Here is a 142,531-nt window from a genome sequence, read left to right as displayed (position 1 = left end):
GGGTTTACAGTTTAGTGTTTAGGATTACCCAAAGGTTTAGGGTATATCCAAGATTAGGATTTAGTGTTTGGATTTTAACCAAGGGTTTAAGCTTTGTCCAAGGGTTTATTGTATAGTTTTTAGTGTTTATGATTTACTCTAAACCCTAAATTCTTGGATATTAATATACTTAATATACTAGGTAGTAACCCGCGCCTTGCGCGGGATGAGATGGTTAGATCAGCAAGTTTTCGAAAATATTAGAAAGTATATATATATAGTTTGGAATTTGGGTTTTGTGTGTTTTTTTGTGTTTAATCTTGGTGGTGCTGATTTTACGGTATAGACGTCACTGAGATAGAAACATATATAAATCATTTACTTGAGTGACATGTAAAAATTTACTGGAACATAAGAGTAAACACAAAACATGTTACCTGGCAACTACGAAAGCATGTAATCATTTATTTTATCCACTTCATCATTTGTGGGAGTGAGAATGGCTCGATGTCTATACAAATCCTTAGCTGTTGAGGTTTGAAAAGCTTGTCTATAAACCTCTTTTTCCATAGTCTCAATAGTTTATACATATCACCGGTGTGATTTATCTTACTCTGATTCATTTGCAAGAACTTGCATATAAAGATATAATTATTATTATACAATTTGATTTTCATATGCATGATTTTTGTATAATAACATACCTTCCTCGTAGGTCATTGACTTCAAACATGTAAGGATTCCACAGAACTTGGCTGTATTCTTTGAACCATGTAAGAAGAACTGATTTTGTGTATAATATCTAATTCGAGTAAGATAAATACTATTAATATCTAATCAAATTATATGTACGTAAATATTTGTGTAATCACACTCTTTGCATAGGTTTTATGTATAAATATTATTAATATATAATCAAATTATTATGTAGTAAATTTTTGTGTAATCAAACTTGTTCTATATTTCTTTCTTTGCATCTTACTTTCGAACTCATTTTGTTTATCTCTCTATGGCTCTCTCTCTCTCTCTCTATGGCTCTCTCTCTCTCTCTCTCTGGCTCTCTCTCTGGCTCTCTCTCTCTCTCTCTCTCTCTCTCCTCTCTCTCTCTCTCTCTCTCTCTCTCTCTCTCTCTCAGATTTTATCAGTATTGATGAGTATTTAAAAAATAAGATTAAGATTTTAACATATTTTTATTTTAAACATACAAATCGTATTAATGCCCCCACACGGGCATTAATACGATTCTTATGTTTTATATATAAATATTATTAATGTCTAATCAAATGTTTGATGTATTATTAAAACTAAATTTGTTCTTCAGATGTTTTATGTGTTATTAATATAAATATGTATTATTCAAATACGATTCATATGTTTTATGTATTACTAAAACTAAATTTGTTCTCCATCGGTCTTTGTGGTTAAAAACTATAAGCATTTTAGACATTACTTAATTCAATATACTTTGAGGTTTAAATTATTCTCTCTCTCTCTCTCTCTCTCTCTCTCTCTCTCTCTCTCTCTCTCTCTCTCTCTCTCTCTCTCTCTCTCTCTCTCTCTCTCTCTCTCTCTCTCTCTCTCTCGGTATCCCCCTCATCGTAACCCTTTTTTTTAGAAATATAAAAATGTAAACATTCTTTTAATTCATCGATTATCTTTTAACTACGACAATTTTGTTTTATATGGAATGTTTCCTAGTTTAATATTTTATCATGAATTTTTCTTGGGTGAATTACCAACTAATCATAGTTTGTCAATTAATGTACATTTTTATAAAATTTAAATAAATAAAATAATAATAATTTGTGTTAAGTTTTTAAAATAAATGAAAAATATTAGTAGCTGCCAAAAGATAATTTTTTTTAACAATTTTAAAACCGTCACAAAAGAGTAACATTAAACACTATACCCTAAACCCATGGACAAAACTTAAACCCTTGGGTAAAATCCAAACACTAAACCCTAACTTCTTGGATATACCCTAAACCCTTGGGTAAATCCTAAACACTAAATTGTAAACTCTTGGGTATACCCTAAACACACACTCTCTCTCTCTCTCCTCTCTCTCTCTCTCTCTCTCTCTCTCTCTCTCTCTCTCTCTCTCTCTCTCTCTCTCTCTCTCTCTCTCTCTCTCGTATCCCCTTCATCGTAAAACTTTTTTTTTTGAAAATATAAAAAATGTAAACATTCTTTTAATTCATCGATTATCTTTTAACTACCACAATTTTTATTTAAATGGAAATGATTCCTAGTTTAATATTTTATCATGAATTTTTCTTGGGGGAATTACCAACTAATCATAGTTTGCCAATTAATGTGTAATTTTTTTTAAATATAATAAATAAAATAATAATAATTTGTTTAAGTTTTTAAATAAAAGAAAATATTATTAGCTGCAAAAAAGATAATTTTTTTTAACAATTTTAAACCATCACAAAAAATTAAATCATAAACACTAAACACTATACCCTAAACCCATGGACAAAGTTTAAACCCATGGGTAAAAATCCAAACACTAAACCCTAAATTCTTGGATATACCCTAAAACACTAAATCTCTCTCTCTCTTTCTCTCTCTCTCTCTCTCTCTCATCGTAAACCCTTTTTTGTTTTTTTTGAGAAAAAATAAAATGTAAACATTCTTTTAATTCATCGATTATCTTTTAACTACCACAATTTGTTTTATATGGGAATGTTTCCTAGTTTAATATTTTATCATGAATTTTTTTGGGTGAATTACCAACTAATCATAGTTTGCCAATTAATGTACAGTTTTTTAAAAATATAATAAATAAAATAATAGTAATTTGTGTTAAATTTTTAAAATAAATGAAAAATATTAGTAGCTGCCAAAAGATGAATTTTTTTTAACAATTTTAAAAACCGTCACAAAAGAGTAAATCATAAACATTAAACACTATACCCTAAACCCTTGGACAAAACTTAAACCCTGGGTAAAAATCGAAACCCTAACCCTAAATTCTTGGATATACCCTAAACCCTTGGTAAATCCTAAACACTAAATTGTAAACTCTTGGGTATACCCTAAACACACACTCTCTCTCTCTCTCTCTCTCTCTCTCTATCTCTCTCTCTCTCTCTCTCTCTCCTCTCTCTCTCTCTCTCTCTCTCTCTCTCTCTCTTCTCGGTATCCCCTTCATCGTAACCCTTTTTTTTTGAAAATATAAAAATGTAAACTTCTTTTAATTCATCGATTATCTTTTAACTACCACAATTTTTATTTATATGGAAATGATTCCTAGTTTAATATTTTATCATGAATTTTCTTGGGTGAATTACCAACTAATCAAGTTTGCCAATTAATGTACAATTTTTTAAAATATAATAAATAAAATATAATAATTTGTGTTAAGTTTTTAAAATAAAAAAATATTATTAGCTGCAAAAAGATGAAATTTTTTAACAATTTAAAAACCATCACAAAAAATTAAATCATAAACACTAAACACTATACCTCTAAACCCATGGACAAAGTTAAACACCATGGGTAAAAATCCAAACACTAAACCCTAAATTCTTGGATATACCCTAAACACACACTCTCTCTCTCTCTCCTCTCTCTCTCCTTGTATCTCCCTCATCGTAAACCTTTTTTTTGTAAAATATAAAAATGTAAACATTCTTTAATTCATCGATTATCTTTTAACTAACACAATTTTGATCTATAGGGAATGTTTCCTAGTTTAATATTTTATCATGATTTTTGGGTGAATACCAACTAATCAAAGTTTGCCAATTAATGTACAATTATTTAAAATATAATAAATAAAATAATAATAATTTATGTTAAGTTTTAAAATAAATGAAAAATATAGTAGCTGCCAAAAGATGAATTTTTTTTTAACAATTTTAAAAACAGTCACAAAAGAGTAAATCATAAACACTAAACACTAAACCCTAAATTCTTGGATATAACCTAAACACACACACACTCTCTCTCTCTCTCTCTCTCTCTCTCTCTCTCTCTCTCTCTCTCTCTCTCTCCTCTCTCTCTCTCTCTCTCTCTCCTCTCTCTCTCTCTCTCTCTCTCTGTATCTCCCTCATCGTAAACCTTTTTTTTTTAAATATAAAAATGTAAACATTCTTTTAATTCATCGATTATCTTTTAACTAACACAATTTTGATCTATATGGGAATGTTTCCTAGTTTAATATTTTATCATGATTTTTTGGGTGAATTACCAACTAATCATAGTTTGCCAATTAATGTACAATTATTTAAAATATAATAAATAATAAATAATAATAATTTATGTTAAGTTTTTAAATAAATGAAAAATATTAGTAGCTGCCAAAAGATGAAATTTTTTTAACAATTTAAAAACAGTCACAAAAGAGTAAATCATAAACACTAAACACTATACCCTAAACCCTTGGATAAAACTTAAACCTTTGGGTAAAAATCCAAACACTAAACCCTAAATTCTTGGATATACCCTAAATCCTTGGGTAAATCTTACACACTAAACTGTAAACCCTTGGGTATACTCTAAACACCAAATCTCTCTCTCTATCTATCTCTCTCTCTCTCTCTCTCTCTCTTGGTATCCCCTTCATCCTAAACCTTTTTTCTAAATATAAAAATGTAAACATTCTTTTAATTCATTGATTATCTTTTAGCTACCACAATTTTGATTTATATGGGAATGTTTTCTAGTTTAATATTTTATTATGAATTTTTCTTGGGTGAATTACCAACTAATCATAGTTTGCAAATTAATGTACAAATTTTTTTCTAAATATAATAAATAAAATAATAATAATTTGTGAAGTTTTTAAAATAAATGAAAAATATTAGTAGCTGCCAAAAGATGAAATTTTTTTAACAATTTTAAAACCGTCAGAAAAAATAAATCATAAACACTAAACACTATACCCTAAACCTTTCGACAAAGCTTAAACCCTTGGGTAAAAATCCAAACACTAAACCCTAAATTCTTGGATATACCCTAAACCCTTGGATAAATCGTAAACACTAAACTGTAAACCTTTGGGTATACCCTAAACACTAAATCTCTCTCTCTCTCTCTCCTCTCTCTCTCTCTCTCTCTCTCTACATGGATGGGAAGGTCACGTTTTCTTCTCTTTTTTTTTGCAGGGTCTGGTCTGGTGGTGTAAGCCATGTTTTTATTGTTGAAGAAAGAAGAAAGGCTTGTTGCCTTGTTTGTGCGTTATCTCTTAGTTTAAAGAAAAGAGCTCACACCTGAAATTCTGAACTATTTATTTATTTCCTGTTTCTTCTATATATATTTTTTATTTTTATAAAAATCCTTTCGAGAAAAATAAATATATTCACAAACTCTCTCTATAAGGAAAAATATATACAACTTACTGCCAAGAATGGAATGAAACCCATTAGTATTATTCATATATGTCTTTCTATATGTAGATTTCAAAATTATATTTACTTTTTGTTTAAGATAATTGATGATGCATTATGTAGTTAGAGTTAGAGCTGTGCAAATCAAACCAATTATGTAAGCAACCGATGGTAACATTTTTTTAAGAAATGAGTGTCTAGTTTAATGTGAACGTATATTCATCCGAGAATCTCTGATAACCCGTGCCTTGCACGGGATGAGATTATTTTTAAGATATTAAGACGTTAGGTATATTTATTTTGGATATCAGTTTAGTTTTGGGTTGTTTTCGGGTTTTAAGATCCTATGATATAGATACATTCTAAATTCATATTTATTTTTGTTTATTTGGTTAAAATGGTTGAGATTTTTGGGGTTTTAGTGATAAACTAAAGACTATTTGTATTTGTTTGATTTCATGTTCTTTGAATTTTAGACAATTCTAATATAAACCAATCGTTTCATATTATAAATTATGAAAAATCATAATAAAATCAAATTTATATAACTGTTGAAGAAAACTAAGATGCCTATAAAACAATTCATTTCATTACAATTTGGTTAATGGTGAAATGAAGATTTTAAAATAATAATATTCTATATTACGCCTGATTTAGAATCTTCACCTCACATTTTGTTATATAAGTACTAACTTTAATGTGCATATTTGTGTGTATGTAAATTTTTTTAAAAGTGTTTCATCGCTATATACATATAGCGTTATCTAATATTGAAAGAAATGTTTGTTCATATAACAAATGAAAGTTTTAATTTTTAAATTAAAATTAATTAAATATAAAATATACTTAGTCATTACAAAATATTTTTTAAATAATGACAATTAAATTATATACATAAATCGTTGTATAAAAATATATACATAAACAATAACATTAATATATCTACACATTGAACCTGCTGAGTTTAATTCTTACAATGTATTAAACATAAGGCCAATGAATTTTAACAATCAAGCATTATGTTTTAACATTTATTTTTCAATTTGGTCTGCGTAAAACATCTTCACAACCTACGAAATAAAAAAAAACTCGAAACTTAGACATGTTTAAATAAAGAAAACGAAATTTATAAAATGTATTCAGGTGAAGAGTAAAGATGCCTACATTGGAGTCGATAAAAACCATTTCAATAGTTAGACCACTACCAGCAGAATATTGCTTCCACAAATAAAGGATCTTAACCATAATCTTCCACATTGACTTGAATAGTTTCAAATCAGACACATAAGTTACCGCAACCATTATAGGAGAATGAGATAAACTTGTTAAGGTTTCGGGTGTAGTGAATAAATAAAATTATGTGGAGCAGTGAGTCTTATATAGGTTTACTAAACCTAATTCAATAAATGTGGTATCTTGGTATAATATCGTATTAAATGAAAAATATTTTTACCTTGTCAATCACTCTTAGATATATAAATTTCCATAACAAAAAATGTGAAATTTATGACATTTAGTATCATCAATTTACTTGCTAATCACTCATAAAATATAAATATTATCCAAACGTTAATGCTAGCCGGTCTAATTCGGGATGGGTAGAATTCATTGATATCGGTGTAAAAATCTTAACCATATTATTAAAATTCATGTGTAATAAAATTGTAGTATTTCATTCGCTTTAAAATTTACGTGTACTACATAAGAATGACTCGTAAAGCATACTTGACAGTGGGAGACTGTAGTAAGAACTCTTATAGTTTGTATAGAATGTGTTATCGCTTGTCTCAAACTGTTATTGTTTGTGAAAACAAATGCTACAATGTCTCGAGACCCGTACTTCGCTAAATGCAGAGACTGTCGGGTCAAGAACAGAGTCTGCGGGTTCAACACAACCCACCCGAATCAAGACTTCATCTGTTACTCCTCTCAAAGAGAGACAACAACAACAACGACGTCCCGGTGATATGCCTCATCTTCGCTTTAACATGTATCCTCTTCGCTATCTCCGTAGCAGTAGCCATCTTCCGATCAAGAAGAGCGAGCTTATATTAGTTATTTTTTTATGAAATTTTCTTCTTTTCGTAGATATTTGAAACTTGTTAAGCAAGAAAATAAATATTGTTATCTCTACTTAAAAAAATTGTTAATTTTAATTAATAAAAAGGTCCTCAAAGAAATCCCATACAAAACGCCAAAAATACCAAAAATACCAAGGTCGAAGATTAATAAAAGGGTTAGATATATACAAAGTTCATAACGTAAACAATTGTTCTCGATCTTCTTCTTCTTCTTCATCTGTATACCATGGAGTTCCTTTATATCGTTCTGATATACCATCTGAAGATTATGTTATTCAAACATAGACGGTCGTCACGATAATGTCCATGTTATTAAATAAAAAATGTGTTTGAAGATTATGTTATTCTAACAGACCAAACTCATCAATTAACAAAACCGTTCTTGCATGAATTAAAAAGGCAAAGGAACGTGCATGAATTGATAACAAAAACAGATTGTATGAAGTCATTATCTCTTCATTTTATATAGTTGATCATTAACAAAACCTAAGAGAGACCTCGACCAACCAACCTCGCAACTCATCAACTGACCGCAAAACTATATATTTACGTGAAAAACAGAGAAGATACTGAGAAGAAACTGAGAAGAAACTGAGACGATGCGGAGAAGAAACAGAGGCAATTGCGCGAGGTTTATATATATAACTCATCAACACGATTGTCATGATCTTGCTCATGTCTCTGCGTCATCCCATTGCGAGAGGTTTATATATATGAGCAAAATCATTCCACGTCCCAAGCTCAAGACTTCTAAACCCTCTACATCACATCCCTTTGGATTTTTCTTTACAGAACTAAAGCTTCATGATTTGAACCCGAAGGAGTGCAAGAAGTTGTGCGTAAGTCTCAATAGCATCCTTAACTTCTCCTTTGGCTACACGAACCTTTGCATTCAGACGTAACAGCTTCCCTTGTTCCCACTTCCCTGTCTCGTTAAGCGCTGCATCCACGATAAAACCCGAGCCAGAAGCAACCATACTTGAAGACCAGACTCTGCTGCAACCTTCAATGCTTGCATAGCGTATGCTAACGTTGAATCAAGCTTCCTCTCCTCTCCATTCTCTAATGCAAGATGGTATGGCAATGCATAAGGGAACTCAGAAGAACACGTCTCGCTTTGGGTTATGTTCGCTATAAAGCAAGATACGTACGTTTACGTACGCAGAGAAAACGTTCAAGTAGTGTTTCAGAGAGACAAAGAGACATGAAATAGAAACAGAGAAATCTCACCGAAAATGCTTCTAAGTGTTTCTGGTTCGTGGTGGTGAGTTTAGTACGATCTATATCCTTTTGTTGAGATGGGGATTGAAACTATATGTTGTTATTGTGGTTGTTTCTTGTCGTTTGACGTCAAAGCTATGGAAAAAAAATTCGTTATGTTCCTTTGTTATTTAAGCAAAAAAGGAAAGAAAGTTAAGCATTAAATGTGTTTTTTTTCAAATCGCTCACAGAGTGACACGTGGAACCGAGCCTTCTCATGCATTCTCACAAAAATCGTTTAAGGAAAGCCTTAAAAATACTTCTCCTTTAATATATAGGGGATTAGGAACTATATACGTCTAATTCATGTATATCTTAATATTTGTCTATTAAGTAAATTTCTTGTTCTTTTTTGAAGTCATTTATTAGGAACTATATACATGTGATATTGCATTAAATGTGTTTGGTGATTTGAGATTTAGAAAAGCCCAAAACTATTATCTTCATTATATATATATGGATATTAAATTATTTTATATTGTACAATTGCTAACAAAATTTGACAATTTTTTCAGGTTTATATGGGATTTTTTAATTCATAATTGTTCTTCTAATTTTATATTACTTATGGATTATATTTAAAAATTTTATCACATTTTCTTTTCAGGTTTCTATGAGATTGTGATACCTATGAGATTTTTATCACATTTTTTAATGCATCACTATTTCCTGTATATTTTTCTTACATTTGTTTTTTTATTAGTTAACTTTTATTAAAAACATACTAATGATGTTGATTTTTTTTTGCTTTAGTTAACATTCCTTTGTTTTATTCTTATATACTTTTTGTGATTTTTTTAGTTTTTGTATCAGTTTTATATTGAATTTAGTTCACATAGTTTATGTGTACATAATTTATGTTTTAAAACATAATTTTTCTTATAAAAAATTAAGCGACAAAGAGCCTAATTAAATCGATCCAAAAGAACAAACCGAACCGAATATAAACTAAAATGGACATAAACCACACAGAACCAGACTAGATATGGTTTTCTTCAGTTGAAAAAAAATATTAAAATCGAACTAAACAAACCAACCGAACCGAAAAAGTAACGAATTCCATCCTTACTGCATCTTGGAGATTTGCGCAAATCATGTCTCAGCATTAAAATTCTCAATTGTTCCACCTTCTCCTACATTTAAACTCATCGATATTATACAATATTTTTATACCCGCACAGGGTGCGGGTCGGTCACCTAGTATAATTGTATTATTTAAAAAATAAACTATATAATTGTACACTGACAAAGCGATTATACAATTATATACTCACATGCAAGCACAACTTGAAAATATATGAAGTTAAGTTGGTTTTAACCAAACAGGATATATGTTCAATGACTCTTCAGAGTTTTTCCTAGCTGCATCATTTCAGGCTCGACAATCGAGAAAACTTTTGAAGCTCACATTTCTGGCGCCAGCGTAGCTGTGTCTCGTCAGCGTTGGAACACTGCAGCAAATCTCGCTCTTCTCTTCCTCTTCATGTTCTTATCACTCGCATTATTTACCTTCAACAGAAAGATGCTCCTCCGGCCTCTACGACGAGACGCCTCGGAGAACCTCCTCTAGCAGATTAATCTCCTTTACAGCATCATTCTCGGTACTTAAAAGGCCGATAACGGATCTATGCCCAAATGACTTCGATTGAGTTTGTATCCTCTTGGCTTGCCGTCAGTCACAACCACCGTGATCCATCATTCCTCACCATCTGCTACCACGACCTATCTCCTTACCACCTATATTTTTTGTTATGTTTTAGTTATGTTAACTTTTTAACTCACCATCGAGCAATGTTCTAAAAATCCGTCTACGCGTTTCGGATGAGACCTAGTTGCCGCCTAGACGGTTCTAGGCGACGCCTAGGCGGCAATTCGGTCTCATCTGAAACGATTTTCTTAAAATCCGATTTATACAATTGAATTAGGTTTAAACTGTTTTAAATCGGTTAAAATCAGCTTTAATCGATATAAATGAGTTATTGAGAGATCTAGAAGATCGCCTTAATCTAATGGTTAATATTAGGATATACATCAATATATTAGAATATGAAACTTATCATTATCTACTATATACTATTCCATATTAGTTTAGGAAATTAGATTAATTTATTCTCTATATAAACTATGCATGTAACATTATTTTCATGAGAGTCTAATATAATTTTTCCATAAACACTTTTGTGTTCTCTACTTTCATCAATTTGTCATGAGTTTTAATATGTTTAATTAAGTAATAATGTTAGTATAGATCCACAAATTTGTTTAATATCTTTAGTTTTGCATATCTAATTTTGATAATTCATCAAGATAATTTTATAATTAAACTCAAAAACTAAGGTATCTCATATAAATGTAAAATATATATTAAATAAATCAATAATTTTTTAACGCCTAGGATTTGTCTAAACCTCGAATAATTCGCCTAGTCGCTAGTTTCATGCTTAACACCTAGCAATTTATTGAACATTGAGTATCTAGGCAGTTATAACCAGATAAGCCCATCAAGCGTTTAATTTTAATATAAGCATTATTGTTAAAAAAAGAGAGTTATTTTAAACCGTTTTAAATGTTTCTAATAAGAATGGAATGTGAAAGAGGACATTCTCATATGGTTCATAGAATGGTATGATCAACTCATTGATTATTGGTAACTTGAACTCCTCTATATTGGAAATATGTCTTTCTAAGAGAGCATTACTGTTTTTCTTACAATGACCTCATGGATTTTCCCATTTGAAACATATGTTATTATTTTCTGTAGGTCCAATTTGGAAACATATAAGCGAGTTAAGCTTACCTGGATCTTTGGGTTCTCCTTTGTTTCAATCCTCTATTCTATATTTGAGAAATGATTTTGATATGTGTCATTTCCATATTAATTTTCAAAAATAATTATGACATAGCACACTAATATTGATGACATGGTTTAAAGTAAATTATGACATATATATTTACATTTAGTGTCGATTTCTATTAGAGATAATTTTTTTTTAAAATATGGTAATAACTTATAGACCCTTATGACATATTTACATTTAATATTGATTTATATTTAAGGTAAGTTTTTAAAATATAGTAATAAATTATATATCATAATTAATATAACAATAAATAATAAATTAAATAGAAATAGAATAATAATTAAAATTTCGAAATATTATTTAGCTATATTTTTATAAGTATATCATTTTTATTACAAAAACAATTCTTCAAAATACAATGCATTTAAAAAAAATTCTTTAAATAATGACATGGACATTTTACATTTATTTTTGATTTGTATTTTTAGTAAGTTTTTAAAATATGGTAATAACTCATAGATCATCATTAATATAGCAATAAATAATTTAATGTTATAAATAAAAATATAATATTATTTTGAAATTTTCAAAATTTAATTCTATTTTATAATTATTATTATAAAACAATTCTTCAAAATTATACAGTTTTTAAATATAATTTTCTAATCCCAATACTATTAGTTTATTTTTAATATTCATAAATTTTAGAATTTTTTTTTATGTTTTGATAATTATACACTTAAAAAAATTTCTCTTACATTTAAAATGTTTGATTTAATACATTTTAACAAAAAGATATAAATTAAAGAATATTTCAAAATTGTAATTTTAAATATATAGATATATATTACTAAATATACATTTAATAAAAATATTTTTTTAATCTTAAAGTTTTACATATGATTAAATTAAGATTATATATTGTAAACAAATAATAAAATTAAAAAAAAAAACAAAATAAAAAATTAACAAAATTTGTATTTTAAGATAAATTTAAATTTTAAAACTTTTATTTCTGCACATAGCGCAGGAAAACACCTAGTGGTTAGAGATACGTGAATGCATGTGGTTACTTCTGAACAAACAGCTTAGCTGCTTAGCTGAACAGAAGATGGATTAACAGGCTTTTATGGCTTGGGCTGTTTTGTGCCTCTGGTGGCTTTGACTGATATGGGTTCTACAATGTTTTGTTAAGCCTTAGAGCTCCAGTAGAAAGAACTATTCGATACCACAGCAGGAGTTGGTAGACCCTAGCTTCACTTGCTAAATGGAAAAGCACAGCTAGCCATAGGAAACAGGCAGATGCCCCAACTCAACTTCCCGCTGACAAACCTTATATAACTAATCCATCAATTCTCAGTGTACTATGGCATGAATGAAAGTTGTGGAAATTTCTGAAAAAATCTCCCTTTCTTTTTGTCAAAATTTCTTAAGCGATTATGTAATATATTATGAAGCTTTTTTTTGACACAAATTATGAAGCTAAATATAGATAAATCAAGAATACAAACGTAGCAAAGGAGCGAGTCTTTAGCATGTCCTATGAGTGCGGTCGACCTTAATAACCGACAAATCTTTTTCTACATATTCTAGATTATCAACAACATGAAAACAAACTTTTCAAAACAATCATTCCAAGAAAAATTTGGAGCGATAAAAGTCACTTATAAAGAAGGACAATATATAAACTCTTTTTTAAAAAAAAAAATACGTTATATACATAGATATACTAAAAAGGGAAATGGCGGGACCAGAACAAGCAGCGAAGCAGTCGAGTGAAGTGTTGTGCCAACGGCGATCATTAGGGATGTGTCCGGTGAGAGCAGCAGCTGTAGGATTTGCTATAATTGGTGGACTTGGCTACATGGTATTGTACAGCAAGAAAAAACCAGAAGCTTCAGCAGGTGACGTCGCTAAAGTTATGTCCGGTGTCTCTGGTACTACCGAGAATACTCGTCCTCGTAATTAACCTTTTGATATATTTTGTTTGAATCACATATAACAAAATATAATTTTTTTAAAACATATAACAAAATATTATCTCCATATACTGAATCATTTTTTTTGATCAAACATATACTGAATCATTTCAAATTTTTTAAACACTCTTGTATTTTAATTTGTTGTTCAATTATTTTATGTGCTATATACTTGCACCGTATAATCTATATAATGGTGCAATACAAGTTTTTTATTGGAAGTAAGTCTGTTGATTTTTGTCGTCTCAAAAATACAGAACTTGTAGTTGTATGGTAACTAGCACTTGTACCATTCACATATGTGAACCATATGGATGATATATAGACTATTTTCATATTATATGTTTTGAAGAAAGTTTTGTGAATAAGAGTAACTTATCAGATACATTCAAAAAATTACAACTGTATGGTATTGAGTCTATGCTTTTTTTTCCTTATTATTTTCAAGTAATTAAGGGGGGGTTGTGTGGTACTGAGTCTATGCTTTTTCTTTTCTTATTAGTTTCAATTAAATTAAGGGGTTGTATTCAACTAAAAGTTTGAAGTGATTTGTACTAAAATAATAAATTCATTGTTATTCAAACGTGGATTTAAAAGAACACTTTAAATAAATTGATTAAATATCTAAATTATTCAAAAGTTTGATATTTAGACAACCGAAACCATAACCAATTCGAACTGAAGTATTTTGGATATCAAAATGTATCCGAAAAAGATTTATATACTTATATATATATATATTAATTATTTTTAGTTTTAATGTATATAAAAACATGCAGAATATATATGATACTTAAGGTTGGTTTAAATACTTGAAAATACATAAAATAGTCAAATATAAATATCTAACATAGTGGAAGTACACTTAAAACACCAAAATATTTAAAATAATTATTGATTTTTGATCCAAATTTTAAACCAAACCAATTTATATGTTAAGTTTAGGTATTCTGACATATGTTATTCAGATTTATATACAATATATTATTTTATTTATAGATTTTAAGAAATTCAAAATATATAATAAATTTTGAAAAATAATTTATATGAATGGAACTGAAATCTTTGACCCCAGAAACCCGAAACCCAAACAGATCTGAAACGAACCGGAATAGATACCTGAACGCCCAATCCTAGTCACTATTATGTATCATATATATGTCATCATATAATTAATTGTATTGGTCCATCATATAAATAATCATATAATTAATAGTATTTTATATGTACCATCTTATAAATAATCATATATATAATATTTTTAAAGTTTAATGTAAAATATAAAAACCATAATTTAAGTTGGTATATGAAATTAATCTTTTTGTTGTATTTTTCTTATATACTAGATATGGATCTGTGCGTTGCACGGGTTTTATTTGATGTTTTAATTTCATGAATATTTAAAAGGAATAAAAATATTTTTCAAATTACTTCTTGGATTCTTCAGTATATCTTGGTGACTTGTTTTAGAAAATAATAATTTGTTTTCTTCCATAGATTTGATTAATATTTCTATTTCAATAATCACAGTGTCTTAAATAGTATATTAGTTTTTTAAAATTTTAACAAATACTTCTTTTTAATTATTTTTCAAAATAATATTAGTTGTACTAATTGAAACATATAGAAATATGAAATCTCTATATTATTTATGTTGTTTTAAGAAAAACTAAAAATAACATTATTCAAAATATTAATTTTACACAACATAGTTAGCTAAATATCAAATATATTGCAAGATAAAACATCAAATTTGATTACTTTAGAATCTATGGTGTGATTTTAACCTCTTTTTATATATCATATATTATTGAAAACTTCTTGATATATAATATTTTGTATATTACTATTGATGTTATGTTTTAAAAATCTGAAGTTTTTTTAGTTGTAGTGATTTTTGACAATGATGCGTATAACTGTTAGACTGTATTTGGCAAATATAGACCAAGTTTTTTTTTTAATTTTTGACCTTAACTCTTATTGATAGTCATTGGATAACAAACTCGTATAGAAAATTAAGATATTTTCAGTTTGAAATGCCATCTTGCATTAGTTGGTATGAGATTCTAGAAATAAAAATTCATTTTCCCACATAAATTTGATTATGACTTCTGCTTCAATAATTATGTTACCTAAGTCTTTTATTTGATTTAAATTCCTTAGTAGCATGACCTACAACTGCATAACCTATTTTCTTAGTAGCATGGAGAAATCCATTTTTCACATAACTTTCGGTTAGAATTTCTGCTTCAACAATTAGTATAACCTTGTTTCATTGCAAATTCCTTCTCTTTGTTTAAATTTCTTAGTAGCATAACCTACAATAGTGTAACCAATTTTATATGTCGATAAAGAACTAACACACATAAACATATCATACATATGCATAATATTTACATTAACTTACGTACAACACATAATTAACTTACGTACAACACATAACATATATATGTACAAATGCTTAAATATAACTGTGGCAATATCTAACGTACGCCAGCATGACAATTATAACTTAAAAAAAATCAACATTAGTTTATTGCAAAGATTAGAATATATATATCTAGTTATTTCTTCAACATGTGACATACATAAGAAAAGAACATGCGAAGATGTAAAACAACATGCAAAATTCACCTAATATTTATCTTTTATGTTTTATTATGTTTGGTATCAAAATATGAGAGAGCTTAATCATATATACAGATGTGAATAGTTGTAGTTCCTTTTTGTTTGTGTTTTTTTTTAAATAAAAATTAACTGTTTAAATAGAAAAGTTGATTATTTGTAAAAAAAATATTTTAAATAATCATTCTACAATTTTTTGATTAGGATTAGAAGAAAGGAAACTACTATTAAACATTCATACAATTTTCTTATGTTTAAGATTATAGAAAATGACAATTACCATCATTTTTTTACAATTATATATTTCCATAAAAATTAGAAAAGGAAAAATAGCTTTAAAGAAATTATCTGACAAATTGTTTTTGTTTAAAATTCTAAAACAATTAAAGAAAATAATATTAAAAAAAATTATTTTCTTATTATATATTTTGTTAATCATGAGATATTTTAACACATATCAAACATTTAAGAGGAAAAATACTATCAAATAATATTTTACAATATATTTTCTTTGGGATTTGAAAAAAATGAAAAGTAGTATTAAAAAAATATTTTACAAATAGCTTTCTTTAGGATTTATTTAAAAGTATATTTTCTAAAAAATTACTCTTAAATAATTTTAAATTTTAGTTTTACTATTAATAATTTTAAAATATTATTTTAAAATATTATTTTTTTATTTTCTTAGGATATATATATTTAATCATGATTATTCTAACACATGTCACAAATATTAAAAGGAAATTTCTATCAAATAATCTTTTACAATTATATTTTGTTTAAGATATTAAAAATAACAAATTATTAATAAACATTATTTATAGTTAATTTTAACCTAAATTATTTATTATCGTTGTATATATATTTTTAATTATGAAATATTTAAACATATACCACAATTTTACATATATAATTGTCATGTGTCATAATTATGTTAGTACCTAACTTTTAAGAACCAAACTCAATATAATATTTATAATTATATTTTCATTGAGATTTTTGAAAAGGAAAATTATTATTAAATAAATTATTTAGTCAATTTTATTTGACAATGTCAGTGGACAATAGAAATGTTTAGACAATAAACTAAGGAATTTAATAATATTTGCTTAGGTGTTTGTCCAAGATTATTTTTAAATACCTAGAACAAATAACGATTCTGATCAGTTAAATAAAATAACGACTCTGAACAGTTAACTTACTACCTAGAACAAATTAACATTGACATGAACTTACTTACCTATTAACATAACCAACTTAAGATTATCAACACAAACAAACACACATAAACAATCATACAGCGACATTAACTTACGTATGTACAAACGCCTGACACTACAAGAAAATAATGATACTGCAAGAAAGAAAAACTATTGCAATACATCAATATTTTGTTGCAAACAAGGAATTGCAATAAAATCACGATGAATAATATAATGTTGCTGATTGAATGTTGCAAATTCTTGATTGTTGCAAATATATTGCAAATTTTGCAATGGATTAATTTATTGGTAAATTTGTAGTAATATTGCAATAACATTTGTATTACAATTTTGTTGTATTTTTACAACATATGTTTGAAGCATTGCAAATATTGTCACATGATCTATAATTAATATTTTATTGTATTACTACGAAAATATTATAATTTTAAAACAAAATTTGCTAAATTGTCGTTGGTTTATATATTTGTTTTGCTATTTCACATATAATTTTACATGGAGTGGATTATTTTTAAATTTAAATAATTAAAATAAATATGAAATAATTAAATAACAAGAGTTTATTAAATAATCCAAAAATACAATATTGAACAAAGCATAATAACAACGTTTCTTTTCTTCGAGTTGTTGTATTCCTTCCCTCTCTCTCTCTCTCTCTCTCTCTCTCTCTCTCTCTCTCTCTCTCTCATTTCTCTCTCTATCTCGAAAACCCTAGATCTTCTTTTAGTCTTGGCGGCTGGCGGGTTTTTCGTCGGCCTCCCATCCCTTTTCGTTTTCTAAAACTTTCTCCTATCTGTTCCCTCCTGTTTCGATATGTCTGTGGCTCTGAGCTGTCGGGTTTTTAGCCAAAAGGCGACGGATCTGGACTTCGTTGGAGTTGCAACGAGATTCCGGTGAGGCTGAGACGGGAAAGTCGGGATCTTTGAGCTTCATGACGGAATATGTGGCGCCATGGAGGCACACCTCTCTTTTCACCGTGACGGAAGAGTCTCTGAAGCGGTGAGTCTCTATGTAGAAACTATGGCTCTGGTGACTCGCCGTACGATGGTCTCGATCTCTGCTCGAGGACGGCGGAGGAGGACCGGGTTTTGCGCAAGTCAGCCATCGGGGCTATGGTTCTTTCGCGTCATTGCTGTGAGGGCTTTCGTTGACGGAGAGATGGTCTAGAGGATGGCGGTTCTTCTGGATATGTTCTTCAAAGTCGCGAAATTCACTCTTGGCCGGTTTGACCTGAGAGTTTGTGCACGGCGCTTAAATACGTGTGTGACGGCGAGGCGGTAGCAGAGGACGGCGGAGGAAGGTTTGAGAGTCGCGTGTTCCTCTGGAAACCGGTGTTCGGGGCCGCGGGACACTCCGAGGGGGGCTCTTGCACTGAAGACTAATCGGGATGGATCTGTGGCTTGGTTCCGGACACGCCGGCTGTTGTGAGTTCCCGGTAATGTTGGAGATGCTATCCTCTCGTGTTCGTCGGAGTGGGAGTTTCGTACTCCCTTGTCTTTTCACCCTCGCTTGACCCCTTTCTCTTTTAGATCTCTGATTTATGCATGTATCTCTTGGTTGTGATTCCTTGTTCTTAGCCTCGTGTTTGTAAGCACCGTCGTTTCTCCGGTGACGACCACTGTTTTCTGATCCCCTTTTGGGTTTTCTAATGAAATAATATTATTAAAAAAAAAAAGTTTCTTTTCTTCTTTTTGTTTGACATCAAATACCAGGTTTCTGAAAAATGGACAGTAGCATTCTACAAATCGTTCTATTTCCTTCTTTTCATAGATTAGGAACACATGAAACATATATTGAGTGGGCTTCTGTGTTGATTTTTTTTATTCTGATTTGATCCTTCCTCTTGCAAATCGACTAGGATTCATCTGAAAACAATAGTAGAATGTAAAGTGATGATCAAATTGATGAAACAAATGATTGAATGAAAAGTAAATCAAATAACCGAACTGGATTAAACACCTAAATAGTAATAACACTTTTGGATTTGTTTGTTACCTTTGTTGATTATACCGGTGTATGTTGAGTGTGACTTGAGTATCATTATCTTCTCTCTGGCTGAAGAGGAAGCAAAAAGTGAGAACCAAATTTCCCGTAAGTATAAATATTCATATTTATAAAGAACCAAAGGAGAAAATCTAATTTGTTATAAGAATCATAACAAATTTATGTTGGAGTAATCTTAATTTAAATGTTAATAAGTTAAAAAGTGGGAAAAAGCGAGATTTGCACGAAGTTATGTATTTAAATAATTTGTGTATTTAGTTTAAACTTAAAAAAAAATTGACATTAACACTCAAAAAGGTTAAAATATAAATTATAGTTTTCGATAACATATTAAATTTAGATAGGGTTGGAAATAAATTTATTAAGCATTCAGATTTTCAGTTCAGTTTAATTGTTTAAATCATTGTTTATTAAGCATTCACATTTTCTTGTTCAATTTATCTATAAGTAAAAGGTTATGGTAGTATCGTTTGGATAAGTAGTTTCAATAACGTTGTAACTTTTAATTTTTATTAACATATTCACATGCAATTTCATTTTTTTTTGTAAATGGGTTTCACATGCAATTTTAATAATTAGATACAATATGTATACATTTTTAAATAAAAAACACACATGTTTCAGAGAGACATATCAAGATGTTGTAAATGTAGTGATAAAAGTATCACATATTCTGTAACGTTTGTTACCTGAACTCTTAATTTATATGCCAAAGAATCTTGTCTTATTATCATTGAATGCTTTTAGCAAATTTTGCAAGAAAAGAATTATATGTAGTTAAAAAAGTAGCAAATTGGTAACGAAAATTTGCAGCCAAAAAATTTATCGCTATTTGCAATGAATTTACAATAAATTGTCAATATGCAAATCGCAACAAAGGTTTGTTACCAAATCGCAACAAAGGTTAACACTGCAAAAAATATGTTGCAATACCACTATTTTCTTGTAGTGTGATCATTATTGTGGCCATAACTTACGTAAGCAGAATGACAATAATGACAAAAGAAATCAATAAAAAATCATAAACTAAGTTCTATATATATTGGAGATGTGAATAATTGTAATTCCTCTTAGTTTATAATTTTTTATTTAGGATTTGAATAAAGAAAAATTAACATTATAAAAAATTACATTTTGGTCTAATTTAAAAAGGATAATTACTATCAAATATTTCTTGATATATATATATATATATATATATATTTTTTTTTTTTATTTACAGTTATCTTCTCTTCATGATTTTAGTAAAGAAAAATTAGTATTAAATTATATGTGACTTTGTAAAAACGAAAATTACTATTTTAAAAAAATTAGTATTAAATAATATGTGACTTTGATTTTAGTTTTTTTTTGGTTTATGATCATTTTAATTAGGATTTGAATAAGGAAAAATTAACTTATCAAATACTTCTTGAGTTATGGCTTTTTGTGATAAACACATAAAATATATATTTTCTTTATGATTTTTTGAAAAGAAAATGTAGTGTTAAATATTGTACAATTTTTTTTTTGTCATCAACAACACAAACTCATATAGACTATGCAGATCATACTGGGAACTCTGCATCCATGTGAACGACGAAAGACGATTGCTGTCAGGCACTGCGCGCTAGACTATCCGCCTTTGAATTCTCCGTCCGTTGTACATTGATAATCTGTGAGCTCGAGAAACTGTCTTGTAATCTCTTAATATCCTCCAGATAACTCGCAAAGGCTGGCCACTCTTCTGGTTCCGAAACCATCTTCACCAACTGAGAACAATCCATTGCAAACATAACCTGATACTATCGTAAGTTTTTCATACATTCCATCGCCCAAATTAAATATTGTACAAATTATAAAAAAGGAAAATTACCATACAAATTATAAAAAAAGAAAATTTCCATTAAGCAATCTTGTTATATTTTATTATTAACTGTGAGATAGTTTAAACCACATGTCATAATCTTAAAATTTTAATTGCCATGTGTCACGATCATGTTAATTCGTACACATGTCACAATTTTAAAATTTTAAATACCACGTATCGCGATCATGTTAATTAGTAACTTTGAAGAACCAAGCTTTATATAATAAGATATTGAAAACATTTTTGTAATAATGGTTATTGGAAAATATTTTAATAAAAATAAATTTTTGAATATATGCATATTTCAAATAAATTTTTGATAAAAATCAACTTTAAATTATTATTTTTATTTGAAATATGTATATAAAATTTAATTTTTTTATGATTATTTTAGAAAAACAATGTTTTTAGGTAATTAGATTAGTCCATTTTGTATATTTTAAAACTGATATAATGGATTTCCAATTTTTATTAATAACATAAGCCATTACTTTTTTCTCTTGACATACTTTTATTCATGTTTCCACACATGAATTTTTATTAATTTTATGATATTTTTTAATTAAAATTTTTAAATTTGACTAAACTAAATAAGGTAATAATATTGTTTTTTAAAAAAATTATATAATATATTATTTATATTTTAATTTGTGTTTTTATTTTCACCATAAAAAATTGTAAATATAGTGACAGAATTGTAAATAAAAAGAAATATAGAAAGAAAGTTGTTTAGTCTATTATAAAACAATGCATAAATGTTTAAACAAAAAGAAGTATTAAATATGTTATTGATGTTTCTAAACAATTCTCATTTGTTATTAATTTATTGAAAATACAATGGCTAAATGTGTAAATAAAAGAAAGTACATATCTCTATTATCCATATTTCCGAACATATCTCATTTATTCTACTATCCTTGTTTTCAAACAATCCAATTGTATACTTCAACTTTAATAATATAAATACTAGGATAAGACTTCGGCTTTTGCGCAGGGTGAGTTTATATAATAAAATTGAAAATATATAGTATTGACAAATTAAATATGTATATGTGTTTTTGTATTTTTAATATGCATACAGCTATGTTTTCTTTATATAATCATCTATATATTAGTTGAGCATTTGTAATTGTAATTGTGGACCAAAATTTATTTGAATTTATGATGAGTCTGAATTTGAACTTAAATTTTTATCACCCTGTTTATACCTATAAAACCATAATGTGGCAATCAAATGAATTTTTATTACAAAAACCGGTTCTACCATTTTTTTAATACTTTACTTTAACATCACTGAAAACCATTTTAATGGTTTTATCACTCTATTTCCAAAATCGAAGTGTTTCAACTGGACGACTAAATTGATGTTGCCAATTTTCTTGCTTTAAATAGTAAGCTGAATATATATATATAATTTAATTGAATATTATTAAATAAAAATCCTTATTAATACAATTTTATGATTATTTTCATCTTGTTATAAAAGACAAATTAAACCATTGATCACAAAATTTTCAAAGTGATATTTTAAATTTTCTAATAATCTATAGTCGTTTAAAATAATTCAAAGTATAACATATAAGAAAAATTTAATTTTTTATTATATGGTTAATGTGATTATTTAATATCTTTTAGTAATATAAAAATCAAACAAAAAGAGATAAGATACAAAAATGTTATCAAATATTTATTATTCATAATCATTATTTGTCATGTATACGTTAATCATATGAGTTAATTTTATAGCTTTTATTTAAATAGAGTGTGAAAATATTATTTTGTACACTATTTATCAATTTGATAGTTGGTTTAATAAAAAATATAATATAAATTAAGATGGACCAACCTAGTTTTCTAAGAATTTTGAATTTCATTATGATTGTGACATGTAACTACAAAATAATGTTGTAAGGTTTTTCAATTAATATATAAGGGAATATATATATATATATATATATATATATATATATATATATATATATATATATATATGTATATATATATATATATATATATATATATATTATTTAATTTGAATATTTATTAAAAAAAATACATACTCATACAACTTTATGATCATTTGTATCTTGTTATAACAAAATAAATTAAACCATTGATCACAAAATTTGGTATTTTAAAATTTCTAATCATTTATAGTCGTTTTAAAAAAATTCAAAATATAACGTATAAGAAAAATCTATTTTTTTATTATATGGTTAATTTGATTGTTTAATATCTATTAATAATATAAAATCAAACAAAAATAGCTAAGATACAAAAAATATTATCAAATATTTATTATTCATAACCATTAATTGTCATATATACGTTAATCATTTTAGGAAATTCCGTAACTTTTATTTAAGAAAAGTGCGAGAATATTCTTTTGTGCATTTAATATTTTTGCTTTAATTTAACATAACGTCGGTTGTTTTTTTAATAATCCACCTTCAAATTAATATCGAAGAGGGGCCATTAAATGTCGTATTAAATCTCGCTCTGTATGAAAACTATAAGGTTGGCGAGATATGCATATAACATTTAATCAATCCTAGCGAATTTGCCTCAATTGCCTTTGAACCAACAATTTTTTTCAATTGAAATATGGAGCTGACACGTCACCAAATTGTTATGCTAATTAACTGACACCTAGGATAGACACTTTTTTAATTTTTACAAATTTGAGGTTATATCTTTTCAAATGTTCCTCTATTACTATATTGGAGATATATAGGGGATTCTACTGTCAAATCGTTCGGTTTAATTTAAACCTATGAACTTATCATCAAGCCAAACGGAACACAATAAACAAATCAGTCACCTTCATCTTCTTATGTCTATCTATAACAAATTTGGGTTACATGGTCTCCACTTACGTTGCAACTAATGTTGAGACTCAATTGTTAATATACGAACTAAAGATACATTTTGCCACAATGGTCTTTTAAGAAAAGCAAAATTCATATTTTAACAGTGAACATATAAATTGCGTTCCCCAGTCGATAGACAGATTTATTTAAAGCATTAGTGGTCTTACGGTCATAAAGCACTTTCCTATTTGAGGATAAAGATATTTATTTCATATGATATCATATACCTTGTATCTAGCGAGATTAAATAATTGAATTGGACCAACTATTTTTCCAATTGAATCTGAAGCTGCCACATAAGATTAATTGAGTACTTAATTGATTGTCACATAGGATGGGGTAGTTTTATAATTCTTACAAAATTGAGGTACATATTTTTTAAAGTATTCCCAAATAATATATAGGGGATGAAAAACATGTATCTTTTTATTTTGATTCATAACCAAAGAATGACCTTCGATGAGAAAACTGTAAATACGAATGATATATTTTTTTAACGCTGATTTCTTATGATATTACAATTATTAGGAAAATTGTAAATACGAATGATATTTATTTCCAAATCAAATTTAAAATTCCCAATATTTAACGTTTACACCAAAAAAAAAATTCCCCAATGAAATTCAGAATATTATACCCATCCGGAGACTTTGGAAAAGTCGCAACGAATTACTGTTCTCAAAGAAAATATACAAGGGTGATGAAATCGGTTCCAGAGGACGGTAAGATGTTTTTTTTTTTTTTGAAAACTTAGGACAGGAAGATGTTCAAGAATGAATAAATACCAACAACAATATCTTCAGTTACAAGAAAAAAAATCTTAACTGGAAGAGGAGAGGCAATTGGATAAGACCATAGAAAGATGATAAAGTGTAATTATGATGGTTCACATCGGGAAGATCTGAGAGTTTCTGCATTATGATAGCAATGGTGTCTTCAGAACTGTAGAATGAGAAACTTTTAAGGACGCTTTTCGATTGAAAAAGCTGAATATACAACTCTTCTATGTAGTTTATACGATTTTTTGAGAAAATATGTATTTTATACGTTACTTGGTCCTTAGGTTTCAAGCTGTCAAAGCAACGATCTCAAGTTGCAAAACTAGAACAAAATGTGAGAATGACCAAAAAAAAAAAATTATCTCAATAAATTTACACAGAAGACGAAATGACACAATCAATGTGAGTATATATATATACACTAGATCAAGCTATTATTTAGGTGTTTGGGTCGGGTATTTCAGATTTTCGAGTATTTCGGTATATGGGTATAAAACTTGTTCGAGTATTTCTATATTTCGGATCGGGTTCAGATATTTTTAGTTCTGATTCGGATATTTAGATTTTTGAAAGAAAGTTTTTTTTAAAAAATAGATTGAATGATTAATAGATTTGGAGATAACACTTTACAAATAAATATACATTAATTTGGCTATTTTTTAGAATTTGGATGTAAACTTTATTAATACATGAAACAAAAAGGTCATGTAGAACATGAAACATAAGCAAATTAACTTCTCAAATTATTTTAATTATATAATAAGAATTTTTTTATGAAATCATGGAAAACATGCTATATAAACAAAATCATTTTTATTGATTAATATTTAATTATAAATTGTTCTAAGTCTTAATCTTTTATAATAGAAAATATTATTTTCCAGATACAACAATATATATAATATATAAAAATTATCTTTTAGAAAAATATTTTGTGTAATATAAAATATTATTTTCCAGATAACAACAATATATATATATATATAATATAAAAATATCTTTTAAAAAAACATTTCCTAAAATCATGGAAAACATGACATATAAGCAAATTCACTTCTCAAATAATAGTATAAATTTCTTAATTTTAATTTCTTATAATTAATTTTTCTTTCCGGATAACAACATAATATAAATAGGAATTATCATTTTTTTTTAAAAAATATGTTTTTAGTTTTGACTATATATATATATATATATATATAAAATTATAAGCAAGTAACTAATAAAATTAATTATTTATTAAAGGTATAATGTAAATTAACCACTCTAACTTTTGATTGACCTGAGAGATCGGAGTTGAAAAAATATTCGCGAATAATAGTATAGATCCAGTTGTATGTATAATAAACCCATGAAGAGCTAAAAAAACAGTCAAATCAAACTCTAAGTTTCGTTTCCAATTCTCTGTATCTTCTTTTTCATATTTAATTTCTGTGAAGATGAGGAATTGTTCTCAAAGAGCAGAATTGGAGTGTGGTGGCTCTTCAGTCACAATAGTTGAAAGAGATTGTTGGAATGAAAAACTTTATAGAAATGGAGAAAGTATTTTAATTATTTGAAGAGAAAGAAACTTTATGAAGAAGAAAGCTTTTTATAACTTTGAAGAGGATTTCTTAATACTTAGATAATTTTTACAAGCTTGGATTTCTTGATGATACAAATGAAAGGAGGGTGGAGGTATTTATAGCCTCCATATTACAAAACATCTCAAATATTTTAAGCTTAAGTCTAGAGAATTCTACTTAAATATCTAGATTATTTTATACTAATTATCTAGATAATTCTATAAGAATATCTAGATTTTTATTTTGAGGAGGTGGATGATTATTCTAGATTTTGGGCTAAGTTTTGGGCTAAACATGATTAGAGAAATTATTAGCCCAATCCCAAATCAAGTTTACTTTTCAACACCCCCTCTTAAACTTGATTTGGTTACTCCAAGTAAACTCTTCATCTTGATGAAGTCTTCTCGCTTGAGTGGCTTGGTGAATATATCAGCTACTTGATCATTTGTCTTCACATACTCTAATTGCACATCCATCTTGGTAACACATTCTCTAAAGTAGTGATAACGAGTATCGATGTGCTTACTCCGATCATAGAAGACTGGATTCTTTGCCAATGCTATTGCCGACTTGTTATCCACCAAGATCTTTGTTGGAATTCTTGTGGTAGGTTCAACTCCTTTAGCAAGTTTCGTAACCAGATGGCATGGCAAACACATGAAGTAGCTGCCACATACTCTGCCTCACAAGTAGAAAGGGTGACTATTGGTTTCTTCTTTGACATCCATGTAAAAGCAATGAAAAACACGAAGCCACTTGTGCTTTTCCGGTCATCTACATCTCCACCCCAATCGCTATCGCTATATCCAACAAGCTTGTTATCTTCATAGATAGAGTAGTACAAGCCAAAGTTGATTGTACCTTTGATATAGCGTAGGATCCTCTTAGCTGCCTTGAAATGAGTTGTTGTTGGATGCTCCATGTATCGACTCACAACTCCAACTGCGTGTAGGATGTCTGGTCTTGTGCATGTTAGATAGCGTAAGCTTCCAACCAGACTCTTAAAGAGTGTTGGATCCACACTCTCTCCTTCTTCTTTGTTTGATAACTTAACTCCACATTCCATTGGCGTGCAAACTGGATTTGAGTCATCCATCTTGAACTTCTTAAGCACCTCTTTTGCATAGCCTTCTTGAGTAATGAATATTCCATTTTCTTCTTGCTTTACTTCAATGCCAAGGTAGTATGACATCAATCCAATATCAGTCATCTCGAACTCCTTTGTCATCTCCTTCTTGAAATCTTCAAACATAATCGGATTGTTGCCGGTGAATATCAAGTCATCCACATACAAGCATGCAATCAATATATCATTGTTTTGTGTTTTGATATAAAGTTCATGCTCATATGGACACTTGATGAAGCCTTTCTCCTTGAAGTACTTATCAATCCGAGTGTTCCATGCTCTTGGTGCTTGCTTTAATCTATAAAGCGCCTTCTTCAGCCTTAAGACTTTGTCTTCTTCTCCTTTGACTATGTAGCCTTGTGGTTGCTCAATATAGACTTTTTCCTCAAGGTCTCCATTTAGGAATGCTGATTTGACATCCATTTGATGTATCCTCCAACTCTTTTGGGCTGCCAATGAAATGATTAATCTAACCGTTTCTAAGCGAGCAACTGGAGCAAATACCTCATCATAGTCGATCCCGGCTCTTTGACTATAGCCTTTTGCCACCAATCTTGCCTTGTACCTTTCAACTTCTCCTTTAGAATTCTTCTTTGCCTTGTACACCCACTTCACATCTATTACTTTATGCCCATTTGGAAGTGAAGCTAGCTCCCATGTATCATTATTTTGTATGGACTTGATTTCTTCATCCATTGCACTTCTCCATGACTTCTTTTCTTGAGCTTCTTCAAAGTTCATAGGCTCGCAGTCCGCAAATAGACAAAATAGAGTGAGATTGTCTTGATTTTCAGTTACCTCGTAGATGTCTTGTAGACTTCTGAAACGTGGAGTCCTTTCACTTGAGCTTTCATCTCTTTGAGAACTTGGTGTTGGTGAAGTTGGCGGTGTAGCTGGATCTTCTCTTAGTTGCTCCAAATTATCTTTTTCAAAAGATGGAAAGAAGTTGTAGTCTTCATTATTTGATCTCCAATCCCATTCTCCTTCTTCATCAAAGATGACATTCCGGCTGATGATTGCCTTCTTTGTTTCAGGATTGTAAAGCTTGTAGCTTTTGGAGCTAACGTCATACCTAATGAAGACGTACTTCTCACTTTTATCATCTAGTTTGCTCCGCTTCTCGTATGGAACATGAGCGTGAGCAATGCTTCCAAAGACTCTTAGGTGTGAAACACCTGGCTTCCTTCCGCTCCAAGCTTCTTGTGGTGTCTTTCCTAAAACATTCTTTGTTGGCGATCGGTTTGATATATAGACCGCACACGCCACTGCTTCTGCCCACAACTCCTTTGGTAGCTTCTTACTCTTGAGCATGCTTCTTGCCATCTCAAGTGTTGTCCTATTCTTCCTTTCTGCTACTCCATTTTGTTGAGGGGTTCTCGGCACCGTCAACTGTCTTCGGATGCCATTATCTTCGCAATACTTCAGAAACTCCTTGGACATGAATTCTCCTCCTCAATCAGATCTCATGGACTTGATCTTAAGACCACTTTCCTTCTCAACATGGGCTTTAAACTTTTTGAAATTTTCTAACACTTCTGATTTTTGTTTCAAAAAGTAAACCCATGTTTTTCTTGAAAAGTCATCAATAAAGAGAAGGAAGTAGTTACTCTTACCAAATGAACTTGGTTTGATCGGCCCACATACATCTGTATGTATGAGTTCTAGTGGCTTTCTTGCTCTTGTCTCTGACTCCTTTGGAAAACTCATCTTGAATTGCTTTCCAAGTAAACACCCTTCACACACTTGATTTGGATGGTTGATGCAAGGTAATCCTTTCACCATCTCTTTCTTAGAAAGTAGCTCTAAGCTTCCAAAGTTGAGATGCCCAAATCGAAGATGCCAAAGCCAAGATTCCTCCTTGTAGCACATCTTGAGACATCGTGCAATGTCATTTTGAATGTTTAGGACAAACATTCTATTGCTTGACATTGGCACCTTTGTGATGAGATTTTTTGCTTTATCTCTTAAAGAAAGGCTATTATCCTTTAGTCGAATGTCATAACCTTTCTCTAAGAGTTGTCCTAGGCTCAAGATGTTGGTCTTCATGCTTGGAATGTAGTAAACATTGGAAATGAACCGATGATCTTCATTCTTCAAGCGGATGAGAATATTTCCTTTACCTTTCACCTCCATCTTCGATTCATCTCCCAAAGCCACATCAGTTTTCACTGATTCATCGAGCTCCACGAAAATGCTTTTATTCCCACACATGTGGTTGCTTGCACCACTATCAAGGTACCACTTGTGAACCTCATTTGGTTCATCCTTCTTGTAAGCCATCAATAGCATTTCTTCTTTACTCCTTTCTTCAACATAGTTGGACTTCTCTTTAACTCTATTGTTGTTTGGAGTTTTGCATTCAGAAGCATAATGTCCAAACCTTCCGCAACTATAGCATTTGATGCTTGATTTATCGTACCTTGATTTTGGATTTCCTCTTCCACGACCTCTTGATGAATTCTCTCCTCTTTGGTTGAAGTTTTCTTCATATGGTCTCCAACCTCGTCCATTGACACCACGACCTCGTCCTCGGAAATGACCACCACCACGTCTCAGATGATTTCGGCCAGCTTCTTCCTTTTGATCAATTTTCATTTTGAGAACTTGCTCCACAATATCTTTTCTTCTTCTTCTTTTCTTCATAAGCTTGTAGTGATCCAAGAAGTTGCTCCATCTTCATAGTCTCCAAGTCTTTTGTCTCTTCAATCACGGTAACAATGTGCTCGAATTTCGTATCCACCGATCTAAGAACTTTCTCCATGATTCTCACCTCATCTAACTTCTCACCATTTCTCTTTAGGTTATTAGTAACCGTCAAGACTCTTGAGAAGTAATCTGAGATGAGTTCTCCTTCCTTCATTTGTAATGCTTCAAATTCTCCTCTTAGAGTTTGAAGTCGTACCTTCTTAACTTGTTCCGCTCCCTTGTAAGAAGTCCGAAGCTTTTCCCATGCTTCTTTGGACGTTTTTGCACCAGCAACCTTCTCAAATGTATCTTCATCTAATCTTTGATAGATTAGACAGAGAGCCTTCTTGTCTCTCTTCCTTGAATCTCTCAAACCATCCTTTTGAGTTTGAGATAGACCACCATCATTCTCCGGTTCATTGAAGCCTTTCTCAACTATCTCCCACACATCATGTGCTCCTAAGATAGCCATCATCCTAAGACTCCAATTGTCATAGTTGCTCTTAGTGAGCAATGGAACTTGGAGGAGAACACCATTGTTTGCCATCTTCAAAAGGAACTTGTAGCTCTGATACCACTTGTTGGAATGAAAAACTTTATAGAAATGGAGAAAGTATTTTAAGTGTTTGAAGAGAAAGAAACTTTATGAAGAAGAAAGCTTTTTATAACTTTGAAGAGGATTTCTTAATATTTAGATAATTTTTACAAGCTTGGATTTCTTGATGATACAAATGAAAGGAGGGTGGAGGTATTTATAGCTTCCATATTACAAAACATCTCAAATATTTTAAGCTTAAGTCTAGAGAATTCTACTTAAATATCTAGATTATTTTATACTAATTATCTATATAATTCTATAAGAATATCTAGATTTTTATTTTGAGGAGGTGGATGATTATTCTAGATTTTGGGCTAAGTTTTGGGCTAAACATGATTAGAGAAATTATTAGCCCAATCCCAAATCAAGTTTACTTTTCAACAGAGATTACAAAAACATCTTGGAAGAATATAAAAGAAGTCGTAGTTGCAGTTCGTCGCCGCCAATAAAGAAGAAGGAAACTCTAGCGTACCTTGTTAGACAAGGTACACTAAGCCCTAGAAAAGTTGGGGCGACGATTCAAGTGTCGCCGAAGAAATGGAGTTTGGAAAGCGAAAGTGGTGATCGGAAGTAAACAGCCTGAAGAGATTCTAGCAGTTGAAGGCAATACACATGCCTTGATTGATCAACTTCGCCCTTCGGATTGCCGCTGCTGAGGCTTCAGCCTCGGAGATAGTTGGAGATAGAAACTTATCATCCCGAAAAATCGAAGAGAGTTACTTATGTTAGGTTTGATGATCGTACGCTGTTATTTTTTGTTTGTTTACGTTCTACTTTGTAAATCCATGGAAGCAAAAGTGTATATGTTCAAAAGGTTGAGGATAAATGTACCAATTCTATATTTTTCTGACAGTTTTCGGGTGGGTTTGTTATTTCTGTTAGGTTTGATGATCGCACGCTGTTATTTTGTTTGTTTACGTTCTACTTTGTAAATCCATGGAAGCAAAAGTGTATATGTAAAAAAGGTTGAGAATAAATGTACCGATTCTATATTTTACTGACCATTTTCAGGTGGGTTCGCAATTTCTTTCTGGGACAACTTTGGTTTTCGTTTTGTTAAAAAAATGGATTTGTTGGAATTGATTAACTGACTACAATAAAAAATAGTGCCTCTTGCCAGGTCTTCTTAGAAACACATTATACAACCATGTCAACCAATGGATTGTTTGTTTCACCATCTCTCATCTCCAACCATCTGATCTGTTTATATATCCATCTAGATGATACACCATCGGCATGTATACCTCAATTTCAGTTTTACCTTACTTTCATCATCAAATGCAAGCATCTTATACATCATATTTTCTATCATTGACAAAATTATATTCTCCACTGATGTCTTCAAACTCACACTATACATTTGACTTTGGAATTTAAAATGTACTTTCACATATTTCGTCATTGTATCCTGCCAAAACAATTGAACAAACTCAATAAATTGACTACAGTTATCAATAGTTATACCAGTTGTTCTAAGTTTTATCTAGTTAACTATATTTATACCTATTATACTACAATTAGACGCTATACTAGTTATATCTAGTTCTGCTTCAACAGTAACTCAAACTGAATTAGTTTCAGTTATGAATAAATCATGGTGTGAATCTACTCCAAATTTACTCCCATTCAACCACATGAATGCATTGTATACAAATTTTATATTACAGTTCAACCTAGAAATGATGGCGTTAAACACCAATGTGCATACCAAATCCATCAAATTCAATTACAAACCTAAACCCAAATTCTATCCAATGCAGCTTGAGGAGAAGAAAATAAATAACTTAGATTCCGACTTGCTGCGAGGGAATGCTCAACGGTGAAAAATTAGTGGTCTGATGGCGTCGCCGGAGAATATAACGACGACAACAGTAAAGTAGCTCAGGAGAGAAAAGGAGGAGAGTCGTAAGCTGCAGCGGGTGACCTGATCTTTCTTTTTTTCTTTTCTTTGCATTTTTTAAATTAAAATTGACAAACCCGAACCAAGCTCACCCGAACCAGACAGAGTCTCAGGAAGTTCTACCCATTTGAGTTCTAAATATGAATATGTATGTATGTATTTATTTATTGTATATGTATATGTAATTGTAGGGACCATTAAATAGTGTAGAACCTTACCCAAAAGTTCTAAATTTATAACTTTTTAGAATTTTTGGATAAGGTTCTACACTATTTAGTGGACTCTACAACTACATACACATATACAAAAAATACATACACACATGTTCATATTTAGAACTTTAATGGGTAGAACTCCCATTGGAAATGCTCTAACCAGATTTCCATTTTTTTTTGTGACCCACTTAAGGGATATTTCGTCAATTCATATTTCATTAAATTCAATTGGGCATAGACAATTTTTTAGAATCCATAAGACTAATACAATAGTTTCAACAAACAACACACTCTACATCATCTTCTATTTCTTCCACAACAGTTTCTCTCTCTTCCACTTAATAATTCAACACTCACTTATTTTTTATACTTTACAATGGTTTGTTTAATAAAATTCTACACCCTACTCTACCATTTTTATTTTCATATTTTTATTTTGGTCTATATCTTTTATTTTGAATTACATATTAATAATAATAATTAGTTAAAATTAAACAATACTTAAGAGCTATATAAATGATAAAATAATTTATAAATGATTAAATAATTTATGTTTAATTTTATAATCTTTTTTTATAATCTTAATAAAAATATCAATTATTAAAGATGATAAATATAAAGAGTTATTATTAAAAAATAGAATTACGAAAACTTAAAATTTAATACAATACATTAATAAGCACACAGCACAAATAATAAAACGCACATAGCATAATTAGTACAATAAACTCAACTCATAAATTTAGAAATCTTTCTAACCATGAAACATTCTGAATTTTCGCCATATGTGTTTGACTAGATCTGCTTGCATTTTGTGATGCACATTTGAATCACACAATTCACATCTAGCATGCACGTGATTTGCAAATGCAGGTAAAACTTCAGTCGAGAATGGTTGTGGTGCATTAGATCCACTTGCCTCTGATTGATCATAATCGGTCCAATTTTGAGCATATGTATCTCGTTCATCCTCAACAATCAAATTATACAATATGATACATGACCTCATTATAATAGTCAAATCGAAAATTTCCCACAAGCGAGCTGGTTCGCGAATGATTTTAAATCGAGCATGCAGCACTCTGAATGCACATTCAATGTCCTTCCGACATCCCTCCTGAACTTGTGCAAATAACTTATTCGGTTCACTTTGTGGAAGCCTAATCGATTTGACGAAAGTAGGATAAGAAAGATATATACCGTCAGCTAGATAATACACCATATTGTAAGGTCGTTGGTTCACGAAGAAGTTCACTTTTGGAGTATTTCCTTGTTCAACATCATCGAACACTGGTGAACGATCTATAAAGTTTATATCGTTCAATGTGCCCAGACATCCAGAAAAGCATGCCAAATCCATAGATCATGGGTTACGACCACTTCAAGAATAACAGTGGTAATTCCCTTATCTCCCTGAGTATATTGTCCTTCCCACTCTTTAGGACATTTTTTTTCATTCCATGTGCATGCAATCAATACTCCTAATCATCCCCGGGAACCCTCGCATTTCACTAACATGCAAAATTCTTTGTATGATTCATTTACAGAACGTACGCAAGCACTCCAAAAAGTTGTTGTACCTCCAATTTTTATGTATTTATCAACTTTGTTGGCCGCCATACCATATGCTAACATCCGCATGGTTGTGGTACATTTCGCTAATGAAAATATACCTTCTTTATTAGCTGCGTCAAATCATTGAGTGAAGTAAATGTCACTTCTTGATAGGTCCCCTATGATTTGGAGAAAGACATTTTTCGCATCTGAAATCGTCGACGAAACATTGCATCATCATATGTAGGTTGATTGGAAAAGTAGTCGTTAATCAATCTTTGATTTGCCACTGGATGATTTCTCTTGTGGTATCTTCTCTTGCTACGAGGTGGATAGTCTTCCTCTATTTTCTTTCGACGCTCCCTAAACTGGTTGAGGATATACATTTCTTCAATTTCAGATTGTATTTTGTAACTTCGATATCAAAAAGAAGTTTTTATGGATCCATTGTGGTATTGGCACATCAATGAAAGAATGAGTCCATCTTTATAAGACAATGAAACCGATGGATCATGTTGAGTGCTTGGAGGATAAGATTCTTACATTGAAGAAAAAGTCATGGGCACTCGACATCATTATTAAATCATGTTGAGTAGTTGGAAGATAAGATTCTGCCATTTAAAGCCGAAATTGGCGGATAACATTGATTGAAAAGTTAGGGGAACTCGACAATATTATTAAATCATGCTGAGTGGTTGGAAGATAAGATTCTCCAATTTAAAGCCAAAATTGACGGATAGCATTGATGGAAAAATCATGTGCACATTAAATAATCTTGGGTGGTTAGAGGATAAGATTTTATATTATTAAAACATAACGTGACAATACATAATTAAATAATCAACTGACAACAACATTATTAAAGGAGAAAGTTACAACAAATATAACGAAGGCATGAAGTGACATGCTACAGACCAGCATGGAGTGGAATGATGCAGAAACCCTTGTGACTACAACTATTTTCCAAATAATTTTTAGTTCAACTGTTGGAACAACTCGTTGTTGTGGTCATTGATATGTTCCTTTTCACTTAGCTTCAGCCACATCTTCATCTTCTTAGCCCGGATTTTTTCTTTCATCAATTGATTTCCTTCCTCTTGCTTTTGGTTTGCCTTCTCTTGTCTTTGGTTGCCTCTTTCGCATTCCGTTTGCCTCCTCTTGCAACATGGCTATTTTTCCAAGCATTCGAACTCTTGAGCTTTGATTTGTTTGAATTCATTAAAATCTTTGATGACCACTTCCAAGGCTATGCACTTCCCTTTTTTAGCTTTTTTTTTGCTGCATACCTCTCCATTGGACGAGCAGTGGATCCTATAGATTTGGAGTCACTAGCATCACTCTCGTGAGCTCTCTTAGATCCACTGCTTCTAGAGCTACTATTTCCTCTAACCTGACTTCCATAACGTGGTTGATCATGAACAGCGATCCATTCGTTCATTAAATTGAAATTCTGGGTACCACCATCATAATAGATTTCTTGCGCTTTCGCCAATACATCTTGCTCCGACCACCCACTTTGTTGCATACTTTAAGCGATATTGTAAGCGCCAATCCATTTTAATTTTTGGTTCATGTAGTTGTAATGATTTCTGCATGATACTCCACCACGCGGAGGATCAACTGAGCAATGCTCATTACAATACTCAAAAAATTTACCTCAAAATGGTTTGCTTCTCTGGTTTCTACCAACAACGATGTGTGTTCCATATTGGATCCACCCACTCAGTAGCACCAAATTTTGCTCAGTGGTCCATTTGACTCTTTTCGAGTAGCAGAGGTTAAAGTGGCTGTAGCAGGAGTGGCTTCATTAACCCCACTTATACCACCAAGAGTCATTTGTGTAGAAAATTCGAGAAATTCAGTTGCTCCAACGTTTTGAGCAATTTCATTATCCGTCGGAGTGGAAGAATAAACGGGTGGTTGAGATGAATATGTCATTGGCGAACCGTAATATGGATGATAGTTGGGAACAGCTGACGGTATGAAGAAACTTGGTGAAAAACCATAATTTGAAATGTATTGGGGTTGATTTTGAAATGGATAGTTGTTGGGATTTGGATAGTTGAAAAGATAGTTTGAAGAGTTTGGGATATAGTTAGAAGAGTTTTTGTTAGGATCTATTTTTCAATGAAGATAGAAAATATAGAAAGGAGAGTTGTTTGAGAAGTTAAAGATGATTTTTTTTGTGTCAAAATCTAATGAAACAAAGTTTTTTTTGTGTCCAAATCTAATGAAACAAATTTTTATTTATAGAATATAAAAATGATAAATTTCGATATAATTATTTTTAAAATACGTAATTTAATATATAAGAAATTAGTCAAATAATGAAGAAGGGAAAAAAGACTTAGCACATCCAAAAAAGCTGTCATTGTCGTCCATTTTCTATAAGTCAGTACAACCATGTCACATCGACCATTTCTCCCCTTTCCATCGAATTTCAACGCACTTAATATCTTTAACACGTTCAATGCAGTTCATTTTCAACTCATCATTCAAGGTTTATTGTATGGAGTCAACTGTTGAATTTATTAATTTATTAATTCAACACTCCATCATGAATAGTCTAATACCCTGAGCACTGAGTCTATTTGAATAATTATTTCAACAATTGAACACATAGACTGGATCAGTTGAAAACAAAAAAATTGGCTGACATGGATTCAACGGTGTTGTATATTTTCAACAGTGGAAACAAATAAATTGTAGGACCACAAATGACACATGTTTTTATGTTAAACAATGTGTTTTCAATTAAATATAAAGTGAATCTAAGGTATTTTTTTATTGGTTGCATATATGTTTGGGTAATTAAGGGAAATTGCCACTAATACCACTTTCAAGGTACCACTTTTCATGTTTACACTAACCAACTTTACCCTTAAAAATTTAATAGGTAAAATACTATTATACCCCTAATTGATCAAACATAAACATAGTGTCTTTCTCCCACGATTTCTTCTAATTCCAGATTCACCAATAACAATCTATCAAATTATCTTCGGTGATAAAATCCGGCGAGATTCAACGATTCCGACGAGTTCTCCAGCGAGATTCGACGATGCCGACGAGTTTTCCGGCGAGATTTGATGACGCCAACGTTCGGTAAGATTTGACGAAGACTTCAATCTCAAACGGACAGAACAAGACGATCTCTTACCACGAACGCGTAACTAAGGTGAGAGGATAATATATGGTGATTTCGTCACTTTCTGTAATTTTAGCTTGATTTCTAATAATCGATCAGTTTCTGGGAAGGAAGACGAAGCTTTTCTCATGAGGTTTTAAAAATCTCAAATTTATAAAACCTTATAAATATTATCGATGAGGAACTTAGTGTTATGTATTATCGTCTTTTGATGTATCTTTTTGATCCTTCAAGCTTTGAGTATTTTTGTGTTGAATATATTTTTACTCATACTAACTTATATTTCTTTTTTCTCCAAATCTTTGTCCCGCGATCAAATTGGGAGTTGCTCCAAACGAAATCACCACTGAACTTGCTATCTCTGGCGAACTTGGCGAGATGTAGAAGCGATCCGGCGAACAAAGGAAGAAGATTAGCGAAGGTGTCAAGATAATTTGAGAATGAAGCATCGAAGAACGTGATTTCTCTCTTCTACTTTTATTTTTCAGAAAATGATTTGTTTAATTAATTTCAGGTTGAAAATTTTCAAACATGATCAGTTTATGTGATGTTGACGAAAGTGTTGATATTGAAATTGAAATTTTACTCTGTGATATTTATAAATCCTTATAAATTTCATATTATAGAAAACATACTATTTCTATAAATTTTGATGTTTGAATATATATTGGGATATAATTCATTGGGATTTTACTGTTGATAAAGAAAGAGAAGGTTCAATTAGTGTTATTCCTAAAGATATATCTTACAAAGAGTTGATTAGGGTAGTTCTAAAAGAGGTACCAAATTTTATTTTGGAGCCAAGGCATTGACGAAGTGGATTTTGTGTTGCTTAGAAGTGGTAGCTCACAGATTCTATTCACTGAATCAAGTATTTCTCAGGAACTTGTGTTTGGATTTCTCCAAAAATAGAGCCTACATTCATTTTAGATGTGGAAGAGTTGATTCAAAAGTCACTTGAAGTTGCTGGCTTTGTTGCACACCAACTGTTTGAGCAAATGATTTTAAGAGGAATGAGAGAACAGCAACACAAGGTCTTGAGTAAATTACAAAAAACATAGCGATTCAAATATAAACCCAATAAAGAAAGACATAATTTCAGAGACAAGGTTTTTACAGAGAAGGAAAAGCTTCAGGTGGTTGTTTGTGACAACATCAATAATAGTTTTGAATGGGATAACTTTTTGGTGATGATGAAGAGATGCTAAGTGTTTATGCTACTGACGTTGAAGAGCTTTTACTCCTGAAAAGTTTCCAAAACATGAAGGTTTAAGTTCAGAATTAGCTCGAGTACTATGGAGAGCAGACAATTATTTCTTAAAAATGATTTATAAGCCTCTATAAAACGTTATAAAACTTCATAAAATAATTACCTTTTGATATTCTACAAATCTTTATAAATGAATTTATAAATCCTTATAAATAACTTTAAATATTCTTATAAATCTAAAGAACACGTGCATGCTTTGTAAAGAGATGATGATACGTGGCAGATTCTGAGGCACATGAGGACAGCAAGCAAGGCTCCACCGCTTCAGAAATTTTACATACCCTTATAAATTGTTTAATAATCCTTTATAAGGGTGTATAAACTTTATAAATTATTTTTATAAATTATTAATAAATTATTATACAAACTATTATAAATTGTTTTATAAGGCTTTCTAAATGGTTATAGAATCTTTTAGTTGATTTATAAACCTATAAAATTCTTAAATACCCAAAATACCCATTATAAATTGAATATAAGCTTTCATAAAGTTTTTATAAACTCTTATTAATAGTATACATACCCCTTATAAATTAGTTATAAACTTTCATAAATTTTTTATAAACATTTATAAATGGTTTATGGGTTTTATAACTTGTTTTTATATGCCTTTATTAATGATTTATATACTTTTACAAATAATTTTACAAACCCTTATAAGTTTTTGTAAAGAGATAATGATACGTGGCAGATTTTGAGGCACATGTGGACAGCAAGCAAGGTTCCACCGCTTCAGATATTTTACATACCCTTATAAAATTTATAAATGTTTTATAAATGGTTTTATAAGCCTTTATAAATAGTTATATAAATATTTATATATATATATATATATATAAACTATTGATAAAGGTTTATAAATGATTCTAAATCTTCATAAATGGTTTATAAACATTTATAAATTATTTATAATCCTTATAAAGCCTTATAGGCTGATTTTATAAACTCTTCTAAATGAACTATACTTTAATAATATATTTAGAAAGCCTTTATAAGGCTTTTTAAAGAGATGATGATACGTGGCAGATTCTGAGGTACATGTGGACAGCAAGCAAGGCTCCACCGATTCAGAAATTTTAAATACCCTTATAAATCATTTTATAATCTTTTATAATGGTGTATAAACTTTATAAATTATTTTTATAAATCCGTATACATTATTTACATACCCTTATAAATTATTATACAAACCATTATAAATTATTTTATAAGACTTTCTAAATTGTTATAGATTATTTTAGTTGATTTATAAACCTATACAACACTTATAGTACCTCTTATAAACCTATACAACTCTTATACATCAGACAGAGAACTTGACATATGTATTGTGAAACTAACTGTAAACGAGTTTGATTTCAAGTAAAAGTAGCTTAGAACTGCACATATGATCTCTTGGGTAATTTAAATTTAAAAGAAACAACTAAATGATTTATAAAACCTTATAAGTCATTTATCCGGATTCATTAACCAATTTATAAGAGTTTATAACTTAGTTTATAAAGATTTATAAATTAGTTATAAAAATTATAAATACTTATAAATTATCGAAACAACTATCATCCAGGTGAAGTTTCAGAGACTCTATTACAACACCACGTGGGGCGTTTGCTTCTTTGCTATCCCCAAGGCATGGGTTCCAGCTATCAAATCTGGTTTTGGATGAAGGTGAAGCCTGAAGACAAGAATTGGTTCTTGCTCTGCCGGAGAGTGTGATATACATAGAAGATATGCATCTCAAGATTTCTTCAGAGAACCTACTCAGGTTTTCCATGTCATCTACGATGAGAGATAAGCCTAGAAGATCTCCAAGGGTAGTGTGATGAATAGTTTTATAAATAGTTTTATAAATATTTTAAGTGTTTTATAAACTGTATAGTTGACTTTATAAAAATTCATAAATGGTTCGTAAAAAGTATTATAAGATCTTATAAATGGTTGATATACAAAACTGTTTTAAGTATCCATATGATTGGTTTTATAAACCTTTATAAACACACACGAGTATTGTTATCAGCCATTATAAATTTTCTCTTTGCAAGCACAAATAATCCATCGAAGATACATAGATATATTGAAAGACATAGATATATTGAAAGACGGATCAGACTAAATAGCATATTTTTTGGCAAGGGTGATGAGGATTTTGGCAAAGGTGATGAGGACCGTGAGAACACCAAACTCAGCATCCCAAGCGATGTCATGGCTCAATAGTGGGACTCCATGAGCAAAAACGTAAGCACAGCTGACAGCTCTCATGAAGATACGGCAGCTCTCATCATGCTCATACACCTCCTTGTTCTCAGCGTAGAACTTGACTTCATTCTGATTAGGCATCACCAGTATATCAACACCACAAACACCTGGCAAGTTGAATGAAACGCAAACACTTCCATCACCTTTTCATTGTGTACTATCGTCTAAACGCTTACGACTTTTCACCACAAATGGATGGTCCTTCATCCATATTGTATCTCCCAGATTTATATATAAACAAACTAAGCCTTTAATGGATCCTAATGCAAAAAAGGTGTGATCTTTTTGAGTGAGAGGAAGGATTCGAACCTGTGTTAGGAGGGAGAAAGCGAGTACACTTGTTATCGAGACAATCATCCTCAAGACTCCATCTTTAATCTTCGCATCCATCTCCTCTTCTTTTTCTTCTTCTTTCTCTGCGAGATCTCTCCCTCCCTCTCTCTCTCCAATAAGAAATTAAACAGAGACCACTACGGAGTAAGCAGAGCGTTACGAGGAGACAGTACAGTTCATAGAGCAATTCGTCACAGACGCCATTCCAAGAGAGGAGCATACGGTGGAAGATCGAAACCGCCGCCGTACAAGAACGTGATTGGATTTCGCCGCCGGAGAGTCGATCAACGGAGAGAGACACGATGGATCCGACGGAGAGAGAGATGAATTGGAGATAAGGTAAGGTTAGTTTTGTCTTTTACACATTAATAAAAAGTGTATTTGTGAAAATGTCCCTCTATTAGTGGTATTGTTGAATTGTGGTACCACACAAAGTGTAGTTATGAAATTTCCCTATTTTTCTTTTCATCCTATCTATTTAAGTTCAATTATATGAAAGTAAAAGTAAATTTTCATATATTATTCTTATATCAAAATTTATTGTTTCAAAAACTCTATAAATAGAAATTCGGTATATTTTATTTGAACACTAGAAACTACATTTGTAAAATATATTTCAATAATAGTTATTTTAATATTTATTATTAGTAAAAATGTTTAAAAGGATCATTTTTAAAAAAAAAGTATGTTTAATAATTATTTATTTTTATTTAGTTACAGTTTATTATTTTTGTTAGTATGTAAAATATACAAATAAAAAAACAAAATAAGAATAGTAGATTAGAGTGTTGAATAAAATTAAAAAAAAATTATTGTAGAAATAAATTTATATGTGTGTTAAATTAATAGGTGGAAGAAAGAGAAGATGATTTGCATTGTTAAAAATATAAATTAGGGTGTTGAATACTTTTAACCGTTGTTCATAGTTTAAGAAATTGTGTCTATTATTTATAAATGGGGGAGAGAGAAGAGATGACTCAACAGACCATCGCAAATGTTCCAAAGACTATTATTGTAACTTGCTTATATGTGCGAAAAGATTTACAACGAAAAGACTTACAAAGATACTATCGTAACTCAACCAATATCACATCTCTTCAAGAAGTGGTTCAGGTTAGCCCAAAAGGCTTTCTTTTCAGAGCTCATCAAAACTATTTTTAGTGCTTTTTGAAGTGTTTTTCTAAACTTTCATATTTTTTGTGACACACACACAAGTTTGCTATTTGTCTCTCCCACAATATCCCGAGTGGACTTCCCCCGAGCTGTTTCTGCTCATATGATCGCTTCTTTTTATCCTTGGTGTTTTCACTTTTGTCCATGTTGGTTAAAAAATATTGGTTGCCAATTCTGTTTTTTATTAGTTAAAAACAGAACTTTTAGCTCTTCTTTGATTATCGGTAGTCTATATGGTATCAAAGTTGGTTAAAAAATATCACGTCTTCTTATTGGTTAATCTAAATAAAACTTTGAGCTCTTCTTTCATTATCTGTAGTCTATATGGTATCAAAGTATCAATTCTGTTTTTATTCTTAGAACAACGACTATTACGTTTGTGATGGCCGCCAAGATATAAAAAATAATCAGCCATATTAGTATATTACATATAACCACTTTTTCTCAAACAAAACAAGAAAAAAAAAACTCATTAGCCATATAAGTTAATATCTAGAATCTGCATCTTCCATGCAAAATAAACAAAAATTTCAGTATCCAATAATCTCATTCTCATACTTATTATAACTTCTGCTCTTATAACCGAGTTCACCAGGGAAAATACAAAACCGGGAATGTGTTTGTATCCGTAATACGTGTCTTTTGTTTTTATTGTTTGGGGGTAAGGAACAAGAACAATTTTATTGGATGTCAAAAGAAGAGAAAAAGAGGAATTTAGTTGTCGCCATAGATCCACTTCTCAGCGTTGTTGGTGTAAGAGACAAGTTCTTGAGGCTTAAACCACAGATTGATCTCATCCTTTGCAGTCTCTGGTCCATCACTTCCATGGATTATGTTCCTGATGCAATTTCACATTTCAATTACCAAACCAAATCTCCATAAGGTCCTAATACGAATATACCGACAAAAGAAAACCGAACATACCTCCCAACAACAACGGCAAGATCTCCACGGATTGTCCCAGGCTCAGATTTCTGAGGATCGGTGGCTCCAATCAGTTTACGCCCGTATCTGATCACGCCTTCTCCTTCCCATACCTACAACGAGCCAATATCATGTTAGTCTATTTCTTCTCGAGTTTGCAATCAAATTTCAAAAGCTGAGGAGAAAGAGTTTCTCTTTACCATGGCAATAACAGGACCAGAGCTAAGGAAGTCACACAAGCCATTGAAGAAAGGTCTTTCCTTGAGATCATGGTAATGCTTCTGTGCGAAATCCTTGGAAGGAACAACGACCTTGATACCAACAAGCTTGAAGCCCTTGCGTTCGAATCGAGAAATGATCTCTGATATCTGTTGGTTCATGAGATAAGATTTGCACACCATATGAATAACAAATTACACAAACACAACACATGAGAACCAATTCAAGACTAACAAGAAACCAATATTTTTTATTTAAAAAAAAAAAAAAAGATTACCAGTCCTCGCTGCACTCCATCAGGCTTGATAGCAATGAAAGTGCGTTCCATCTGATTTGGACAGAAACATTCAGCGATCAAGAACATAAGGATGACGAACTGAACATAAGGAGAGAAATAATACAAGAAAATGATGACTATCATTACCTCAGCAGCAAAAACCTCTTGATCTTGAACCATGAAGGCTATTAACATAAACAAAAACAAAAAAAGAAAACATATGTCAGTTACTTTCATCATGATGTAAACAGAGCAAACACTGTGTTGGTTAAACCTGCAGCAGGAAGAGCCAAGAGTCCAGTGATCCAAGTCTTTGAGGCGGCACCAGAACCTGATGATCTTCCAAAGTTAGATGCATAGAGAGGCATCTTTCCAGATGCGGTAACCGCTGCTGCTGCACCAACGGCTCGTCCTTCTGAGAAAATCAACGCATAAGAAAACATCAGATCACATCGAACAAATCTCTGAATCGATTCTCACCAGATCTATAAATCTAAACGGATAAACAATGATTTGTATCCATTTTTCTTAGATTTATAAACGAAACGAATCAGGAATCAAGTGAAACGGTTTCAATCAAACTCTGAATGAGGAATATTCCGCAGATTGATGAGTCAATAGATCTAGAGATTTCACTAACTACATGATTTCAAATAATCTAAGAGAGAGAGGGAGGAGATGAAACGTACCAGAGAAGAAACGAGCATTCTTAGCTGAAGAGAGAAGAGACCTTGCTGCTTTTGAAGCAGATCTGCAGATTTGGGAGCTCATTTTTTCTTCTTTCTTGTTGGTTCAGAGAGTGATGAATAAAACCCGGAAGTGAAACTGAGAGGATACCTGGGGAAATGTGAACATGATGAGATCTGTTAGGTGGATCTTATAGCCACGTGGTTCGGATCCACCAATCGGGTGAGAAACCCTACCCAACCCAAGACAAACATAGGACTATAGGCGGATGGTTTTTTATCACGTGCTAAGAAATCTTTTTTTTTCTGTGTTCAGATATAACTGCATCTAAATATAACTACATAAAATAAACTAAATAAACTATAACTGCATATTAAATATAACGGCTCCACATCTGATAACACCTAAAAATCCTATTTTTAAGGTTCGTGGAGGTTGCCTGGGAGAACAATAAAGTAGCATATACTTTTGTCGAAGTCTTTTCTTCGTGGTCGTAACTCTTATATAATTCATTATTATGTTCCAATTTCTTTTCTTCTTTTTTGATAAAATTATGTCACAATTTCTGTTGTAACTTTCCTCGAGGAGGATCACTTGCCTCTTCAATATATGTATCATTTGTCGGAAAAAAGTATGTTACATCCAATGAACTAAAACAAACTATATTAATATACGTATGTTGACAAAACAAAACAAGTATGTACATATATGTATAGCATTGAAGTAATTGATTTAGCTAAATTGTTAATTAATACATTTTAAGATGTTCTTTATTGTTGTTCAAAAAAAAAGAAGATGTTCTTTATTTAATAGATGTTCATTCCAATTTAAACATAAAACAGTAGTTTTGATATGTATGTTTTATGTTTTTAAAATATTTAGAAAATACTTAATTTTACTTTCAAACTTTTATTTTCATTTGACATATAAAATATCAAAATTAGTTTAGATTATTTAAATATTTTTTTGTAACAAGTTAAAATTTATAACATCGAGACCTAAAAATTCATAAATATTTATTTCTGTAATGCGAATAATAAAATTAAATTTGGAATCTTTAAAGAAAATTTTATCTATTGGTTTAACCAGTGGTTTAACCGGTTACCGTGTTTTCGGATTTTAGTAATTTGTGCGGATTTTATATATCTCTTACTTATTAATAGAAAAGCAATTTGGGAGACTAACCTTAAATGTGTAATATAATCACAGAAATGCCATTTTGCTTAGGTGTCATTACCATAGACTCTCTCACACCATTTAACTAATAAGACATCTGTTACTAGACTATTTACAAGGAATGCCACTGATGATATCAATTATTAACATCTGTTACTATACGTATATTTCCTTATGATATAATTAATACGTCCAATACTCAACAACAATATTTTTATTTATTAATAACAAACCATGATTCACGTGACCTTATGTGTACGAGACTCCATTATATTTAATGTTTGCAAAGTTATCTGCAAAACACATTCCATCATTTATGTTAATATAAGTTTATTCGAGAAAACTTAATTTTAAAATTTTAAGAATTTTATTTTTTAAATTATGAAAATCTAAGAAAATATATTTGTACAATATTTTGGCTGAGCTCTGGGTAGATTTAACATATTCACGTGACCTTATGGGTTAACTAATGAATTTGAAATTATATTTGTACATTGTTTTGGCACTATAATGTGTCTACTAGCCTCAATATAGGCTAATACATACAATTAAATCTACTTTATTTTTTATTTTTTTGTAAAAGAAACGCTGATCATTACTTCCTGTGTAATTTAGGAAATCAGATATATAGTATTTAACTAATTAAATGTTTTGTGTGCATGGCAATCCCTTATATATGGCAATCATAACTATAGTTTTTGGTAAATTTTCACAAACGTATCAATTACAATCAAAGCAATAAATTTTTAAAAAGGCTAATCTTAATGTGTTATGTGTTTATGGCGATATTCATATTTTGTGTGATTGACAAGCTGTATCAATGTATTAATTCTATAAATATTTGAAATAAATTCTTGGTATACTTTTCTTCTTTTTTTTCGCTAAAAAACATTCTTGATATACTTCCTACATTCTATATAAGAGAAGGTGGAATGACTGGCTTACTCTTTCATTATAACAAACACGGTTGTTTAAGGGTGTATTTGTTTTAGTTATGTATTCTTTCTACATTTTAATTTGTGATTCACTATATTATGGCTTCTTACATAAATTTATGTTCAGAGTTTGTATTATGGTTTTTATATGAAGTTTTCTGCATACTTTTGTAAGTTTTACTTTGTGTAAACATTTGTTTAATTTTAGCCTCACGAGTTATTTCTAAGACAATAATAGTAAGTAAGTATGTATGAATCAGCAGTCCCCAAATAATTATACAACAACTTAGAAAGTCTGTTCATACTCTCCCTGTATAAATAAAAATGTCTATATCTGCAAGTTCAGTGGAATCCAGAAAAAGACAAACATGATTGACTAAAACAAATACTACCATGAAATTGAAGATAACAAGATTTAGAAACGCTGAGTTGTAATAATTTGTTCTTCGTATCAGAAGGACAAAAACCCATCAACTCTTCTAACAGTTAAATGTGTCATATCTATTAATATCCCAAAAGTGTGCATATAAATATAACAATTTTTTTTGGTAAAAGAAATATAACATTTTGAGTCTTAAAAACCTATTACAGTAGAACCTTTATAAATTAATACTCGATAAATTAAGAATCACTATAAATTAATAAATTTTATTAATTTCAATTTAGGCCGGTGTAAATTATGATATAAATCGATAAAATAATAGATAATAATATTTTTAAAACTTCCATGTAAATATATAGTCCCATCAAAACCATAAATTAATAATACCCATATATTTTCTATACATAAATATAAACTAAACATTATATTGTTGGTTTTATATTCACTATGAAAATACCTCTATTTTTCTTAAAATTTCATTATATTTTGTTAATATTTACTAAAATTATATCAAAAATCATATAACAATTCTATAATTGAAACATAAAAATATACACCAAGAAGTTAATTAAACAATATGAAAGTCAAATTTCCAAAATTTAAATAATGTATATACGGTAAAATAAAATATTTTCTTATTTTACAAATAAAAATATTCAGAATTAGAAAAATATAAAAAATGAAAATTTTGTTAATTAATATCTCTATAAATTAATAAAATTTTAAAGTTCCAACATTATTAATTTATAGAAGTTCTATTGTATATGCTTATGATTAAGCTTTGCATATGATGAATGTTTTCTGAAAAAAAAATTCATTATTTTGAATATAAAGTAACTTAGATAGTTAACGATTCAAGAAGATTAGCGAAATAATTGGGACCATTACACAGAGCTCAAACAATGCACTATACATGTTGTTAATTAATTTATTTTTCAATTTATGCACAAAAATGTTCTTGAATAAAATTATTTTTTTGATATATACATCCTGCGCAAGGCGCATGTCTCTACCTAGTCAATACTATTAAAATAGAAACATGATCTATTGATATAGGTGTACTCCAACTATTTTAATAGTATTAATCAAAATTTCTTATTAATCATTTAAAAAATATTATACAAATAAAAATACAAATATAATTAAAAATACACAAATATATAAATTATTATTTTTTACAAATTTAAAACAAAAAATATACCCACCATTAAATCTAGTTATGCATTAAAATGCTAAAACGACATTTATTTTGTAGCGAAATTTTTTTCTATAACGACACTTAATATGAAACGGAAGAAGTAGTAGATAAATTTTCAAATTTTACTTTTTCTTATTTATGCACAACTGTAGCCGAAACTAAATTCATGAATATATATGGGGAAGGTTTCCTTTTCTTTGGTTTGTGGATAAAATGCTTGTGCATTATCGATCTTTCGTAAAGACATTTATCAATTAATTAGCGCATGCAGATTCCCGCAAAAGACATTTATATATATATATGAACTAGTGAAATACACAAAAACATCCAACATCGTCCATAAATTCTAAACTATATTAAATAAATGTAAACCCCAAACAACGTAAAATTACATATCATAATTTACGACATTATTGATCCACCATAACCCAATTATCTTGTTGCAGAAAACAAACCAGAATCAGACTTAGAAGTAGCTTCAGCTCTTAGCAAATCACATCATAGGTTAGTCTTCTGAAATCAAATCTCAGCATAAATCTCGACTAAATAATCAATGCATAAAAACATTGCATTTTCGTAATTTTATCTTATATTTAACTATTTTGCTTATATTTTACTTTTATTTTGCTTATATTTTGTCCATTTTTGTTATCATTATATTTTGGAGTAATTATAGAAGTACTCGATAATAATGAAGTTCATTTGAATACTTAATCCAATTTTAATATAACGAACATATAGCCGTTGGTTTAAGCTCGAATTCTACTATGTAGGACTCGTCCTCAAACAAAGCGGATAACGAACCCATTTGAGTTGTAGTGTGTAATGATACCAGATTTGGGTAGAAGCATCATAAACATGTGTTTTCAGCTTTTAGTAAGTTCTCTATTTTTTTTAAAAGTTGAAACTTCAATTTTTAAAATATAGTAAGTTCAGTATGTAGTTTCTTACTTTTAAGACTAAAACGAGTTAATATTTAGGTATGTTTTAGTTATCAATCATAAATTATTATTTAAACATTAAGAACTAAAATTTCCTTCAGGATTTTGTTATAGTAAAACTAAAAATTACCCAAAATGTTTTAAAAATATTTAATAACACATATGTGATGGCGTATTTTCAAAAGTGTAGAAAAGAATTCAGGACCTTCAAAATACCACGCATGACAAATTTATTACATTATTGGTGTCCTTGCACTCGAGTCCTTAAGAAAAATAATATGTGTATGTATATAATATATATATACACATATATTTTTTATAGACTTTGTATTGGGAACTCCCCAATAATGTTGCTCTTAGTAGATAAACTTGCATACTTCTACTTTATACTATTCATGCACATGTCAGAATAATGAAGGATGTGTCATCTTATTGGCGATGGGTAATTTTTATCCACCGGCGACTGTGAGTCAAATCATGTATGACCCGATTCATACTTGAGTAATAGAATAGCTTTTTTATGCCAGAAAAAAAACGACCATCAAATTTTCAGTTGTGTCATCTTATTTCGTTCTACATATTTCAGAAAGTTTTAGATGTTTTTTTTCATAGTGTAAGCATATCTCTCTCGTTTAACTGTTGTGATTTTTTATATTCGTAACTAAAACACGAATGTAATTTATGATTTCTATACCTTTTGGAAATTTAAACTATGCATAAATATTATAGTAAACATATAATATTAATTTTTGAAGTGTAAAATAAGAAAATCTTATGATTATTATTATTTTGTAAGATATATAAATTATAATTTTTATCGTAAAAATTAAATCACAAAAAATGTGTAGATGTATTTAATAGCAATACTTTATAATGTCTACATTTTGTAATTCAATTATTTTAAATTGTTATACAATAGGCCAAGCCAAAATAAATCAAAATGGGCTGTAGTGGAAAGAGATAAAATGTTTAGAAGCCCAGCCGATTGCTCAGATCCGTTTTATCAATATACTCCAGATTTTTTTGTCATGTTTAAGACAAGTTTGCGCTTTCGAAAAAAGTCTAACTCTAAAATGGCGATGGAGGAATGAATCGGGTCATACATGATTTGACTCACAGTACTACTATCTGTTTTGTTGAACGTTGATAGATATTTGAACTCAAAAATATTGTTTAAACCATTTATTTATGTTTTTTTTAAATGACCGTGGGGTTTCCGGACCTTAGGCCCAAGAAAATCTATCTGAGGTTCGCAGCAGCTACGTGATTTCTTCTAAGAAAGAAGGGTGGCCAATGGGTGTCAAACCAGAGACGCTGAACTGAAGTTCTCAAGGAACGTCCGCAGCCACCCAGAACCACTGGCCCAACCCCATTGGTTACCATTTATTTATGTTGGTTTTCGATTTCTTTTGCATGTCTTCTAGAAAAGCTCAAAAGTAATAGATCTGTTGAAATCGAAACAAATCTGAGGCTTTCATAGAAACATATTGGTGAGCTTGTTCCTTTTGTATTCAACCTTTGAAAAATCCAAAGGTTAGAGTTCAAAGGTTAAATCGTTTCTGGTATCTTGTTTTATCTTTTTAATAGTAGAAGGATCTATGTGATGTTAATATTATGTGTCTTAAATTTATATAATATATATTTTCTGTAAAATGAATATTTTATTAAATTTAGTTATATTTTAGCTTCATATAAATATAGGCTTTTCTATGTTTTAAATATTCGGGTAAAAACCTATTATCCCTATTTTTTGTTTAGTATTCAATAGTTAATGTGTATCATATGTATTAAAATGAGAATAATTTATATTATATTTTTAAAAATATTAATACTTTTGTTAAAATTTTAGATTCATGTACAATACAGCGTTATTTTAATTTATATTATAATTTTAAAAATATTAATACTTGTGTCAAAATTGTAGATTCATGCACAATACATCATTATTTTAAATTTATTGTAATATACATAATGTTTTATTTAAAAACAAATTTATTTTTGGGTCTAAAATAATATTTCATAATTTCATAGTAATTTCTTCTAAGAAATTTCCCCTATTTATTCTTACTGTGTTTATTTTATTGCAAGGTCTGCCAATGGGTTCACAAACATCTCTACAAATGAAGAGTGACTGTATTAATAAACATCTTGAAGGTAAAAAATGACGGTTCATTTTTTAATCAAAATATTATAAATTTTCCTTGTTCAATTATTTTATTTCTATATAACATAGATTGTCTTTTATAAGTATTCAAAAACACACATTGACATTTATAGCATGACCACTTTAACAAAGAAAATTATTGTATGCAAACACTCAAAATATGTTATTTATTCTTGTACATGTAATCTGTTAGTATGTAATGTTTGATGGCTGCACTTACTTAGAAGTTATATAGTGTCTTCCATTCACCAACAATGCATTTATCTCTCAAAGAAGTCGGATAGTTCTTCATACATGTAGTATGGATTTTGCGCTCCTGCGAGCATAAACAACATATTTTGAGTCGTTTGCATGCAATAACATATTTATGAGTAGCTTGCACAATTTATTACCTTTTTCTGCTAATATGATTTCCAAACTCGACATTGGATGCTTTCCAGGTGTGAATCATTTGGGTTCGATCAACCAGTGCGGCTTCCATGGCCTAATCTCATCAAGGTAAACCATATTTTACTTGGAAGGCATATTATGAGAAATGTTAAAAGTCTGTTGTGTTTGCTTTGAGGTTAAAGCATAGTATATAAAAGAAAAGTAGAGGTCGTGGGTTTAAGATTTCCTATTCAATACAGTCAGAGAATATAGGCCGTCAGTTTTGTAAAATATAATATCTTGACAATCAAGTTGTTTCAATTTATGGAAAATTTGATTTTCGGGTATCTTATAAATATAATCGATATTTAAGTTAACGAAATTCACGCTTTATACTTTAGTATATCCCATATTGTTATGTATATCTACGCTTCCACAAAATGAGTTTAGTTGCCATTTTTTTGGTTTTGATTATGTATATATCTTTTAATTCTTAACTTTGAAAATATTTAAAATACAATCATTTGGGTATTTCCTATATATAAGTGGAGAGGAAATCTATACTGTTATTTTCTCAAAATATGGGTATTTTGTATATCTAATATATTAAAAATAAAGTACAAATAGTACTTAATCTTTATTTTTTCACAATAATTACAAAGATTGCCATTAGCCTTTAATATAGAGATTTTAGAATATTAATTAACCAGACACATTTAATTTACGGACCAAACAAATATCTTTTGTATATATTGTTACCTAAAATTTTGGTTCCTCTTAGGAATAAAAGGAATGTATATCAAAATGATTATAAATGTACATTTTGTTTTCTTCACGTTCAAATTACAACTGAAAACATATGTTGTTAATATTTTTTTATTAAATATATCCCACTTATATCAAACAATATATATATTGCATGTCTTTTGCTTGGAACCACATCATTATTCACAAAACAACTTAAACATGTCTAATTTTGAGTCTATTAGATAGGTCCACTTATTTACTTATAAAATATTTTAACCATTTAATCTGGAAACTTATTTTAATCAGCTATTTCTAATTTATTTATCAATACTATTAATTCTTCAACATGTCCAATTGATATGGATTAGGTCCAATTTAAAAAAGTGGCATCCAAATATAACTAACTAAAGTAACCGTATAATAATAATAAGAAAACTGCATCCCCTTCTTATTAATCAAGAAGCATTTTTAAAGAGTAACCTTTAGTTTGTAAGTTATTTACGGGTGTGCCATGCTGACGTGTCGTCACCATATTCATTCTCAGCCCATTTGTATATTTACCCTCAACTCACTAGAATAATTACAAACATCTGCCATTGTCATATAATATAGTTGCATCGTCTAACATTAATATTTTGTATCGATTTATTTGGCATTCAATTTCCGAATCATCCGTTTATAGCAACGTTCTTATAATTGCGTCTATGACTTAAATGTTTGAATTTAATGTGTTTTATTTCATCTGTTTATATATGGGAAACGAATTTTATGGAATTTAACTTGGTGTCAAATTTGGTGAGTACTATGATTGGCAATTTATGATCCTTCCATAATGTGTAGGCAAATTATTATCCTGCCATATATAATGGTATTTGTCATTCCGAACAATATGAATATTTTAGAGCAAATGTGGAAGAGAAATTATACAATTTTTTCATTACATGTTGCTTTTTTACATTTTGTTTATTATATTGTTTGAACAATTAACTTGCAAAACAATGTTGGAGTAAATCGATAAAATTAAGTAACATGTAACTCTCTTATTTTCTCATCCATATAAATTTGATACACAATAGTATTATGCATATATGGCAAAAACTGATTTATAGAAAGATCTTTAATATATTGATTCGATGTGGTAACTATTCCTTTTTACGTTTAATCTTTAATTTAAAAAGGATTTCAACCGATTCAGTTTCCATTATCGATTCATTTTCCAAACCGATTTACTATTGTGAAAAGACACAACCCTTGGAGAGTCTTCCCTTTACCTTATAAATAAGACCAATACGCATCTCATTTCATCCCACCTTTCTCATTACAATTTCATTCGCCTCCCTTCTAAAACATTTTTTTCTCTTCAAATTTCGGTTACTAATTTTTTTTCCTCGATTTAGGTTAGTAAATCTTCACGATTTAGGTTACTAACATCTTTGTCTTTCTATAAATCAGTTAATTGTAATCTATCAACTTTCTTCTTCCACATTTATGATGTCTATTTTGTTTCTTAGATTTGATAGACAACGAATCGTGATCTTTCACAAGTTAGAATAGTTTTGATTAGTTACTATACTTCATGCAGAAGTATTGTTGATTATTTTGTGATCTCTTATTTGTATTGATTAGTTTTCTATCATTACCGATTCGTATGTGATAGAAAGATCTTGGGTGTGATGATTAGGAGTTATGGTCGTACCTGGTTAATATAGAACGTTCCCTTTTATTATATTTTTTTTACTAACTAAATATTTGTACCATTTTATGCAGACGAAGATCTCACCATGGAAAACTTTAAAAGGGACCTCAAACTCAAGTCGCTCATGGCGGAAGACTATGGGACTGCTGTAGAAGAGGTTTTCGACAGATGTGTGGAAGATATGACAGAGCATTACCGGGCCAAACTGCTGATGCTCAAAAAACAGCAGGATGCCGAGTACAAGAAATTTCAAGAGGAGGTTGAGGTGTCGCGCATACAAGGCAAACTGGAACTCATTAACGATCTCTTCAACAATGAGGCAATGAAGGAGGAGAAAGAGAAGTTGGAGTCGGATCTCGTGCTTGCCCAGGCGAAGGCAAGTGATGTTTATGTACCGCAGATCGATTGGTTCGTCCTCAACGAGCCACATATGTTTCTTCCATGATCCATCTCTTCAATATGTTTTATGTTTTTAATATTTTGGTTATTTTTTTATGAAGACATTATCTGTATTTTTAAGCTTGGTTGATTGTTACACTACAACCAAATTATTCTATAAACAATCAAGTTCTCATTCGCATGCAAAATTCTCGGTTTCTTATTACTTTCACAATTGGCTTTGATGTTGCTTGAAGCATATGTATAGAGACATTTATAAATTCTGAGAATATTCACTATATATGACAACCAAAGATCAAAAGAGTTTAGTGCATTTACGTAATTAAGTAATAATTATAGTATCTTACATCAGTATTATTTTGTCGTAGTCATAAAAATTTTATAGAAAATAGGCCAATTGTGCATATATGGAAAAAACTGACATACTGTTGAATAAGATCACATCAAAATAATTAAGTTTGAAGTTATTAATGTTTTTTATATCTAGGCTTGGTTCGTTTGTAATGATGATTTTCATTTGACAAATCGAGATCACATCAAAATAAGAGAGTTAGTTTGTGTGTTATGTAGGATTGTAATGATTATTTCTCATATTTTACTGATTTATCTAATAAGTTTGATATGTATTTTAAAATATAGTTGCATTCTTTGTTGAGATTCATGATTTTGATATTACAAATTCTTAAATGTGATCTCGATTAAATTAATTACTTATTTAATAAATTCTATTTAGTTTCCATACTCAGGATTATGGAATGATATATATTAATTTGGTAATAAATTAAACAATGATTCATGGTTTTGGAAATGCAGTCGATTATTTCGAAATTAATAAATTCGATGCAAATTCATTTCTGTATTTAAAATTTAGGGTTTCTATGTTTGTAATGATGATTAGTAATTAAATTTCGGCTTTCTATGTTTGTAATGATGTTCTTTGATTTGACAAAGTAGAAATCAAATCTAACAATATAGAAGCCAAATATACGAAATTGTATTTAGTTTCCATATTATTTGATACATATTATGGAAACTGAAAAAATGCTACCTAATCACCTCAGCTATATATACTCTAGACATTTCATTCTTCTCCAAACATCATCTCTCCATTTTCTTCTTGAGTAAGCTTTTTCTGAGTTCATAAAAGCGTGCTTTTTTCATATTTCGCTTCTCTCCCTCATCTCCTTTTGGGTTAAAAATCGTTTGTTCTCTTTTATATCCATAGTTCATCCGAAATATAGATATTGTCATAGTTGTGGAATCGTTTGTTCCATAGTTTATTTTGGGGTTTTCTTATTAGTATAGTTTGTATAGCAACAATATACAAAATATTTTTGATATATATAAGTTTAGTTAGACAATTTGGATTACTAATAAAAAGCACTTATAACTAATTTAAAACCTCCCTGAATGATTTTTCATGTGTTGCACAATTTTATTAGCTAATTTTAATTTTATTTGTAAATACATGCAGAATCAAGACATGTCAAGTTCCAAAGATATGAAGATGAAGGAGGCCGTCGTTGATGACTCGGGATCAGCATGGCAAGATGGTTACAAAGAAGCCCAAAGGGAAACGAGGCTCCATTACCGTGCGGTCCTTCAACTATTCAAAGATCGCTATGAAGCTGTTAAGGCTAGACATGTGGAGGAGGTTGCGGTTGAAAGACTCCAAGCCAAGCTTGAGATACTTGAGAAAGCGGAGAAGGTGTTCGGTCCGCTTAAGGAGAAGCAAAGAATTATATGTGAGCTGAGCCTTGCATATGAGAGGATGCAAGATGTGAGAGTTCCAGCTCCCGATTGGCACAAGATGGGTGAATCTTGGTTGTTCGATTGATCTCTCTTCTCTAGACAAATCGCATGAAACTTTTTGGATCCAAATGTTTAGTTGGATCTATGTCTCAATATATGTTATTTAATTTCGGCTTAATGTTTGATGTTTAATTATGAACTTATAACTCTCGGATTATGATTCATTTTGAATTGAACTCTTTATGTTTTATTGTTTTCGTTACACATCTCTATATTTTATGTTTATAGAGATAGTAATTATATTTTTATTAACTCAGATAAGAAGACGATTAACAATTAAATCTAAGAGAAAATACTAATTTTAAAAGGCTATGATATCTTTAGTCTGATATTATTAAAATACGGGAAATAATTATTATAATATAAGATAACATACAAAATAAATTTATTTTTTGTGGGAATATCGAATTTGTCACATAAATTAATAATACATAAATTAGTATTTACCAAATCACGTATATAAAAGTGTGTTTTAAGATTAGTATAGATTGTATGTATGTATTTATGTAAACGTTTCTAATCTTGGGTAACAACATGTATATTTATTACTCTTCCCGATAACACTCATCCTAAAATGATACAAAATATACATTAGGTTATATTGCTGCTAAGTTTATTAAATTTTAAATTATGTTAGTAAAGATTCACTTTATGATTTTTTTTTTCATTACCCATCTCTATATTTAATGTTGAATTTCGGGAGTAATTAAGAGTTAATCCCCCTCTTATTATAGTATATTAATAATTAAGAATTCTATAAGAACTCTATCACCAATTAAATCCGTTTTAAATACTAATATTAGTTTTTAAAATTTTTTTATACATATATATTACCACATCGAATCAATATATTAATAGTCATTATAATCCTAGAAAACTAACAAAATATATTTATTTTTCCCAACGATACTAAGAAAGTGTTTTATTATCTGATTAAAGGTTTTCTTTGATTGTTGTTATATAAAGGTTTATAATATTTATATAACAGGTACATGTTATATAAATATTCCCGAAGTGATCATAATAAACTGATATGAATGTATACTTTAGTTTATATTGCAAACCATTTTTAGCTACACTTTATGTTACTAAAGAAACGAGAAGATTCACATGACATAGTTTCACAAAGTACCATTACAAAAGAAGCATTCGGATACTGATACTCAAAGTACGATTACATGAAAGGCCTATCATACGGCAATATAAACGACAACCAAGATAACAACATAAAGATAACATGAAACATATAACGAACTAGATAATATTGGCCATATTAACTCTTCCATATGAGTTAATCTTTGTTCCTTGCGAAGTGGACAAACTGATTGAGCCTTTTGAAATAATAACAACGATCGCAAAGTTTGACCATATTATCCGGATTGCAAGTTCCGGATGGCCTAATGTTCATAAGACTTACATAGTACTCAGGCCTCATAATGCAATGGATATCGATTAAAGCTGTTTTGATGACGGTCCAGCAATGGTCAGACTTTGCTATATCTAACTTCCAATTGAGTTTGTCCATGTATTTTTTACCTTTTGGATAGTAACCTCGCGCGAGAAGTAAAAGACCGTAGAGATACGTACCGTATTCATTGCCTCCAATGGATGACATGCGTAAATGGCGCAATCCGATTCGTTTATGGTCGTGGAAGAAGTATCTGAGGAAGCCTTCAATGTAATGTGCTTGGGCGTTGTCATGATCTAGACAGAGTTTCTTGAGCTTGGCGTGATATCCCAACATTTCTCGCGGATTCACCACAAAATAGTCGAGAGAAACGTTTCGGAAATAGACATCCGGGTCAGAGCTCAAAGAGTTCTCCGCTGTTGAGTCATCGTCGGAGGAGATGTAATGAAAATTGTTTCTAGAATGATCCGACGACATCCCGATCGAGTAGAAGTGTTTATGTTGCTGTAATTTGCTTTAGATGGTTTTAGATGGTGTTGAAACATTTAATGTGGAGGATGACATACATATATAAGTGGTTGAAGGCGATACTTTACATTTCAAATAATTTGCAAGAATCAAATAAAAACATTGATGGGAATAATGCAGCTTGAAAAATGGGTAAAGTTACTTTGTGTTGTCATTTCTACTTTTGACTCATATCGTTCTTTGTAAGGCCATGCACAATCTTGGCAAACGAAATGGTCAGTCACTTTATTTGAATAGATGTTCTAATTACATGTGGCGACAAAACCATGGTTGATTTTTCATTAGGTTTGATGATGAAATATATGAAAATAGCACTTCTAGATTATTGCATCAAGACCATAGTTGAATATTATTTTGGATATACGACCAACTATAAGAAATTAATATACGGTTTGCATTGTCAATATCATATAGATGTGTAACGTATTTCTAGATGATTATTTGTTATCCAATTATATGTGTAACCTATTTCTTTTGATACTTGATCCAAATGTTTAGGAGTCTTTGGGTATATGATGCTAAACATTGTGGTTCCTATCATAAAAGAACAATATCAAAAGAAATTTATAAAACATCTATTGATTATCTCGAATTAGAATTATAATTAAATTTAGACTTTTATAAATTGCAATCTACAACGAATATCAGACGATACGTATTAATATAAATTATTTTTTCCAATTATTATTGTGTTTTCTAATTGTATAATAAGATCTGTATAATATACAATTAAATTTAGACCTTCATCAACTTTTGATTTCAATGAATTTTCCAATTCCTAAATTCGAAATGAAGTTAAATTGTATTCGACTGAAATAATTCGAGAAAACAAATATTTTCTCGCTTTGGTATCATGAGCTACATTAATATTCGAGCTTCTGAATTAACGATAACAGATAAATCTTCGATTTCTAATTAATTTTACTTTCCTAGATTAGATTTTAATTGATATAAATATGTATTATTGTATCAAGGGGAAGTGATTATCACGTAAGCTTAAATGCATATATACCATATTTGGTTCATGTACTATTGAATGCACTAACGAATATAAGATCTCATGATCGAAATATATATTTAAAGTTATTCGCATTTATTTACTGCTATGGTTGATGATTTCAAAGATCACTTAGTATACATATATAGATCCAGACATGAGTGGATCACAAGAAATATATCGTGTATTAATGGTCAAAATATTTACGTTACATATTTACCCTAAGTATCGTCCTATATATAAAGAAGCAGTTGGTGAAGAATGTCATAATACACAACCACAAGAGCGTAATTTAATTGAAATATTATACCAACAACTGTCAGTGATGGCTCCGATGAATCGTATCTCCGAGTTGAAACCATTTAAATCCATGTGGAAGATTAAGGTCAAGATCATCCGTTTATGGAACCAGTTTTCAGCTGCGGGTGGTGAAACCATTGAGCTGGTTTTCGTCGATGCATGGGTAAGTTTCGGTATATTTGATTGTTTTACTTACTTTTGATATGGTTATTTAGAGTTAGAAGAGGTTTATATTTTAATTAAATTTCATTTCTTTCAACTTCTTGACAGGGAGACAAAATTCATGGAACCGTCAAGAAAGATGAAGTTGCTCAATTCAGAGATGTGCTAAAGCAGGGTAAAACCAAACTTCTCATCAACTTCACCGTGACTCATTGCTCCGGTCCTTATCGCACAACCAAACATCTTTACAAGATTGTGTTCCTTCCTACTACCCGTGTCCGTATCTGTGAGGTCTTGCCTAATAGCTTGACTGGGTTGGTTCCGGTTAACTACCGTGACGTTTTGAATGGTACCCTCAATGAAGATTTCTTGGTTGGTACGTAAATTATACAGAAACTATATCCCTATGTTATAATATGTGTATCTCCAAACATTAATTGAATGTTTAATATTTGATTTTAATGCAGATGTGATTGGACAAATTGTTGAGGTCTCTCATCTCGAGGTTGTTTCAGTCAACGGGAAGGACATCCAAAAAATTGCTTTGGAGCTGCAAAATAACGAGTATACAAGATTCTAGATTGTTATATTTTTCGGTTAATAGTATCTATAATTATTGAAGGCCTAATATTGATTTATCGTATTTACTACTCTATCATCTAGGGACGACCGTCTACCCTTAGTTTTATGGGGGAAGTTTGCGGAGGATATCAGTGAAGCTGTCCAACTGCGTTCTGTGAACAAAATAGTCTGTGTTGTCAGGTTTGGAAAAATCAAACAGTGGAAAGGTAAACCTACACTTACCTAAGTTATTATACACAACTTGGTTTGATTTTCATTCTAAAAGTGTAGGTGACACAATGTTTGTTGATTGTTATAGGAGTGCGAAGCATCTCCAATGCATACAACGTCTCGGATGTCTCGCTAAATCCACGTATGGATGAGCTAGATGCCTTTTTTCATCTGTAAGTGTTATATCCGATATGATTATATATAGAATAGTAATGTTCATAGTTCCTGGCGATTGTGTTTTTTTTTTAAAGATTGAGAACACTGAGCAATTTTTGTAATTAATGCAGGCTACCCAAAGGTGATTTGAAATTAACTATGGTTGATTCTAAACCTAGCCTTGCATTGACGAATGAAGTGTCTGTGAAGGATGACTTTTTTATTCACACACCTAGGAAAACAATAGCAGAATTATTTGAATCGAAACAGGTTATGATTCATTAATGTAATAATACCTTTGTGACAATAAAAACATTGTATTTATCTAGCTTTCTCACTTTTGTGTACTATGATGCAGGTGGAGAGGTGTATTGTGATGGCTACAATTGCGGCTATTGATTCTGACATGGGTTGGTATTACCTGAGCTGCAAGGTGTGTGCAAAGAAGGTTCTAACAGTACCTTCTGACAACTATGATGATGGAGATGATCACGATGTTCTTGCACACAATTACTATTGTCCCAAATGCAAGACTCACAGTCCCAAACTGTTGCCAAGGTATGTTTTTACAACCTTTAATGGGAAAGTTTAATGAGCTTCCTTAGTACTAATATGACCTGGGTATTAACATTACATAAAATTAGGTACAAGCTACATCTGGTGGTCTTTGACAATACCCTAGACTGCAAGTTTATCGTCTTTGACAATCTTGCACTTCAATTGTTGCACCAGCCATGTATTGAGCTGACTGGTCCAGTGGTTGATGAGGTATCTATGTCCCACGAATCTAAAATTAATATTTACGAAAATTATATCAATGGAAAATGGCATTGTATAAATTATTCTGAATCGTTGGCTCTTATGTAGATTCAGGATCCTGATGTGTTGCCCCCCATACTACACGATCTGAAGGGAAAAACTTTCCTTTTTAAGATTGGGATTGAGAAAGATAATTTTGTTTACAAGCACGACACATTTAAGGTCCTTAACATTATCACAAATCCTGGTATGATAACTGAGTACGAAGCGACTCAGACTCCGACGGTAAAGTTTTGTTCTGTAGTAGTCTTACTTATTTTTGGGAACCATTTGTGGACCATTGGTTTAAAATTTTGACGTGTTTTATGTAGGGAATTGAAAACATGGTGTGTGAACACATGGTAATTGGTGGAGTTTCAACTCAGTTGGATGCACCCGATGTAAATAGATAAATCATATGTATAGAATTTTATCAAGTTATCAATTATGAATGCTGATGAATTTAAGCATTTTGATATTCTGATTTTCAGGGATCGGTGAACGATCATGGTTATTCGGATTATGCTAATGGACCGATACCATGTAAGCGCAGCAGGCCACCAATCGTCAATTTGGAGAACGCTTTTGATCAGTACTCTGTTACAAGAATGGCGTGTTCCGTAAGGATGAAGAAAGAAAAGATCGAGAGAAGTGGCTAGAGTCATGATGACGTTCTATGTTGTCTGGAGCAGAGGCTTTTATTTTGGATTTTTTATTATGTTTATCTTTCGTTTTTGAATTTTGGAATTTTTTTTTCGAATTCGCTGAGATTTGTTGGAAGTTTTATTAGACCTTTTTATGTTTTTTTTTATTGTGAAGCCTCTGTTCTATTAAATTAATAATTTAGTCATGTCGTTTTTTCATAACAACCCGCGGTTAGATCTTTAATTTATCATATCTTTAAGGCCTATTGACTTGCTATTGTCAATAAACATAATTCGGTTAAATTCTGGGAATGTGGTATTCTCAAACGAAGAAGAAGATGCACTAAAATCATAAGTTTAAGGTTACATTCGTTAAAACGAATACGCATAGTGCAAGCATATTACGAAAATATTAGACACTTCCTTTATCATAATGCAAATTTCTAATCATTGGACATTTACGACTTAGACAATAATAGGCTTTTTAGTAGATATTTTATATAATACTTTAGGCCAAAGGAAAGTAGGGCTCTTTATTTGGCAAGTTTGCAAAATATATAGATTATTTCTGTTTCTGTAATAAAATTGAAAAGATGAATATGAGTAACTAATTACCATAATAATATCCGGAATATTATAGCTCAAAAACTATAATGGGTATAAATGCTGAAACCTCATTAAAGATATATTAAATGAATTTATTATATTATTCTTTCACATAACGATATATGTAATCGTACTTCTATCATTTATTAAACGATTCTCGCAGTGATTCACAAGCTTAATATATTTCATTGATTGATAGAATATATATAGCAATATTTAAATTATTTTGTATATGGTATTACTAATATCTGATCCGTAAATTATGATACCATAAATCGGAATTATTAAGATCTCAAAGATTTCATTACGAAAAATATATACCATATCTCAATAATTAGACCTTTGCTTGATAGAGAGGCTCAATATCGTGTATTAATTGAAAGGATATTATGCATTAAATTTCTACTTGAGACCCAAGCAATCCTTCTATATAGGCAGATGTCGAGGTAAGTCATCCCCATATTCATCACGACAAAGCATCTTACTAAACTTACCAAGTATTTCACTAATGGCTGCGATGAACCTTATATCCGATTTGAAACCATTCAAGTCTATGTGGAAAGTTAAGGTGAAGATCATCCGTTTATGGAACCAGTATTCTGCCGCTGGTGGTGAAACCATTGAGATGGTCTTCGTGGATGCCAGAGTAAGTTTGAAATTATCTTTGGTTTTAATTACGTTAAATATGCTAGGCCATTCGACAGAGATTCTATTTTTTTAATGCTCTATGTTACCTTTTCTGAATATGCTAGGGAGACAAGATACATGGAACTGTAAAGAAAGAAGAAGTTGGTCAATTCAGAGATTTGCTGAAGCAGGGTCAAACCAAAGTTCTCATCAATTTCACGGTGACTAATACCGGCGGTTCTTATCGCTCAACGAAGCATCTATACAAGGTTGTTTTCCTACCGACGACCCGTGTCCGTATATGTGAGGCGTTGCCCAATAATCTGACTGGAATGGATCCGGTCAACTATCGTGATGTGCTGGATGGAACTCTTAATGATGATTTCTTGGTTGGTAAGTAAATTATACATATATATATATAATTACATGGTTTGATTGTAGTACGATTTACGAAAACAGTTTCTAATAAGAACTCTTTTCTGATGCAGATGTGATCGGGCAAATTGTGGAGGTGTCTCATATGGAGGCCGTATCAGTGAACGGCAAGGACACTCATAAGATTACCTTGGAACTACGCAATCACAAGTATACTATGTTTAGAGTTTCACAGTCCTTTTAAAATGATCTATTACACAACTAATAAAAGTCGTATCTCCTTTGTTTTGAAGGGATGAACGTCTACCTTTGGTTTTATGGGGCAAGTTTGCGGAGGAGATAAGTAATGCTGTCCAGATGGAAGGTCAGAACAAAATTATATGTGTTGTTCGGTTTGGAAAAATCAAAGTGTGGAAAGGTAAACATATACTCTCCCAACGATCCAAAAGGATTGCGTTCTCTCTTTGGTAAAGCTGATTCTTATTCATATTTTTATAATTTACAGAAGAGCGTAGCATCTCCAATGCATACAATGTTTCTGACGTCGCGCTAAATCCTCATATGGATGAGGTCGAAGCCTTTATGCGTCTGTAAGTTTTGGATCCCCTATGTGAGCTAAAATATAGAAACCCTAAAGAGAATACGGGTCGCTTAAAGATTAAATAGCTTATGTTTTGTAGTATCATGTTCAAAATAGTTAAATTCTAATATAAAGTATTCAAACGCAGGTTGCCAAAAGATGATTTGTCACTTACTATTGTTGAGCCTAAACCTCTCGCTTTGGTTTCCGGTGTGTCTGAAAGGGATGACTTCTTTATTCGTACCCCTCGGAAAACTATTGCTGAGGTGTTGGAGTCCAAACAGGTATGATGAATTTTGTTAGACTATTTAACTGATTATTAAATGCAAAGAAATGAGCATTCTTTATTTAATATGATTTTTAAAAACTTAGGTTGGGAACTGTATTGTGATGGCTTCCATTGCTGCCATTGATTCCGACATGGGGTGGTAATATCTTAGTTGCAAGGTATGTGCCAAAAAGGTCTGGACAGTGCCTAATGATACTATCGATGATGAAGATGAGGACTATATTGAGACAGTCAAGTATTACTGCCCCAAATGCAAAACTTACAGTCCCAAACTCTTGCCAAGGTATTTCTAAAGCTTAAATGCGGTTACACTATGTGTAGAGTAACATTTTACAAATTTCATTTTATGTTTATAGATCTACATAACGTCTTATGATTTTTTGTATTTTGTGGTTGTTGTCTTTTATAATATTAGATACAAGTTGCATGTTGTTGTCCTTGACAATACTGCTAATTGCAAGTTGCTCATGTTTGATAATCTTGCACAACAACTTTTGCACCGGCCATGCATTGAACTCACTGGTCCGATAAACAATGAGGTTTGTTGTTAAATCAGATCCTGGTGTCCTAAATGACATGAGTTATTATTTTGTATTTTCTAAAAATGTCAGTGGTTTATAAAAGTTTCAGGATCCTGACGAGGTGCCTCCCAGTCTTACTGATCTGGTGGGAAAAACTTTTCTGTTCAAGATTGGTATCGAGAAAGAGAATTTTACTTACAAACAAGACACCTTCAAGGTCCTCAAGATTGTTACCAACCTTGCAATGATTAATGAATTTGACTCCACCGACTCGGCTATGGTAAGGTTACTCATATATATATTCTCTTTATAGAATTATTTTATCGAATTAGGTATGTATTTATCGAGGTGATTATTATGATATTAGGGAAGTGAGAACACATTTGGTGGGTCGTTTTCTGCTCTTTCCGATGCACCTGAGGTTTATTACTGTGAACTTTTCTGACATTCTTTGTATTGATCTATTATAATATATACAATTAACTATGTGTATATATTTTTTGTCCTTTGAAGGGGTCTCTGATGTGTAATGGTGGTTCGTCTTGCAAATCCGAGTCTTCCGATTTTACTCCCGCCAAGCGCATTGGAACACCCATCATTACTTTGGACGACGCAGTTGATCAGAACTCTGTTACAAGAGTAGCGTGCAGTAAAAAGGTGAAGAAGGAGAAGAACGAATTCAGTGGCTAGAACTGAAAGAGGAGTTTACTTACAAGGGGGTAGAGGCTTAAGTTTCCATGAGTGATTTTATCATTTACCGTATTTGTTTCAGTTAATGTTTAATTTTGGTTTTTTCTACTATCTTATTGTTTTGTCCTTTTTGATTGCTATTTAAAGCCTTTACTCTTAATAAAAATTGGAAACTTATATTTTTTTGATTCTATTAATTTTTACATACTTTCATGATTCACTTAGTAAATAATTAGTATCGTTGTTTTTGAAATGTGTAAAATTTAAGTATCCGGTGTATAATCCTCATATAATGAACATACTTTAGAGAGTAATTACAATGAAATTATATTATATGTAACACGAAATCAATCAAATCTTATATGATTTTTATTTATGTACATATATATTGATGTTCTTTCTTATTATGTTGGCTAGACTTATTTAATATCTAATTTATATTTAAGAGACTAATTAAGTATCATATACGTATTCATAAAAATAACAGTGATATATTCGATTCATACTCTGAGTTTCACAATACAAAATCGAAGAATTTTTTAGTATATTAATGCACAAAATTACCAGATTTATAAACAATAAATAATAATAACTATTAAATATTTAAATACATAAGATATTATTCAGAAAATATTGATTAAACATAGCAATAGAATATATAAGCTATTGATCTTTGGTTGGATCTGCTACACATAATGACCCGCGCATACGATCCCAAAAAAGAATAGTGGCGGTTAATATATCCTACTTTCCTTTTAAAGGACGCTAACTTATTACTGTTTCCTTTTTGATCTGAATGCAGATATTTGCGTTATCTAACTCAATCGTTGTAGATGTCGGACACCACTAAGAACTTTGTCTCCATAGACGATTTTCTTTTCAAGTATATACCGAACTGATGTCCTCTTGAAAATTCAGGTGAGAGATGAATAGAAACAATAGGAAAAAAAAAATTGAGGACTCGGATTACATACCGAGTGCAAAGAGAAGAAAACAGGGTATGGAGTTGTGATTTCTTTTTTATGAGAGTGGTAGAGCTTGATGGCCACAAAATTGTTAATACACTATTTAACCTTATTGATTTATTTTGCCGTAGTGGTAGACGCAATCAGCCAAGAAACACCAACAGTTCCACTTCAAGACATATCAAATACAAAAGCGACTGGTTCAAAAGATGCAAGAATGCAAAGGCGTCTCACCTTGCTTCGAAAACGTAAATATCACAGTTCAGATATGCAAGAGGCTGATGTAATTGGCAGTTGCATTTCTGTAGAACAGCATGTCCAGGTAGAAACCGGCCAAAGCAGCCAAGTTGTGACCCAAGCTAACCAAACAGGAGGTTTTTCTAAACTCTTATGCATTTTTAACATACACATCTTGAGTTATCATTGCAACTTATTAAAACAATCTGCTTAACAGATTATATGGGGTCAACAATTGAGCAGTCGGTATATCCTCCCAGCAAGAGGACAAGTAGGGAGAAGACATCATTGCAGCAGAGAAGGACTGGACTTTTCTCAGGGTTCACTAATTTATCAAAAAGCAGATGTGGACATACTAATCAGACATTGTTTGACGATCAGAGTATCTCACAAGAAAGCTTTCCTGATGAACCAGTTTTGACCAATACTGCTGAGACTCCAGTTACTAAAGATCCACAATCATCTGCAACTATTCCTCCAAAACAAGGACAACAGAATACAGCACCAAGTCTTTTAGACTCCGATTCTTCAGGTTAAAAATTCAATTACTATTGATATTATACTGTGTAGTCCAGTGTATCTTGGGTAACTGTTGTATATGGAAACTAAAACTCCCTTTCCATATTAACCTACTAATGGGTTCCTCAGAAAACTCTGATGATCTATGGGATTGTTCGAGTAACGAAGGTGGCGACAAAAGTTCTGAGGAAGATTCATGTGACGATACTATTTCGGAAGTACAAAAACGTGATGCGAAGATGAAATTTGGTTTTGTGACCCAAGCTGAAAAAGCTTTCGCAGCCATGATTGATCGTTTACAAAAGAAGATGCCACTGGTTTCTGGCTCCCAAACTATAGCGTGCGCAGAAAGAAACAAAGTTAAAGGTACGTGGGTGCGAAATGCGATGTGGACATACTCTTTCAAATTTACATGTTATGTTCTCGCAAACATTTTTTAAACACATTTTATATATACAACTTTTGCAGAAAGACGTTTTCCATTAACAAAGGAAAAGTCTGCAGTTTCAGTTCCATTACTTCCAGTTGTCAGTGAACTGAATCAAGAAGATAAAGGTATACAATTTTTAATTTTTTGGAACTAAACACAGCCAAGGACTGAGATGATCAATTCTGTAACATACACATGTTTGATCCTTTTCAATATTAACCCCGTTTTATTACTAACAAGAAATTTGGTTTATTTTTCCAGAATACAAGGATGACGGTGATCTGACCAATAAATGCCCTAAATGTGGAGCTATGTTTTGGTATAATGAAAGGGTTAGTAAGAGCAGGAAAACCAGAGTACCTGTCTTCACCATGTGTTGTATGCGAGGAAAAATCAAGCTTCCAGTTCTGCAGGAACCACCAGCTCTTCTACATGGTCTCCTTACTAAGAATGATCCTATCAGCAAACATTATCAAGACAATATTAGGGTAAATATGATGTTCTCTTTCACATCTCTTGGAGGGAAGATTGATAACTCAGTCAATATGGGTAAAGGTCCCAAGATTTTTAAACTTCATGGAGAGAATTATCACCTTATTGGCAGTGTCAAACCAAGAGCCGATGAACCAGCAAAGTTTTCACAATTGTATATTCACGATACAGAAAACGAAGTTCGGAATCGGTTATCAGCCTTGAGGTATGTGATCATAAAGATTATTGAATCTGAAAACTCTTTATGCAAAATGATTCTGAGGCATGCTGATCTTACTGACGTCTTTTCTACTTTTTTGCTAGCGGGACTTCCGAAAACAGCAAGATCAGAGAAGATTTGGTTAAGGCTATTATGAACATGCTAAGGGTCTCAAATGTTCATGTAAAGTCTTTCAGGAATGCAATGGACAGATTTAATAATGAAGAAGAGCAGCAAGAGTTATCTCTCAGGCTCATTCACAGTCGTCTTAAAGATGGTCGTGTCTACAATCTACCTACTTCTTCTGAGGTCGCTGCTCTGGTTGTTGGAGATTTTCAAGAAAACATGGACAAACGTGACATCATTTTGGAGAAGAATTCTGGAAAGCTTAAAAGGATCAATGAGTTGCATCCTTGCTATCTTCCACTTCAATATCCACTCATATTTCCATATGGAGAAGACGGTTTCCGTTTAGGTATTCAGCATGGATACACGGGGATCACTAAAAACAAAAAACCTAATATAAGTATGAGGGAGTTCTTCGCATACCGTATTATGGTCCGTGAGGGTGGGTCGCAGGTACTTCTACTCTCACGCCGGTTACTGCAACAGTTTCTGGTGGATGCATATACTATGATAGAGAGTCATCGTCTAAGGTACATTCGGAAAAACCAGTCAAACCTCAGGACATTGAAATTTAGCAAGTTCGTACAGGCTGCACACGATGGACATTCTGATGTGTCTATTGAAGGAAATCGTATCTTCATTCCATCATCATTTACAGGAGGTCCCAGGTATATGCATGAAACATATTTGGATGCAATGTCTGTATGCAAATACTTTGGATTTCCGTCTCTGTTTATAACCTTCACCTGTAATCCTAAATGGCCTGAGTTGACAAGATTTTTTAAGAAGTATAACCTCAAGTCAGAAGACAGACCAGAATTGTGCTGTAGACTTTTTAAAATCAAACTTGACAGCTTGATGGATGATCTAACAAAGAAGCACTTACTTGGAAAGACAGTCTCTGGTAAGTTTTATTTTATACATAATTTCTTTTTATTTTTATAAACATGGGATTGTAGTCTACTTATATAATTTTAATTAACTAATTAAAAAGGTTGTTATTTCTATGGAATTAAAATAACATGATTTGAATAAATATATTGTTTATATATTTATAAAATATAGGTTATATTCTGAATACCTTATTTAGGTAATTAAAAGTAAAAACTATTTTCAAAATGATTTTAGCCCAAAAACATATAATTTTCAAAAGGTCGTTTCATTTTAAAATATATGTTCATAAATTTTTTTGAGTAGTATTACTAAAAACAATCAGTGTTTTCCTTATTGCATTTTAACTATATTTCATATAATAATATTTTCATAAAAAATCATATTAGTCTATCCGAAAAATCTATAGTATACAATATTATATTCTACTATATATGTATGTTCCAAAAAATTAAAAAATTTGCATCATGATATTGAGAGCCTCGCTGAAACTATTCATTCCTTTTAAGAAGGGGATTAACTTATAGCATATACTTAATCTCCTAAAATATCGTCTAACTTAGTAATAATTGGCTTGCAGCGATATACACTATAGAGTTTCAGAAAAGAGGTCTTCCACATGCTCATATTCTTTTGTTCATGGACTCTAACCACAAACTACCAGATCCTGAAGATATAGACCGCATCATCTCAGCAGAAATTCCTGATAAAACCTTAGAGCCAAGATTATATGATGTTGTGAAGGACATGATGATTCATGGTCCATGTGGTAAGGCTAATAGAGTTTCTCCATGTATGCAAGATGGCAAGTGTTCCAAATTTTTTCCTCGAAAACATGTCGAGAAGACCACTGTCGATGCTCAAGGGTATCCTGTTTATAGGAGAAGAGACAATGGGTGTTACATTGAGAAGAAAAACATTCCATGTGATAATCGCTTTGTGGTGCCTTACAACAAGGAGTTATTACTTGCGTATAATGCTCATATTAACGTGGAATGGTGTAACCAGTCGCGGTCAATTAAATACTTATTTAAGTACATTAACAAAGGACAAGACCGTATAACAGGAACTGTTACTCAGGCATCTAATGTTGAGCCGACTATAGCAGAAACCGGTCACAATACAGCAGCTGCAGAAGGTGATAACAACGGCGCCGTAGGTGATGTGTCTGCTGCAGCGGAAGTGGAACCAACTATAGATGAAATTAAAAAATATTTTGATGCAAGGTATGGTAGGATAAATTTACCATGCAATTTTTATTTATTCAAAAGCAGACAGATTAAATGCGGCTATATTTCATTTTTTTATAGGTATATTTCTGCTTGCGAGTCTTCATGGAGAATTCTAGCTTTCCCAACACAATACCGTTCAACACCCGTGGAGAAGCTTACATTTCATCTTGAGGGAGAACAACCAGTTGTTTACAAGCTAGGTGATTCAGTTCAGAGTGTACTGGCACGAGTGCAACAGACAAAGACTATGTTTTTAGCTTGGTTTGATTGTTGTGATAGATACCCTGAAGCTAGAGAAATTACATATCCAGAAATGCCCACCCGATTTATATATGATGCTAAACAGAAGGTATGGAACCCAAGGAAAAAAGGTTTTGCAGTAGGAAGGCTGACACACGTTGCTCCAAATTCTGGCCAACGTTATTATCTTAGAGTACTGATTACCAAGGTGAAGGGTGCCAGATGCTATGCTGATATCAGGACAGTTAATGGTGTTGTCCTACCTACTTATGAAGATGCATGTTATGAGCTTGGTCTGTTGGATGATGACAAAGAGTATATTGAGGGTTTGAAAGAATGTAGCTATTGGGCATCAGCAAGGTACGTACGTCATACCTTTGCAATGATGTTGTTGTCTGGTTCGCTATCTATGCCCAAATTAGTATGGGAATCAACCAGAGATATATTATCAGAAGATGTTCTATATATGGAGAGGAAGAAGCGTAAATTTCCAGGTTTGCTAATTTTTTTTAAATAACTAACAATTTCGGTCTTCCATCAAGATAATTGTATTGTGTGATTTCAGTTGAATTAGTTGACAATTACTAAATTATATTTACATATTGATATTTTTCTTTATAAAAAGTGCCATTTTAATACTATTTACATATAGAAAGAAAATCATTAGAAAATAATTTGGTCCTTCATTAAATATTAGCAAACATAAATTTAAATTTCGAATTAATATCTTCAAGCAATGAAGTATATAATTTAAAGAGGATTTTTAAAATTCTATATTGAAAATAATTAAACTATAAATTCACATTATGTAAAATAAATTAAAAATCTTATAATTTCATATCTGGCAAAATGGAAAGAGATTTATTGTTATATTTTTGAGAGATAGATTTGTTCTCAAGATTTACACTAACTCAGTTACCAATTTACAGCCTTAGTTTGTTATTTTTTTTGTTTTTTTTTCGAATTCTGTTTTTATCAATCCAAGTTAATATTAAATATTGCGTCTACGTTTCAGGTCTTATATTGAGCGAGGAGGAAGTGCTAAATTCGACGTTAGTATTAATTGAGAAAATCCTGCGTTCGAAAAATAGTTCGCTGTATAATTGGGATGCAATGCCCAAACCCGTGCACGTTGACGACTCTTCTCATGAGAACAATCTTTTGCAAGAGGAGCTTAACTACTCGAGGGAAACACTGCGAGTTCAACACAATGAGTGGATTACACAGTTGACGGTCGAGCAAAGGTCAGTTTACGATCAGATACTGCGCTCTGTTCATACTGGTGATGGTGGAGTTTTTTTTGTATACGGGTTTGGTGGAACTGGGAAAACATTTTTGTGGAATGTTCTTTCAGCTGCACTCCGGTCAAAGGGAGATGTTGTTCTTAATTGTGCATCTAGCGGTATTGCATCTTTGTTGCTGCCAGGTGGGAGGACCGCCCATTCCAGATTTGGAATTCCTATAAACCCACATGAGTTTTCAACCTGCAACATAGAACCTGGAAGTCATCAGGCTGAAGTGGTTAGGAGGGCTTCTCTTATAATTTGGGACGAAGCACCTATGATGAGCAAACTTTGCTTTGAGGCTTTGGATCGTACTTTATGTGATCTTATGAAGACTACTGATGGAAGACCTTTTGGTGGAAAAGTTGTTGTCTTTGGGGGTGATTTTCGGCAAATACTACCAGTTATTCCAGGAGGGAACCGAGCTGATATTGTTATGGCAACGCTAAATTCCTCCTATTTATGGAAGTACTGCAAAGTGCTAGAGCTAACAAAGAATATGCGGCTTTTTTCCGAGACAGATCCTCAAAAAGCTGAGGAGATTAAACAATTTTCTGACTGGATTTTGGATGTAGGTGACGGTAAAATTAATGAGCCAAATAGTGGGGAAACTATGATTGATATTCCTAAAGATCTGCTTATTACCGAGTGCACTGATCCGATTGAAGCTATTGCGTCGGCTGTTTATGGCAATGCTTTCAAAGATTCTAAGGATCCATTGTTTTTCCAGGAAAGAGCTATTTTGTGTCCTACCAACGAAGACGTTGATGTTGTTAACAACTATATGCTTGATCGTCTACCAGGTAGGTAATCATGATTGCCCATCATTTTTTATAAAAATAGTATGATATTAATTTTATCGTTTGTTTCTTGAGCAATTCTGGTCATATTATTTTCTGACAGTTTCATTTTTGCTGATTAGGTGAGGAGATGACTTATTTTAGTTCAGATAGTGTTGACCCGTCTGACATAAGATGCAAGGATGACTCTACCTTCTCTCCAGAGTTTCTGAACAGTATCAAAGCATCAGGCTTACCTAATCATGTTCTAAGGCTTAGGATTGGTACACCAGTGATGGTGCTAAGAAATTTAGACCCTACGGAAGGTTTATGTAATGGAACAAGGTTGCAGATTACTCATCTTGGAAAACATCTACTTCAAGCAAAAATTATTACCGGAACTCAAGTTGGAGAGAAGGTTTTTTTACACCGAATCTTGATAGAGCCTTCAGATACCAAGCTTCCTTTTAAGATGAGGCGTAGGCAGTTTCCTTTGAAAGTTGCGTTTGCTATGACCATCAACAAGAGCCAGGGTCAAACACTATCTACTGTTGGTCTGTTCCTACCCCGACCTGTTTTTTCACATGGTCAATTGTATGTGGCTGTGTCAAGGGTTAAATCTCGGAAGGGACTGAAGATTTTGATTACTGACAAGGATGGAAAACCTCAAGAGTCAACCATGAACGTAGTTTTCAAACAAGTTTTCCAAAACCTCTTTGATGAGTCGCAATGAATTCCGGTTTTTTTCCGGTATTAGATGAAACGATACTTTATTCATGCTTTGTGTTTAAGAACTATGAAACTTAGTTTCTGATTTTTTTATACCATTAGGTCGAGTTCCAGATAACTTATTTATTTACTCTTAAAATTATGTGTACTTGCAATGTACAAATTCTCTTCGACATAGTTTATACGCAATTTCTACTTAGGTATCGTTTTCTTATCGGTTTATAAGAAGGCGATATGGATGGATTGAAATCCCTTTGGTTGGATCATAGTCGGTTTGATTTAACTCTATATTTCGTTGCTCTCTAACTTTTCCTTAAAGATACTGATTTAATCAAATTACTATATATTTATTGCGTGTCAAGCAATATGGTGTAGGATTTATAGCAAAGTTACTGTAATCGGAAGGCAAATCCTCTTATATTAAAAGCTAAATTCTGTATATCTCATCATATCCCCTTTTATTGGCAGTGATCTCGCAAATAATTCTATATTTTACCACAAAATCTCAATCAAATATTACATTTATAAATTAGCAATATTTGGATAGATTATTAACCATAAATTGTATAAAACTAATTACTTTAAATAACGTTTCTTCCATATAATCTTGTGATATCGATTATGTATATATATAAGTACCTTACTCAGACTATGCACAACCATCTTACAATCGATGAGGTCTGTTCACACTTTTCTGGTTGACTTGAATCGAGAGATACATGATCCTCACGTTTGTGTTAGCGTGATAACCAAATGGGTCACAATTACCAACACCATGCTCAAGAAAACAGCCATGGTGTTTATCGATCAGCACGTAATATATGTTATATATCATTCTTTATATGTCTTACTATTTCTAATCCTTATTCATATTAGAAGTTTTTGGTAAAATTGCTATATTTGATTAATATTTAGGTTTTTTTCTGAATAAGGGGTCCACTATAGAAGCAACTTTATACGAAGAGCTGGAACATTTGAACCATGTCACCATGAATGAAGGTGATTGGTTTGAAATAAGAAACTTCGAAGTAACGCATGCTTCTGGTTTGTTACGTTTGACCAAGAATCGATACCACATTGTAATGTCTACTTCTGCTAAGATCGTTCAAATTCAACCAAAAACACCGAGCAGCTACTTCTGTTTTTCAAATTTTATTGACATCGCCCGTGGTCTGGCCCATCCAATGTACTCTATAGGTATCAGTATCTAATTAGGTTCTTTAGTCTTAGTGTAATATATTCTGATAATATGGAATTATTAGCGATGTATTAATATTTCGTTCTATGTTTTTTATCTCTTAGATCTTTATGGAGCTTTGGTTGGTGTTGGGGATCTCCAGCATTATCAGGATGAAATTTATGGGGAGATACGGTATAAAATAAATTTCTCATTGATCAACCTCGGGTAAGCCTGTTTGTGTAAACATAAATACATATTTCCTATGAATTTCACAAATGCATCATTAGGGGATCGCAATATTTCCTCAATAGTATCGCTTTTAGGTACGACGAAATCAGGTGTGCTGTCTATGGAGACATGGCTATAGAGTTTTACCGTTTATGGAACTCAACAAGTAGTGCTGTTGTTCTATGTGCTTTGAGTTTTTGGCGTATTGAGAGGGAGGAAGGTAACTTGCAAGATTTTTTTCAACGTTTTTATTCTTTATTCTATTCACTTTAGTTTCAGTTAATAATGAAGTGATTCTTTTTATAGGTAGATTCAAGAATGTAACAAATATCGAAGGCATATCGAAAATACTAATTGAGCCTGACATTCCTGAAATCACAGCACTCCGAAAGAGGTTTTAACATACCCATTGTGATTCAATCGTTAATATTTTTGGTATTACGAAACATATATCACGGATCAGTTAACCTATTTTAAATACGTTATTTTATATGATTTTCTCAGGATTCCGCCGCCCCCGTTTTGAAGTCTTCTAAAATGATTCCAGGACAAAATCCATTTCTTTTTTTATCCAGTAATACTTTCGGAATGCTTTACATATATTTCATATTTTATGTACTTTTTATATGGTTTCCGCAATTTAAGACTTATATTTTCGGGGGATATTTATTAGTGGTTTTTATATTATGAAATATATTTACGTTACATGATTGTTAAATTAAAATTTATGTCTGATAGATAAGATGTTCTGTGGTCGTTAGTTGATAATGGTTCATCATTTTAATGTTTACCATTTATTCTCGGGATTTAACTGTTGTTATCTCCTTACTTCCACACGCCAATATAAATGTCCAAATACCACAAAATCATATTTATTCAATGTTAAAATGAACTATTTCTACCAATTCGGTAAATTAATTATTTTTAATTTCATTATGGTAAATAAACAGTTACAAAACTCTCACCCCGCGCAAGGCGCGGGTCTTATCCTAGTAACTTAATATATAGTCAACCTCCATAACCACTAAATCCTATTTTTAAAGACTTTTTCTTGGGTTCACCCCCTAGGGTGAACCTTTAGGTTCACCAACCAATAGAAAGTTGTTATTTTAAATCTAGTATCTTTTAATTAAGGAAACAAAAATAACTTGCCAAATTATATTATGCTTTTAAAATAAATAAAAAGATTAAATAAATAAAAATAACAATAGTTCTCAATAAAGATTATTTTAAAAAATATTTATTTATAAGATTTGGAGTTTAGTGTTTAAGATTTATAGTTTAGAATTTATCCAAATGTTTAGTGTTTTTCTAAGGGTTAGGGTTTACCCAAGAGTTTAGGGTTTATCCAAGGGTTTAGGGTTTAGGATTAGAGTTTAGGGTTTAGTGTTTTGTTGACAACATGTTTAGTGTTTTTTCCAAGGGTTTATGGTTTACCCAAGGGTTTAGGGTGTATGATTAGAGTTTAGGGTTTAGTATTAGAGTTTAGGGTTTAATATTAGAGTTTAGGGTTTAGTGTTTTGTTGACAACATTAATTTTTTTTTTAATTCGTTTTTATATACTGTTTTTATTTATTTTTAAATTTTATTTTGAAAAAAGAATATAATTTGACAAATTATTTATTTCCTTAATTAAAAGATACTGAATCTAAAATGATAAGTTTCTATTGGTGGGTGAACCTAAAGGTTCACTCTAGGGGGTGAACTCAAGAATAACTCATTTTTAAAGGCTATAAATATTGCAACATAAATGTACGAATATATATATATTTTTGTTTCATTTTCCTTACTCTTTTACTTCACCTATTAATTATCCTATATCTAATTCCAAAATCAATACTATTAATTCTTCAACATGTCTAATTGATATGGGTTAGGTCCAATTTAAAAAAGTGGCATCGAAATATAACTAACTAAAGTAACCGTATAGTAATAATAAGAAAACTGCATAACTTAATATATAGTCAACCTCCATAACCACTAAGTCCTATTTTTAAGGACTACAAATATTGCAACATAAATGTACGAATATATATATTTTTGTTTCATTTTCCTTACTCTTTTACTTCACCTATTAATTATCCTATATCTAATTCCAAAATCATAGTATTTATTTAACAACCAAAAATATTCAGGAATCAAAATATAACCGCCTTCTACATATACGATATGGACTAATATATACTGTATTTATGTATTTTTTCCTTACTCCTATTTTATAAAATATAGAAAGTGGATATGTATGTATACAGGTAGGTTTTCTATGAAAGGTTCATGTGCTTGAACTAAATTTTACAAAATATTAATAAATTTTAAGTATTTAAATGTCTATTGTAAATAATAAAATTAAATTTTAAATCTAAAATAATCTAAAAGTAAAACATAAAATTATAATTGATAATTGATAACAAAAATAAACTAATACCAAATCACAACAATTAGATTTGTTAATAATTAAAAATTACGTATTGGTTTAACCAGTGGTTCAACTGGTAACCGAGTTTTGAGTTTTAGCGGATTTCCATGGGTTTTACCGGGTTTCCGTGGGTTTTACCGAGTTTCGTGGGTTTTACCAGATTATTAAATAATGATGTTTTTCCTAAAAATCAAACCGAATTACATACCAGATCCACGGGTTTGCCGGTTTAATTGCGAATCCGGATCGGTTCCAAAATATTGTGTACAAGTGTATAGTTATATAACATCACAAATTCAATATAATTATCAAAACTTTTAACTAATAGTTTTTAAATATAGTAAATATGATTATAAATAAAACACAAATAAAAAAATTAAAAACAAAAAATATACCCGCCCTTCTGAAGGGCGGATCAGAATCTAGTACTCTATTACATTAATAACTCATTTATTCACTTACAAATTTGATCTTTTAATATTTAATGCCTAAAACATCCTCTAAATTGAAAAAGAGAAAATATATATGTACATTTTATTTGTTGTTTTGAATTATATTCATGTTTATATTTATATTTAGAAATAATGATAAAATAATACTTGCCTATTTTAAGTGAACTTTACAGATTTTTATTCTTTTCTAATCAATTATAACCACTTCATTTATTATATTTACGAAAAAATGACATCATTTATTACAGAAGTACAAAAAATAAGATTGTTTTTTCAATTTTTTATATTTTTTTACATTCATTTTCTCACTTTTTAACTATTTCATTAATTATATTTTCTATGATATTTTGACAGCATTGATTTTACATATTAACTATAACAAAACAACATATATGAAAGAAATTACTTTATTTGGGTATCAGTTTTTTTGAGTTTGAATTCATTCGGATATTACAAAATTTATGTGGGTTTTGAATCGAGTCATCTTAAGTCCAGATGAATTCAGTTATAATATATAGAAACCTACAAATATCTAAAAACTAATGTATTTGAAACCGGTTCGGAATTTTGTACCAAAAGTAACAATACTAACCGATTTGGTTTAGGTATTTTAAATTCAAATTAAACTTAACCTAAAAATAACAAAATAACCAAAAGTAATCATATTACCTATTTGATTTAGGTTTGATTATGATGTATATAAATCTAAAAATATAAAAATACTTATAATTAAATATATTATAATAAATATAAATATATAATACTAATTTTGAAAAAAAAATTATCAATTTATAAGAATGTGAGAATTAATCCGTGCGGGTCAATCTCTAGTATAAGTTTATTCCATAGATATTGCATTTCAACCCCATTGTTATATGTATGATTAACATTTGCTTAATATTAATAAATGAATTAATGAATGAAAAAAATTATTTGGGGTTTAGGGATTTATTGGTATCTCATTCTATACATCTAAAAATGCAAGCTTACAAATATATTAACATGAATATGAGCAAGTTTACGTTAGATATTAATTATTTTAAATAGAGCAGCATGTATGGTGGAACTTATGAATGGCTAAAAAATTGATATGGAAGAATGTATAGTTGTAATGTTGAAGTTTGCAAAGAATCGAAATCTGGTAACTTCGTTAAAATGTCTTTGTTGATGGAACTTGATGATCTGAATTTAAATGTACAATATTTTTTGTGCATATAGTGTTTAAGCAATGAAAAGAAAAGAGTATTATAGCAATTGAAGATGGTTTTAAATCAATTGGGGCTTCTATCTTTGGTGGTAAAGGGCTCACAACTATGAATTTCGTCATCTGGGTTTGAATCCCGGTTAGTGGAGAATTAACATTTTGGCATCGCCAGAGACAGAAGACCGACACGTGGAAACATGTAACTAGTCTGGACTATTTATATGAGGCTATGATACATCGGTATAATTCAAAGAAAAAGATGATTTTAAATCTTTACTTTATATATGTACAATAGGAGACACATGAAAAGTATACTTACACACGGTAAATTAAATACAGGTGGACAAAGATTGTACAAAATATTAAGATGGTTAATTAAAAAGCTTCTCCAAAAATATAAATTATTTAATTTAAATCTTAGGTTTTAAATAACTCAGTAGCAGTGGCATATAAATATTGTTATATAAATATTGTTGAAAGAGAAAAACACTTCAAAAAACCTTATATTTTAATAATATAGATGATTTGACATTTGAGTTTACAGTAAATTTATTTGATCTAGATTATGTTTGTCTAAATTTGTTATGTTGTTTTTACTCATTATCCTACAACTTATTTTCATGTTGTATTGTTTTTAAACACTTGCAGAGATTTATGATCTAAAAAATAAATTAGATAAAGTTGAATCTATTTTGGCTTCATATAATGTTATTACTGAGGGATAAAACATAACTGCAATTAATAAGAGAGCGTTGAAACTATTTTAGCATAATTGCAATTGATATGCATATGTAAGCCTGGGTAATCGGGGGACCAATCGGGTGTCTGCTCGGTTCCAATCAGGTGTCGGGTTTTCGGTTCTAGAAATACAACTCCATTCAGATATTTTAAAAATCCGGTTCGATCTCGGTTCGGGTTATAGTCGGGTTCGGTTTGGTTTTGGTAACACCAAAAAGTTCCAACTAAACCCGTTATGCATTCGGATATCGGCTCTTGATCGGGTTTCAGTTCTGAAACTATTAAAAATATCCAAACATGGACTAAATTTATTATGCATTCTTGACATGTTTTAATCGCCATGAATGCGAAGTAAACTAATGTTCGTTATGCATTGCCATTCTTGACTCATCCAGCAGTGACCAACTTTGAACCTTCGTTTTATTCACCCAAGTAACTAGATTGACCATCAGATGCACACTTAATTCTCCTAAGCGAAGTGAACTAATGCTCGTTATGCATTCTTGACTCATCCAAAAACATGTGACAAAGCAAGTTGTATGAATAGACAAATGCAAAGTAATAAAACATGTGACAAAGCAACTCTGTATACAAAAGAGGGAAAACAAAAGGGGGATCTTGGTGAATCGTAGGGATTTTGGAAAGTTTTGGTTGAGATTTTCGCAGAAAATCTTGGTGAATTTTGTTGTAATCGAAAGAGGGAAAACAAAAGAGGGCTAGGGTTGTGTCTTAGCGTCTTAATAATCCTCAGGTGTCGGATGTAATCAAATGGATGTCGGGTTTAAACCGAACCGAACCGAACACCATTACAACACAAAAACATCAACCGTTTGGTTTATTTAGAACATCCAAAACCGAACCAAATCGTTTTTATCGGACCGGTTTCTATTCGGTTGTTCGGTTGTCGCATTATCTGCCCAGTTACGAAGTCAAAAAAATGCTATCTTTCTTGTCTAATAGAACAAACACTAAGACCTTAATTGAGTCAGTCAAAATCAAATCTGTTTATCAAAGCGCTTCTCTGATTGTTCAAGACATCTAGTTGTCGGATTTTCTGCCCAGGCCTATGCACATGTGTTTAACTCGGAAATCATTTGTTTCATTAACCCACCAAGTTGATCCGCATCAATTATCGTAGTATTGAACACATAGAGGAGGTTGATCAAAAAAAAAAAGAACACATAGAGGAGGATCAAAGAATACTAAAAAAGGTCACAAAGTTATTATAGAAAAAGTTGGTTAAATCAAAGTGTTCAATAATATGATAAATCAATGTGGTTGTTAGGATTTAAACCTTGCTTAATGCTTTAAACATAGATTGAAATGAATATCAAAAGCTCTTTCCTTTATTCATTCAAAGAAAACTGTTTCTCAAAAACAACAATAGAGATTACAAGCCAATGATTAACACAAACCCCTAACACCCTAATTTCTTAATCTCTTGTTATCTCTTTCTTATGCTCTTGCTTTCTCTCGGATGACCCTAAAGCCATGACACCACCTCCTTTATATATAACATATCGCCATCAACTAACGTAACGTTTCCTTTTTGTTTATGCAGGATATCTTGTTTTGGGCTGGAGTGGACCAAAACAGAATTGGAATTTGAGCTTATTATTCTACAATCTCCACCATAGGCCCACATTACGATTTTTCTTCAAGTCACCACCTTGACGTTATCGACGCCGCGTTCCTTCTTCTTCCTCTTTGATCTGAAAATTGATCTGAGCCGGTGAACACTTCGCCGAGTTTCTTAACTGAAGAACAGCCTTTCTCTTGAAGCCATGAGAATTCTATTCTCCTCCTCTCTTTGGAGGCCAAACCTTCACAGCCCATGATCAGCATGACGAACAAGTAATTCGATGACAACTTCGCTGAATTGCTTCGCCGCCGAATCACTACTCCTCCTCCTTGTCTTTGCCGTGTGTCACTCTTGAAGATTAAACCATAATTGCTATTCTCTCTCATCTCCTTTTCACTAAGAATCCTTAAGACAATGATGACGTCTCATCAACAAATCCTACCGTCGACGACTCATGTAGAACGTACGCTGCTACTCTGTCTTCAACCTTCCTCGTCTTGATTCCAGAGATCAATTCAACTACCCAAATCTCCAGCTCGTTTTCTGCAAACTCCGACCTTACCTCTAAATATTCTTCATTGTGAGAACTAGTAATTCTCAAAGAAGCTCGCGATTTCTTCTTTTACTGATAATTAACAAAGTTCTCATTTTGAATGTTTCAGGTGGTTGATCCATGGCTCAACCTTGTCGGATTACTGCAGCACTCTGGTAAGCTTTCTCTGATGATTTGAGTTTTCTTGGAGACCTCTTACATATTCCCTTTGAGATCGTATAGACTTAATCTCCTTTTGACTTTGACAGTGAGATGTGATTCTTCAACCGGCATATTTCTTTCATGTGTTTCCCGTTATCCGTTTCTCCTGCTTGCTCAAACTTCGTTCTTCAGCTTCTCGGTAAATTCATTTCCACCCTTTTAGCTGTTTTAAAAAAAAAAACGTTTCTGATGTCCTGTGATCTGTTTCTTCTTTGGCCAGCCTAGGTACTCGTCTCCCTTCAGCCTTTCTTGTCGTTTAAGACGTTCTCTCAGGTGACCCTTTAGAGACTCCTCCGTTACTCCGACGAAACCATGAACCTGTTTCCCTTCAACTTCCTTGTAAAGTTATCCACTTCTCTTTACATGTTTTAAGTTGACGATTGTGATGTTAAACTCATCCAGTGATCTTGTTGTGCTTTATTTTTCAATTGAGATACTCGTCTCCCTTCAGTTTTCCTCTGTGATTGCTCTCCACTGCAGTAGCTGTTTAAGACTTTTTCTCATGTTCCTCATCCGTTTCTTCAGAGCATTTGAGTGAATTTTTCTTGTGTCTTAGCTGCTCCACCTTGAGCTAAAACCTCTGCCTCGCAGCTATGCTCAAATGTAACTTTCTTTAAACTCCACCTCCTTGAGTTTTCCATTATCAATATAAACCCGAAACTGACTTGTTTCTTCTCATCTGTCTCTGCGAGCTTGAGACAGCGTTGATAATGGAGTTACCTGGAGCGTCTCCCTTCTTAAGCGATCAAGGAACAGCAGCGAACCTGAAACTCCGGCCCAGATACTGCTTTACTTTGAGAATCTTCTTGATTATTGGTATGGATCTTAGATACTGTTACATCTCCTTTAACTCTATCTCCGAAGATACCATGCTCCACTTTTGATCCTTGTTTTCCAATTCCTTTTTCATATCAAGCTCTTCAGATGCAGCCATAATGTGTGCTAAGAAATCACCATCTTTTTGCCTTACTTCTTTTGCAAAAAAAACATCATCCGTTGAAGATTCTGTCTGAGATTCTTCACTGCTCTCTTTAGACTCATTTTTTCTGTTGAAAAAGAGTCTCCACCTTGAGCTGATGCGTCTTTTGTTTCAAAACCGTACGGAGTAGGTCCCTGAATCAGATTTGTAGAAAACGTCACCTTCTTTGACTTCTTCTTTCTGATTTCTTTCTCCACTCTAGGCAAGTCTTCTTACTCTTAGCAATTGTACCTTGTAGATAATAAACTCCATCTTGATATTTTCCTGATATCACCTTCTTATTATCTTTATAGAAGTGCACCGTGAAATTGCTTCCTCTATAACTGCAACCTGGTTTTTCTAACATCCCATAGGAAATTAAATTTCTACTCACCTCCGGAATGTACCTAACACCCGTGAGTATCACTTCAGAGCCATCTGAATTCTGAATCTTTGTTTTCCCAATTCCTTTGATGTCACATTGAGTGTTATTCGCCGTTAACACTGAACCACCATTGAACTCTTTGAGATCAAACATTACCTCCTTGTTTGATGTACTATGATAAGAACATCCAGAATCCATGATCCATTCTTGCTTAGTGTTTTGCACACTAGCTGTTAACACTAACGATTGCTTCGGCTCTGTAGCAATATTTGCAGATTCTCTATGTCTCCTTTCAGGACATTCTTTTTTCGAGTGTCCTTCTTCTCCACAGATAAAACAACCTGTTTTGCTTTTATCGAACCTTTGCCTTGACTTAGATCTGCTTATGCCGTTAGTTCTTCCTCTGTCACCCTTTTTCTCTGATCTGCCCCTTGACTCCACGTACAAACGCTCTGCATCAAACCTGGATTTATTCAACAATCCCTTCTCCTTTAACTCCACTTCCTTGGAGTATGCTGAATTAATCACGTCGTTCATGGTTAGAGTTTCTTTTGCAGTCCTGTACTTGAGTGTGTCAACTAGTGAATCAAATTGTTGGGGCAAGCTAGATAGAACTTGAATTGCATGGTCTTCATCGCTGATGGTGATGTTAAGACTTGAAAGATCTGATACTAGCTTGAGAAAAGTATCTAGGTTTTCTTCGATGCTCTTGTGATCATCCATCTTGAAGCTTGCAAACCTTTGCTTCATGTAGATCCTATTAGGAAGTGTCTTTGTTTGGTAATCTCTTTCCAAAGCCTTCCAAACCCCTAATGTAGTTGTTTCCTTCATCATCTTACGCATAACCAAATTTCCTAGGCTCATGCATATTAGATTCTTTGCCTTCTTGTCCTTCAAAGGATCTACCTTGACGTCCGATTTATCTTCGTCTTTCTCCTTGTCCGTTTCAGAAGTCGTTTCTGAAACTTCCTGAATGGTTGAATCTAACCCTAGAAGCTCCAACTGCATTATCATCTTGTACTTCCATAACCCGAAATCTCCTTTTCCATCAAACCTCTCAATCTCGAACTTGAACTTTTTCGGTATCGATTCCATATCTCCTCCTAGCACTTGCAATCAAACCTGGATTGCTCTGATACCACTTGTTAGGATTTGAACATTGCTTAGTGCTTTAAACTTAGATTGAAATCAATATCAAAAACTCTTCTCTTTATTCACTCAAAGAAAATTGTTTCTCAAGAATAACAATAGAGATTACAAGCCAATGATTAACACAAAACTCTAACACCCTAATTGCTTCTCTTGTTATCTTTTTTTTTTTTCATCAAAACAGAAAAACGTTTCCTTTTTGTTTATACAGGATATCTTGTTTTGGATTGGAGTGGACCAAGATAGAATTAGAATTTGGGCTTATTATTCTACAGCGGTCAATGTCACTTTTTCACTTAGTCCTGTTTACCCAATCAAGGTCGCAAATAACAGTTTACGCAAACTCATGTCCATGTATACACATCCTTCTTTTAAAATTGCTTTGGAGATTCTTCAATTTCTCATCTGTTTTTCTTGTCAAATCCTCCTACCGTGGTATACTAGTTTACTATATATGACCTATTAAAACTGAAATTATTTAATTTATCCTACCAAAACTGTAATGATTTAAGAATATATCGAACGAGAATTTATTTCTCTGCCTTTGACATTGCCATACACCTGACCCAGAGTTCCAAAAATAATTATAAGAGGGAAAAGCATTTTTTTTGTTTTTGTTTTTGAACTGAAGGAAAAACATTTTCTTAAAGGACATATAAAACACAAAGAGAAGAACATGACAATATTACATTATTACACACGGGAGGAAAAGACAAACTCGAAAGCCAACGATTATACCAAGAGCTATGAACTTTATTGGTGATGAGAGACACAAAATTTCAAAGGTAAACAAAACATAGAAATCTTTTTTTGATATTTCTTTTGGTAATACACCATTGCCCATTTCAAAAACCCAAGATCTTAGATGCAAAAAACGATCTCGGGAAAAAAGTCGTATAGAAAAAAAGGCAAAAGTAAATTTCCAAAAAGAAAATCATTTTATTTTAGTTGAAAAATAAAATATTTGAAAACCTTGAATAATAGGAAAATAAAATAAAATAAAGAGTACTATACTGCTTCAGGCCATTCAATGACACTCTCCAACGACGGTCTCCACCTCCGACATAATTTTCGGCGAGACTTCTCTTCCTCTGCCGCCGCAGCCGCAGCTTCTCCGGCCACTCTCTCCGCCTCAAGTTCTCTTAGAAAATCTCCAAAAGAAGCCAACGTGGCATCTCCTCCTTTAGCTGCACCGTCTGCGTTAAGCTGGAAAAGTATGAGTTTCTCTAACTCATCTCTCGTTATAACAATCTTCACTTTGCGATCTTTCCCTTTGTAATCCTTTTTCGCTACCACTTCTTCAAATCGATCATCTTCTTCAGCAACATTTGCAATCTTCTTCCCAACTAAACAGTTTCCCATTACGATCAACTTTGATGGAGTTTTAGAAAAAGGGCTTTTTCTTCTTGTGGAATTATACCCACACAAAAAAAAAATAAAGAAGGAAAGAAAGGAAACTTGGGATATGCCCAAGAAAAAAAAACCTTTCTTCTTTTGTTTTCTGTGTGCTCCGATTTGGAATTCATGGAGCCATTGTGGTATATATATAATATGAAGGAGAGAGAGAGACACACATAGATCATTGACTCCTATAGTAAGGCTGCTAAGTTGGGTGATCCTTTTGAAGGTATAATTGTTGAACTACAATACAATTGATATTTTCATTGCGGTATAAATATAGTATATACATTTTAGAAAAAATAAAAATAAAAATAGTATTTTTAGTAGGAAGTACGTAGTTACACTAACTGTGGTGCGTGTAAGAGCTGGTGGTCTTTTTTGACGTTTTTCCAAGTAGCGTTTCAAGGTCTTTTGTCTTTGTATCTTAGTTTTAGTGGTGGTTTCTGGTCATGCAAGTTTCACATGGTTAACAGCTGCTGGAGTTGGTGTAGTTTGACCTCTCGATTGTTTCTGATGTTGCTGGTTCTATTATGGCTTGGTGATATTCCCTTCAGGGTTGGGACTGCTCAAGACATTTGTTATTTAGGTCAGCTCCATTGATATCGAATTCTTCTGGAAATGTGGAAGGAATAGACTTGTGGACATATATGGGTTTTAGGCTCTGTTTATGTCTTTGTTTTATTTTGTTTGGTTTATGTTTTTTGTCTTTAATTTCTTATCGACATTATGTATCTCAACTTTCTTCGAGTTAAAAAAAAAAAAACACTAACTGTGGTGCGATCAAAATAAGAACAATACTTAGGTTTAATCCTAGGGTGAACTTTTTAAATTCGCCTCACCTCTATTAGCTAATCAAATCGCCACGTATGATTAATGACAAAAATATTAAATACATTTTTTAAAAGCCAAATTTTTTTTTAAATGTCATATTTAACAAAACTAATACCGCAAACTAAACTCTAAATCCAAACCGTAACCCTAAACCCAAACTATATACCCTAAATCCAAATCTTAAGCCCTAAACCCAAACCATATATCCTAAACTCTAGACTCTATACCCTAAAATAAAATTCTATATCCTAAACCCAGACACTAAATTCAAACACTATACTCTAAAATCAAACTCTATACCCTAGAACCAAGCTCTAAACCCTAAACCCAAACCTTTGGGTTTAGAATTTACAGTTTAGATTTAGAATTTAGCATTTTGATTTTAGGGTATAGTGTTTGGGTTTAGGGCTTAGGTTTGGGTTTAGGGTATAGGATTTGGGTTTAGGGTTACAGTTTGGGTTTAGGGTTATGATTTGGATCTAGGATTTAGTTTTCGGTATTAATTTTGTTAGAATTGATATTTAAAAGATTTTTTGGCTTTTTAAAAATGTATTTAATATTTTTTGTCATTAATGTTACGTGGCAATTTGATTGACTAATAGAAGTGAGGTGAATTTAAAAAGTTCACTCCAGAGATGAATGTAAGTATTGTTCTCAAAATAACCATTTTCTTTTTTTGATCGAATATATAACCATTTTCAATGTGGTGCGATCAAAATAACCATTTTCAATGTGGCTTTAAATCATCATTAGAAACTGTTGAACTTTATATTATACTTTTTTATAATATACTCCATATATTATATAAATTTCATCATTTGAGGGCATCGGCAGACTGGACATCGGACCAATACAACTTTCCGGGGTACACCGGAGAAACATGAAACCCAAGGTTACATGTGATTAAGTTAAGCAAAATACACAGATTTTCAACAGAGATATACTGTGGATAAATCTGACAACTACATAGATCAAAGCAAACAACCTTCCCTACTGCACCAAGTGTTTGATAAACAACTTTACATGAAATACATTATAGATGATTTTATCTACATTATGTTAGAAATTGAATACGTTTGCATGTATAAATCTCGTGGGAAAAACTACATTCTCTTGGAAATCGTACCACATAGTGCTTAAAGAGCTTCTCCCAATGATGAAATCAAATATATTTTGATGAACTCGAATGGTAAGTTATCTAATCTATGTTAGTATTTTTTCAGTTAAAATAATCAAGATGATTTTATCATAATGTGTTTTTCATTTGTTAGGGATATCAAATATCATTAGAATCCCATGGCATGTGATTAATCTATCACACATGGCTTGGTGAACCAAGACCGCTTGAATTGCAGGACCAAAACATTTTAGTTGAAATTCTGTATTTGACTAGCTTCATTTATTTTATAATGACTTAGAACAAAAATTTGATATATATTGGTCAGGTTGAATATCATTTTTTCAGCTTATAAATGCCATTTAGCAGAGAAGTCGACGTAGTCATAACAAAACCTGTAATATATATCGAATCTTTTTTTTTTGGTTGAAAATTTTTTATATTGAATGTTATTGATGTTAATTAACTATAGTTGTACTTGCTACATGGGAATATCCTAATAGATTATACTTTAAATCAACAACCTAAACGTTCTCTATTTCGCATAAGAATGTTTACTAGTCCTGATCCTTTGGCTTTGGCGTCTGAATTTTTCTATTACTCTATCAGTATTTACATAGATTTCAATTATTTTTCTATAAAATAGCAAATAAAAATATTGTTGAAGACAATGGACGTAAGCGCATGTTCTGTCCAGTTAGCTGGGTCTTTAAACCAAACCAAAACCGTGTCAAAAAATCCTGGCAAATTTCATTTATATAATTATACCAACTACCAACTAATCTTATCAATTATTATTACTATTTTATAATAATCATCATTAGATTCTAACAATAATGATTCCTGTTAGTTGTTGACAAAAAGAAATTATCGTTAGTTATATTACAATTAGACGTATTTATAATTAGTCTTAGGTATAATTTCGAAAACTAAAATGATAAGCCGCATTTCAATTTAAAGTATTAACGTCAAACATTTATATTCATATGAATATATGATATATCCAACGGAAAACAAACAAACTGCAACCATAGCTCAATTGCAATGTGATACCCCCAATGATTGAATTTGTTCTTATCATGCAAATCATAACATAATAATTAAAGAATTAAATCATAAAATGGATAATTACTTATATAATTCGGCTTGTAAATATAACTAAACCCTTTTCATTTCGAAGAGTCGTTGCTATAAACCTTTACGCGTTTATAACTGATTCAATGCACCGATTTCTATAATGGAATTTTTCTTTTCTTTTTAGAGAAGAAAGACAAAGAGATCATAATGGAGTCTTCGTGGAAAGTGATTAACCCCAAAAATATTGCGAAAGAACATGCAACTTACTATTCTTGTTTCTTTGACAATTTTGTTGAAACATACTCATCTGCGCTTTATAGTTTTTTAGTTCTTTCACTTAACATACTTTTCTAGATTGTCATGCAAATGAGAAACTTAGTCTAGTGATGAGCATAAAATAGACCATCTCAGTCTTGACTGACTTCCATTCCTTATCCTACAAATCAAGATTCAATTACTGTATAGTGTTAATACTATTACATGAGTTAAAATGTAGAGTAAAATTTAAAATGTAGAGCGAACTGGCTCACTAAAAAATATTTTTTTATCAAGATTAACACTCATAATTGACTTTCATTAGATCTCATATATTTCTTCTAATATTTTGTAAATTTAACGATTAAAAATTATTATATATGCATGTGTAACATACAATTTCATGTTTTTCTGTCAGCTACAATTTTATGTTAATACTAATAATAATGGATATTTAGAAAAATTTACAAAATAAAAATGGGGTAAATTTTGAATTGTCTTATAACAAAAAGTATAAATCTAGGGATTAATTATTTCTCAAAAAAACTCTAGTGACTAATGTAATATTTGTATTTACTTTGGTAAAATTATTTTAATACTTAAATTTATTATGTCTATCTAAAAAAATTTCAATCCGTTCCAGATCATCTCACGTTGAGAAATATAATTCTCATGTTACATAAAATTTTATTAGCTTATGTAGACAAAGATATATAATCATATAATGAAAATAAGATTGATTAAGCATAGAACCCTATGACTAGAAAAATGAAAATTTATACCATGTAAATTATAAACATAACAATGAATCACATATAAATTATAACCATAACTCATGGAACTTTACCCGTAACAAATTCTAGACATCTTAACAGAATAGCCGTTCTATGTAAAAAAAAATGTAGATATCTTCAGTTTAGTGTGAATAAAAAAAAACTTAACAAAAAGGTTATATCACAATACCTAAACCCTACATAATAAAGCCTACAGCTTGGGATCCAACAAAGGGCACAGAAATAGCTTCTTTCCTTCGCCCATAAGCAGTTCATGCTGCCATATATGCCCTTGGGCAAGAGCAACAACAAAAAAAAATTGAATAAAAAAACTGAATCAAGCACACCAGTATAAGTTTTTGATAGAAGGTTTTCAAATTTAAATATGAAAAAGAAACACAAAGAATGTATAACACCATAGAATTTGACAAAGTTTGATGAAACTAGACATATGGACGCTTAAGAAATAATTAACTAGATTAAGAAAAAACATAATGAAATTAAGCTTAATTAGCATTTCAAAATATGAGTAACTGTTATAAAGTAAATAAGAGAAGATAATGAATTAGTGTGTCTTATTCTATGAGTAATGAATCATTTATATAGGATTACAATATGAGGGTTTAGCTTGGAAGCCACGTATAACTTGGATAATAAGTAAACTGGAAATCAAGTAAATCTAGAACATTCAATAATAGAAATCACTACAATATTCATAACAGTAACAAGTTAGTGAAGATGATGATTTTCTGCAACATCTACCCTCGAGTTTTGCTCTTCTTCCTGTCACTATCCACTCCATACCTTAAAATTTTGATGTGGGCTTAATCATCCTTCCGCCTCTTGTCAGGTTGGAAGTAGCCTCACTTCTGTCACCTAAATCCAGATCATGCTATGTGGTCCAATCAGTATCATGTGCAAACTCTTGTGAATGTCTGTGCTGAACGTTAGGGGTGACAATTAAGAGATCATCGCTTGTAACTTATTGGCTTGCCGTGATGATAATGTTAGAAGGAGTGTCTTTCTTACTTGTGTTTTGAGCTTGAGCAGATATATCACCTTCTAATGTGACTGAAGAGTTGGTAATATTTGAGAAATCTTGAAGTGTTTCCTCCTGAGCAGACAAAAGAGATGTTGTTGTATCCTTCTCCCCAACATCTTCTGGTGGTGAGGTATGTTTGAACCGTGTTCAGTCGGGACTCATACGGTAAACACCTAACTTTTCGGTGGGTTACTTCAAAAGAGTTTTATTAGATCAGAAAATATCTTGGTTACAAATGAGGAAAGGATAGGGGAATTAAGCCGGTGCTCAGAGAGCTAGCAAGAAAAGTATAAGTCGGAAAGAATACAAATGAGCAAAGCCCTAGTTTCTAGCCGCCATGTGGGTGTGTGTAAAGTGTTAGGATCCCCCCTCTCGTTCCTCCCCCTCGTACTTAAGTAGTCAAACCTTTTTTTCCCTTGTTCTCCCTAGATTGTCTTGCATACATGGGCTCAATCCTTCTAGGGCTTAGAAAATGGGCCTAGCGATCGGCCTCCAAGCCAAGATGACGCACTTTCATCGAAGTAAAGTAGTCTTAATCCGGGACCGCACGCTTGGTCGGAAGCTACTCTCACGAGCCGATGTCCTAGCCGGCTTATCGGGCCAAATATTCTATTTTATGGGCTTTGTGGAGGGATGCAATCCATCTCCTACAAGGTAGGTGGTATTTCCTCTTGTAAATTTTCATGAGATATATTTGTTGAGTTAGTATTATCGACAGTGTCCCATGCTGTCCTTGACACCACGCCAACCAAGCACTGGCTTCGGCTGCCAATTTTATGATACGTATTTCGGCCACACAGTTGTTTATGTTCTCTTGGTCTGATGACACATTACCTTATACTACTCTTTGCATATCTTAGGTTTGAGGATTCAACATGTGTTTTATAAACAGATTTTGTAAAAATATGCAAACAAGATAAAAAAAAATCTTGCTTGCAGCTTTAGAATATTTATAATCAGTGATATACCATGGATTTTACCAGTTTTCAGCTATGGTATGATTTTTTAGGATCTATTATTTATGTTTAGATTTTATTTGAGTCTTTTCGGGTTCATGTATGTTTTAGAGTAATGTAGAGATTATGGAGCATTTTTGAGCTAAAGAATAAAAAAACTTGTATATGTTCAAGAAATTAGCCAGAGTCGAGATTCAAAAGGAGTGTCGATCGACACTGACCCCTTATTATCGCTCGACACCGACATGAATAGACGGGCCGACTTGTTCGTGACCCACTTGAAGCCAGAAGATCCACATAATTACAAAATTACCCCTGACTGACCTAATATCTACTATTTATGTGTTTGCCCATTGTTTTGGCACAAAAGCAATCTTACACTTCTTTTTACCACAACATATTTTTCTAGGGCTTTTAGTAGATTTAGAGAGAAGATCCAAGACTCCTTCAGAGATTTGTATTGAAACTCCAGTTTTCTTACCTTTTTTTGTTCACTCCAGTTTTTCTTACCTTATCTATTTTATTCATTATATTCAGATTATTGTTATGTTCTATTTAATTATGTATGAGTAGTTCACCTTGTTAGATTTACATATTAGTAGACCATAGAACTGCTAAGGTCAATTATTAGGTTTCTTTCATCAGAATTTGTCTTACTGCTTGTGTTCTAAATAGTGTTGGGTTTGCGGGTCGACTCATTTTTTCGATTCAAAGATTCGACCCGCTTGACCAGCATCTAAAAAATGTAAGACCCGCCCCGCCCCGCATAAATTAACGGGTAACCCGCGGGACCCGCGGATAATATAAAAACAATAAAAATAATTATTTTATTAATATTTTTTAAAAAACAATATAAGTAATATATTTTAATTAAATTTTTAAAAATATTCGTACTTTTTATTATTTTTTATAAAAAACATAATTTTATTAAAAAAAATTAATATTTTAAAAAGAATTTTTTTTTTTAATTTTGCGGGTTGGCGGGTACCCGCAGTTAAAATTCGGTCGACCTGCACCCGCCCCGCGTTAAAATCACTCGACCCGCACCCGCACCCGCGAACAGTTTTTTTCAAATTCCTCGATCCGCACCCGCCCTGCGGCGGGTCAAACGGGGCGGAGCCCGCGGATAATGAATCAAATTCCCAGCTCTAGTTCTAAAGTACCTAATTAGAACACTGATTTTAGGATTATAGACAACTACAAAGAAAGGGATCATTACCTCGATTAATTTTGCTGAGCTTGTTAGATACATGCGAGAGGTAGTCTAGGAATCTAGTGAACATATTGATTAGGAAGACAACGCTTGACTATGGAAGTATTGATCATTATCTAGCCAATAGTATCGATCGACACTTGATCCTTGTTCACATGCGAGAGCTGGAGCATAAGACTTAGTCATCTGATTAGACTCACAGCGATAGCTGGATATCTTTGCATTATAATTTGAATTCTATGACGATTATTCACACATTCTTAGCATCTATAATTCCAGTCATGTATTTTTACAGCCTTATACACATTTTGGTTATGGATCTTAAATTTTCTCAGTTCTCTCCCCTGGCAAAAGATATGAAAAACATCATCAACATTTTCCTTTTCATTTATTTTCCATATATTTTAATATGAATGTAGTTAATAAAACCTCATTATTTCTTCTGACTCATGATGCTGTACTTCGTCACTACTCTCGTCATTTTCTTCCTCCAAAATACTTCGTTCTATTATGTATGTGTGCATATCAGTTTTCTAGGATTATTATGCTTAGAATTGATAGGTCTACCATGACTCAGACGTAATTTAAATTCATATGCACCATCTGCTTTTACATGCTCAAGTGGTATTTTGATACATGCAATAGCCCTGAGAATTTGAGTTTTTACCCGCGGGCTCCAGCCCGTTTGACCCACTGCGGGGCAGGGTAGGTGTGGGTCAATTGATTTTAAATTTTTTTTGGGCGGTGGGTGCGGGTCATTTTAATTTGTGTTATGGTTACTCGTCCACCTGCAAATTAAAAAAAAAGAAAAGATTTTTTAAAGGGAAATATTTTCTTAAAAATATATATAAAATAAAATATTACATTTTTAATTATATAAATATATATTATTTCGAAAATAAATAATTAAATAATAACTAAAATATAATGAAAAATTATCCACAGGTCCCGCGGGGTAGCCGCAAATTTTGGCGGGTGGATGCGGTTTGAATATTTTTACTTGGCGGGTTATGCGGGTTGAACTTTTAAATAAAAAAAATGATTCTACTCATGGTAGCGCGGGGTGGGTTGACCCACAAACCTAGGACTAACAAGCAAGAGCCTTATGGTATATGAAATTTAGTTACTGTTTTAGTATATGAAAATGTGTGGGATATCTGATTTGTTATATTTTTCAAATGCATAATTCTTCAAACTGTTTTTTTCAATTTTTTGGCCCAAGGATCAAGGTTAACGAGGATTATAAATTCCATTTGATATCCTTTCCTACTGTTTATTTTTCTTAGAAATGGGAATACTTTCTCATCAAAATAATGACAATCAGAAACATGTTATAAATACACCACTGGTATGTGGTTCTTAAAATCATGAGTTGATAGAGAATCAAAACCAATATATATTCTCAATCTTCTGTGTGATCCCATATTTGTACATTTTGTTGGTGCTACATCTACATACATTGAACAACCCAAAATTCTTAGAAGGAAAATATTTGGTTATTGGCCAAATGCTAATTTAGTTGAGGATACTTATAATATGCACTTATCTGAATGAGTGCTTCTGCATGAAAAATAGCTCATGTCCATACATAGGCTAAAAGTTTTAAACTCATTTTGGCGGTGTTGTAATCAGTTGCAGAAGCTTCATTAATGATTCAGCTAAACCATTTGGGTACGAATATTCACTATAAAAGGTTCTACTTCCATTCTTGTTACCATACAACACAATGAATGATTTGGATATCAATTCAACAACACCGTCTTATATAACTTATTTAATTGTATAATCAGGAAACTGAACTTGCAGTTTGATTATATCAGTTAAAGATCTCACAAAGGCCATATATCTAGATGATCATCTACTATATGTGTTAATTAATACCATAAATATTAAAATAATCTACATGATACATGAATTGGTCCACATATAAGCTTTGAATTCCCGCAAAGAACTTGAGTATTTCTTTATCAATTTTGGTTGACGATAGTCTTATGATCAATTTCCGAAGAGAACATACAAGACATGTCATTTTATTTATATAAATATATTTTCTGAATTTTTAGATAATGTCTATGTGAGCTCTCTATAACTTTAAACATTATTGTAGTGACCAAGGTGATCATATGTGAAATTTTCTGGATTTATTTCATTACAAGATTATATCCCCTAATCTATATTTGAGAAGTGATTTTGCCAAATGTCATCTCTACAATCATTTTCAGAAAAATAATATGACATGGCTACTAAAAATTGATGACATGGCTATTAATATGACATGGACAATTACATTTAATGTTAATTTATATTTTTGGTAAACTTTTTAAAATATGGTAACAACTCATATATTACATTTATTGTCGATTTATATTTTGGAATTTTTTTAGAATATGGTAATAACATATAAATCTATCTTATTAAAACAGAAGTACACATATAGAATATCCCTTAGTTTTCAGTGTTATTTACAATTGCATGCCACTGAGAATTAAATTAAATTTCCTATTTTAATGCTTGTCTTTTTCAGTTATATTAATGTCATACTGTGTTTCTTTTTCTTTCATATTTTAGTGCTTATATTTTTCAGTTAGATTAATGTGTTTTCTTTTATTTCCTATTTTAATGTTTGTCTTTTTAGTTAGATTAATGTGTTTTCTTTTATTTCCTATATATTTATCCTTCATCCAAATATTGAAGTTTAACCTGTTTTTTTAATTTTTAATTTAGGTATTTTGGCTTACATTACTCAAATTTATATGTTTTGAGAAATTTAAAGTATATATAAATTTTGAAAATTTTAAAATAATTCAAACGGGTTATCCGTATCCGAACTGAACCCGCAAATACCTGAATCAAACCGAAACCAAAATTTATAAATACTTGAATGTTGCTGAAATCTTTAAACTCGGGAATCTCAAACCCAAATAGATTTTAACCGAATCAGTAGGTAACCAAATACACATCCCTAACGTAGTCAATGTAAAACGATCAAGTATTACAAACACATCATTTAGTATAAATAAATAAAAACTAAAACAGAAAATTAATATCCGTGCGGTCGCACGGGTCAAGATCTAGTCATCATTAAAATAAATATATTCAACTATGGCAAATATAATTTATATTTATCTGTTAAAACATATTTTAAATTTTTTTACTGCACATGGTGCAGGAAAACACCTAGTGTATATATATATATAAGAAGTATGCTATAAACTCGAAGGATGTTCTGAAAACTTTTCTAATATATGGTTTAGCCATAATTATCAGAAGTTATGTGCATGTATTTCTTTTCATCCTTAGTTGCATACTTAGGGCCTGACTGATGTAACCGCAGTGGTTGCGATTGCGGTTGTGGGAGTTTGCGGGTGCGGGTGGTTGTGGTTTTAAGCATTTTCTAAAGATTTGTACGACTGGTACAACGGTTAGAAATTGTTGCATTTGCGGGACTCTTATGACTGGTAAACTACCAAACGCAACATCTGTTAAATAATAATTTAACAATATTTACATTTTATATAATTGTAAAAATATTAAAAATCATAATAGTATGATAAATATAAAATTTATATTTATAAAATCATATTATTAAATTTTAAAATTTTATAGAAAATATTTTAGTTTTAAATTTTTATAATATAAATTGAAATATAATATGAATACATTTTACAATTTCTGTTATTTCAATTTAAAATTTTTATTGCATATTTTTAGTATTATTTTTATTTATTCTGATTTAAAGAAAAAAAAATACCTTCATGCAACCGCAAACGCTAGCTGGAACCAGCTTTTGATTTTAAGAGGTTCGGAGCGGGTTGAAACGATTTGTAGCGGTTTCTGTGATTGTTTCGAAACGCCAACAACCGCTATGAACCGTAAAAGCTGTGTTTGCGGGTGGTAGCGGGAAAACCAGTCAGCCCCTTAGTAGCTTTTTGTGAAGGTATATATCCTTAAAACTCAACAAAATTCTTTTAGAATTCGGAGAATATTATGCATTGTTTATGGAAAATTTTGTTCCATTTAGCAAGATAAAATTTTATTGACAATCAGCTTTTATACTACAGAAATATTACTTTGTCTGAGAATAATTTGTATTATTCCAATATATGGTATACAAATTTCTTGAATCATTTTCTTAGATATTTTTCTATTGGCATTGTGATCCATTTTGTAATTGACATAAACATCAATAAAATGTGAAATTCATTCATAGAAAACATAAAGTAATTAAGCATCGGGGTTGCTTTTTATAAAAATATTATTCGTTTAAAACTGAAAAGGCAATAATTATACATGTTAATATTGTAGATTGTTCAACAAATCTCTATAAAATTTTCAATTCTCTTCTAGAGTAGTATAGTAGGGGTCATTTGGAAAGTTGGGAGAGTTGAGATACAAAGTTTCCTTGAAATTTTTGTGAAGTTGACTTATTTTTCTTTACCTTTAATGAACACTTGAAGTAATTTACAAAGATGTGTGGCAGTACGACATGTATATGACCAATATTCTTTAGATCCACATATGTAAAATACATTATAACGTTTCAAGGTGATATCTACTTAGGTTTCTTTCCCTTTGGTATGTTGTTCAAATCTAACCCATTTGTTATATTATTCCATTTGGGGTTGTAAGTGCTCCTCATCATCACAACCCCAGCTAATTTGATTTTTCCTTTTTGAAAATTTTATTGTTGTAACATTCACTTCAAAAAATTCCTTAGTTTCTACAAGTTGGAAACTATGGTTTTTAGTGAGAACATCATTATTCTTCTCAGCTAATATTAGTGTCAATATTTATTTAGAAACCCATTGAATAGAAATATTTTTATATATTTATAGTAGGGAGAATATGCTTTTCTGAAAAGTAAAGTACGTTTTATTGGCATTTCAACTTATAATACATAATTACCACTATTTTAATTGTGAAACTATCCTTCCGATGATATAGCAAATTATAATCCTTAATCTATTAAAATCATGAAACATCAGGGTTTTATACTCTTCGAGAGCATGGAAAAGATTTACTTTCCTCGGGTTGTCAAACCTTTCATTCAGAGCTTTCCACATTTATGATGGATCTTTTATGTGTTCATAGTCATGCGGTCACATATTCGTCTACATATTCTCCAAAAAAAAATTGTTTTCCTTTATTTTAATCAAGCAATTTGTTTCCGTTTTAACCATCTTAGTAATTAGTTTTCTTATATCCAGATAAGGTTCCACATTTTTATCCTAATATATTTTATTCATGTTATTTTGAGAGCTAAAACTTAAGTTCTTATATGTGCCATTTGATTTTTTAAATAAAAAAAATAGAAAGATAATAATAATTAATTAAAATAAACTTTTTATCTGAATAAAGAAAAGCAGCTACAAGAAGAAAAAAACGCATAAAACGATAAGTATGTTAAATTCTTCATGAATAAATTTTTGAAAAATATATCATTAATAGAAGCAAAATTACAATCTCACACAAAATCAACAACAAACGAATTATTTTTGTTACAAGGGAATATTTAAGAAGAATTATTTGAAATAAATTTGTGAAGAGATGAAATCTTTGAATGAAATGAATGAGTGAAAATAAGTTTTTTTAATATGAAAATACTTTTTATATCCTTTTGAAAATCTGAAAAGACCATTGGCTTTATATAGCTTAAAACAAAATCGTACTCAAATATTATAATAAGTAATTACTCAAATCTAGTAAGTTTGTGACATAAATTTTATTTACAGGTAAACATTATTATATAATAACTATAATCTAAATATAATTGATAGTATTATGATGAAGATGTTATTTACATTAAATAAATTAGCATTGACTCATCCGTCCAATATACATTAATAGTAAATAAATTATCATAGAGCATTACCTAGTATCCATCACTTTAGTATAAGTGACTAGGATGAGATCCGCGCCTTGCGCGGAGTGAAATATTAAAATATTATATAATATTAATTGTATGGAAAACATAGCTTACATTGCATCGATTTATTTAAACACAATCATTCATATTTTAATTAAATAGTCCAATTTATAAATTCATTTTATTGGATGACCAACCAAGCGAATGCAATCAAGAGGTTTTAGAATTAAGACAATGAATCCTAAAATGTTTTCAAATTATTCAAATAAATCCTAAAATATTTTCAACTTTTAAAAATTAATACATAAATAACTAAAAATATTCATTTGGTTAATTTTGTATAATTTAAATGTTTCAAATGAGAATTTTAAATGGTACAAATTTATTTCTTTATTATTTAAATTATATGAATATTTTTTTTGTATACCACTCATGTTAATGATTTTATTAAATATAATATATACATGGTATTATAACTCATGTTTAAGAAATAAAATAATAAAATATAATAAACATATGTAAATATTTTTAAATTTTTTTTATTGTGAAAATAAAACTTCTGTACAAACTACTTATGCCTTATATCTACAAAGTTTTTAACAACTTTTACAGAAATTATTCTAAAATATATAATAATTATTTGAATAATTATACCATTCACTTTAAATAATATCATATATATTATTTACCAATTGATTGTTTTAGTCTATAATCACTATAAGAAGAAAATGATAACAATTGTTTTTTGAAAATGTGATATATCTCTTTATCATTATAATAAAATTAAAAAGATATATTAAAATTATTATTTCAGAAACTAACACAAAATTTATTTATTTAAACTAAATGCATTGTAAATTAAAAAAATTATAAACTAAAGGTCCGACTGGTTCAAACGCAGCGGTTGCAGTTTCAGGAGTTTGCGGATGCGGGTGGTTGCGATTTCAAGCGTTATTTGCGTTTTGTATGACTGGCATAACGTTTGAAAATTGATGCATTTGCAGGATATTTGTGACTCAATGATTATGAGATATTGCAGTGGTTTATTAATAAATTACCAATATAAATATATTATAACATTATAGAAATATAAAAACATACTATTGTGATAAAATATAATAATTATTAATATATATTATTAATAATAATATTTTGTTTATTTATTTATTTATTTTTAATTAGTTGAAAGATAATTTTAATAATTTGTTTTTGAAGATTTATATTAAAAAATTTGGTTTATATATGTATATCTTTATATATATTTTTATATATATATCACTATATTGGGTTCTTTGATAAGGTTTAGCATCAAAAGAAATTGGTTGAAAGTTTGTTTACATCCTTCATGAAAATAATAAGCAATGAGTATCATAAGACTAATGAAAAGGACATGGTGAGTAAATAGTGGAATCGTAACTTTTAATGAATAATTAATGTGACATATATTTTTTAAATACAATAATTACTATAAATATTCTTATTACCAAATATGTTCACAATTGCACAATAATTATTCTCTTAAATTTGAAATTAAGTTATTCCAATCAAATATGTCCATATATAGCACCGATATTAATAGTAATAAATTGTAAATGTGATTCGGAAAACATGGAAGATACGTTTTCCATTATTCAAAAACTTCACTTTTTATGAACGTAAAAACATATGCAATCAATCTATGGTAGACAGACCTATGAAAGTTGGAATATTTTGACAATTCTCTAGGTAATAATAAAATCCAAGACAATTCTCTAGTAATAATGAATAAAAGATGTCATATAAAAATAATCGATAAAAAAACTTCCTGATACATTATGCCATTTAAGTATTTTAATAAAGTTGTTTGCTAACCTTTATTATGTCATATGCATATTTTATAAAATTGTTATGAGTTTGACATATATACATTTTATATTTTTAGTCATTTAATTTTGTTTTGATTAAAAACATATATTAAAAGAAAAATCTAACCAATAAAAAGTTTTTTAGTGTGGTGAACAGCGAAAAACTAAAAAATATTTTTGTTTTCTTTTTTTTTGAAACTGAGTAAACTAAAAACGATTATACATAATAAAATATTTATAATATGTGCAAGATAAGATGTGGAAATATAACATTTTATAACCTGTATAAGATATAATCATTTTATGTGTCAATTGTTTCAATAACATTATATGTATTTGCCGTATTTTATACATTTTATACTAATACGTAGATAAACCTTATTATCATAAATATATAATTACTAACAATGAGGTCAAACGAATCTTGAAAAGTTAAGGTAAAAGTAAAACCATACCAAATATATGGTAGTCAATTTATGTAAGATGTTAGTCCAATGGCAATTTTAGTAAATTTTCTAGTTGTGAAAGGGTTAAAATTAATAAGGATTGAGAAGGATTCTCCTAATGACACATATGCAAAATGATATAGATGTAAATAATATACATTTTAAAGGTTACTCAACTATTTTGCTTCTCTTTTAATAAAAACTAGATTTTGATCCGCGCTTTTGAAGCGCGGAATATTTTACGATGAAAAATTTCACTAATAATATAACAAATACTTTGGTTATTTTTAAAGAGTGTGTATTTAAAATATTTTGCATTTAAATCAGTATTTTAAATTCAACCCGATTGTGATTATACCGGTTAATCCGGAGATCTGACAATTCAATTTATGTTTTTAAAATATTCATATTAAAAAATCACTAAAATCCGAGACTAACCGATTGAACTGATATGTAATCTAGTTGGATTTAAATTGTAATAGTTTCATAATTTGTAATCTTATAATCGAAATTTTAAAGTTCACTATTTTGCAATTTATGAAATTATGACGTTTCTACAAAATTTTAAAGAGAAAATGATAGATATAAAATAACTAAGATTAATTATTGTATTATTTGGAAACATTGATAGTAGTATAAAAAATATATTGTTTGGAAACATTGATAGTAGTATAAAGAAATAAGTATATTGTTTACAAACATGGATAGTAGTATAAAGAAAGGAACATTAGTGACTTAACGTATATTTAACTATAAAGTATAAATGTGTATTTAATTTAAAAACTTACAAAATAAATGTTAGGTCCAACAGAATGTTTCTGTTTTAATAAGATAGAAGGAATTAGTAGTTCATTCGAATAACATATACAAAATAACAGAGCTTTACTTTGTTGATTGTTCTATTAATCAGATCGTCAAGTTTAATTAATAAAAAGAACCGTTTGTTACTAAAAAAATATAGACAGAATAATAAATTATAGGTGATATAACGGCTGTATATATATATCTTGATCTTGCTTATAATATATCAGAATATTATAATTAATAAAATGGAAACTAAAATTGCATATCTACGTAGAGAATGTGATACTAAAAGAAAGAAGCAAAAGAAAAGAAGATTTTATGAAAAGGAGAACTAGAGTTTATAATCGAACGAATTATTTATATAGAAGTAAAAAAAATATAGAAGCGACTGTGCGTGTATAATAACAACCTTTTTTACTACCAATTTTTTTTGGTTAACATGAACATGTGAATGATTGGTTGGAGTTTATCTCACTTCTATTTTTTAAATTATATGATCTTACCAATCATGATTTAGCTTTAGTTTTCAAGTTTAAAACCTACATCAAAGTTCTACTAGTCTTTGTCCATAATGATTTAGATTTATTTCTATATATCTCCTAGTCTATATTTGAGAAGTAATTTGCCACATGTCTTCTCTACAATCGTTTTCACACAAAAAATTGTGACGTGGCTATTAAGATTGATGACATGTCATATGGTTAAATATGACATGGACAATTACATTTAATGCTGGTATATATTTTTGGAAATCTTTTAGAATATGACAATAACTCATATATTACATTTAATATTGATTTATATTTTGGTAAACTTTGTAGAATATGGTAATAACTCATAAATCATCACTAAAATAAATATATTCAAATATGACATTTTGAATTTCGAAATATTATATAATTTTACTTTTATAATTATAAAATTTTTATTATCTAAATTTTCTGAATTTTAAAAAAAAATAAATCGTAATATCATTAGTTTCTTTTAGATATCTACAAATTATATAAATATTTTTGATAACTATACAATTTTATATGATTTTTAGTAATTTTGAACAAGTTGATTTAATACATTTAACCAAATGAAATAAATATTTTTTTATCTAAGATTTTAACATTATATATATATACATATATATTCTTAAATATAATTTAAAATAAAACAATATTTTCTCTTAATTTTATGCTTAATTAGTGATATTTATATTAATTATTGGTCAAAATAATAAATATATAATATTAATGAATTATATTTTAAAATATAAAATTTAACTTTTAGAAAATTTATTACTACACATGGTGCAGGAAAACACCTAGATTAATAATTGTGACATGACTACTAAAATTGATGACATGTCTTATAAATTAATATGACATGGAAAATTATATTTAATGTTAGTTTATATTTTTGGTAAACTTTTTACAATATGGTAATAACTCATATATTACATTTATTGTCTATTTATATTTTGGATTTTTTTAAATATGGTAATAACTCATAAATCATCATTAAAATAAATATATTCAATTATAGCATTTCAAATTTCGAAATATCATTTAAATAAAAATATTTCAAAAATATATACATATTTTAAGAAAATTAAAAAAATTAAATCATAAAATCAAATTAAATCGTAAAATCATTAGTTTCTTATATATATCTACAGATTTTATAAACATTGTTTAATTTTAATTATGGATAATTATGCAATTTTACATATTTATTTAATATATTTAATTAAAATAAATAGATAGAATAATCTACATAAGATTATAATTTTAAATATATACATGCACATTTTAAATATAAAAAGAAAAGGACAAAAATAGCATCAAACTAAGTTTTTGTCACAAAAATAGCATCATAAGGAGGAAAATGACCAAAATAAGTTTTATTGAAGGATAAATATGCATTTATAACCCTTGGGTTAGTTAATTTACGACTTAGGGTTTAGAGTTAAAGGGTGAGGTTTTAGTAATGTATTCAAATATAGCACTAAACTAAGTTTTTGTCACAAAAATATCATCATGGAGGAAAATGACCAAAATAAGTTTTATTGAAGGGTAAATATACATTTATAACCCTTGGATTAATTAATTTACGACTTAGGGTTTAGAGTTAAAGGGTGGAGTTTTAGTAATGTATTCAAATATTTAAAAAATAAAAAATAACTATTAAAATTTTCAAAACAAAAGGATGCTATTTTGGTCATTTTATTTTTGAGTGCTATTTTGTGACAAAAACTTAAAAAGTGATATTTTGGAGATTTGCCCTGAATATAATTCAAAATAAACAAAATTATTTTTATCTTAATTTTAGTGTTCAGTTAAATCAAATTTATATTAAAATATTGATTAAAAAAGAAAATTTATAATATTAATAAAAAATTAAATATAATTTATATTTATCTATTAAAAATATTTTAAAATTCTTTTACTGCACATGGTGCAGGAAAACACCTAGTACAGCAAAAAATAAATAAAGAAAACTATTTTTATGTAAATTAAGCAAAAATCCTACGTATTATTATTTATGTTGTGTCATCTGTAAAACAAAAAAATCATGTATATTATTAAATAAATTAGATTATTATAGGTAAAATTTATTACTGCTTAGCACTTAAATTTTACTATAAATGTTTAAATTTGTACATAAATTTTATGTACTTTTGAATAATTTTATAAAATATTAAATTTTAGATCGATATCAAGAAGTTTATCTATTAAATAACATAAGTGTCATTTATATTACATCAAATAATAATAAATTTTTGATAATTTATATTTTACTCATTAAAATAAAGTATACTAATTGATATAAAATATTTTTTTTGTGTATACATCACTTATCTTACATGTTTTATTTCAAAGTATTTACACAAATGTCTTATATCCGATTATGATGAGTTTGGGTATCATTTTGATATGAAGTAGGCTTTCAATCATAGTATTGAGACTAAATAGGCCGTAAAACTGGGATAAATATGGGCCCAGTAACCAAGAAAATGGAGTTGGAGACGGTCTCTGTCACCACCGGGTTTTAAGCCGCGAACTCAGTCATGAATATTGTGATTCAAATATTGTGATCGGTAGTCACCAGAGAGAAGGGAGAGAAAGAGCACAGAGATGACGTCAGAGAAGAGATTCATCTACGAGGTGGAAGCTGCAAAGGAAGCCGCCGATGGAAAACCATCCATTGGTCCTGTCTACCGCAGTACTTTGGCCAAAGACGGATTTCCTGACCCGATCGATGGTATCGACAGCTGTTGGGATATTTTCCGGTAAGATTTCTTACTCTGTGGAACTTTTGATCCGTGATTGTTGCATTGTCATTTCTGGAAGATTCTTTTGTGGGATTAATGGTACTGATCCTTGATTGTGTGAATAGCTTTTTCATGTTCTGAAAACATGAACATGACTCGGCGGTATAACATTCACAATATCAATCAAGAAATGATAAAAAAATTAATTAAAAAGTATATTATCGAATCCTATCTCTGGATGTTTCTAACAGCAAGTTGATGTCTTGACAACATCCTCGGTAATTTTTTTCTTTTTCATATATTGCATGCAGCACGGCTGTTGAGAAATATCCAAACAACCAAATGCTTGGCCAACGTGAGATTGTGAATGAAAAGGTGTTACTGTATTTTGTATTTTATTTTGGATTTTAGCTTTTTGCGTAATGTTTTCAAGTTGATAGACTCACATTTCTTTACTTCTTCTCAGGCAGGAAAGTACGAGTGGAAAACATACAAAGAAATATATGACATAGTCATTAAACTTGGAAATTCTCTTCGCAGCTGCGGGTTTGAAGAGGTTAATATTCATATATATATATATATACAATCTTCAGTGTCATAATTGCCTGATATGTGGGAAATGTAGGGAGGAAAATGTGGTATCTATGGTGCAAATTGTCCTGAATGGATCATAAGCATGGAGGTAGGCTAAATATATAAACTTTGTTATTATCGTTTGATTGCTTTTACTTTTAAAGATTCAAAGGTGCAACTTCTTCTCATGTAGGCCTGTAATGCACACGGCCTCTATTGTGTACCTCTATACGATACATTAGGTTGCCTTCTCTAGCTAAAACATACTTTTTTTTGGTGATTCTACTCTTCCGAGTCTTTCGAGCGTATTAACTGTCTGGTTTTGAACACAGGCGCCGGTGCAGTGGAGTTCATTATTTCTCACGCAGAGGTTGCAATTGCTTTTGTGGAGGAGAAGAAAATCCCTGAGGTATCTTCAGTCCTTCACTTGAGTCACGTGTTTATCTCTGTTTTCTCTGAAAAAGAAAGTCAATCTTCTTGTAACTTTTTTTACAACTATTCTGTGAAGTTAATTTCCTTTTTCTTCTATTGTCAGCTTTTTAAAACATGTCCAAACTCTACTAAATATATGAAGAGTGAGTCACACTAATCGAATCATATTCACTATTTTACCTTCTATGCTTGTGTTGCTAATGTGAACTGTGTTTGATTACAAATGCAAGCTGTTGTGAGCTTTGGTGGCGTCAAACCGGAACAGAAAGAAGAAGCTGAAAAGTTTGGTTTGGTAATACATGCTTGGGATGAGTTCTTGAAGCTGGTAGGAGACTTTCATTTCAATTTCTTGCACTATTTTAATATTTTTCATTTTTATGATGATTATTCACATATAGTATGATATCTATTACATTTACATATACCAAGTTTTGATTTTACTTTGTTTTTTTTGTCTATGGCAGGGTGAAGGTAAACAATATGACCTTCCCGTTAAAAAGAAAAGTGACATATGCACGATTATGTATACTAGCGGAACCACTGGTGACCCAAAGGGAGTTCTAATTTCAAATGAGAGCATTGTTACTATAACAACTGGAGTGATGCATTTCCTACAGAGTGTGAACGAATCAGTGAGTTTCTTCTCTCTCTTCGTCATAATTCTAAAGCAAAAGCTGCAATCTTAAACTTGATTCTTCTACACAGCTAACTGAGAAGGATATATATATTTCGTATCTTCCTCTTGCTCACGTCTTTGACCTGGCTATCGAGGAATGTATCATTCAAGTGGGTGGCTCAATTGGTTTCTGGCGCGGGGTGAGTACAGCTCAAAATTTTGATAATCTGATACTATATACCATCTATGATATTTTTTTATATATTAATATGTATGTTTCGTCCTCAGGATGTAAAGCTGTTGATTGAAGACCTTGGTGAGCTAAAGCCAAGTATTTTCTGTGCTGTTCCTCGTGTCTTAGACCGAGTATACACAGGTACTTTTGATTATTTTCTTATATCAGTATTGAGATATTTTCAACCACTTAAATGCTAACTTATCATGCTACCCATCTCCAATAGGGCTGCAGCAGAAACTATCTGTTGGCGGTTTCTTCAGGAAGAAGGTTTTCAATGTTGCATTTTCCTAGTAAGTCAGGCTCTCTCTGACTGTAACCTATAACTTGTGTTAGACGTTTCTTGATCTAACACATCGAAAACCTCCTCAGTAAATTTGGAAATATGAAGAAGGGACAGTCTCATGTCGCGGCCGCTCCATTCTGTGACAAACTTGTCTTCAACAAGGTAGCAACTTCAAAGAAAAATAATAAAAAAATTTATCTAAAACTCTTTAACGCTTCACACTAGCTAAAACTCCTTTTCGAATAATCTCTTTGTCTCTGCCAAGGTTAAACAAGGACTGGGAGGAAATGTGAGGATTATTCTATCTGGAGCAGCTCCTCTTGCTAGTCATATAGAGTCATTTCTTAGAGTTGTGGCATGTTGTCATGTTCTACAAGGATATGGTAACGTTTTAGACCTAAAAGAGCTTCGTTAGGTAAAAAGTATATTTTCTCTTATGAATTGTTACCTTGGTGTAGGTCTAACTGAGAGCTGTGCTGGAACATTTGTCACGTTCCCAGACGACCTGGACATGCTTGGAACAGTTGGTCCACCTGTACCAAACGTCGATATACGCCTGGAATCTGTTCCGGACATGGAATATGATGCTCTTGGAAGTACCCCGCGTGGAGAAATCTGCATCCGCGGAAAAACCCTGTTTTCTGGGTACCACAAACGTGAAGACCTCACAAAAGAGGTTCTTGTTGATGGATGGTTTCACACAGGTTTTTAAACTATTATTATCAATGCCAAAATGTAGATTTTCTCCATTTGTTTCTTTTCTTATACCATCTTACTATATATATATATATTCACGCTGATTTCACCAGGTGATGTTGGTGAGTGGCAACCAGATGGAAGCATGAAGATAATTGACCGGAAAAAGAACATATTCAAACTAGCGCAAGGAGAGTATGTTGCGGTTGAGAATTTAGAAAATGTATACGGTCAAGTAGAGGCCATTGATTCAGTAAGTAGAAGTTTAGCTCATTGTGGTTTCAAAAAAAAAAAAAAGTTTAGCTCATTGATTTATCATTCTTTTTTGATATTGTTCTTTAATCATCAGCAGATATTCATCAATATTATTGTTTTATTATATAGGTATGGGTGTATGGGAACAGCTTTGAGTCCTTCCTTATCGCAGTTGTTAACCCGGCTCAGCAAACTCTTGAACGCTGGGCCGTGGAGAACGGATTGGATGGAGACTTCAACTCTATCTGTCAAAATGAAAAAGCAAAAGCATTCATACTTGGAGAACTTGTTAAGGCTGGCAGAGAGAGAAAGGTTTTCTTCTTCTTCTTCTTCTTCTTCTTCTTTTTCCTTATTGAAGCTTTTCTCTTGTCTTCTTTTTAATTATTTGCATTTGTAGTTGAAAGGTTTTGAGATCATTAGAGCTGTTCATTTGGAACCGGTCGCTTTCGATATTGAAAGAGATCTTCTTACTCCTACCTACAAAAAGAAGAGGCCTCAATTGCTCAAATACTATCAAGTATTTTTTAAATCACTTTATATGGTTTGAGTTTCTTAAAATTGGTATTAAATCTTTTTCTTTATTGACAGAATGTAATTGATGAGATGTACAAGGCTGCAAAGGAAGGTCAAGGTTCAGGACAATAGATTTCTTCTACTATATATTTTCAATATTCTATATTCTTTCTCTTCCATGATCAGGCATGCCTTTCTTCATTAAAGTTCTCTAAATAAGCTTTTGTTAATGTCTTGAGATATTACATAGCATCTTAACATCCTACTAACGTTTGTTAATAAAGAAAATCCTCTCCCAATAAATTGGTCGGTGTCGTCAATTCCCTTTGCCTATCCGTCTACAATGCTCTAGTAACAACTAACAAATCATGTCACTCTACTTTGGGAAGTATAATTTCATTTTGAAATGCTAGTTAAGAAGATTTCAGTTTGACATGCTGTTTTATTGATATTTAGACACATTTGTTAGACTTTCGAAATAAAAGTATAATAAAGAAGACATGAAGTAGCATTTCAAGATGCTATGAAACATCTTATATATAACTGCAACTTGATCTTATTTGAAGCAAAAATATATCTGTGCATTGTACGGGATTAATACTATATTGAATAGGCCCGCTGGGTCTGGATCCTTGTACTCTGTAAAAAATAGGAACCGACGTCTCTTTTCTCTTCTTCTCTTCCTTTTTCTTCTAATTCTTCGTCGAAAACAGCTCTTGTTCTTTGTAAGAAAATTGATATCTTGCATATTTGCATTGTTTTAGCCATTCATTCATAGGCATTTGCATCATATAGATTAGGATTTAGACATGTTTAGGTTGCATTTGGCATACATATGTCTCTATCAGGTATTGGAACACCACATGGAATTCTTGGAGACATTTGGAAGCAATGTGATCAAAAAGGGGGTGAAAGATGAGCATGTATGGAGGCCTTAAAGAAATCTTCTATTGCTAAGATTTTGTGGAGACAGAGGAAATTGAGTTAGCTTTCTAATGGAAGTGGTTTCAAGTCATTTGGAGATGTAATGAAGGAGTTATGACCAATTTACTATAGACATATCCATCCGGAGCGACCCTGGCTGGCCGCTGTGACCATTCTCCTGGAGCGACCTTGGCGCAGCGACTCACTCAGCCCGCTCGTCTTCTTCGACCAACCCGCAGCGACCTGCCGGAGCGACCCCTCTTGGCCGCTCCACACCTGTTTGCTACACGATTTTATGATTTTCAAAGGACCTTTTTACAATTGTTGTGCACGTTTTTGCACTTGGAAAACCTAATGTTTAAGTACTATGTAGCCACCATTTGGCATATAATCTTTTATCTATTGAAGAACACAAAACTCTCTCAAGAAAAATATCTCTTTTTGGATTGATTTGTTATTGTTCTTGTGATCTCTCATCTATTTCTCTACATGATTAATCTGAAATCCATCATGGGTTTAAGAGGAATCATGGAGATTAGTGAGTAATCACCTTTTGGATTCATGGGTTAGGGTGATTAGGCTAGTTCTAGGATGTTTTAGGTATAGATAATACTTGTTCCTTGTTAGTAGAGTGATTTTAATGCATCATTTGAGTAGGCCACTCAAAGGGTGATCTCTAGGCATTTCTCACCCGACAGGTGTTTGATGAAATGCCTGAGACAACTCTCCTAGGCTTTTAGTGTACTTTGCCAAAGACATTTGATGTTAAAGATGCTAAGATAGCTAATAGACTTGTTAGTAATGATTGCTTGCATGTTATTCAACCAAAGACATTTGATGTTTGAGATATGTTAGCAAATGAGCATTCATCTAGACATAGAGCTTGCTTAGAATTGTGTTTAGGCTTAAGGTTGATAGTTTGATTTATCATTTGCATTTCTTAGATCGAAACCTGATCACCCAAGGTCTAAATCCCTATACCCATGAGTTCTCCTTTCCAATAGCTTAAGAGTATCATTTTACTGTTTTGCATTAGTTTTAATCATTAGTTTAGAATTCATCCAATCATTGGCTGCACTTAGATTAAGCAAATACTTGCATTCTCACTGCTTTGAGTCCCTCAGAACTGGTTCGACAACTTACTTCCACTATACTATCATTTGACTTAGGAGCCTCAAAACTCCTAACATCAAATTGGCGCCGTTGCCAAATTCTGAGTTTGATTTGAACATTGAGATTTAGTCATTTGCTTGAGACTAAGTCATTTTTATTTTTGTAAGTTACTGATTCTCTTCTTCACTCTTTGTGATTTTCAGGTGTATGAACTTGAGAAGCAAAGGTACATCAAACCTTGTTCCAAGAGCCGCAGACATCAGAGCTTTAGAGAGAGAGTGTGCTAGAAAAAGAAGAGAAGAAGAGCAACAAGCTTTACTGCAGACACAGGAAGCTGAGATGGCTGATCCACAAAATCCTCTGAACCCCAAGGGCCTCAACAGCGACCAGCTCGCCCCATTGGCACTTATGACCGCCCCAACATCCACGGTCCTAGACGGGGAATCCGAGCACCGGCTGTGGCTGCTAACAAATTTGAGATCAAGTCAGGGCTGCTTAACTGCATAGAGAACAACAAGTATCATGGTCTAGCTGTGGAGGACCCATTTGATCACTTGGATAAGTTTGACAGCTACTGTGGTATGTCAAAGACTAATGGTGTGTCAGAGGATGCTTTAAAGCTCAAGCTATTCTCCTTCTCTTTGGGGGATAAGGCACGTCAGTGGGAGAAGTCTCTACCAAGTGACTCCATCACTACTTAGGAAGACTGCAAAAAGGCATTCTTGGAGAAGTTCTTCTCTACCTCAAGAACAGCTAAGTTGAGGAACGAGATCTCCAGCTTCCAACAGAAGAACTTGGAAGGATTCAGTGAAGCTTGGGAGAGATTCAATGCTTACCAAGCTCAGTGCCCACACCATCGTTTTTCCAAGGAGAGCTTGCTGAGCACATTCTACAGAGGTGCTCTTCCTAAGTACAGAGCCAGACTGGATACAGCTAGCAATGGGTTCTTTCTGGGGAGAACTGAGGAAGAAGCAGAGGCTCTGGTTGACAACATGATTAAGAGTGATGCAGTCTACAGTGGAGATCATGACAGAAGCAGTAGAGGTGATGACAAACACAAGGAATGAGATAAAGGCTCCTCAGGAGAAGATTGACACACTCATTGCTGATAAGGCCACACAAGCGCAGGTGAACTTTGTTGGTAACCCACAACAGGAGATACCTCCTACTGTCAATGAGGTTGAGGGTTTAGAAGGGCAAGAAGAATTGTGTTTCATCAAAAGCAATGGTAGCTGGTACAAGAAGGAACCCAACTTTCAGTACAACAACTACCAACAGAAGCCCTATTCCAACAACCAGCAGAGTGGTTATCAGCCAAGAAACAACCAGCAGAGCAACTATCAGCCTCAGCAAAGCCCCTCTCCTAACTCCTCTGCCCCTCAAGAGAGCAGCACTGATGCCTTACTGAAACAGATCTTGGAGTCTCAGACTAGAAGTGAGAAGCATGTGGGCTATGAGCTGAAGAACCTTCACTCCAAGATTGATGGGAGCTACAATGAGCTCAACAACAAATTCTCCCACCTTGCTTCTTCTGTCAAGAATTTGGAGAATCAGTTTGCTTCCATGAGCACCCACCAGAATCGCCATCCAGGATCTCTACCTGGAAAATCTGATCAAAACTCCAAGGAAGCAAAAGCTGTCACACTCAGGAATGGTAAGCAGTTACCTCCTAGAACCCTCACCAAGGATGCTGAGAAACAAGGTGAGGAGGTAGCCATCAATCTAGATGATGAAGTGGTCATTGTTGATGAGAAGACATATGATGAGATCTTGGAGAAGATTGAGAAAGATAAGGGTAAAGGAAAGGTTGGAGAAGAGAAGAAGACAACAAAAGATGGTGAATCTGCTTCTCCAGCAGGTGAGAGCTCTTCTGTCCCTCCTCCCTATGAACCCAAGCTTCCATTCCCTGGTAGATTCAAGAAGCAGCTGCTACAGAAGTACAAGGCTTTGTTTGAGAAGCAGATGAGTGAAGCTCAGGTTACAATGCCCATCATTGATGCTTTCATGCTGATTCCTCAATACAGCAAGTTCCTGAAAGATGTTGTAGCTGCTAAGAAGAAGGAGATGGAGGGCATGATGGTTCTGAGTCATGAGTGCAATGCCATCATTCAGAGGCTTGATGCTCCAGAGAAGCTAGAGGATCCAGGATGCTTCACACTACCTTGTGCTCTTGGACCTATGGTATTTGAGAAATGTCTCTGCGATTTGGGAGCTAGTGTCAGCTTGATGCCTTTATCTATGGCAAAGAAGCTTGGCTTCACTCAATACAAGAAGTGTAGACTCTCTCTGGTGTTGGCTGATCGTTCAGTGAAGTACCCTGTGGGCATCCTAGAGAACCTCCCTGTGAAGATTGGAGGGTATGAGATACCTACAGATTTTGTGGTGCTTGAAATGGGTGAGGAGGCTCAAGACCCATTGATTCTTGGAAGGCCATTCTTAGCTACAGCGGGAGCTATTGTGAATGTGAAAGAAGGCAAGATTGACCTCCATTTGGGTAAGGAGAACATCCTCCACTTTGACATCAAGGAGAAAATGAGGAACCCCACTGTGTTTGGACAAGCCTTCATCATTGAAGAAATAGGCCCTCCTGCTGATGATCACCTTGGTGAGCTACCACCTGAGGAAGATGGGGTGTTAACTCCACTTTCTGCACCTACTCCAGCCTGATCCAAAGGAGGTAAAGTCAAGCTAGAGACTTAAAACAAGCTCACTTGGGAGGAAGTCCCATGATTATCCTTGTACATATTGCATTAGTATTTGCATTATCATCTTACTGCATGAAAAATGGGAAAGTGAAGTTGTGTGCAGGTATTTGAGCAGAGGGTCGGACGTCAGAGTGAGGTCTCGCAGCAACGTCACGAGGTCGCTCCAGCTGGGAGCGACCTTCCGCAGCGACCCCCATACCTCGCTCCACGAAAGGTAACATACAATCCCAGTTTTTCTTTGCATTTTACATTTCCATTGGATACCTCACTCACACAGAGACTGTGTGATTTAAGTGTGGGGGAGGTACCAAGCATTTGATCATGTTTGCTTTGATGATTTTGAGTCTCATGCATTGCATATTACATTCTTATTTGCATAGAAAAACCAAAAAAAAAAATTTAAAAATTTTGAAAAACACAAAAGAATCATTTAGTTGCATCATTTGCAACTTTAGGATTGAGTCTAGAAGCATATAGGTTGCATTCATGCATCAGGGGATTTCAACCTGGTAAAGAGCTCATGCTAAGTACTGAATTTGATGACCTTTGTAATCGTGACAAGTAGCTTGAACATCATTTGGAAAGCTTGTAAACTTGGCGCCTTGAATGCTCCTCTTGAAACTCATTTGACTGTTGATACTCTCTCTTTGAAACAAGCTCCTGTTTTAATGTCTCTTGCATATGGTCCCTTGTGTACTAAGTCATGGATATACACACTTGAGTTGTCCCATCCTTTTTACCAATCTTCTTAACAAACTCAAGTGGTACTCCACTCCCAAAACCCATACCTCCTTTTTAAACCATCATTATTTGTTGAGTGAGGCCTCTTTGGAAAGTTTTACATGTGCATAATGTTGAGAGTATTGGGAACGACAATGCTTAGTCTCCATTCTTACTAGATTAGTCACTCTATTGTCTAGCTATAGGAAGGAGGTGAGTGTTGTGATTGTGATTTGGGAATATGAAAGGTTTGATTATTTGTGCTTAGTTGATTTAGTCATCATGGGATAAGTGTATAAATATCTAGCTCTTGTTATCAAAGTCTTGGCCCCCAAATATAAAAAATAATAATAATAGAATTAAAAAAAAAAGAAAAAAAAATCGAAAAAGAGAACAAAAGGGGGCTAGCAAAGTTGTTAGGAGTTGGGATTTGTTTAAAAATTGTGAAAATCTCTTATTGATTTTAAAAAGAAAGAGTCTGAAGTGAAAAATGTTCTTGAGATCTTTTGGTGAGAGATGTGAGTTGGGTTTGACATTGAGGAATAATTAAATATCTTGTATGTTTGGGAAAGGGTAGAACATTGGAGATTGAGTATTGTATGCATGAGTTGATCCCTTTCTTAGATATATTATGTGTAATGTCAAAGCTACTTTGTTTTGAGAGTAAATCACCTTAAAATATCATTTTGAACCTCTGATTTCACTTGCATTAAAGCCTTTGTCTTATCAAACCAAATGACTTGGACCAGTTGACCATGTGTGAGATGTCTATAGAGTTGCTTTATGAATGTTAGAGAGAACTGGATTTGTGGTTTGTGAAGGCATGATTTATGAGTATAGAGATCAAAGGAGCAGTGATAGGTCTAGAGAAGTTAGAGATGGAAGAAATCTTCGTTCTTGCTATTTGGTATGATTATGCAAGGTTGTTAGGTTGAGAATTAAGAAGAGCTTCTGTTGATTATGAGTCCCCTCTTTCAAACCTCTTCTCCTGTGTCCTTGAAAGTTTACTTGCGGACAAGTAAAGGACTAGTGTGGGGGAGTTGATATCTTGCATATTTACATTGTTTTAGCCATTCATTCATAGGCATTTGCATCATATATATTAGGATTTAGACATGTTTATGTTGCATTTGGCATACATATGTCTCTATCAGGTATTAGAACACCACATGGAGTTCTTGGAGACATTTGGAAGCAATGTGATCAAAAAGGGGGTGAAAGATGAGCATGGATGGAGGCCTTAGAGAAATCTTCTATTGCTAAGATTTTGTGGAGACAGAGGAAATTGAGTTATCTTTCTAATGGAAGTGGTTTCAAGTCATTTGGAGATGTAATGAAGGAGTTATGACCAATTTACTAGAGACATATCCATCCGGAGCGACCTGACCAGAGCGACCCTGGCTGGCCGCTGTGACCATTCTCCTGGAGCGACCTCGGCGCAGCGACTCACCCAGCCCGCTCATCTTCTTCGACCAACCCGCAGCGACCTGCCGGAGCGACCCCTCTTGGCCGCTCCACACAGCCTGATCCAAAGGAGGTAAAGTCAAGCTAGAGACTTAAAACAAGCTCACTTGGGAGGAAGTCCCATGATTATCCTTGTACATATTGCATTAGTATTTGCATTATCATCTTACTGCATGAAAAATGGGAAAGTGAAGTTGTGTGCAGGTATTTGAGCAGAGGGTCGGACGTCAGAGTGAGGTCTCGCAGCAACGTCACGAGGTCGCTCCAGCTGGGAGCGACCTTCCGCAGCGACCCCCATACCTCGCTCCACGAAAGGTAACATACAATCCCAGTTTTTCTTTGCATTTTACATTTCCATTGGATACCTCACTCACACAGAGACTGTGTGATTTAAGTGTGGGGGAGGTACCAAGCATTTGATCATGTTTGCTTTGATGATTTTGAGTCTCATGCATTGCATATTACATTCTTATTTGCATAGAAAAACCAAAAAAAAAAATTTAAAAATTTTGAAAAACACAAAAGAATCATTTAGTTGCATCATTTGCAACTTTAGGATTGAGTCTAGAAGCATATAGGTTGCATTCATGCATCAGGGGATTTCAACCTGGTAAAGAGCTCATGCTAAGTACTGAATTTGATGACCTTTGTAATCGTGACAAGTAGCTTGAACATCATTTGGAAAGCTTGTAAACTTGGCGCCTTGAATGCTCCTCTTGAAACTCATTTGACTGTTGATACTCTCTCTTTGAAACAAGCTCCTGTTTTAATGTCTCTTGCATATGGTCCCTTGTGTACTAAGTCATGGATATACACACTTGAGTTGTCCCATCCTTTTTACCAATCTTCTTAACAAACTCAAGTGGTACTCCACTCCCAAAACCCATACCTCCTTTTTAAACCATCATTATTTGTTGAGTGAGGCCTCTTTGGAAAGTTTTACATGTGCATAATGTTGAGAGTATTGGGAACGACAATGCTTAGTCTCCATTCTTACTAGATTAGTCACTCTATTGTCTAGCTATAGGAAGGAGGTGAGTGTTGTGATTGTGATTTGGGAATATGAAAGGTTTGATTATTTGTGCTTAGTTGATTTAGTCATCATGGGATAAGTGTATAAATATCTAGCTCTTGTTATCAAAGTCTTGGCCCCCAAATATAAAAAATAATAATAATAGAATTAAAAAAAAAAAGAAAAAAAAATCGAAAAAGAGAACAAAAAGGGGGCTAGCAAAGTTGTTAGGAGTTGGGATTTGTTTAAAAATTGTGAAAATCCCTTATTGATTTTAAAAAGAAAGAGTCTGAAGTGAAAAATGTTCTTGAGATCTTTTGGTGAGAGATGTGAGTTGGGTTTGACATTGAGGAATAATTAAATATCTTGTATGTTTGGGAAAGGGTAGAACATTGGAGATTGAGTATTGTATGCATGAGTTGATCCCTTTCTTAGATATATTATGTGTAATGTCAAAGCTACTTTGTTTTGAGAGTAAATCACCTTAAAATATCATTTTGAACCTCTGATTTCACTTGCATTAAAGCCTTTGTCTTATCAAACCAAATGACTTGGACCAGTTGACCATGTGTGAGATGTCTATAGAGTTGCTTTATGAATGTTAGAGAGAACTGGATTTGTGGTTTGTGAAGGCATGATTTATGAGTATAGAGATCAAAGGAGCAGTGATAGGTCTAGAGAAGTTAGAGATGGAAGAAATCTTCGTTCTTGCTATTTGGTATGATTATGCAAGGTTGTTAGGTTGAGAATTAAGAAGAGCTTCTGTTGATTATGAGTCCCCTCTTTCAAACCTCTTCTCCTGTGTCCTTGAAAGTTTACTTGCGGACAAGTAAAGGACTAGTGTGGGGGAGTTGATATCTTGCATATTTACATTGTTTTAGCCATTCATTCATAGGCATTTGCATCATATATATTAGGATTTAGACATGTTTATGTTGCATTTGGCATACATATGTCTCTATCAGGTATTAGAACACCACATGGAGTTCTTGGAGACATTTGGAAGCAATGTGATCAAAAAGGGGGTGAAAGATGAGCATGGATGGAGGCCTTAGAGAAATCTTCTATTGCTAAGATTTTGTGGAGACAGAGGAAATTGAGTTATCTTTCTAATGGAAGTGGTTTCAAGTCATTTGGAGATGTAATGAAGGAGTTATGACCAATTTACTAGAGACATATCCATCCGGAGCGACCTGACCAGAGCGACCCTGGCTGGCCGCTGTGACCATTCTCCTGGAGCGACCTCGGCGCAGCGACTCACCCAGCCCGCTCATCTTCTTCGACCAACCCGCAGCGACCTGCCGGAGCGACCCCTCTTGGCCGCTCCACACCTGTTTGCTACACGATTTTATGATTTTCAAAGGACCTTTTTGCAATTGTTGTGCACGTTTTTGCACTTGGAAAACCTAATGTTTAAGTACTATGTAGCCACCATTTGGCATATAATCTGTTATCTATTGAAGAACACAAAACTCTCTCAAGAAAAACATCTCTTTTTGGATTGATTTGTTATTGTTCTTGTGATCTCTCATCTATTTCTCTACATGATTAATTTTTGAAATCCATCATGGGTTTAAGAGGAATCATGGAGATTAGTGAGTAATCACCTTTTGGATTCATGGGTTAGGTTGATTAGGCTAGTTCTAGGATGTTTTAGGTATAGATCATACTTGTTCCTTGTTAGTAGAGTGATTTTAATGCATCATTTGAGTAGGCCACTCAAAGGGTGATCTCTAGGCATTTCTCACCCGACAGGTGTTTGATGAAATGCCTGAGACAACTCTCCTAGGCTTTTAGTGTACTTTGCCAAAGACATTTGTTGTTAAAGATGCTAAGATAGCTAATAGACTTGTTAGTAATGATTGCTTGCATGTTATTCAACCAAAGACATTTGATGTTTGAGATATGTTAGCAAATGAGCATTCATCTAGACATAGAGCTTGCTTAGAATTGTGTCTAGGCTTAAGGTTGATAGTTTGATTTATCATTTGCATTCCTTAGATCGAAACCTGATCACCCAAGGTTTAAATCCCTATACCCATGAGTTCTCCTTTCCAATAGCTTAAGAGTATCATTTTACTGTTTTGCATTAGCTTTAATCATTAGTTTAGAATTCATCCAATCATTGGCTGCACTTAGATTAAGCAAATACTTGCATTCTCACTGCTTTGAGTCCCTCAGAACTGGTTCGACAACTTACTTCCACTATACTATCATTTGACTTAGCAGCCTCAAAACTCCTAACATCAAAAATCTCTTGTACGAAGGAAAACATCAAAGTAACCGTAACGATGAGCGCAAAGAACTTCTCGTTCGTAACGGAGACTCCCAATGTGGATTCCAACGAAGGCACCAAAACCGATTCGGGTACCGGCTTAAAGAAGGTAAAGCTCAAATCTAGATTCTACTCGTGTTATGAATCTCAAATCTAGACTTTACTCGTGAATGTTTTATGAATCTCAGATCTCGGAGTCCTCTTGTTTACCTGAATGTTAATGCTATGAATCAGGTAATCACCAAAGCTGGCGAAATCAGCAAAGATGATTCCGGTTGCAACTCTCCTGAGTTGACTAAGGTAAATCTTGGGAAATAATCGACAATCTCAGGCTTTGTTTTTATTTAACTCGTATGAACATTCATGTTCTGGATCCCTTGCTTTTAATGTCGTCGATTATTTCCGGAGATTTTGAATGTCGTGAATCAGCTCAGTGACGTTGACGAAAGAACCAAGGCTTATTCTGGATCTGGATCTCTTGCTTTGAAGACGGTAAGTATCAGGATCGCAAGCTTTGTTTATTGTATGAAGTTGTTGTTATGTTGTGAATCAGGTAAGCACAACCAAGGCTGATGATGAAAGCACCAAGGCGGATTCCGGCTCTCCTGTGTTGACCAAGGTATGAAAGTGCTTTGTTTATGTCTAACTCGTATGAACATTCCTGTTCTGGAACTCTTGCTTTTAATGTTGTCGATTATTTCATGAGATGTTGAATGTTGTGAATCAGCTCAGCATGGCTTTGTTATGTATGAAAGTGCTTGTATGAAATTGGTGTTGTTATATTGTGAATAAGGTAAGCACAACCAAAGCTGATGATGAAAGCACCAAGGCAGATTCCGGCTCTCCTGTGTTGACCAAGGTATGAAAGTGCTTTGTTTATGTATAACTCGTATGAACATTCCTGTTCTGAATCGCTTGCTTTTAATGTTGTCGATTATTTTCTGAGATGTTGAATGTTTTGAGTCAGCTCAGCGTGGCTTTGTTTATGTATGAAAGTGCTTGTATGAAATTGATGTTGTTATGTTATGAATCAGGTAAGCACAACTAAAGCTGATGATGAAAGCACCAATGCGGATTTCGGCTCTCCTATGTTGACCAAGGTATGAAAGTGCTTTGTTTATGTCTAACTCGTATGAACATTCATGTTCTAGATCTCTTGCTTTTAATGTTGTCTACTATTTTCTGAGATGTTGAATGTTGTGAATTAGCTCAGCGTGGCTTTGTTTATGTATGAAAGTGCTTGTATGAAATTACTGTTGTTATATTGTGAATCAGGTAAGCACAACCAAAGCTGATGATGAGAGCACCGAGGCGGATTCCGGCTCTCCTGGGTTGACCAAGGCATGAAAGTGCTTTGTTTATGTCTAACTCGTATGAACATTCATGTTCTGGATCTCTTGTTTTAAAGTTGTCGATTATTTTCTGAGATGTTGAATGTTGTGAATCAGCTCACCGTGGTTTCGTTTATGGTATGAAAGAGTGTGTATGAAATTTATGTTGTTATGTTGTGAATCAGGTAAGCACAACCAAAGCTAATCATGTTCTTCCAGATGGCAGTAGCTCAGCTCGTTCTCCTCCCTTTGTTGTTGCTGACGGTCAGATTCCTGGGAGTTCCTCCAGGGAAACAGAAGTTCAGCTCCTTAACTATTTGTTGTTCCATACTTGGTTCTGCTCCTTGACTATTTCTTGTTCCATACTTGGTTCTGCTCCTAATCGATTTCTTATTTTCTGATTGTCACTTTAGGGTCGTGACTATTCTTCACTTAGACTTCACCGTAGCAAAAGGATGAAGCTGGAAAGCGAATATTACATAGACGAAGCGAATGGAAACTGACACCTAAGACGGCAAGCGCAAGAGGGTTTATCAAAGTGACTACTAAATCTGAAGCCTTCCGTGAAGTTGAACCATTTATGAACGACTCCAGACTGAATCTATTATTAAAAGTTGTGTGAGTTTCTTAGACTAATTTTCTTGTATTACAAAGTGTCTGGGTATGTAATTAAAGACAAGTATAAAAACAGACATGAGAACAATTAATGTAGAGGGATTATTTGACAATAGAAAAATATCACATATAAGCTAGATACACTGCGAATAACGTCCCTTTTAACAGATAGCTGTATCTAGAAAATGCACAACAGATATACGAAAAAAATATGATTTAGATAAAATTTATTATATATTTTCCATCAAAGAGCAACAAGCGGAGGTTCACAGCTCTCTACTCCGGTCCTTTCACACGAGCATCAACTGGAAAGATGCTAGTTTCAGAGCAAGGACAAGGCTGGAACATCCACAGACAGCTTCCTTCCGGAAATATGAAGAACAGAGGAACCGAAGCTCCAACAACACACACGGCAAATAGAGCCGTCATGATTTTGAGCTAAAGAATCATAAGGAAAAGAAGTCCCCAACGAGAGCCTCATTTTTGATGGAATAATACATTGATAAATAGTTGTTTGTACGCAGTGGCGGAACTAGGTGGGGAGGGGGTAGGGCAGCTGCCCTCCATGATTTTTTTTTTTGGTATAATTTGGTTTAGAAATTTTATAATGCCCTGGATGAAAATTTGAACTTATATATATACTACTAGTGTTTTGTTGTTTTGCTCCGGATAGAGATTCATCCTAGATCCGCCACTGTTTGTACGTACAATTACAAATAAATGCATTGCATGCGGACATGCACGGTCATGTGAGTCATTGACCTTCTTTAAATAGACCTCGTCATTCTAACAAAAAAAAAAAACCTCGTCAAAATTCATCACGCAGAAAATGAATATTGATGTAGCATTTACAAATATTAGAAAACATGAGAAACCAAGTCCCCGATTGTTTATCTGTATTTATATTCGCGGTTTACTTTATATATTAGTTTATATGTTCATCTAAAATCGAACTTTTTACTTCAAAACATATCAAGTTATCAACCATAAAATGTTAATCGTGGACGCAATGGAAGTGGTGTAGAATTAATTTTCAAAAAAAAAAAGAAAAAAAAAAGGAACAAAACTTAGGTTCACCCTAGATGAATCTCTAGATTCATCCACCAATAAAATTTAGTTATTTGAGATTTGATATCTTTTAAAAAATAAAATTAAATAATAAGGATTTATTGAAACAAAATTATGTTTTAGATAAAAAATAGTAGAAATTATCAATTTTTTTTAATATTGATAAATCTGTCGGCAAATACTAAACTCTAAATTCTAAATATTAAATCCTAAACCCTTGGAAAAAGACTGAACCCTTGGACAAATCCTATACCCTAAACCCTTAAATTTAAACCAGACCCTAAATCATAAACTAAATCCTAAGCCCTAAACCCTAAATCATGACCCCTAATACTAAACCCTAAATCTTAAATTCCAAAATGGTTTATGGTTTAGGATTAAGGGTTTAGGATTTAATATTTGTCCAGGAATTTAGGGTTTAGGGTTTCGTATTTAGAATTTAGAGTTTAATATTATAGTTTATGATTAAGGATTTAGGATTAACGGTTTAGGGAATAGGATTTTCCTAGGGGTTTAGGCTTTCCCTAAAGGTTTAGGATTTAGTATTTAGAATTTAGGGTTTAGGACTTAGTATTTGCCAAGGGTTCAGGCTTTCCTTCAAGGGTTCAGGCTTTTCTCAAGGGTTTAGGGTTTTGATTGTAGGTGCTTGATCCGTCGGAGTCTCCATCAAATCCATCCCTTAAAACAGAGCACAGAAAGGACACTCAAAGCAGGTCCGAGATCGAAGATCGTCAGTCGCCATTGTGATCGCCAAAATCGTCCTTTCTCAATACGGTGCGTTTTGGCCGAACCCAATTGTTTAAAATCATGAAACTGTAATATTGATATTGTAGCTACTATGTAATATAAAGTTGAAAGTTGAAAGCGAAAGGGATATCTGAAACAAATAAAACAAAACAATCCTCTTGAGTTTAAGAAGGAAAAAAAACGATTTTGCTCAACACCAAAACGAAATCAGTGGTCTGTCGTCAGTGATTCTTTATGGACATGTCTCTTTCTTATGATTTTTCTAGAAGATCGAGTGAACAGACAAACAAAGAACATGATAATAAACAAAATAATAAGGTTTACTTACAAAAAATTACAGAAAATTATCAATGATGCAAGAATCTTTGAAGAATCAGTGATTTTGAGATCTTTTAAAATTGTACGGTAGCTGGAAAGATGAAAAGTTTTTAGAAGAGAAAGAAGAAGTTTGGTAAATATATTACTGCCTAAAAAATCACTTAATGGCTAAAAAACTAGTTAATGATAATTATAATATTTAATTAGTTAACTAGAATTAGGCGAAAATGTATACATATTATCATAAATAAGATTTTGTTTCCATTTTAGATTTGTAAATTTTTTATTTATTAGTTTCGTTTTAATAAAAAGTAAAATATATAGTTAAAAAAAATCATATTACTAAAAAAATATATATATGGGCCCCACCAGCAGTGGCACCTCGGGCGGTTCCATCATCTTTTATTTTGCTTTATCTCTGCTTTGAACATCAGTTTGCTGTAAAAGAAGCTTTTTGTTATTTCTACACGTTGACATTTAGTTGACATCATCTCGTATGTGTTGTCTTTATTTATTTACGGTGAATAATTGAAGAAGAAAGAAATGACTGTGTGTTATTACAAATGCAAGAAATAATAAACTGTCAAGTAACTATAATATAAGGATACAATTGGAATTACGAAAAAGTAACAATATTAAACAGTTGCATACACCAGTTTTTCTTGTATATAGCATGTTTGAAAATGAATCTTTTGAGTTTCTTACAGTTTCCTGTTTCGAGTTTGTGACTTTGATGTCTGAAATTTTTCTTTCAGCTTCTGCGAAGTTTTGGAAACAATCGTCGCGGTATTTCAGTTGCGGCGGCTTGGTCTCCGACATGAAATTAAGTGTCAGTAATGACCAGAGAAGTTGACAAATAACAGCCAGCGTTGAGACAAATACATAGCTCCAGGAGATTGTCTTGTTCCTCTCGTGTAACTGCGTGGGCGGAGGAGAAGCTTACGTCCTACGTAGGCGGCGCGTGGAGACTGATGATTGTTACAGCGAGTTTAGTTGTGGTCGAACATCTATAGTTAGATACGTAAGGATTGATGTGTAATTTAACCCCAATTCTGTTACCACTTCTGAAAATACTTCTGAATTTTGCATAGATACCTAATTACCATTGTTTTTTTTGTATATTGAGCTAAATGACCTTATAGTAGTTTACAAGTGATGGAACTTATTTTAAACAAATTAAAGAACGAGTAAAATCCAATTTCTAGTCGCTGAAAAGCTCGAGTCAACGTCTGAGTAATTCTTTATGTCTATAAGTGGCTTTTATAGTACTTAAGGATAGAATCCGATTGCGCATCATCTTACTAATAAGCTGAGTAAGTTGTCTTCCCGAATTTGTTTCACCTCAAATGATAGGTTGTGACTTAGACCATCTCAAGTGTATTCTTTTATTTTTTACTACAATATGAGAACTTTATAATAGAGATGGATTTGTGTCCAATATATTTTTCTATTTTCTCAAATTGAATCTTTTTGATGTATTATTTTCTTTTTTTACAAATTACACCTTTTATTTGTGAAAATTGAAAATTGACCCAGTTGATTTTAACTTTTGTAAGACTTTCTTAAAATTATGATACTATTTAAACTAGCAATTTCCTTAATAGGTTACTATACAAATACAAAGTATGATTCTATTTATATAAAAAATGTATTTCGCTAAAATATTTATTTTAGTACTAATTCTAAAAAATAGAAAGTTAAGAGACCAGTTATTAAAAAATATCTCTCTATAATACAGGAATGCTATTTATTCTTCTAAAGATAAAGGAAAAAATAGCGATATCTATTTAAAAAAAAAGAAATGGAAGTGAGTTAGAGTAAATTTTACTCCACTATAGCATTAAGAGTCAAAAATAACAACAGATTTGGATATGCTCTTAGAGAGGCTAACTAGGGTAAAATGCAGTCAAACGGATCCTGTCCAAAAGCCGATTATGCTATATACTGTATCATTCTAGTCGAGTGTGGCTCTATAAACCAAAAAACATCCGCCCGATGCTAAGCCACACTGTAAGAATAAGGGTATGCAAAGAAGATGTGATTTTCGTGTCTCATCTATCTCTTCACAGAAGATGCATGATTGTTTTACTCCGCAATTGCCTTATCCTATCTTATGTTGATAACCAGTTATGGAAAGCTATCAATGCGATGAAAGAGAAGCGAGGCATATGTTGTGAAAACCAGATGATCTTTCCTTATACAGCTATGTTTTTCTTTTTCCTTAGTTGATCCCATGTTTGAGAGGCTAAGAATGTAAGACCCGCCTTCCCCAAAAACATATCTGGATTTCAATAGTCCCATCCATGCGTATTTCCTTCTGTATAATGCACCAAACCAACTATATCCATCGTTTCTACTTACAGTCATGCACGTAAGGGAATGGAAAATGAAAGCATGAGTAAATGGGTTATTCAGTGAAGCACTTCTAGACAAGTCTTTCCACTTGAACCTTTATACTACTCAACGCCGAACTAGAACTGAATAGCCATTGACAATCAAGCAATCAACAATAACATCATATTGTATAGTGCAATGAATTCACTTGTCACCATACATAGAATTATATTCAAATGAAAGTGGTAAATACCTCTAAACCTATTCACCTGGGGACTTATCTCTCTGCTACGAACGACCCTAATTTTATCGATTACACTGCTAAACATATACCCGTAAACCATGGCTTCCTCTCCATCATTACTACCCTTCTTCTTCTAAGTGTTCTAACGCTTTAAAACTGATCAATGCATTGTACACACAATTTAACTGGTCAACGCACTTGAAACACAATTCAACTAGTTGAATTGTCCGATCATGCCTAGCGTCAGTAAGAAGGCCATCAAATGGTTCCAATACGTTGATAACAGTCTCTATCGAGATATCCACATATATTTTAATGTATGGACTGATACTCGAAGTTCTATTAGCAAGAAGTGATTGATCTAGATCTGAATAGTTAATACACCGATCTATTAGATCTCTTGAAGTTTTCAGATATTTGGATTATCCCACCTTAAACGTAAGTATGTGGACTTGGTTAAAAAACGTTTTTTTTTCATAATAATGTAATACTAATTTTAGTAAAATAGAAATTGGTAAGTGTTAAAATAGATCGGATCTTTTTTTTCCCTTTTTGAGCTCTCCACCGGATTTCTTTTCCGGTATTGATTCTTGCCGTTGGGCATTTATTTCTCCTCTTTCAGTTTAAGTCAAGTCTTTATTACCGGCCTCGTGCTACGGTTTTGTTTTGGAAACTCTGCTACCATCAATATCTCCTCTTTCCTTTTTCCTCTCAATCAAATTTCGAAAATCATCTTTCTTTCCTTTTTTCTCCCATTACCGTGAGCTGCACTGCAAATCATCATTATGATTTCCCAAAAAAGGTTTATGAAGATAGCAATATCAGAGGAATTCCCAAAACTCTCGTGATTGACTTACTCCCCAAAAATAGTTTTTCACGGTGGTTGTCAAACTACGGTGGAAAAAACTCAAGAGCGATGCCAAACGATCTGCACTCTGCGTTGAGAGCCATGATGATTGAAGATGATGAGCCAATCAATCTTCCAGACGAACCCCGATTCAAGGTGTTTGAGGAAAACTCCTTAAGTTTGCTTGGAAGACTACTCAACCCTGACTGCCAGTCGATGTCGAGGATGATTGACGAGATGCCGACTCACTGGAGAGTTGTGGGACGTGTTAGAGGGATCGCTTTGTCAAGAGAAAAGTTCCAGTTCATCTTCAAAAGGGAAGAGGATCTCCAGAATGTGTTAAACGACAGACCCTGGTCGTATAATCACTAAACCATACTGCTGGAAAGGTGGACCGAATCTCCCCCTGCTGACTTCCTCACAAAGTTTGATGTTTGGATCCGCATTAGGAACATATCGTGTAACTTCTACACGCTTGATACGATGCATGCTTTGGCAAAGGCCATCGGCTTTGTCAGAAAGATTGCCTACGACCCGAAAGCCTCACAGAAGACAGACTTTATCAGGGCTCTGGTGGAGTTTGACGTAGCGAAACCAGCGAGAGAAGAGAAGGTCCTTAATGTCTCTGCTGACAAGAGTGTGATCATCTCCTATGAGTATGAGAAGCTTCGGAAAAAATGCTTCCCCTGTTTCAGGCTCACCCATGAGAAACCACAATGTCCTTTGCTGAGGAAACAACATCACCAGGAGCGATCGAATCAGAGAACTTGGAGAGGTGGAAGCTCTTCAGGTGACCACGTAAGGAAAGACACACAAGCCAAACCTCAGACTCAGGCCTTGCTGGAAGGGCCTTCAGGGTTTCCTCCTCTGTTTCCAGAGTTATCAAAAGAGGAGCAAAAGAGTGCTCTCCTTTACATCTCCCATGATGATCCGACAGAAAAAGCTGCAAGGATTGCAAGGGTGAAACTTCATATTGAGGAGCTGAAGGATAAAGATGGTGAGTAAAGACCGGTTTTTACATCGGACCTCATGAAAGGGAAAGGTCTGGTGTATCGTTATGATAAGACTGATGGTAAACTGGAGTCCATATCAACTCGAGTGGAAGGACAGACTCAATCATCTCCAGTTACTCTTCAGCAACCTGAGAACACAACTGATTTATCGGAACACTCATCATCTCACTCCCTCCACACTGGTGGTTCTACGGGTTTTAGCCTGGGTTCTTCTAGTAAGAACTTAGTTACCGGGACTACAAGTGGGCAGAGGAAGCCGAGAAACAGACCACCAGCATGGAAACGTAGAATACGGAGGAATGTTGGAAACCCGACCAATCCAATTCAGAATGGTGACAAGTTTGAAGGAAATGCAGAAGGTAGCAGTAAGCGTAAGGCAGAGAATCCCTCAGAGGAGGTGTCAAAGAAACAAAACCAGAACCAAGAAAATCCAGTGGCTTCCATATTGAAGCCGCTGCCCATCCAATGAGTATATTGAGCTGGAACTGTCAAGGGCTGGGAAACCCTGAGACAGTTCAAAGGTTAAGGGAGATGCGCCGGGTGCATTTTCCTGACTTTTTGTTTCTCATGGAGACTAAACAAAAGACAAGTTACATTGAGCATTTGAAAACAAGTTTGGGTTACGACAAGTTGATTACAGTTGATCCGATTGGAAGGAGTGCGGGATTGGCTGTTATGTGGAAACGAAGCTATGAGGTAGAGGTTCTATCGATGGATAACAGGATCATCGATCTAAAGGTTACTATTGGTTCACTGGTATTTTTCCTCACCTGTGTTTATGGTGATCCAGTACGAGGAAGAAGGAAATGGGTTTGGGAAAAGCTGATTAACATTGGGATTCAAAGAGACGAAGCATGGGTATTGGTCGGAGACTTTAACGAGTTAAGAGACCATGAAGAGAAACTGGGAGGTGCCATAAGGGAAGAGTCCACATTCTGGGACTTTCGAAACATGACAGAAGCGTGTAAGATAAAAGAACACACGAGTCATGGCAACTTCCTTTCGTGGGCTGGATGGAGAGATAAAGTATGGGTGCAATGTCGGTTAGACAAGAGTTTTGGAAACGATGCATGGTTCACTCTGTTTCCACGTTCTAAATCAGTGTACATGGAGATGCGCACCTCTGATCATCGTCCCCTACTCTTGAGCTTTGCACTGGAGGTGGAAGAGAAGCATAGGGGTCGTTTCTTTTTCGACAAAAGGCTGATTGGAAAAAGAGGAGTTGAAGAAGCCATTGCGAGATCTTGGGGCAGTGATGATCCAGATGAAACGACAAGCATCATGGACTGTATTGCAAAGTGTCGTACTGAGCTAGCAAAACTCAAACGCGATGAGAACCTCAACTCCAAAACCAGGATAGACAACCTCAAGGCAGATTTGGAAAAGGAGATTGCTAAACAATTTCCTAATTCCCAGCGAATGAGGAAGCTCAAGTATGAGCTAAGCACAACTCTGAATGATGAAGAAAGGTTTTGGAGGCAGAGAAGCCGAGTTGAATGGCTGAGAGAAGGAGATAGAAACACTGCATATTTCCACAATTCGGTGAGAGGGAGGAAGATTAAAAATAAGGTTCTGATGCTCAGAGATATTTTCGGCAATGAGAATTTTTCTGAAGGTTCTAAAGGCTCCATTGCTGTTGATTTCTTCAGAGACCTTTTTATGAGCACAAACCCTGCTAATATGGATCCCCTCTTTGATGGTTTCCCTTGCAAAGTTACTCCCTCCATGAACGAGCTCCTGTCGAAAGAGGAGATAAAAAAAGCTGCGTTCGGAGTCAAAGGAAGCAGTGCCCCAGGTGAAGACGATTTGACTGGTTGCTTCTATCAAAAGTACTGGCATTTGGTAGGCCCAAAGGTGACAAAAGCGGTGCAAGGTTTTTTTCAAACTTCTATCATGCCTGATGGGTGGAACCATACACAGCTGAGCCTGCTTCCAAAGATCCCCAACCCTTCAGATGTGAAAGATATGAGACCTATCAGTTTGTGATCGGTACAATACGAAATTATATCGAGAATACTGTGTGATCGTCTGAAGTTGGTACTACCAGATATCGTGTCTGATACTCAGGGTGCTTTTGTGTCTGGTAGATTGATCACTGATAATATCATTGTGGCTCATGAATTGGTTCAGGGTCTCAGGACGAACAAAAGAGTTGGGGAAACCTTTATGGCTATTAAAACCGACATGTCTAAAGCTTATGACAGGGTCGAATGGAACTTTGTTGAGAACCTGCTGGAGAAGCTGGGGTTTGATAGAGTTTTCATCAGGTGGATAATGGTTTGCATAAATTCAGTTTCTTACTCGGTGCTGTTAAATGGTCAGTCTCATGGATTCATCAGGCCGGAAAGAGGGATCAGACAAGGAGATCCGCTCTCTCCTTTCCTGTTTATCTTATGTGCTGAAGCTCTGGTTAGTATTCTCAACCAATCTGAGAAGCAGGGGAGGTTACACGGGATCAACCTTACAGTCAAGAGTCCAGCGGTGCACCATCTTTTATTTGCAGATGATAGCCTGCTTCTATGCTGTGCTGATGCTTTAGAAAGTGCAGAGATAAAAGAATGCTTTAAGACTCTATGGCGAGGCATCCGGGCAGGTTATCAACACGTCAAAATCTTCTATCATATTTGGAGCTCGGATTGACGACCAGATAAAGAACAACATCAAGGAGATTCTGTGTATTGAGAAGGAAGGTGGTGAAGGCTCTTACCTAGGCTTACCGGAGTGCTTCCAAGGCTCAAAGAAATATCTGCTTAACTTCATAAAAGAGAAGCTGGAAGGTAGATTACATGGTTGATACTCCAAAACTCTGTCGATGGGGGCCAAAGAAGTATTGATCAAGTCAGTCGCTCTCGCTTTACCGATCTATGCTATGTCGGTATTCCAGCTCCCTAAAGACTTATGTGCTAGAATCACAAGTGATATCGCTGAGTTCTGGTGGAGCAGTGGTAACAAAAAGAAAAAGATCCACTGGGTCTCAATGGAAAAGCTGTGTAAACCGAAAGAAGCTGGAAGTATGGGGTTCCATGACATTGGGCGCTTCAATCAGGCGTTGCTATGTAAGCAGGCATGGAGGATATGGAGCCAGCCTGACTCTCTTGTTGCTAAAATTCTCAGAGGCAGATATTTCTCTAAGAGTTCTTTTATGGATTGCGGTGTAGGCACTCGTCCTTCTTACATTTGGAGGAGTATTCTACATGGTCGCGAGTTGCTGCAACAGGGACTAGTCAGGAAAATCGGTAATGGAGCCTCAACTAACGTCTGGGCAGAGAACTGGATCATTGATACCACACCCAGACCACCTATGTACCGAGCAGACAGTGATATAGACCTCACGTCAAAAGTCTCTGATTTATTCATGGATAACACAGGGCGATGGAACAGAGAACTTCTGTTTGAAACTTTCACTGATGAAGATGCAGAGCGAATCCTATCTTTGAAGCCACGGATGGAGGCTCAAGACTCAGTGGAATGGGGATTCACCAACAATGGCTTCTACTCTACTCGTAGTGGCTATAAATTAACAGAGGAACTGGTGAAGCTTAATGCTGGTGGAGGTAGTTCTCTTCCTCCCTTGGAAAAGAAACTATGGAGTCACATCTGGAAAATCAAAGCGCCTCCTAAGCTCAAACATTTCATCTGGAGAGCTCTCTCTGGTGCTTTGGCTGTTGGGGAAAGATTGTGTACTTGAGGCATCCCTATAGATTCCACCTGTTCGGCTTGTAGGAGAGAAAAGGAATCAATCTGCCATGTCCTTTTTCACTGTGACAAAGCTCAACAATGCTGGGAACTATCGAATGTACCGTTGCCCCAAGCTGGGTTTTCAAAAAAACGGTATTTCTTAACATCTTTCATCTCATCAAGATTGCAGCTGATCGCAGGGTGGAAGAAGGCATTCGGAAGGTGTTTCCATGGCTGCTTTGGCAAATTTGGAAAGCTAGGACCGCACTTATCTTTAAAGAAAGAGCTATAGATCCTCACTGCATTGCCACTGTCGCTTTCGAAGAAGCAGATCTCTGGAGTAAAGCGCAGTCCTCTGCTACTGCAACAGAGGTGGTTTCAGAAACCAAAACTTGGTGCCTTCCTCCACAAGGAACTTTCAAGTGCAACGTGGGGGTCTCTTGGATAAACAATCGACGAAACTGCGGTGTTTCTTGGATACTCAGAGACTCAGGAGGGCGCACACTCATGCATGGTAGGAGATCTTACTCTAACATCAGATCAAGACAAGAAGCCTGTCTCTATGCTATGATGTGGGCTTTCGAAAGCATGCACTCCCTGAAGCAGAACAACATCATATTTGAAGCTGCTTCGGTGGAGACAAGACAAGCCCTTTTGAATCCGGCTACTGCCCCAGAGCATCACCACATTATCTCCATGATTAACTCTTTCAAGCTCGGCATCGAGGTATGGAGATTAGACCACGTATCTCCTGAGTGCAACATCGCAGCTAATGCCATTGCGTGTTCGGTGACCTCTGGCCATCGTTACCAATCATATATTGCGTCAGGAGGTCCGGTTTGGTTACACACTCTTCTTGGTTCAGAAACCAACGAAAGATGATCTACATCAGCTGCTCGACAACTCTGCTTGGGGCTTTTCCCTCCAGAGTTTTCTCTCTTTCCTTTTATTCTATGGTGTCTACTGGCATCTTTTTGTTTTCCTTTCTATGTCTTTTCTTTCTCTTTGTTGGGTCTCCTGTTGGAACCCTAACCCTCAAACTCTGTAGTACGATTGATTCAGTGTTAAAAAAAAAACTTTAGTAAAATATGATTTTCCAATCAATTTATAGCGCCAATGCAATGAAGCTGCTTGCAAATCAATCATGAGATATAGAATTTAAGATAGTTTTAGTGTTTGACGCTGGACTTGGTCAGCAGAAACCTTTCTGTACGATTTCAAAAACACATAAATTTTTAGAATGTTACTTTCAATCCTCGTTCTTTTTTTTTCTTTTGAAAATTAGGAATATCAAAATAGGTTTTACAATATCCTGATGTATTTTAATTTATCCAAATAAAACAATCCTGATATGTTTTATTGAACTAGAATTCTACTCTTTAGTAGTTAAGCAACTAATGAAGAAAATTTATTAAAGAGCAAATCTCTTTTAGAGCATCTCTGGAAATAACTTTATTTAAATATTTAGAAAAAATAAATTTAAGGTTTAATAGGGTTTCTATCCAAAAGAAAAATCCTATATTGAACTATAAAATAAATGTAAGTTTACAAGATATATAATTATAAGAACAAAATGATTTTAAAACTTAATAATCTTATTCAGAAGTAATATAAGTGTAAAATTTTTAAAAATATAAAATCTCAATATAAGGTTTTGAACACTAATACATTAAATTTGATGTTTTAATATTCAAAAATCTTAAAGTTTCAGGTTTAAAAGCTTTTTAAAAACCAAAAACTTTGTATTTGAAGTTATAAAATTTTTTTTTCCGAGTGATGCTCTTATATAGCACAGAGATTTATGACAAAAGAACATATAAGGAGATTTTTCTAAAAAATCATTTTTATTTAAAAGGTAAATGATTAAGTTATTCCAAATCCTAAAATATTACTTTAACCCTATACCTTTAATACTAAACACTAAACTCTTAAGAGAAATTGTTTAAGTTAGATATCACTTTTCAAAAGTACACTTAGACAAAAATATCATAACATTTGGGTTTAGAGTTTATTGATTATTATTTAAGGTTTAGTATATAGGGGGTGAGATTCAGTTTATAAACTTCTAAATAATTCTTAAAAATTTATAAATAACTTAGGGAAATCGGCCAAAGACACACTGAACTTTCAGGAATTACCAAAAGAAACCTGGACATATGGACTGGTCAAACAAAACACAAACTTTTCATTGACTTTAGAATTAATTAACAATGTTTTCGTTGACTTGCCAATTCGCCGTCAGCAAATTTAACAGAAAAAATGACATCGTTAAATGTTGGTGTTAAGTGAAACGACGTCGTTTTGAAATGAGATGAAGCGACGTCGTTTTGCATGATTTGAAAATAAAATCAAGTCGACCACTAGGTTCGAAACTAGGTTATTTGGATCAAATGACAAGGTACTTTACCACTGGGCTAGTGGCTCAATCAATAAAGTTACTAACACATTTAATTATATTTGGTACTGATTGAATATAAAAAGATTATCTAAAAACTTAAAAAGATTTTTAAAATTTCTAAAAACTGAAAAATTAATTCCAAAAAAATAAAATTTTCATTTTTCGGATTATAAAAAAAATTGAAAAAATCGAAAAAAATTCCAAAAAAGTTATAAATATTTCGAATCTGAAAACATATAATCAGAAACTATAAAAAATAATTTATTATTATTATTATTATTATTTATTTTTTATAGTTTCTGATTATATGTTTTCAGATTTGAAATTTTTTATAACTTTTTGAATTTTGTTTTCGAATTATTTTATTTTTTCAATTTTTCTTTTAATAATTTGAAAAATGAAAATTTTCTTTTGGGCATTTTTTTTTTAAAAAGTAATAAAATAAAAAAAAATTATTTTTTATAGATTCGGATTATTTTCAGATTCGAATTTATTTTTATAACTTTTTTTTGCTATTTTCGATTTTTTTTTATTTTTTCAAAATTTTTAATCCTAAAATATTTTTTTTTTGAATTTGTTTTTAAAAATGAAAATTTTGGAAGATTTTTGATTTTCTAAAGGAAAATAGTATTTTATTTTAAATTTCAGTTTCAAAATTAATTTTATAAAAAAATTCTTTATTTTTCAAATTTTTGGAATTTTAAAGACCTTTTAATTTTTAGAGAATATTTTATATTCAAAATCAATACCAAATAAAACTAAACGTGTTTGTTCCTACATTGAATGAGCCACTACCCTATTGGTAAAATACTTTGCTATTTGATCCAAACAACATGGGTTCGAACTCCGATTATTAAGTTTCTTAATAATCTAAATAAGTCGATAAAAGTTAAGGATTTTATTGGCCAGATAAGTATACAGATTTCTTTTGGCAATTCTTGAAAAGTTCAGTATTTTTTTGGCCGATTTCCCAAATAACTTATGAGGGTTAATTTTGCTTTTGTTTTTTTTTTAATAATAATCTTAAGGTACTTAAGAAAATGGTTATCATTTAAAGGTTAATATAAAAATTGGTATCAAATTTTAGGTAAAGTTAGATTTTCCGCAAACTCTAATCAGTAAATATAAGCCTAAATATAAAATAAAATGTCTTTTAACTTTTAGTTAGTTCTATTTTGAGATTTTCCCCTTGTGTGTTACTTTCAATACTATCATATGATATTTCTCTTCATTAAATTGTAAACCAGACTATAGTCCGAATTTCAGTTTAAAATCTCCAAATTACTAAAGAAGATGTGTAATCTACGATAATATAATAATTGGTATTTACACTAATGCTAAGTCATAATATAGATTCAAATCCAATAAGATACATGTGTACACTACCCAAAAAGTGAGATACGAAGTCGTGGATGTTAAATGTACAACAACAAACAACCTTAAAATAAAGTTTTATACTAGAAGAACTTGTTGGTGTTACAAACATATAAAACATGTACCTAACAATTCTAATAAATACTGAAAAGTACCTGAACTACGTCAACGAAGCGATAGTTTGAAAGGGTACATTAAAAGGTACATGTAGTTTTATATAAACACACTTCATAATAATTATTTACTAAACAGCAGGAATTATATAATTAATTAAGGGTAATTTTCTCAAATAACACTTTTAAGTTTTTGTCACAAAATAACATTCAAAAAAAATAAAATGACCAAAATAGTGTCTTTTGTTTTTAAAATTTTAAAATTTATTTTTTGTTTTTAAATATTTGAACACATTTCTAAAACCTCATTCCTTAAATTAATTAATCCAAAGATTATAAATGCATATTTACACTTCAATAAAAAATAATTTGGTCATTTTTTCTTTTGTGATATTATTTTGTGACAAAAACTTGGTTTGGTGTTATCTCAATTTTTTTTCATTAATTTACTTGGTTAAACTAAAATAAATAAGAATTTGAATTGGTCAGCATTTGACCTTCACTAAACTACATAACCATTATATACACACACTCTGGAACTACTGTACATACTTGTTGACGAAGACCAACGACTTTTCCAAACTTTGAATTGGTCAAATGTTCAAACACATTCTTCACTCAATTCAGATCTAAAGCCTTTAAATTTCAAAAGAAAACAATATTCATCTAACGACAACCCCAAAAGCTTTACCTTTTTCTCCTCCTCAACCCTATAAATTCTTAATCTAAACCTTACCATAAGTAGCTAAAAGATAACCTTCTTTTATAAACATCACATTTCCTTGCTTCCAAGAAATATATATATAAGGTACTCCTCTTAACTATTTTTCCCGTAACGGTGATCGCTTCACCGATAAGTCCGGCAAGGGCTTCTTTGATCGGAAACAAATTACACTTTGGGGGAGATAGTATGGATATGTCAAACTGGGAGCAGAAGAATTTGCTAAGCGAGGAGCTGGTTCATGGTCTGAAGGCGGCAAAGCAGCTCCAAGCTGAGCTCGGAACAGCTCCATCGTTATCTTCTTCTTCCTTATGTTTGACGACTGAGATGAGAGAAACCCTCCTACATCAGATCGTTTCTTCGTACGAGAAAGCTATTTGGATGCTCAACGGTTCCAACATAGTACACAGTCCGACGGCGGAGATGGTAAATCTTGCGGCGGATCCGGTAGCTAACACCGGTAAAGTTCCAGAATCTCCGACTTCGATCAACGGAAGTCCGAGAAGTGAAGAGTTTCTCGATGGAGGATCCAAAGATTACAACTTGAGCTCTAAAAAGAGGTATAAATTCGAACCTCAACATAATATAGAAAGAAAATAAATAAATTCGTGACTTTTATATGAAAATTTAAATGAAATATTGCATATTTCAGGAAGATGTTGCCGAAGTGGACAGAGCAAGTGAGAATAAGCCCAGAGAGAGGCTTAGAAGGACCTCACGATGATGTCTTCAGCTGGAGAAAATATGGCCAGAAGGACATTTTAGGCGCCAAATATCCAAGGTATCATCATCATCTTACGTCATCATTCATGTTAAACACATCATCATGATCATTATTGAAACTAAATCAGATACTCTGTTGTGTTTGTGTTGTAGGAGTTATTACAGATGTACATTTCGTAACACGCAGAATTGTTGGGCCACGAAACAGGTCCAGAGATCAGACGATGATCCTACGATATTTGATTTGACATACAAAGGAACACACACTTGCTCACAGGGGATCCGGCCTCCAGAGAAGCGAGAAACTAGACCAAACACAACACTCGTTAATTACCAAAATGACCTTCTCGACAATCTCAGTACCAATCTCACAGTCCGTACAAACGGGAACGAAAGCGAAGCTTTTTCATTCCCTTTTACGCCGCCGTTTTACGCTTTCGAGTCCGATTTCGGGAACGGCGCTGGAACGTTTGGCCATGTGGGAAGTTCTGGTCCGTCGAATTTTACAGGATTGATTTCTACTAATACCTCTACAGGAAGTTCCCCAATTTTCGACGTGGATTTTCAGTTTGATCCAACGGCGGAGATTAACACTGGTCTCCACACGTTTCTCCATGATTCGGTTTAACTTCAATTACGGATTACAATATTTCTTTGGGATTAATACTTTAATAGTGCAAAATAAAAGATTTTAGTTTGATAAAACATTTTCCAACTAGTTTGATGACACTGATATATATCTAATTCTGTATCAAATTTTGGTTTAGTAACTGAGTAGTTCGGTAATTATTTTGGGATTGGGTCAAGTAATTGAACATGTAAGAGCAATTAAGAGAATGTGAGAATTCTCAAAAGGATGAGAAGAAACAAAACCCTAAGAAATTTAAACAGCAGTGAGTCATTTTTGCATAAGACAAAGATTTTCAATTTGAGTAAACTTTAACGTCTCTCATTTGCCATTTCTCTACTACTGAGTTAGGTATTGCTCGACTACGCAGGTTTAGTGTACTCTTCCACTTCTTTCATGTACGCTTCCATTAACTCCGCAACTTTTCCGTGGTAAACTTGCTTCTTTTCTCAGTTTCAAAAAAAAAAAACTTGCTTCTTTTCTTCGCTGAGTTCCTGTTCAGAATGTTTAGCCACGACCTAACGTATTAGTTTCACAATTAACAAACACTTTTCACGAGCTCTTTCTTGCGTCTGTGCTGTGAATATTATTTTTACAGTTTTACCCAAAAAAAATTATTTTTACAAGACCGTTAAGAACATATTTCAGACTAGAAAACCATTTTCCAAATCTATTGTGTTTGTGTGTTTCCAGACATAAACACGACACACATATCACTACCTAGTCCAACTTTTCGGATGTAGGCAAAAGTTCATTTTGCATGATTTATCCATAAAATACACTTAAGGGTAACTTCTATGGTACTTATTAAGGTTGACGATATATATTTAATTATTTGATAGACATAATAACATCATTTACTTTTAGTCGAGAAAAAATCATTTGTAGTTTGGACAATCATGTGTTTCACTAGATGGTTCTAGCAAAGTCCCCAGCACATAGTATGAAACACTTCTCGGAACAATCGACATTAATTGTTTCGTAAGAGAGAGTCTTTTTTTTTTCTTTTTAACGCTGGATAATTATATTTCGGTTAAATTAGTTAAATCAAATCAATATTTCAGCTATACGATGATTTACATTACCACTATATATACTTTATTAAAGAATTAAACGTGAGTTTATTAACCAATCCAATTTTATAGAAGTCGACTGTTATATTAAAAATAACATATTATTAAACCATATTATTAATAATAAATGAATGATAAATGATTTATAGTAATAATCTATTTTTAAAAAATTACACATGAATTAAAATTGTGACTTCTGTTTTAATATAGTAGATTTTGTAGAATTGTAAAACTAATTTAGTTAGATATAACCTTAAAACTAAACAATGAATCATATATATAAACAATAAATCATATATGTTTACGCGTATATTTTGTAAATATACATCTAACTTTTTAATATGATTGCAAAACATGATTCAAATTCATAATAATCTAGCGAGTTTAGTTTAGACAAACTAAATGATTTAAAATCGAACCAATTTTGTATTGGTACTAATCAAGATTGGTTTAGTTAAGCTAATCTCACATTAGTCATGTCAATTATTACAAGTTCTTATAATCTGATTCCAAGTAAAATTGAGTGATATTTGATTCATCCATACATGTCACATTTGTCATGTCACATTTGTCATATCACATTTCACTACAAGAAAACACGCAGTTACTGAGCGACTTTGTCCTCAGTATGTCGTCGGAATAACCGTATTCCAACGACATACCGAGGAAAAAGATCCTCGAAAAAAATTCCTCGAAATTTCATTTTCCTTCGAAATTTCCTCGAAATTTTCTGACGGAATTTCGAAGAACAGTAATTCCGAAGAAACTGTGAGGACGAGGGTTCGTCACAAAGTCCTCAAAATTTTCCTAGGGACGTGGTCGTCGAAATATTCTAAGGGAACCCTTTCCTCGGAATTTTCAAAAAAATAAATAAAAAAAAATATTAATTTTTAATGAAATTCGAAAATATAAAATATAAAATAAAAATTCAAAAATTGAAAATATATTAGATAATATTATTCAAAATTGTACAAATTAAAATATATTAAAAATTAGTTTTAATAAATAAAAATTTTAAAAATCCAAAAATAGTTTTTAATCACAAAAATATAAATAGATAAAAAAATAGTTTAATAATTACTATATATAGTTTTTAGTATACATGATTTATACATATATATATATATATATATATATATATTATAAAAATTACAAATCGTTTATAAATATAGAAAAAGGTTTTTAAATATTTTTAAAATTTATAAAAAAAACGTTTTATTATTACTGTAAACTTTAAAAAACGTTTTAATATATATAAAAATAGTTTAATTATTACAAAAATAATTTAGATATATAAAAAACGTTTAAAAAAAATCATATACACATTTTTAAAAATCAAAAAACGTTTTAAAAAATCAGAAAACGTTTTAAAACATGAAAAACGTTTTGAATTTTAACCAAAACACAAAATAAATCGAAAAAAATAAAACAGCAATTTCATAATTACAAAAAAAGTTTTAATATATATAAAATAGTTTAATAATTAAAAAAATAGTTTTAATATATAAAAAATAGTTTAATAAGTACAAAATAGTTTTAATATATAAAAATAGTTTTAAAAAATCAAAAAACGTTTTAAAATTCAAAAACGTTTTAAAAAATCATATACACATTTTAAAAATAAAAAAAAACGTTTAAAAAAAATCAAAAAACGTTTTAAAAAATCATATACACATTTTTAAAAATCAAAAAACATTTTAAAACATGAAAAACGTTTTTGAATTTTACCCAAAACACAAAAGAACTAAAAAAAATATATAACAACAATCCAAACAACAATCCAAACTTGAAAATCCTAAGCTATCCATTCAATCCTAGAATTTCCTTCCTAACAACCTAAATTTCGAGATCTAACATCCAAAGAATCGATCTACGAAGAGAGGAAGAGAAGAGAGATGAACTTACATGATAGGAAGAGAGGAGAGGAAGAGAGGAGAGGAAGAGAGGAGAGAAAGAGGCCGCGCAAGAGAGGAAAGGAAGAGAGGAGAAGCAGAGAGAAATGGGGAAGAGAAGAACGTAAAACCTAATTTATGAGACGTCCGACGGACAGTGTCCGTCGGAATTTCCTCACAAAATTTAATAAGGTTCCTCGAAATTTCCTCGAAATCTTCTAATCTAATTTTCGCGAAACGTTTGGCGGCTAGGGTTACCGGGTTAATGAAAAATATTCCGAGGAAAGCAGGTTCCTCGAAATTTCCTCACAATATTGTGAGGAAATTTCGAGGAAACAGGGTTTGGGGTTTTGAAAACATCGATTTTTTTCCTCTATGTCATTTCTTATACAAATGTAATTCATACTAATGATGTTTCTTTGTATAGATGATCATAAACAATGAAATAACACAATTACAAAAATAATTGTAAGTAGTCCCTTTAACGTTTATTAAAATGTATAAGTGTTTCTCTTATGTTGTGTGGTTTCCGTTCAATACGCAAAACATTATTTTCGGTTTAAAACCCTAAATTTTGACTTCATAATCTGCCTAAGACACTTAATGAAGGTTATATACGTGTTATTCAATCCGCAAAACGTTGTTTTCGGTTTAAATTCCCTTATTCCTCGAAATTCCCTCGGAATATTGTGAGGAAATTTCGAGGAAACAGGGTTTGAAAGCAGGTTCCTCGAAATTTCCTCACAATATTGTGAGGAAATTTCGAGGAAACAGGGTTTGGGGTTTTGAAAACATCGATTTTTTTCCTCTATGTCATTTCTTATACAAATGTAATTCATACTAATGAGGTTTCTTTGTATAGATGATCATAAACAATGAAATAACACAATTACAAAATAATTGTAAGTATTCCCTTTAACGTTTATTAAAATGTATAAGTGTTTCTCTTATGTTGTGTGGTTTCCGTTCAATCCGCAAAACATTATTTTCGGTTTAAAACCCTAAAGTTTGACTTCATAATCTGCCTAAGACACTTAATGAAGGTTATATACGTGTTATTCAATCCGCAAAACGTTGTTTTCGGTTTAAAACCCCTTATTCCTCGAAATTCCCTCGGAATATTGTGAGGGAATTTCGAGGAAATACCAAAAATCATTTGTTTCGTCGAAATTTCCTCGAAATATTTCGAGGGTATTTCGACGAACAAGGGGTTTTAAATCAAACCCCTCAACCGTGAAAGGACATTCCGAGAAAATTTCGAGGAAACCCTATTGTCCCTCGGTATTCCCTCGAAAAATACCGAGGAAATGTGTCTTCCTCGCAATTTCCTCGAAATGTTTCGAGGAAATGTGTCTTCCTCGCAATTTCCTCGAAATTTTTCGAGGAAATACCGAGGAAACCACATTTCTTGGTTTCCTCGGTATTTCCTCGATTTTTCGTCAGAAAATTCCGAGGAACTCATTTTTTCCTCGGTATGTCCCTCAGAATACCGATGTTTTCTTGTAGTATTTGTCATATCACATTTTTAG

The 142,531-nt window shown here is 32.2% G+C and overlaps 9 protein-coding genes, 2 long non-coding RNA genes, 1 other non-coding gene and 1 pseudogene across 21 annotated transcripts; 8 read left to right on the top strand and 5 right to left on the bottom strand.

Moving 5' to 3' along the window:
- Nucleotides 1-17,934: 17,934 nt before the first annotated feature.
- On the bottom strand, nucleotides 17,935-19,411 carry LOC130508762 (uncharacterized). The gene is made up of 2 exons (XR_008942952.1): nucleotides 19,283-19,411; nucleotides 17,935-19,152 (listed from the first exon to the last, which is right to left on the bottom strand). It is a non-coding gene; the product is annotated as an uncharacterized LOC130508762 (long non-coding RNA).
- Nucleotides 19,412-33,632: 14,221 nt separating this feature from the next.
- LOC108829854 (uncharacterized) lies at nucleotides 33,633-35,957 on the bottom strand (annotated as a pseudogene).
- Nucleotides 35,958-43,140: 7,183 nt separating this feature from the next.
- LOC108829845 (nucleoside diphosphate kinase III, chloroplastic/mitochondrial) lies at nucleotides 43,141-44,885 on the bottom strand. Its single transcript, XM_018603439.2, has 7 exons — nucleotides 44,722-44,885; nucleotides 44,307-44,447; nucleotides 44,180-44,217; nucleotides 44,033-44,083; nucleotides 43,737-43,904; nucleotides 43,537-43,649; nucleotides 43,141-43,450 (listed from the first exon to the last, which is right to left on the bottom strand). Exons 1-7 carry the CDS (start codon nucleotides 44,801-44,803, stop codon nucleotides 43,327-43,329), a joined length of 717 nt encoding a protein of 238 aa, XP_018458941.1. The 5' UTR covers nucleotides 44,804-44,885; the 3' UTR covers nucleotides 43,141-43,326.
- Nucleotides 44,886-59,796: 14,911 nt separating this feature from the next.
- Nucleotides 59,797-62,338, top strand: LOC130508521 (uncharacterized). The gene is made up of 11 exons (XM_057004079.1): nucleotides 59,797-59,934; nucleotides 60,042-60,309; nucleotides 60,401-60,497; nucleotides 60,597-60,721; nucleotides 60,814-60,898; nucleotides 61,013-61,151; nucleotides 61,240-61,439; nucleotides 61,526-61,649; nucleotides 61,749-61,925; nucleotides 62,012-62,080; nucleotides 62,171-62,338. Exons 1-11 carry the CDS (start codon nucleotides 59,797-59,799, stop codon nucleotides 62,336-62,338), a joined length of 1,590 nt encoding a protein of 529 aa, XP_056860059.1.
- A 1,099-nt stretch (nucleotides 62,339-63,437) lies between these two features.
- LOC130508520 (uncharacterized) lies at nucleotides 63,438-66,011 on the top strand. Its single transcript, XM_057004078.1, has 11 exons — nucleotides 63,438-63,575; nucleotides 63,682-63,949; nucleotides 64,045-64,141; nucleotides 64,225-64,349; nucleotides 64,437-64,521; nucleotides 64,660-64,795; nucleotides 64,974-65,083; nucleotides 65,216-65,339; nucleotides 65,431-65,601; nucleotides 65,689-65,742; nucleotides 65,835-66,011. Exons 1-11 carry the CDS (start codon nucleotides 63,438-63,440, stop codon nucleotides 66,009-66,011), a joined length of 1,485 nt encoding a protein of 494 aa, XP_056860058.1.
- Nucleotides 66,012-67,435: 1,424 nt separating this feature from the next.
- LOC108857874 (uncharacterized) lies at nucleotides 67,436-74,137 on the top strand. Its single transcript, XM_057004077.1, has 10 exons — nucleotides 67,436-67,745; nucleotides 67,862-68,098; nucleotides 68,201-68,287; nucleotides 68,424-68,859; nucleotides 68,958-69,647; nucleotides 69,834-69,883; nucleotides 70,451-71,096; nucleotides 71,181-71,702; nucleotides 72,434-73,428; nucleotides 73,548-74,137. Exons 1-10 carry the CDS (start codon nucleotides 67,436-67,438, stop codon nucleotides 74,135-74,137), a joined length of 4,563 nt encoding a protein of 1,520 aa, XP_056860057.1.
- Nucleotides 74,138-81,833: 7,696 nt separating this feature from the next.
- LOC130503498 (uncharacterized) lies at nucleotides 81,834-87,349 on the top strand. 10 transcript variants are annotated; one of them, XR_008940844.1, is made up of 6 exons: nucleotides 81,837-82,513; nucleotides 82,596-82,641; nucleotides 82,735-82,826; nucleotides 82,908-83,026; nucleotides 83,121-83,503; nucleotides 85,391-85,570. It is a non-coding gene; the product is annotated as an uncharacterized LOC130503498 (long non-coding RNA). The 10 variants fall into 10 exon arrangements; XR_008940850.1 differs by lacking the exon at nucleotides 85,391-85,570 and adding an exon at nucleotides 83,612-83,961 and having other exon boundaries at nucleotides 81,838-82,513; nucleotides 82,908-83,290; nucleotides 83,390-83,503; XR_008940848.1 differs by having other exon boundaries at nucleotides 81,839-82,513; nucleotides 82,908-83,290; nucleotides 83,386-83,503.
- Nucleotides 85,791-86,710, bottom strand: LOC108829857 (uncharacterized). The gene has a single exon (XM_018603449.2). The coding sequence runs from the start codon at nucleotides 86,539-86,541 to the stop codon at nucleotides 86,188-86,190; it is 354 nt and encodes a 117-aa protein (XP_018458951.1). The 5' UTR covers nucleotides 86,542-86,710; the 3' UTR covers nucleotides 85,791-86,187.
- Nucleotides 87,350-105,848: 18,499 nt separating the features above from the next.
- LOC108829859 (long chain acyl-CoA synthetase 5) lies at nucleotides 105,849-109,978 on the top strand. Its single transcript, XM_018603451.2, has 19 exons — nucleotides 105,849-106,084; nucleotides 106,378-106,441; nucleotides 106,533-106,622; nucleotides 106,692-106,748; nucleotides 106,833-106,881; nucleotides 106,972-107,048; nucleotides 107,175-107,214; nucleotides 107,302-107,396; nucleotides 107,536-107,703; nucleotides 107,777-107,887; nucleotides 107,976-108,063; nucleotides 108,149-108,215; nucleotides 108,295-108,370; nucleotides 108,474-108,591; nucleotides 108,667-108,912; nucleotides 109,018-109,157; nucleotides 109,289-109,471; nucleotides 109,557-109,676; nucleotides 109,748-109,978. Exons 1-19 carry the CDS (start codon nucleotides 105,930-105,932, stop codon nucleotides 109,802-109,804), a joined length of 2,001 nt encoding a protein of 666 aa, XP_018458953.2. The 5' UTR covers nucleotides 105,849-105,929; the 3' UTR covers nucleotides 109,805-109,978.
- Nucleotides 109,979-112,464: 2,486 nt separating this feature from the next.
- On the bottom strand, nucleotides 112,465-112,571 carry LOC130508800 (small nucleolar RNA R71). Its single transcript, XR_008942978.1, has one exon. It is a non-coding gene; the product is annotated as a small nucleolar RNA R71 (small nucleolar RNA).
- A 14,887-nt stretch (nucleotides 112,572-127,458) lies between these two features.
- Nucleotides 127,459-128,394, top strand: LOC108829853 (uncharacterized protein At4g02000-like). The gene is made up of 2 exons (XM_057004076.1): nucleotides 127,459-127,745; nucleotides 127,839-128,394. The coding sequence occupies exons 1-2, from the start codon at nucleotides 127,459-127,461 to the stop codon at nucleotides 128,392-128,394; spliced, it is 843 nt and encodes a 280-aa protein (XP_056860056.1).
- A 2,820-nt stretch (nucleotides 128,395-131,214) lies between these two features.
- On the top strand, nucleotides 131,215-132,090 carry LOC130508519 (uncharacterized mitochondrial protein AtMg00310-like). Its single transcript, XM_057004075.1, has one exon. It carries the CDS (start codon nucleotides 131,215-131,217, stop codon nucleotides 132,088-132,090), a length of 876 nt encoding a protein of 291 aa, XP_056860055.1.
- A 4,533-nt stretch (nucleotides 132,091-136,623) lies between these two features.
- Nucleotides 136,624-138,140, top strand: LOC108829855 (probable WRKY transcription factor 41). The gene is made up of 3 exons (XM_018603448.2): nucleotides 136,624-137,246; nucleotides 137,339-137,467; nucleotides 137,563-138,140. The coding sequence occupies exons 1-3, from the start codon at nucleotides 136,876-136,878 to the stop codon at nucleotides 138,035-138,037; spliced, it is 975 nt and encodes a 324-aa protein (XP_018458950.2). The 5' UTR covers nucleotides 136,624-136,875; the 3' UTR covers nucleotides 138,038-138,140.
- Nucleotides 138,141-142,531: the final 4,391 nt, after the last annotated feature.

This window comes from Raphanus sativus, chromosome 2, assembly GCF_000801105.2.
Source record: "Raphanus sativus cultivar WK10039 chromosome 2, ASM80110v3, whole genome shotgun sequence".
Taxonomy (NCBI): domain Eukaryota; kingdom Viridiplantae; phylum Streptophyta; class Magnoliopsida; order Brassicales; family Brassicaceae; genus Raphanus; species Raphanus sativus.
The sequence above is the reverse complement of the archived record's forward strand: the minus strand, read 5'-3'. Positions and strand labels throughout refer to the sequence as shown.

What these genes read in the sequence shown, in the direction of transcription:
- LOC108829845 (XM_018603439.2), bottom strand. Translation starts at nt 44,803, where the DNA reads ATGAGCTCCCAAATCTGCAGATCTGCTTCAAAAGCAGCAAGGTCTCTT. An exon ending in CTTGGCTCTTCCTGCTGCAG is followed by an intron (nt 44,218 to 44,306) that starts GTTTAACCAACA and finishes TTATGTTAATAG; the next exon opens with CCTTCATGGTTCAAGATCAA. An exon ending in AAGAGGTTTTTGCTGCTGAG is followed by an intron (nt 44,084 to 44,179) that starts GTAATGATAGTC and finishes TGTCCAAATCAG; the next exon opens with ATGGAACGCACTTTCATTGC.
- LOC130508521 (XM_057004079.1), top strand. Translation starts at nt 59,797, where the DNA reads ATGGCTCCGATGAATCGTATCTCCGAGTTGAAACCATTTAAATCCATG. An exon ending in TTGGAGCTGCAAAATAACGA is followed by an intron (nt 60,498 to 60,596) that starts GTATACAAGATT and finishes TCTATCATCTAG; the next exon opens with GGACGACCGTCTACCCTTAG. An exon ending in AGTCCCAAACTGTTGCCAAG is followed by an intron (nt 61,440 to 61,525) that starts GTATGTTTTTAC and finishes ACATAAAATTAG; the next exon opens with GTACAAGCTACATCTGGTGG.
- LOC130508520 (XM_057004078.1), top strand. Translation starts at nt 63,438, where the DNA reads ATGGCTGCGATGAACCTTATATCCGATTTGAAACCATTCAAGTCTATG. An exon ending in GTCGAAGCCTTTATGCGTCT is followed by an intron (nt 64,522 to 64,659) that starts GTAAGTTTTGGA and finishes ATTCAAACGCAG; the next exon opens with GTTGCCAAAAGATGATTTGT. An exon ending in AGGTGTTGGAGTCCAAACAG is followed by an intron (nt 64,796 to 64,973) that starts GTATGATGAATT and finishes TGTGCCAAAAAG; the next exon opens with GTCTGGACAGTGCCTAATGA.
- LOC108857874 (XM_057004077.1), top strand. Translation starts at nt 67,436, where the DNA reads ATGGGGTCAACAATTGAGCAGTCGGTATATCCTCCCAGCAAGAGGACA. An exon ending in AATCGGTTATCAGCCTTGAG is followed by an intron (nt 68,860 to 68,957) that starts GTATGTGATCAT and finishes CTTTTTTGCTAG; the next exon opens with CGGGACTTCCGAAAACAGCA. An exon ending in ACTTGGAAAGACAGTCTCTG is followed by an intron (nt 69,884 to 70,450) that starts GTAAGTTTTATT and finishes ATTGGCTTGCAG; the next exon opens with CGATATACACTATAGAGTTT.
- LOC108829857 (XM_018603449.2), bottom strand. Translation starts at nt 86,541, where the DNA reads ATGGGAAACTGTTTAGTTGGGAAGAAGATTGCAAATGTTGCTGAAGAA.
- LOC108829859 (XM_018603451.2), top strand. Translation starts at nt 105,930, where the DNA reads ATGACGTCAGAGAAGAGATTCATCTACGAGGTGGAAGCTGCAAAGGAA. An exon ending in TTCAATGTTGCATTTTCCTA is followed by an intron (nt 108,216 to 108,294) that starts GTAAGTCAGGCT and finishes AAACCTCCTCAG; the next exon opens with TAAATTTGGAAATATGAAGA. An exon ending in AAGTAGAGGCCATTGATTCA is followed by an intron (nt 109,158 to 109,288) that starts GTAAGTAGAAGT and finishes TTTATTATATAG; the next exon opens with GTATGGGTGTATGGGAACAG.
- LOC108829853 (XM_057004076.1), top strand. Translation starts at nt 127,459, where the DNA reads ATGCCAAACGATCTGCACTCTGCGTTGAGAGCCATGATGATTGAAGAT. An exon ending in GTGTTAAACGACAGACCCTG is followed by an intron (nt 127,746 to 127,838) that starts GTCGTATAATCA and finishes GATCCGCATTAG; the next exon opens with GAACATATCGTGTAACTTCT.
- LOC130508519 (XM_057004075.1), top strand. Translation starts at nt 131,215, where the DNA reads ATGGGGGCCAAAGAAGTATTGATCAAGTCAGTCGCTCTCGCTTTACCG.
- LOC108829855 (XM_018603448.2), top strand. Translation starts at nt 136,876, where the DNA reads ATGGATATGTCAAACTGGGAGCAGAAGAATTTGCTAAGCGAGGAGCTG. An exon ending in AACTTGAGCTCTAAAAAGAG is followed by an intron (nt 137,247 to 137,338) that starts GTATAAATTCGA and finishes TGCATATTTCAG; the next exon opens with GAAGATGTTGCCGAAGTGGA. An exon ending in TTAGGCGCCAAATATCCAAG is followed by an intron (nt 137,468 to 137,562) that starts GTATCATCATCA and finishes TTTGTGTTGTAG; the next exon opens with GAGTTATTACAGATGTACAT.